Below are 104,527 nucleotides of genomic sequence, written 5' to 3' on the forward strand. Positions count from 1 at the left end.
TCCCTCAAAATTTTGACCTGATAGTGGTACTCATGATATGTCCCAGGGAACAAGAGTAGAAAAGAAAAAAACAGAAATGAAACTCAGCCTTCCGAATTGCTGAGAGGTCTTAGGGAGAACCTAAAAAAAGGATGAAGTAAATTCTGGGCTTCATTAGGCATTTCACTTGATAGTACCTCCATCTATTAATACTCCCTATTGCTTATTAGCTTAAGTTAAAGAAGTTGCTCAGAGTTGTGTTGTTTAAGATGTAATGCGATAGAGTAGAAAGTGATTTTACTTGGACTGATCCTCAGTTTGCACTTTGGTGGCTATGTGACATGAAGAAATTGCTTCATACATTATAGTCTTTTCTAACCTAAATGGATAAAATATTTTCTATGGCAGAGATGGCAGTTATTCCAATAGCCATTCTCTCCTTTACCCATAGTAACAAAATATTTAGCTGAGCACATGCCCTCTCATTTCCCAGCCTCCTTTGCAGCTAGGTGTGGCTGTTATGACTAAATTACAGTTATAGTCAGTGGGATGTAAGGGGCTGTATCCAGAGTGGCTTTGGGGACTCTTCCTTAGGAGACAACTAATCAGGCAGACAGGCTCTGCTGTCTTGCCCGCCACTCTCTTGCAGTGTATTCAACAAACTTCTATTTCCTTTATTAAAAAAAAAGAGAGACACACACAACTGATCATATCATTCTTCATTTAAAATTCTGCAAATGCCATCAATAGGGAATAGGTTAAATTATAATATGGTACTTTCTTAACCCGTTCAGACAGGAGTAGCAACCTTTATTAGATGCTCTCACAGCACACCCTGTTTTTTCTTAGGTACACATGTAATGATATTTTACTTTTTATGGTTACTTAGTATCTGCCTCCTCCACTAGACTGTAAACCCAATGAAGACAGGGACAGGGCAGCCTGGGTGGCTCAGACGTTTACCGCCGCCTTCAGCCCAGGGCGTGATCCTGGACCTGGGATCGAGTCCCGCATCAGGTTCCCTGCATGGAGCCTGCTTCTCCCTCTGCCTGTGTCTCTGCCTCTCTCTTTCTGTGTGTGTATCTCTCATGAATAAATAAAATCTTAAAAAAAAAAAAAAAAAGACAACAGGGATAGTTAGGGTGGGCATTAGGTGCCCAGTGCTTTGCATCATGCTTGGTATACAGCAAAAGTTTAATATCAAATGTATAACAAACATACACAATAGACTATTATGCAGCCATTTAAAATACGATAATGTAGAACTGTTTATTGACATGTAAAGTTACTCATAATATAATGTTAAATTTAAAAAAATCAAATTATAAAATAGTAGATAAAGCAGGATTTCATTTTTATAAAAAGAATAGCTATGTATATGGATACCTTGATCAAAATGTTAATAGTGGTATGATTATGGATGATTTTATTTTCTTTGTAACTCTTTGTACTACCTAAATTTTAAAAACAACATTAATTTAATTCATTATTTTCTAATTTACATACGATTCTCATTTTGAAAAAAAAAATCAAGTAGATTTAAAACAATCTTTTCTTTTTTGTTACAAAATTTCACTTGAAGGTACAGCAGTCAGACAAAATTAGAAGCAACCTGGATTTCTGAAGGCAAATCAAAACATTGGATTACATTCACCTTGATGCTATTTCTGATTAAAGTGGGCCTCTTACAAAATCATTATGATACCTTCACTTCTGTATAATATATATTGTTTTAATGTCTATAATTACCCATTAGACTCTTCTCTCCTCTCTTATTCACATTCCTTCTCAGGATATGGAGAATGGAATACATTATCCTCTCCTATGTTTAAGCTGAAGACGAGAAAGGTAAAAAATAGTTAAAAGGCAATGGACTTCTAAGTGTAAGACAATGTCAGCAGCTGTTACATTTAAAGCACTTTCTTGATATGAGGCAAGTTTGCAAAAGTGCAGTTTTTTCCTAACACGAAAACATTAACAAAATTCTAAAAGTATATTCATTTTAAACAAACACTTTTAATATCCTTACTAGTCATAAAACTATAATTGGGCTTTTTTTTTTTTTTAAGATTTTATTTATTTATTCTAAGAGACACACAGAAAGAGAGGCAGAAACATAGGCAGAGGGAGAAGCAGGCTCCATGCAGGAAGCCTGATGTGGGACTCGATCCAGGCATTCAGGGATCACGGCCTGAACCGAAGGCAGATGCCCAAACCGCTGAGCCACCCAGGCATCCCCCCTACCTTTTTTTTTAAGTAGGCTCTATACCCAATATGGGGCTTGAACTCATGACCCTGAGATCAAGAGTCACATGCTCTTCAGACTGGGCCAGCCACGCATCCCTATAATTGGGCATTTTTAAGATCAGCTTATAATTTTCCCTTTTAAAAGATATTAATTCATATAAACAAGACATTTACAGTTAATTTCTACAGAGCAACATAATCGTGGGTATCTTAAAAGGTTAAGTAATTGCACTTATTTTATACAATAGTTAGCGTTATTGTGGGGAAATGGAAGATACTTCTGTATGTAAATTCCTTTTCCCAACTAAGTGTAACTGACATGTTTCATTAAGGTCAGTCTAAAATAAAAAATGAAAGGAAAAAAATAGATATCCACACTGGATATGGCAGTCTGTCTTTTAGTAACATTAATTTTGTTTTTCTTGCTAGTTTTCAATTCATGGACACAAAGACCTCAGCACCATATTAAGAAGTCACACCATGACCTATACAATGTGACAGCCCTAGGAGAACTCTTACATCATTATTCACTTTCAGTAAAAAGTCTAACAGAACAGTGTAAATATTGTGCCTTGGAACCTTAATCATACAATACAAATCATTTATAATACAAATTGTGATGAAGAACATGTGCTGCACAGTTAGGCGCTACATATTCTTTGGAAGATCAGAAAGTTCATTGACGTCCCATCAATCTTCATTTCAGATCTAGTAGCATAAAAGCTGGGTTTTCTAAGTAGGATTTCCACAAATTAGAGAAGCGTGACATTGTAGCACCATCAATAATTCTGTGATCAGCTGACCAGCTCACATTCATTATCTGTGCTTTATATACTTCTCCTTTGTGGTTAAATCGGGGAAGGGCCTAGAAATAAGGCAAAGAACAGAGTCAGCCTTCACTTGCTTGAAGTGCAAGCTATAGCAACAGCAATGGTGAAAGATTAAATAACCGCCCCCCTCCCTGTAACAGGGAAGAAATGGGCATCCCAAATGACTTGAAAATTTTCCTCATTTTTATATTTGCCCCGAGCTTTCAGTTTTTCCAAAGTACTTCCTGTCCCCTGTACAATTACCATAGATACAGTAAATCTCATCTCAGATTTCAATTATTTAACATGTATTTATTGAGCACCTACTATGTACCAGGTACTCACTCGTCTCATCTGTAGGGCTAAACCAGTGACAAAACAAATAACAACCCTTGCCTTCTTGGAGCTAACATTATAATGTAGAGGGAGACAAGATAAATAAATAAAATACGTAGCATGTTAGGTAGTGAAAAGTACGAAGGAAAAAATAAAGCCAATGTGGAAAGGGGAGAGAGAGTAGGCAGGGGCTAAATACAAGTGGCATTTTTTGTTTGATAGGGTGGGCAGGGAAAGCCTCACCAAGGTTTCCTCACTGAAGGCAGTGAGGAAAAAAGTCAGATGGATACTCCGAGAGATACAGAGGGGAAGCGTGACTGGACAGTTGGAGGAACAGCAAGGTAGACAGGATGGCTGCAGTGGAGGGGAGGTCAGAGGTACGAGACATGGTCATAGAGCAAGGGGGGAAGGCAGGGCATACTGTCAAGAGCAATGCTTCTCAATCTGTCTTTGGTAAAGGAACTATTGTTATTTTTTAAAAATTTCTATTCCATTGCAGGCTACTTTTAAATAACATTAAAAGTAAATTATTAAAGGGGTGCATGGGTGGCTCAGTTGGTTAAGCAACTCTCGATTTCAGCTCAGGTCATGACTTCAGGATCCTGGGATTGAGCCCTGCATGGGACTCCATGCTCAGAGAGGAGTCTGTTTGAAGATTCTCTCCCTCTGCTCCTCTCCCACTTGCACACATTCTCCCTCTCTCAAATAAATAAATCTTAAAAAAAAAATTAAAAAGATATAAAACCACAAGCCCTAACTTCCTATTAAATTCAATAGACCTATGTCACCTGTCAAATTGCTGTGAAAGTATCTAAGACCCGTTTCTGTACTGATCTCACAGTCTGGATACAACAGTCATGGCCTACATAGGTCCCCAATTACAATGAGTAGCACCAGTGCAGGGCCATGTAGGCCACTGCAGCTACTTTGGCTTTGAATCTGAGTGAGATGAGAAGCTACTGGAGGTTTCTGAGCCATTTACCAAAAGGGGAAAACTCCAGACAGAGCAAGTTTGAGGGTGGTGGTGGTAAGGAAAGGAATGGAAAATTCAAGATGCCTCATTAGATATCCAACCAGGATAATATGAATTTGTAGATCAAAGCAGAGGTCAGGTCTGGAGATACAAACTTGGGTGTTAACAGCATAAAAATGGCACTTACCATCCTAAGATGGGATCAAATAAAGAAAAGGGCCAGAACTGAGTCCTGGGGTACTCCAATACTTAGTGATTAGGAGATAAAGAGATCTGGGCAAAGGAGCCTCAGAGGGAACAAGCGGTAGACAGGAAGGAAGCCATAACAGTAAGGTATTCTGCAAGTCACGGCGAAATGTTTTCCAAGCAAGTGGTGTTGGTCAACTGACTCCAGTGCAGCTAATAGGTCAAGGAAGATAAGGACTGAGAACTGAGTTGTGTGGAGATGTTAGTGACTTAGACCATTTATCAACAAGTTCAAAATTTACAGTGAAAGCAGAAAATAGCAAAGGAGAGATGATAAAATGAGAGAAAATAATTAAATATGCACTATTTGTTCCTACCCAATAAATATGAGAAGATTTATACTTCAAGAACTATTCTTCATAGCTTGATGAAATCATGGGTAAAATGATTTGGTAAAAACACGTTTATTGAAGATATCTGCATACCACTGTTCATAGCAGCACTATGCACAAGTACCAAAGAAAGGAAACCCAGCTGAACAGACAAAATGTGGTATATACACACAGAGTTTCAGGTTGGGACAGTGACAAAGTTCCGGTGGGGGATGGTGGTGATGGTTATAAACATGTGAATGTAGTTAATGCTACTGAACTGTACATATTAAAATGGCAATTTATGTTATGTATATTTTACCACACTTATATATATATAAAATCCAGAGGAAAATATATCTCTTTAAGGAAAAGAAAAAACAAAACATTGTCAAATAGGTATGAAAGCTTAGCATCTACAGAAAGTCAGAATTCTGAGATTCAAACGCTGAATTCCTGCTGGGTGGAAAATGGGTGACAGGGAAGTTATATTCAGAGAAACTCCTGATTTGCAAAGAACAGAGCCCACTATATGTTTTTGGGTTTTTATCCCTATCTCCTCTATGTGCCAGAAGGGAAAGTAGATGCTACAAAGGAGCATCTAACATAACAGTTAAAGTACTATCAGGAAGAAAGCAAATCAAAGGCTGAATGAGGGGCACCTGGGTGACTCAGTGGTTGAGCTTCTGCCTTTGGCTCAGGTCCTGAATTCGGGATCCTGTAATTGAGTCCCGCATCAGGCTCCCTGCATGGAGTCTGCTTCTCCCTCTGCCTATGTCTCTGCATCTCTCTGTGTCTCATGAATAAATAAATAAAATACTTTAAAAAAAAAAAAAAGGCTGAATGAAGGTATCTGTGGAAGTTTTGGATGCCAATACAAAAGCAAAAGCTCATGAAAGACAGTCTCAGATGCTCAGTGTGGAAGCATCATAAATACAAAAAAGAAAGATTCTTCTGAAAACATGAAGACCAAAACCAAAGTCAATATGGTGATGACATTTAATAATGGCAGTACTGAAATGTAATTCAAGAGCTTATCTCTTTGATTCTGGTGGTTCTCAGTCTTGAGTTAATAGAGATGTCCAAGCCCTATCCACAACCCCCCAGTTCTGACTCAGTTGGTATAGGGTGAGCTCAGGCATTTTTTTCAAGCTCCCTGGATGAGTCTAATGTGTAGCCAAGATTAAGAATCATTGCAACCCCTATTCTAAGTCAGTGTCTCCTAAAACATGGCCACAGATCACTCATGTTGGAACCACCTGGGTTCTTGTTTATTTATTTTTTAAAATTTTTAAAAAATATTTTTATTTATTTATTCATGACAGACACAAAGAGAGAGGCAGAGACATAGGCAGAGGGAGAAGCAGGCTCCATGCAGGAAACCCGATGTGGGACTCAATCTCTGAACTCCAGGATCATGCCCTGAGCCAAAAGCAGAGTTCAACCATTGAGCCATCCAGATGTCCTGGGTTCTTGTTTAAAATATAAGTTCTGGGGCAGCCCCTGTGGCCCAGCGGTTTAATACCACCTTTGGCCCGGGTTGTGATCCAGGAGACTCGGGGTAGAGTCCCAGGTGGGCTCCCTGCATGGAGCCTGCTTCTCCCTCTGCCTCTCTCTCTCTCTCATGAATAAATAAATAAAATCTTTTTTAAAAATTGTAAAAAAATAATAAAAAATAAAATAAATAAATAAAATAAATAAATAAAAATAAAATAAAATAAAATAAAATAAAATAAAATAAAATAAAATAAAATAAAATAAAATAAAATAAAAAAGTTCTGGGGGCTCTGTCCCCAAGGGCAAGGATGCAGTTTTTTTTCTTTTCTTTTTTTTAAAAAGAGAGAGGGGGAGAAGGACAGAGGGAGAGGGAGAATCTTAAGGAGGCTCTATGCCCAGCATGGAGCCCAATGCAGAGGGCTCCATCTCACAACCCTGAGATCGTGACCTGAGCCAAAATTAAGAGTTGAACACTTAACCAACTGAGCCATCCAGGCATCCCAAGAATACTACATTTTTAACTAGTACTCCCAATGAGTCTTGAACAGAGTGAAGTTTGAGAAAAATGCTCTAAATGGTGTCTCCCTTTGTTACAAATAATAATTTGGACTAGCTTACCATTATCTTTGGTATTCAGAAATAAAGATATTTTGATAGGAGCAGATTGGCTGTATTTGTGATTATCCATAAAGACTCACATCTGTGCCTGGCATGAACCACAGTAGTAAATCCATACAGAACAATCCAGATCACTATCATTTATTATACGTAAAGGCAGTCACTGGAATTGCAGGCCTACCTTTTAGGAATAAAAAATTGGCTTACAGAGCCAAATATTACAGTCAAACCTACAAAGCAAGGGCAAAACCTCAGAAATGGTCACTCTTTTTTTCTTTTTTAAAGATTTATTTATTTATTTATGATAAACAGAGAGAGAGAGAGAGGCAGAGACACAGAGGGGAGAAGCAGGCTCCATGCTGGGAGCCCGGTGGGACTCGATCCCGGGACTCCAGGATCGTGCCCTGGGCCAAAGGCAGGCGCCAAACCGCTGAGCCACCCAGGGATCCCCAGAAATGGTCACTCTTTTGTGTTTACTCTCCCAATTAGCTAAAACTCTTTTGTCAATTATTTAATAAACACACCTTAATTGATCCGAGAGCCCCAATTGCTACTTCAGGTGGCAGTATCACTGGTTTGGTATAGGTACCACCAATCTAAAAAAAAAATAAATGAAAGTAAAAAGGAAGAATAGAAAAATTAAGCTTTTGAGGAATAAATGGCAAATGAAATATTATATATATATTTTTGACATATTATATTTTTAATTGAACATGTGATTAGAAACTTTAAGTTATGGTTTATGAATTTGAACATTTCTGTTACTCACTGATCCAATGTTGGAAAGAGTAAATGTTCCTCCGGCCAGATCAGTGGTACTGAGCTGGCCTATAGAGCCCAATTTCTGAAGGCGGTTCAACTCAGTGGCGATCTCAAATATGGAGCAGATCTGAACATTTTTCACATTAGGGACAATTAGCCCCTGCTCAGTATCCATTGCTACCCCAATGTTGTGAGAAGCCTAAAAAAAAAGATTATACAGTAGGCCTTTTCAAAGGTTAACAGAAAAGAAAGGATCAATCCTCACTGTCTTATAAAAAAATCACCAAAAACTATTTCTACCAGACTGGTGATGATTTAAATAATTTTTAAAAAAATTTTTGGAAAGAGATAATTTTTTTTTGGTAAGCATACTGGGCAACAGGCTATTTCCATTCACTATTAGTGGATATATAAGACTTTCTGGGCAATATTTATCAGTATGTACCAACATTTATAAAACTTTGTGTTCAAGAGATAAATCCAAAGTACTTTCATTACTTTTCCTATTTCCATTTAAATTATTCTTGTTTTAAAAACTGCAGGAACTCCATTTTGGGAAAGGTTATCTTTCAGGGGAGGATATGCAGGATGGTTAATATCCATTAACCATAATCCATTGCCTGACAGCCATTTTAAGCAATAAACCAAAGAGGTTTAAAAATGGTACTCAATATATCTGAACAGTATCATTACTAACCAGTAAAACCAATAACAGTAACAAATTATAGTTTATTATTTTATCCCATACCTTTAATTCTAGTCTTAACTCACTATTCAAGTGAGAAAAGAAGCTTTTCTAACCTATAAGCACATTGCACCATTTTCTATTTATAACAAGAACTGTTCTACAACACAGAGCCAACCTTATAAGTTATGTGCTGGCAGTTTTCATCCACAGAAGCATTAAGGATGGGAAACTGTAGCAGTCCCAAGGATGCAGCCTGTTTAACAGAAAGAGAACGCAACATTAGCACTCTTAATTCAGAAAGGGAATTGGAAGCAGTAACAGGTGTTGAAGGAGGGAGAGAGAGAACCTTATTTACACTGAGCTTAATTTCTAGTCTTTATGTACCTAGGCATATTACTTCCAATGTCACCTTCAAACAATGTGGAACTAGGTCATCCTAATCACTTATTAATAAAAGATAAAGTTGTCAGGCAGCTTGTAAGCATCAAAGAGATTTTTCCAAGCAACTGTAGAGACTGACCAAAGTACCAAACAAAATGTGTAAATTCTACATGAGAAGAATTTTCCACATAGAATCTTACATGAGAGGCAAACTTGGAAGTTCAAAGACACACTGAATTAAAACAAAAAGGTAGTTAGCTGTTTCCCTATGTAGAAAAGAACAAGCAATAAGGGTTTCCAAGGGCACTGACCATTAGAGGTTAGTGTTCCACTTGGTGACCTTGGCCAAGTGAAGGGCAGAGCTGGTGTGAACATCTCTACTTATTGTCCACCTCCCTGAATTGATGGCATGACATTTCTCTGCTTTCTTCCCCCTTCGTCTTTTTTCCTTCTTACTTAGTACCATTCCTCTTCTGTCCATATTCAGAGTCTCCTTACTGTCCCCTGAATGTTCTTTATACCTGTTTTTCTGCCCATCCAGGATCTTTTTTTTTTTTTAAAGATTTTATTCATTCATTCATGAGTGACCCAAAGAGAGAGGCAGAGACACCGGCAGAGGGAGAAGCAGGCTCCCCATGGGGAGCCCGATGTGGGACTCGATCCCGGGTCTTCAGGATTATGCCCTGGGCCGAAGGCAGGCACTAAACTGCTGAGCCACCCAGGGATCCCTGCCCATGCAGGATCTAATCAAAGTTTACACATTGCATTTGATTGTCATGCCTTGGATTAATTACACTTACAAAATAGGTAAATAAAAATACTTAAGATTGTACTTAAAATCTACCCCTGACCCTGGCCTTCATTTAGTCCACTTAAGAGTTCTCTATATGCACTGTGTTAAAGTGTTATTTTTGTCTGTTGGCCAGTGGTCAAAAAAAAAAACACATTTTTTTCCTTGTACTAGAGAGTTAAGGCAAGTTTTACAAAGCATTTGACAACTGCAACTTTAATCTTCTTTATATAAAAATCCATAATTAAGGTTAAAGTGTTACACATAAAAACAATATTTTGAGTGCAATCCAAATTTTGTAAAAGAAAAAATAAGGTGTATGTTCCTAGATAAAAGGTCATTTTTGCCCCTATACAATACATTGTAGTATTTTCCAAAAGTTCTGAAACTTATATAGGCAGGAAAAAAGTGTCATTTTAAAATGAAGCGTACTAAATTTTATTTTCAAAATAAAGATCAGGTATTTCACTTAGACTGGAAGAATGAAGACAAACAATAATAAAATAAATTCAGTATATTAAAAAGCTGGTCTCTCCTTGTTTCAAAACAGACATCACCAGTGTCACTCACATGTTTTTGTCACTTGTCACCCACATATTTTTAATTCTCAATTTTCCAGCTCTTTCTCTCAGCCTAAAAACCTGCTCCAGTTTTCCCAGAAGGAGAGGAGGGCAGGTGGAACTTTCCTTAATCTACCCAGAACCACCACCATACCTGCCTTCTGTGCCTATGGTCTATCTGCTTTCTACCAGATATATTTTATTATTATTATTATTTTTTAAGATTTTATTTATTTATTCATGAGAGACACACAGAGAGAGAAAGAGAGGCAGAGACACAGGCAGAGGGAGAATCAGGCTCCATGCAGGGAGCCCGATTTGGGACCCATCCTGGGACTCCAGGATCATGCTCTAGGCTGAAGGCAGCCCTAAACCACTGAGCCACAGGGCTGTCCAACACTTGTGACCTCTTAATTAGCAATCCAAAAGCCTGTTCCCATCCTATCTCTTTTCTTAAAGGGCTTTGTAATTCATTTTTAAGTCATCTCCACACCCAACATTGGGCTCAAAGTCAGTACCCTGAGATCAAGAGAGTCACATGCTCAATTGACTGAGCCAGCCAGGTGTCCCCCATCACAACTTTTTTCTTCTCTCTTGGTGTGAGAGGGTGAATAAATGGCCCCAGTGGTTCATGCCTCCTTGTATACAAGCCCTTTGGTGGTGCTTTCCACCAGACCGAGCTCAGTCATGTGAGCTGCTTAGGTCAATGAGATAAGAACAAACTTGATACAGCAGAGCTTGGAAAAAGTGCTTGAGCATTTCTCCTTCATCCCTGCCAGTACTACAAGACTACATGCAGGCTAGCATGCTGGGTAGCTGAGAAAAACATAAGGGAGGGGCACCTGGGTGGCTCAGTTGGTTAAGCGGCTGCCTTTGGCTCAAGTCATGATCCCAGAGTCCTGGCATGGAGCCCCACATCAGGCTTCCTACTCAGCGGGGAGCCTGCTTCTCCCTCTCCCTCTGCTGCTCCCCCTGGCTCCCTGTGCTTATGCTCTCTCTCTCTCTCTGTCAAATAAATAAATAAAAATCTTTTAAGAAAAACATAAAGGAGAGAAACGAGTCATCCCTACCCAGGCTGTCTTACCCTAGCCCACCCCTAGCCAACCTACTAGCTGTTTGTGGACACAGAAGTAAGCTCTGCCAACATCTGCAGACTGGCCTTGCTTACCTGTGGACTCATGAGAAATAATAAATGACTGTTGTTTTAAACCAGTGAATTTAGGACTGGTCTGTTATACAGCAAGAGTGTACGCTTTGGCTTCTAAGAGACACTTTCCTGGTTTTTCAGTTGTCATACTGCTGACCTCACTCACTCTCTTTTTCAACTCAACTTCTATCTATCCCTTAAATACTATTGTAAAATCCTTAGCCTTCTTTTCTCATTTGCACACAATTTGGGTGATTTCATCCACCTGATTCAATTACTATATCTCTTAAAAAATGACTCTATAGCTAACATATAGCCCATAGGACTCATTTATAGAGACAACTATTACATCTCATGTTCGCAGACCATTCAGTTGGTTGTTTGGGTAGCTGCTAAAATAATGAAGGTAAAGAACAGTTTCTGTTCCTCAAGGCTCAGCACGCAGTGAAGAGAAAACTGAGCAAACACTTGTATTGCACTGAGATAAACTGCAACAGGGAACAGAAGTATTTAACTCAAAACTGTGAACAGCCACAGAAGGCTTCTGGAGGAGGCTATTCCTGGACAGAATTTGGCTTTTCAGATGTGCACGTATTTGATCAAATGAAGAGGGGGCATTTCATGTGAAGTCACATATTCCACCAACTATGCAGGCTTATTACTCTGACCAGAAGGAGTGCCTGAGAGATAAAGCTGGAAAGATAGGAAGCAGAGACTTGTAATCATATTTATATCCCAAATTAAGGAGTTTAGAAACAAACCTGAAGACAGTGAAAGAGACCACTGGAAAGAATCAGGGAATAATATGGTAATTTTATTTACAGAAGATTCGTCTTGGTGTGGTATGGAGAAAGGGATGGAGGGAAGACACACTGGAGTTAGAGACACAAATATGCATTTTGAGTAAAGTAGACCAGAAGCTAAAACTTAGCTTCTCCACTTATTAGCTAAATATCCTTGACAGATTTCTCAATTTCTCTAAGCCCTATTTTTTTTTTAATATTTTATTTATTTGAGAGAAAGAGACAGCAACAGAGATTTCACAAGTAGGGAGGGGAGGGAAAAGCAGGCTCCCTACTCAGCAGGGAGCCCGATGTGGGGCTCAATCCCAGGACCCCAGGATCACAACCCAAGCCAAAGGCAGACGCTTAACCGACTGAGCCACACAGGTGTCCCTAAGCCCTCATTTCCTTAAATGGAAAGTGAAATTAGCAATAGCTGCATGTCGGTTATTCTGAGAATTAAAAGAGATAATGCACATTGTATGCTCATATAGCCTGCCACACAGTACCTGCTTCATACATGGTTGTTAATATGAACTAGACACTGAGCTGCTTACAGTCAGCTGATGGTCTTGTTTTACGCTGGTCCCAAGGCCTAGGACTAGAAATGATTCCCAGGACTCTCAATATAAGTTTGTTGAATAAATGAAAATGAGTATGTGTCAGTGATAAACAAGATCAATACCAAGTCTTGTTTTTGTTCAAATCAGGATTTTGCTGGAGTGATCCTTTCAGAATTAAAGGCTTTACTTAACTGGCAAGACTATCTATTATCTAGCTCAAAGAGATGAGCTGATAAAAATATGACACACATTTCAATTTTATAAATTCCTAAGAAAGAAATAGTGCACTTGTACATTTTAAAAACTATATGATATGGTGAGAAGTAATATTTTTATCTGAATAGATAGTTAACATACTGCATATTTGCAAAACAAAATTTTATTGTCCTCTTCAAACCCTGTTTGAAATTAATGAAATCTTACCTTTAAGAAGAAGGGCATAAAGGAGAGTTTAATTCCACGAGCAAAAGCAATGGGTTTTAATTCTTCTCTTAACTTAACCAATTCAGTAAGGTCAACCTCATCACAATATCCAAAATGAGGTATCTTCAGAGCTGCAGACATGGTCTTGACCATTGCTTTGTGAAAGCCTAGAAAACATAAAATACATACACATATATATATTTAATAATATACACAATAATAATAAATATATATTTAAATATTTTAGAAAGAGAGAGCACAAGTGTGTGCATGGTCAGGGAGGGAGGGAGAAACTCTGAGCAGACTCAGTGCTGAGCACAGAGCCCAAGGAGCTCTCAATCTCATGACCCTGAGATCATGACCTAAGCTGAAACCAAGAGTCAGAAGCTTAACCGACTGAGCCACCCAGGTGTCCCTTTATTTTTAAATTCTTAAATCCTTTAAACCTTTTTACTAAAATTGAGGGTTTTCTAATGTCATTTACTTTTTCAACTAAACTCTCCCTCTTGAGGCTACCGTCTTCATTACGTAATTGAAAGACACTCACTCATTCCAACACTGAAGCTACGGACTGTAGCAGAGTACCCAGTGTCAGGTATAATAATATTAAGAAGTAACTGCCTTTAAGGCTGTGGTATATAAAAAAAATCTCCTAAAAGGATGCAAACAGGGAAACCCTGGGTGGCTCAGTGGTTTAACACCTGCCTTTGGCCCAGGGCCTGATCCTGGAGTCCGGGGATCAAGTCCCACGTCAGACTCCCTGCATGGAGTCTGCTTCTCCCTCTGTCTGTGTCCCTGCCTCTCTCGGTCTTTCATGAATAAATAAAATCTTTAATAAACAAACAAATAAATAAAAGGATGCAAACAACCAAACAAACAAAAAAATAAAATAAAATAAAAGGATGCAAACCATATATTTACCTACTGGCTTTCCTGCAAACACACATCCCGAGTTTATAAATGACAAATCAGATCTAGTCATTTTGAAGCTAACTAAAAATTATGTTTACAACAAACATCCTGAGTCTTCAGGACAATTCAGAACAATTATCAGAACTTACAAGTTTACATTCCAGGAAAGAAACCCGCTAACATATTACTCTTCAGAAACTAACAGTGGAGACTGAAACTCTTCCTGGGAAAATTACGTCACCAACAAAAAAACGTATGATGACTTGGAATTTTCCACTCAGCAAGAACTGAACACACATGTCAGGTGCCCAGATGTACTGATGCAAATTTCCCCAGTAACTTTCAGCACGGTCTTCTATTACCGCCGTTACCTTTTATGGGCTCCGTTCTGTCTCTGCCTGTGAATGCTGGAGGTTTTGATGCTGGCATAGGAGTAACTTTGCCTTTCGGTGTTGGTGGAGGTGGCACTAGTTCAGCTTTGGGCGAAGGAGGTAATATAGCTCCAGTCTGCTTTTCCAAATAGTTGAGGATGTCTTCTTTGAGTATTCGGCCGTCTTTTCCTGAGCCGACAACTTCACTCAGCTTAATCTAATAAAAGGGTGGGGAGAGCACATTTTAATGGTAAAAATAAAACCAATGTAGGAAATGACGGCAAAAGAAAAATTAAGTGTCTTTACTACTTTTCTTTTTAAAGATTTTATGTATTTATTCATGAGACACACAGAGAGAGAGGCAGAGACACAGGCGGGGGGAAAAGCAGGCTCCAGAGGGAGAAGCAGGCTCCAGCCCCACGTGGGACAAATCACGCCCTGAGCCAAAGGCAGACGCCCAACCCCAGAGTCACCCAGGCCTCGCAAATATCCTCACTACTTACAGCCCATTGACAAGTCCTTGAAAGCAGAGTGACCTTCCTCTAAGAACTCAGCTGCCTCAATGTTAATACTTTGCTAAGGGCAAAAGGCTAAATTACTTCACACTATCCTGACTCCCCAGATTCTGTAAGTCTTCTTTAATGTATAAAAATTCCTTTGGAAACTTCCTTTATTTCTACCCCTCAAGATATATTTTGGCAATCATCCCCCAAGCATATGGCCCACTGATACACATCTGAAGGGTCCCATGACTAGGGTTTTATTAGGCAGTAAGTAATAAGTCACCTTTTCCCAACAATAGCTAGCTCCCTCAAGGTCCTGGAAAACTTCCTTCCCAAATCCCTCAAAGATTTACTTGATCCCTAACCTCTGAACTTGAAAATATATAAATGAGCCACTCCTCGTGACCCCAAAGCAGCTCCTTCTGCCCATGGGTCCTGTCCCTATGCTCTAATAAAACCACCTTTTTGCACCAAAGCCATCTCAAGAATTCTTTCTTGACTGTTTATTCCCAACCCCAACACTTTCCTACATCAAAAACTATCTAGAAACATATCTATCATTAAGGTCTCTAAATGGAATTTAATCAATTGAAGGTAAAAGTAATCTCTGCCCGATATGAATTTGTATAAGGAAATAACATTTTATCTTAACAGAATGCTGTAAACTATACAGCTACCCTCCAAAAGTAATCATTTGTTACATTTTATAAACAGTCAACTACTTTTAAACTTCTTGCATAGTATTTTTTAAAGATTTTATTTATTTATTCATGAGAGACAGAGAGAGAGAGGCGTAGAGACACAAGCAGAGGGAGAAGCAGGCTCCATGCAGGGAGCCTGACGCAGGACTCGATCCTGGGACCCCAGGATCAGGCCCTGGGCTGAACGTGGTGCTAAACCGCTGAGCCACCTGGGCTGCCCTCTTGCATAGTTCTTATTAGTTTTTTTTGAGACTATATAAGAGTCAAACACTATTGCAAATGTAGAGCAATGTTTCTGACCTTTTGTAGAGAGCAAGATGGATTCGCTCATGTCAAGCAGTGACATAAGCAGCCAAAGGCATTGCAGCTAAGACCAGACATCACCAAAAACAGCAAAATACTAAGGACGAATAATCAGTAAGGTCATGTGAACCTGGAAGAACCAGGAACTAACAGTCGTTAGAAGCGGAAGAGGCCTGCCAAGACCTAAGACTAATTAAACTTTAAAAAGGTTAGACCCCTAGGGCAAACTGACTCTCCAGATGCTGACCCTTTCACATCTGACTGCATTAAAACCGCAACTGCCACCGAAGGTTCACGCGACTGATTTCTAAACATGAGAGATCCTCCACTGGCTGAACACAGTAACCAGCATGTGCCAAGAGCTGACCCAGACCAGACAGAGAGAACCTTTCACCTCAACTGTGCACTCAGGGACTGACTTGGAGTGTGATTTGTTAACTTCTTACCCTTTATCTTGTTTGCTGTGTGACATGTATGAAGCCAAGTTAAATTAGTGAAAATGTCATTGAGTTTGGAATCTTGAACCTGCTTTAGAATTGTTAACTTTGCGTTATGACTGTATAAAGCTGACACTTTGGAAAGTCGCCCTTATAGCATATTCCAGACAACTTGGCCATTGGTAAACTAGTAACAGTTAAAATAATCATCATATAAAAGCTCTCTTAGTTTTTTTTCTGATAGTTGTAAAAACACTGAAATTCACTTTACTGAGCCATATTTAGAGTATGAGTTTCAAGTTAAGTGTCAAATATGTTTTATTGTTGCTTTTTACAGAAATGACATAATTCCATTTTCCCCTAGACACTCATTGTGAGACTGTGATTTATAGTAAGTATGTTTGGAACGCCTGGGTGGCCCAGTGGTTGAAAGTCTGCCTTCAGCTTAGGGCGTGATCCCCGGGGTCCCCACAGGGAACCTGCTTCTCCCCTGCCTATGTCTGCCTCTCTCTCTCTCTCTCATGAATAAAGAAAGAAATACAATCTTTAAAAAAAAAAAGTATGGTTTTGGTCTTCCTCCCCATTTCTGGCATAGAACTGTTAAAATACATTAAAGGACCTGTGATAAGAGGTGTCTTTTGCTATATTAATGAACTTTGGGAAAGCCCTTTGGGAACCTAAAAATGGAGGCTGGTTGCCCGGGGAACCAATCCTGTGATTAGAGGTTTAAAACTTTCACTATCCCTACTCCAAAGTCAGGGGAAGAGAGCTGGGCAGGAGGCTGAATCAGTTGCAAATGGACAACTGATGCCTATGTAATGAAGCCTTCAAAGAAAACCCAAAAAAAAGGACTGGGTTTAGAGAATCTCCAGGTTGCTGAGCATATGGAGATTTGGAAAGAGTGGCACACCCTCAAGAGGGCATGGAAACTCTTCACCTCTTTCAACATACCTTGCTTTGTGTCCCTCCATCTGGCAGTTCTGGAGTTGTATTCTTTTAAAATAAACCGATAACCTAGTGAGTAAATGTGTTTCCTAAATTCTGTGAGCTGCTCTAGCAAATTAATCAAACCCAAAGAGGGGATTGTGGGGACCTCTCATGCATAGCCAATAGGTCAGAAGCATACCTGATAACATGGCTTGAGGGCATCAGGAGTGTTGGGGGTAGGGTGGGCAGTCTTGCAGGATGGAATCATTAACCCGTCAACTCTGACACTATCAACAGACACTGTCAGAATGGACCTGAAGTGTAGGATACCCAGTTGGTTATCCAGAAAATTGCTTGTTTTTGTGGGAACCTTCCCTACCCCCAATATATATATTGGAATTGGGTCCAGGAACCTTAAAAGGGCTCTCTCTGTAAACACTGTGATCTGACTTTGTTTAATCCCCTTCTATGTTTAGTTACAGAGATAAAATATCTTCGTTAAATTTAATTCTGTTATATAAAAAGACATAAGCTTAGGTGATAACCTCATACTTACTGTGTATTAATTAATTTCTCAATTTAAGTCCTGCATCATTTGTATTATTGCTTCTCTAAGGATGACTTCAGAAGAATAAAGGACTTTCTCATGTCAAACATTTAGTTTATAACAAAGAATTCTGGGTGCTTGCTCCGGCAGCACATATACTAAAAATAACAAAGAATTCTGGGAATCTAAATAAATTTTTTTTTTAAGATTTATTTATTTATTCATGAGAGACCCACATAGAGAGAGAGAGGCAGAGACACAGGCAGAGGGAAAAGCAGGCTCCACGCAGAGGTCCCGACCGGGTCTCCAGGATCACACTCCAGGCGGAAGGCGGCGCTAAACCTCTGAGTCACCCAGGCTGCCCAATTTAAATAATTTTTAGGTAATTTCAAATAACTGTAAATGCCATTGGTTTTTATTTTTTGAATGCCATTGGTTTTCAATTTTATTTTATTTTTTTTTGGTTTTTAATTTTAAAACAAACTCAATTCATAAAAATAACATAATTTACTCAAGCATATCCCTCATTTTGAACACATGTGCCTTCTCACTTTTTTTTTTTTTTAAAGATTTTATTTACTTATTCATGAGAGACACAGAGAGAGAGAGAGGCAGAGACACAGGCAGAGGGAGAAGTAAGCTCCATGGAGGGAGCCCGACGTGGGACTCGATCCCGGGACTCCAAGATCACGCCCTGGGCCAAAGGCAGGCCCTAAACCACTGAGCCACCCAGGGATCCCCTCACTTTTGGTTATATAAAACACTTGGAAGAATGTATCCTAGATTATTTCTTTGGGATAATCTCACAATGATAGGATAATTGTCTGAAAGGATATGAACATTTTAATGACATACTACATATTTCTAAAATATAAGCTTTTGTTTTTTCTCACTGTAACTTAACTACCTTTCTCAAAAACAGATAAAAACCCTGCATTATGGGGCATAGTGCAAAGAACCCAAGTTTGGAAAACGAAGATGCATTCAAATCTCCAGTTCAGCTACTTACTTGATTTTAGGCAATTTAAACAACTTCTCTGCCCTTTCTCAGCTGAAAACCGGTAATCCAAACTACCCTGCAGGATGGTTGTGAGGATTGGAGAGAATATGTGTGCACACAGTGTCTGACTCATAAGAGCTCACATAATGGAGGCAATAATTGTTGAGGCAGTATATAATGATTAAGGGTACTGGATTTGGAGTCACAGAGACCTCCTTCAGAATCCTGGCTTTACCACTGCTTTAGCTGTGTGACCCTGGACCTTACTTTACCTGTCCAAGTTTCTAAATAGCCCCCATATCTTAACAGTGTTATTTATTTATTTTTTAAAAATTTTATTTATTTATTCATGAGAGACAGAGATTGAGAGAGAGGGAGAGACACAGGCAGAGACAGAAGCAGGCTCCATGCAGGGAGCCCGGTCTCCAGGATCAAGCCCTGGGCCGAAGGCGGCACTAAACCGCTGAGCCACCGCCACCGGGGCTGCCCCAACAGAGTTATTTTAAAGATTACTTGAGATGATGCATACAGACTGATTCCAAAACCTGGAAGCCACTTTGCCCTGGGGGTAAGCACCAATGACTGGCTGATAAGAGGGAATACAAAACGCTGCTCTTTGTCTCAAATCAGGATAATTCAATGGTTTTCCTCAACCCCACTGGATCAGATCCTTAAGACCACACCCTTGCGTGACCCATTTTTCTTCTCTTCCCTTCCCTATCTGCTTCCCTCATTCCCAGAAAAGGTGTTCCCTCCCTCAATCAATCCATCACACACATCCAAATCCCTGTCTCAAGCTGGCTTCTAGGGATCTAAGACACTAGTATTTACAAGTGTTCAATAGATGGTAGACTTATTATTAGACTCTAAGGAAAAATAATAAAACCACTCAGCTCAATTATTATAAGTAAATAAGCTTGCAATCTCTCCTTTCTCACTGGTGCTTTTCTGCAACAATCACTTTTCAGTAATACATGCTATCATTTTCCTTTAATCTCAACTTGACCTATCTCTTCGTGGAATAGTTGGCTAATCTCTCATCAATACAAATGTCTATTTTCTATGTAATCTCACATTTAAATATTAAGAAAACTTACATTGTTTTCCATTGCTAGGCGGCGAACTGCAGGAGTTGCCAGTGTTTTCTGGCCCTTTATCTCTTGGTGTGTGTGTTCATCATGGGACACAGCAGGAGTTTCAACAACATCTTCTTCTGAATCTGGTAACAAGGTAAAATTTGCTCTTTAGTTGAAAATACTACAAAACAAAAACAAGCTTAGTGACTTATATAAATAAATTCAACTTAAAATGTATAATCAAAAGCATACTATTCAGGCTACTTCAGAGTGGGAAAACACAACTTCACAATGGGAAACAAACAGTGGGGGAGGGAGGAGGGTGTACTGGCACCTAGTACTGTTTAATGTTTGTTATTACCTGGTGTTTACTTCATTTCTGTTAGAATCATGCAGCAGCTATAAGTTAAAAAATGAGAGCTTCTTCAATAAATTTTTAAATGTTCTCTATTTTAAATACTTTCTTCATAAATTTCTCATTTATATTTACAAGTAGTATAAAATAAGAATAAAATGTGAGGCAAATTACATGAAAGAATCATATAAAATCTTAAATATATAAAATCTTTCCTAAAATAACAAAGCATTTAAAATTTGTCTCCGCTTTGAATATGGCTTAAGGAATTCTGCAGAAGATTTTATTTTCATGGCTGATGCTAATTTGGTTGGTCTAGTCTCTAAATCTAGAGTACTGACAGATAAAAAACTACCCCAGGATATTAGCATATATTTCTGCAACCAAAAATGAGCAAGTTTTTGAGAGCATTTAATTGTCAAAGTCTGAAGCTTGAAATCAATGCTGTATAGCAGAAGTCTCTGTGGGGATGAGTGAATTAGAGACTAGGCCTCGGAAAGCAGGCAACTGAATTTGCTCTGACATTCCATTCAAAGCAAATAATTCTCCACTGCTGTACCTATGGAAAGACAATCTCTTCATTCCTCCTCACTGGTCTAGGAACTGGCCCAGTGGAGCTCTCAAAGTTCCCCTAAAGGTAAGGAAGGCAAAACACAACTTGTATTGAGCATGAAGGATAGCGGAATATGCCACCTCAAATACACCACTTTTGTATACTGATTATTTTGCGCTGTGGCACTTGAAATGCAAAGCATTTCACAGCAAATGCAGGAAAAGGCATTCCCTAAACTCTCATGTGCCTAAAGACAGATCTTCCAGGAGGAACTCAACTGTCATAAATCTCCACCCCAGGAGTTTCATCCACCAGGGAAGATTGACTCTCATCATAGGAGAGATTAGAAGTCAGCACCACTCTCAAACTTTGGCCCAAATTGTTGTACCTCCCACTTCTCATCTGTTCTCTAAGGGCCCATTCACCTTCCCAAAAACTTACTCTCCCCTAAGAGGCCAACATTCCACTTCCTCTTTCCCTATCAGAGTGACATTTAAGCCTAAACTCTAAAGCCACATCTTTGAGTTACTCATCTTTCCCTGGGTGTCTCCAGGGAAAATAGATGAGGTATAAATGGTAATATACTTGTTTTTTTCTCTTGGTATTCTTTTATTACAGGCAGCCTCAGCTAAGAACTCAGGTTAGTGGGAGAATTACTTTTTCCTCCTCGACAAGCACCTCTTATATGTCAAATGTTGCACTACATATGCAATATCATAATTTAATCTTCACTTCAACTGTGTAAAACAGATTATTATCCCATTCTAGAGAGAAAAAAGAAATTGATACTTGAAAGACAAAGGAACTGGCTTAAGTTCACACAGCCAAGAAACTGAAGGGCTGGGATTCATTCTTAGGACGGCCTCACCCTATACTCTTTCCGTTAGTTCATGACCCTAGTAAATTTTCTGTGTGGTCAAAGAAGCCAGAATACAGCTCCTATTGCTAACGACATAGTTGTGTTGCAATCTGAGAAATCCTGTAGTATTGTCCATATCTGTTAAAGTTATTGGAGAAACTAGTAAGAAATGAGCATTAGGGATTAAGAGGCAAAGGGAAACCAAGGAGATTCAATTGTAGGAATTCCAAATATAACCTGCATTAATGTGTATTTGCTAGAGTAGGAGAAATGTATAAATGCCCAGATATATATATATAAAAGTTATATACTTCCAAAGGGTCACTGAATTTATTGCTACTCACCTTTCTGGGAAACATTCTGATATATGACCAAGTAGTACCACCTTTTAGAATAATTTGGGTATAAATAGGAGTAACAAAACAAATTCATTGGTGAGAAGTCAATCACATTATATATATTTGTAGTAGTCAGGTAGTTGTTGGAAGAAAGCTCTCTTCAGCACCATCTTCCTACCTAGGACTTTAAATCTATTTCTAACTTTTTTATACACATTTTCTCCTTTTAGGATCACAACACTGTTACAGAAATACAGGGCATATTTCTTAATTTTATCAAAGTGGAAAAAGACTCTCAGGGGCGACAGAGTTAAGCCTAAACTAAAATGTCCTAACTCTCCCCCAAGTGATGTGATTTTCATGGTTCTAGCACTATAATATGTGGGATTTTATTTTTTCAGTAGCAGGTTTAGAATACACAGTTTTAAAAGCCTTACTTAAATTTTTAAAAAGAACAACAAAAGAACTCTGGTAAATAAGCACTTTTTGTCATGAAGAATATCAATTGAGTGTTGTCAGAATTCCTCATGTGATGCAAATTTGTAACTGAACTATTTCAGATTAAATAAAAAGGTAATTCGAATAAGTAAAAATACTAAAACTGAAATTGCAATATTCTTAGATATTTTAAGAACTATTTCTAAAAACTACATTAAGTAGTTAATTCACTTAATTGGGTTAATTCTTTTAGAAGAAATTGCTTTGAAATACTAAAGCACTCAAGGGTGTTTGAAACTATGTTTTCATAAAAAGTTTTAAACTTTTCTCTCTGCAAAACTGCTTAGAAAGACCTTTCCTCGAACAACAAATGTAAACTTTAGTTTATTTCCTATATAAATGATCATAAATTGAGAATTGATGATACTCAAACCAGTGAGATCCCATTGCATTTTCTTTTTCACATCAAATTATTGAAAACAACTCATTCAACCAATCTATAACTGGCTGAACAAAACTAAGTTATAGCTACCATTCATTATGCCCCAGCATTATATTCTGCAATTTACGTCATTGAGCATAATTTAATTAAATGACATGCTATATTCTTGGAATGGTTTTATGTCAGAGTTTTGGGAGTTTAAGATTTTATTTATCTATTTGAGAGAGAGGGAGAGTGTGAGCAGAGGGGTGGGGGGAGCAGAGGGAGAGGGACAAGCACACTCCATGCTGAGCACAGAGCCCTATGTGGGGCTCAGTCTCACGACCCTGAGATCATGACCTGAGCCAAAATCATGAGTCAGACACTCAACTGACTGAGCCACTCAGGCACCCCTCAAAGAGCTTTCTTAACTCAGAACACTGTATTAATCCCAGTAAACATTTTTTTTTAATTTTTCTATTTATTATTTATGATAGTCACACACAGAGAGAGAGAGAGGCAGAGACACAGGCAGAGGGAGAAGCAGGCTCCATGCACTGGGAGCCCGACGTGGGATTCGATCCCGGATCTCCAGGATCGCGCCCTGGGCCAAAGGCAGGCGCCAAACCGCTGCGCCACCCAGGGATCCCCCAGTAAACATTTTACTATTATAAACTCTTTGGGGGGTGGTGTCTACTTGGTCCAGTTAGTTAGACGTCTGACTCTTGGTTTTGACTTAGGTCATGAACTGAGTGAAACCAAGCCCCATGTTGGGCTCAACACAGTCTACTTCAGATTTTCTCTCTCTCTCCTTTGCCCTTCCTGCTCATGCTCTTTCTAGCTAAATAAGTAATTCTTTAAAAATAAATATTATAGGGCACCTGGGTGACTCAGCAGTTGAACATCTGCCTTTGGCTCAGGTCTTGATCCTAGGGTTCTAGGATCCAGTAGTCCCACATCGGGCTCCTCACGGGGATCCTGCTTCTCCCTCTGCCTATGTCTCTGCCTCTCTCTGTGTCTCTCATGAATAAATAAAATATTTTTAAAAAATAAAAATAAAAATATTATAAACTCTGTGGGACACCTAATTTGTCATTATAGAATTTCATAAATATGCATATGAACAGTGCTAGAAATTCAGTCCCACTGCTCTAGATACAGAATGAGCTGATACTCATAGACTCTGAATAGAATTTTCAGTGTAGCAAAGTGATTAGGAATACAAGCTTTAGAATTAAACAGAGCTGGGGTCAAATCACAGTACCACTAGTTACTAGATATGTGACCACAGGCAAGATATTAAACCTCTGGGTCTCAATGATGCACGTGTCCAATGCAAATGATAATTTAGATAATTGGGCAGCCCCAGTGGCGCAGCGGTTTAGCGCTGCCTGCAGCCCGGGGTGTGATCCTGGAGACCCGGGATAGAGTCCCACGTCAGGCTCCCTGCATGGAGCCTGCTTCTCTCTCTGCCTGTGTCTCTGCCTCTCTTTCGTTCTCTCTGAATAAATAAATAAATAAATCTTTAAAAAAAATAATCTAGATAATTTAATCTATGTGATTATATGAAATAATGTATATATAGCATTAGCACAGAGAAAGCATTCAATGACAGGCAGTGATGTTAAAAGATAAATACAATATAACAGAAGAATAACATTAGTTTTATAAAGAAATCTGCTATAGCTTATGTTCCTCCCTCTCTTTCCTTAATACTTCTCTACCATGGTAAGACCCCTGATTTAGGATTAATTAGGGATAGTGGTGGTGGTCAGACGTTCTGGCAACTTAATTCTGCACATAGCTTTAGTATCAGAATACCTAAAGAGCTGCCACACAGCCTCAGCATTAAAACCATGCCCTTGGGCAGCGTGGGTGGCTCAGCGGTTTAGTACCGCCTTCAGGGCGTGATCCTGAAGACCCAGGGTCGAGTCCCACCCAGGTTCCCTGCATGGAGCCTGCTTCTCCCTCTGCTCTGCCTGTGTCTCTGCCTCTCTCTCTCTGTGTGTCTCATGAATAAATAAATAAAATCGTTTTTAAATAAGTAAGTAAATAAATAAAAAAAATAAAACCATGCCCTTGCTCCAGAAAAAAAGGAATTTAGACTCTCAACCAGATCTTATTTTCTCTTCTCAGTACCTACTTCTTAAACTTAGTTATTGGTGTTCCCAGAAAGTTAGGAAGGAGAATTATGGCCAGGGACAATGACAATGCTAAAAAGTAGGCTGAAAATCCAATAGCCAGATGCAGAATTGTACAGTTTCCAAAATAATAAATGTTCATTAACATATTTTTGCATAATAAAAAATGATTCTAGGCTCTATTCAATACCCTCACTTTAAGGAGTAAAATATATAAAGTTAAAAGAAATAAAACTAACAATTCCCCTCAAATAAATGATTTTGAGAAGTTTGGTACCAAAAACTTCAGTTATTTAAAAAAGTGAGGAGCCATCTTACTTTGTTAAATAGAAACTATAGAAAGCCAGGTTAGCTGTAAAAAGAACACATGGCAATATACTTAAAACTGAGTTTACAGTGTACAATGCACTGAGACATGGAACAGCTTTGATATAATCTTGATAATATTAATTAACTGGATTTCAACTTGTAATACATATTTTTGAACAGTGTATGTGCCACTCAAACAAGTGCCAACAGTATATGCCTTCTAAATGTCACACATACAAGGTAGCATAAGTGAGACCAGTAAGCTCTTTTCAAATAGAGGTCTGCCGACAGTCAAAGCACTCATAGATAGAACTTGAACATCACAAATAGAGTTTTCCTTCTCAAAATTATCCTGACACTCTGGCCTTGAAAAACAACCACCACCATATAACAAAAGACAATACCATAGAATATCCTTTAAACAAGCATTAGAAGACAGGATTAACTTCTAATACTACTATTAAGATGTCTAGTTTTGATCTCTTATACCCATAATACTTCTATACTATAATTATTTTCCATCTGTAAAATGGAAATAGGACTATTTTATAGTTCTAAAAGACTTTTTGTTTGGTAATTTTCTATTTACAGTATAATTGGTTTTACTAGCATTAAAGCAAAAAGCAACATAAACAATTCAGTATTATTACAAATTCTTCCTTAAGAAAAGGTACACAAAATATTTAGAAACGCTTCCCATTTCTAAAATTAAAGAGGCATCTGTAAACGCCTCATTAAATTGAATCTACTATTCTATAGGTTTGCTTATATATAGACTAGGATTCATAGTTTACTCTTACAGGAAAAAAATACAATAAAACAATATAAAAGCAAAAAGGTATACATGCAAAATAGAATGACAATGCAAAGTAACTGTTGAGATTATATTCTGATTGGCAAACAAAACAGAATAGCTAGCGAATGATCAGTTCTCAATGAGGAATATTATCAGACTCTTTTTTTGTCTGAACATAACCTATGCAATCTCACTTTTTAACATACAGTAAACTGCACAAAATATAAAATTTGATAAACTTGAAATATATATATATACCCATAAACCATCACCATAATCAAGATAAGGAACATATCCACCCCTCCCAAACAATTTCTTGTACCCAGGCAACCACTAATCAGTTTTCTGTCTTTATAGATTAGTTTGCATGTCCTAAATTTTTTTTTTAATTTTTATTTATTTATGATAGTCACACACAGAGAGAGAGAGAGAGGCAGAGACATAGGCAGAGGGAGAAGCAGGCTCCATGCACCGGGAGCCCGACGTGGGATTCGATCCCAGGTCTCCAGGATCGCGCCCTGGGCCAAAGGCAGGCGCTAAACCGCTGCGCCACCCAGGGATCCCCTAAAATTTTATATACATAGATAATATAGAATGTTCTCTTTCTTGTCTGGTTTCTTTCGCTCAGCATAATTTTTTGAGATTCATTCATGCTATATAAGAGATTCATTTTTGTGAAACAATTCTCCAGAAATAACACCCCATTCTGAAATAGTTCTGTGATTTCGTATTTTGCTATACATCAAGACTTATTGACTCTCATTGGAAATGCCAAAATAAACTCTAAAATAAAATCAAACAATAAAAATCCCATAATTCTCAATTGTTTACTTGTTCATATAAATAATTCATTTTTTTTGGATGCCCTATATTAGTATCTAATCTGGTCTACAGCACCTGACTAAATATTCTAATTTACTGACATCCATAATAGTGTTTAGCATCTTTGCCTGTCTCAGTTTGTGCCCAGACTGATGCTCCCTGGTGGTCCAGTGATTAGGATTCAGCACTCTCAGTTTGTGCCAAGAATATAACCCTCTTTTCCCTTTTAGGTCCTAATTGAATAATAATAATAATAATAATAATAATAATAACAATAATGGACATTGATATATCAAAATAATTTTAAGTTTCAGGTAATTTTAAAAGGTGAATTCTTAAAAAAAATAAAAGGTGAATTCTTTTTTTGTTTTTAATATTCCTAAATTATGCCTTTCTTTTTTTTTTTTTTTTAAGATTTTATTTATTTATTCACGAGAGACACAGAGAGAGAGAGGCAGAGACACAGGCAGAGAGAAAAGCAGGCTCCATGCAGGGAGCCTGATGTGGGATTTGATCCTAGGACTCCAGGATCACACCCTGGGCCAAAGGCAGGCGCTAAACCGCTGAGCCACCCAGGGATCTCAAATTATGCCTTTCAATAGAAATTTGGAATCAAGGTAATAGGAAGCACCCCTAAAATCTAGATTATGGTCACTTGTCCATTCCACATTAAAAGGAACAAGAACCCTAAAGAAATGGATAATTCCAGACCTGGGGCTGGAATATACAAGGTGAGTCCCAATCATGTTCTTGTGCCAAAAGCAAGGAAGTTTTTGAAAATTAATAGGGTCACGTTAAAAGAAAACACAGGAGCCACCCTGAAAGGGTCACTCCTATTAACAATTTCAGCATTCAACAGAACAATAATAATAGATTAAAAACAGCAAGTCAACTGAATACACACAAAGAGAAAGTTGGAAATTTAATATCACTATTAAAAGCAACTCCTTGAGAAAAAAAAAAAAAAGGCAACTCTTTGGTAAGGGAAAAGAAGTAAGCATTTATTTACCCTTTCCAGTATGAACTGTATGAGACCCAACTGATGAGAGCAAAGCTCCACTTTACAGAATGATGCCAGTTAATAATAATGTATAAGGAATGACAGAATCAAAAAATCATCATTCCACAACCCTTATTGATTTAGGCAAGGATTCTCAAATGATTATAAATGATTTATATAGTGCCAAAGTAACACCACATAGATAATTTTCAGGTTACAGAACGTAAAACATAACTACAATGGAGGGGCAAGGTTATCATCCTAATTCACTGTTTAAACTTAGTGTCACTACAGCAGGTCATCCAGATGTCATGTGTGTCTTGATGTGAAGCAGATTTGAAGTACACCATATTATCCATGATGTATTCTAGCCAAATATTTGACTTGAACTGCCTTTAAAACTTGCTTCCAGGGTAGGCCCGGGTGGCTCAGCGGTTTAGCACCGCCTTCAGCCCAGGGCCTGATCCTGGACACCCGGGATCGAATCCCACATCAGGCTCCCTGCATGGAGCCTGCTTCTCCCTCTGCCTGTGTCTCTGCCTCTCTCTGTCTCTGTCTCTGTCTCTCTCTCTGTTTCTCATTAATAAATAATTAATAAATAGGGGATCCCTGGGTGGCTCAGCGGTTTAGTGCATGCCTTTAGCCCAGGGCGTGATCCTGGAGTCCGGGGATCAAGTCCCATGTCGGGCTCCTTGCATGGAGCCTGCTTCTCCCTCTGCCTGTGTCTCTGCCTCTCTCTCTCTCTCTCTGTCTCTCATGAATAAATAAATAAAATCTTTTAAAAAAATAATAAATAAATAAAATCTTTAAATAAAAAAACTTGCTTCCAGTTTGTAGGAACCATAGGAATGGTAGGAATGAATAAATAAATAAAATCTTTTAAAAAAATAATAAATAAATAAAATCTTTAAATAAAAAAACTTGCTTCCAGTTTGTAGGAACCATAGGAATGGTAGGAACAAGCCAACACTACTATGAAGGAGCAACAAGATAAATCCCAAAGATGTTGACATTTTGCAAAACAAATGGCACAGTCCTGTCCACAAATCAATGTCATGAAACAAAATGTGAAAGAGTAGGAGTCAAATGAAAAGAGACCATGGGCAATGTATAGTCCCATATTCACTCTAGTTTGAACAAATAAATTGAAATTTCAAGGACATTTTGGGGCAACTGAGAAAATTTAAATACAGTCTGATTATCAGATAAAATGGAAATGTACTGTCACAAATACATGTACTTAATTAAGCAAACAGATTAGAATACAGCAAGCACAATATATTACTTTGGTAAACGCTACTTAATCCATATGTGTGCGCTTAGAAAAATGTCTGGAATGATATATACTAATGTGTTAAGAGTAGTGATTTCTGAGTAGCAGGAATGTTTTCATTTTATTTTGGTTTTCTGTATTTTATAACTTGCTACAATGCACATATCCTGCTTTTATAGTAGAAATTAAATAAATAGTAAGAAGGCTTCAATAAGCCATCTTCCAACTTTTGGAGGCAACATGCCATAGTGTAAAATATTCTGGACAAACACAGGCCATCGAGTTCCAAATTTAGCTCTGTCATTGACCATGGGGCAAATCGCCCAACCTTTAAAGGTTGTTTTAATTTCTTCATCTGTTAAGCTGAAATATTTCACAAGTAAGGATAAATAAAATAATACAAAACTTTTTACGACTGTGAAGTGTGACTGTGATACTAGTTATTATTGTTATTAATGATATAGTCTGCAGAACTATGAGTCAACCAGCCACTGTAATGCAGACTTCTTCTGGACTTCTGAATTACACTACTAAAATGTCTATTTCAGCCCAGGGAGATTGCTGGCTTAGGGTTGCATCACAAAACTTATTAAAACACACACCCCTCCATCCCTGATGTCAAAGCTGTTTCCTACATGCATAACTTTAGTGTATCATAACAATGCATTAAGGAACTTCTGAGGTAGACAGTTAGCTGTTTGCTGCCACTGGGAGAGCCCAATGTTTTAGTTTTCCTCTGCAACATTTTTACAAGGGATTCACTTTTGTCAGGACATCTACTGCTTATAAGTTGCATGGTGGCTGCTTCTTCTGAATGCTACTCTCTTCACTTTTCATTATGACTTTCCTTCTTTTCTCTTCCAGTTCTCTTCAAGAAGTTTGCTTTCATAACTATTATCAATGAAAGTGTGTGATTTTTAAATATTTAATTTAAAAACTTTTAAAAGTAATTTCTACCCCCAATGTGGGGCTCCAACTCATGATCCCAAGATCAAGAGTTACATGCCCTACTGACTGACTTAGCCAGGCACCCCAAGGAACTGTTTTTGTTTTTGAATCAGTGGCAAAAAGAATGATCCCACTGTTAGATTTAATCTTTTACATACTTCAGTTTTTGTTATTAGTGACTAGGGTTCAGGGCCTGAATCTTTAATTCCTGAGAAAGCCTGTTGATTTTTTGAACACTAAGGTTTCCAGAAGGCAGGTCTCCAGATAAATTAAGTGCTAATATATGTTTCTAACATGGTAACTGGTCAAAAGATAATTACCAAATTAAATCCTGTATATTATTAAAAATAAATATCTCTTTTAATTAGTACCTAATAACAAAAGGACAGCAGTAATCAATTTGGCAAAATAGATGAACACATTTACAATACCTTTTAAAGCTTCCGTTTCTATGTCTACTAATGGCTTTCCCACATAGGCAATATCGTCTAGATTATAATACAGTTTTTTAATGACTCCATCATAACGACTAGTGATAGTAACAGAAGCTTTATCACTTTGAACTTCACAGATGCTATCAAACTGAGACACTGTATCTCCTTCTTTTACATACCTAAAAGAAAAAGACACAAAACACCTTTACATGAATAATAAGTATATAATAGTAATCATTCTAACAATGCACATGCTACACTGAATTAGATCAATATCCATCTAGTACATCACTTAGTTCCAGATGGTGCACCAAAGAATGTTTCAGAAAAGATTATAAAGGCTTCCAAAGTTTCTTTGATGTATCCCCAAGAAATACTAAAACTTTAAAAACCATTCATAGATCTATAACCCAATAATTTAATTACACTTTCAGGTGTTAAGCCTCTTCCATTTCTTGGAAGAAATTCTAAAAATATGTTTTTAAAATGTTATTTCCCTTTATTGTTTTTTATTAGGCTTCATCAAACTTTAAGGGATGCCTATTATTCTATAATTAGTCCAAAAGTTAATATTCCTAAAGCATATTCTTTGTAATTTTATGAATTTTTGATTGAATTCTCTCAGTCTTTCCTTCTAGAATTATTCTAATGTATCCTTGGTTTTTTTTATTTTATTTTATTTATTTATTCATGATAGACACAGAAAGAGAGAGAGAGAGAGGCAGCGACACAAGCAGAGGGAGGAGCAGGCTCCATGTAGGGAGTCTGACATGGGACTCGATCCTGGGACTCCAGGATCACACCCTGGGTGGAAGGCAGGCACTTAAACCACTAAGCCACCCAGGCTGCCCTCTAATGTATCCTTGTATATGAGTTTCTCTCTCCTTAATCATCATAGGTAAGCTTTATAAGGTTCTTCTAGATATTCTTAGCAAACAGAACAGGAGGAATAGGATGAAATCTGAAATAAAACATACAATTTTGATTCTAACACCATGCTTGATGTATCTGGCACATCTCTTATTACCACCAATTCTTCATCAAAATATTTGTTCAGTCATTCTTATTCCTTGTCTTCATGTCTTAATTAGTTCTCAGTGTATAATAAAACATCACCATGACATAGAAACTAGATTTAAAAGCACAGATAGAAGACTTACACTTTTAGAATTGTGGACTAAGGACCTCTGGAATTCTGCTCCTCTATAAATGCAAGTATACTGGCAAAAGTTGTTAAAAACGGACTTTTAGGGGATTCCTGAGTGGCTCAGCGGTTTAGTGCCTGCCTTTGGCCCAGGGCATGATCCTGGAGACCTGGGATCGAGCCCCACATGGGACTCCCTCCATGGAGCCTGCTTCTCCCTCTGCCTATGTCTCTGCCTCTCTCTCTGTGTCTCTCATGAAGAAATAAATAAACTTTTAAAAAAAGAAAATAAATGCCGTGATCTTTAAAAAAAACAAAAAAAACAAAAAACGGACTTTTACAGAATTCTAGAAATTACAATAAGGCTTGCAACAATCATGAAAGACTTATTCAGGAAAACTGGCTGAACCTCATTAAAAACAGCTAGTTTTATTATTTTAACTTGTTTTATTCTCATTCTCCTTTCCTCAGGTCAGTATTGGTCTTGAAAATCGGCAGCCTTACAGCCATAGTAAGTAAGGGCAGACCCCAGTTTGAAGTTCCACAAAAAACCTACACTCCCAGAGAACTGTCACTATTTGACATGTTCCATTCTCTGGAAAAATACCAGTCACAGAGTTTATTCATATTTCGCCTGACTTGCTCCCTCAGGGTGTTTGCTGAAAACAGTCCACAGAAACTCTGGAATTGTTTAAAATCATGGCTGCCTGAGGCAATGATAAAAGTCAGGGCGACCAAGAGGTTCCTAAAAGGAAGATCTGGGTAATGAGACGTTCATACATCTTACCACATATCTAGTTTTCAACAAAAGATTACAAGACATGTAAAGAAATAGAAAAGTATGGCCCATGTACAGAGAAAAAAAGCAATCGATAGAAACAATCCCTGAAAAAAGAAAAAAAAAGAAAAAAAAAACAATCCCTGAGGATGCCCAGATGTTAATTAATAATTAATGTTGTTAATTAACTTTAATAAAAGTTAAATTAAATCAACAATTAAATATTCAAAGAACTAAAGGAAACCATATCTAAACAATTAGAGGAGAAAATGATGTCTCACCAAATAAAGAATACCAATAAAGAGATAGAATCTTTGAAAAAATAATGGCTAAAAACTTTCTAAACTTGATGCAAACATTAATGTACATATATAAGAAGCTCAACAAAGTCCAAGTAGGATAAGCTCAGGAACCCTTATAACACTAACAGATGGTTTTTGTCAGGAAGTAAGGAAGCCAAAAGGCAATTGAATGATACATTCAATGTGCTGAAAGAAAAAAAGTCAAAGATCTTATATCTAGCAAAACTACGCTTCAAAAATGAAGGAGAAATGAATACATTCCTAAATAAATTAAAACAATTTTTGCTAGCAATCTGCCTTATAAGAAATACTAAAAGGAGTCCTTCAGGCTGCAATAAAAAGACAATAGACAGCAACCCAAATTCACATGAAGAAATAAAGAATACTAATAAAGAGAACCACATAAGTAAATATACAAAACACTATATTTTGTTTGTACCCCTTTTTACTTCTATCTGGTTTATAAGACAAAAGCATAAAGCAATACTTTAAAACTGTTGATGGGCTTATAATGTTTAAACATGTAATACAGGGACGCCTGGGTAGCTCAGAGGTTGAACGTCTGCCTTTGGCTCAAGGCGTGATCCTGGAGTCCCAGGATCGAGTCTCACATCAGGCTTCCTGCATGGAGCCTGCTTCTCCCTCTGCCTATGTCTCTGCCTCTCTCTCTCTGTGTCTCTCATGAATAAATAAATAAAATCTTAAAAAAAAATAAACATGCAATACATATGACACTAATAGCAAAAAAAGAGGGAGAAGAGAAGGACCTACCTTGGAGCAACATTTTTTTTTTTATTTATTTTATTTTATTTTATTTATTTATGATAGTCACAGAGAGAGAGAGAGAGGCAGAGACACAGGCAGAGGGAGAAGCAGGCTCCATGCACCGGGAGCCAGATGTGGGATTCGATCCCGGGTCTCCAGGATCGTGCCCTGGGCCAAAGGCAGGCGCCAAACCACTGCGCCACCCAGGGATCCATTGGAGCAACATTTTTAACATACTACTGAAACTAAGTTGGTATTAATCTAAACTACATTGTGTGTTTTTTTTTTTTTTTTTACATTGTGTTTTAAACCACATGGCAGCTACTAAGAAAGTAACTAAAAATATATAGAGAGTAAAAGAAACAAGGAAATTAAAATAGTACAGTAGACAAGAGGAGGCACTAATGGAGAAATACATGAACAAAAACCACATAAAGCATATACAGAACAAATAGCAAAATGGCAGAGATGAATCTTACCTTATCCATAATTACATTAAATGTAAATGGCTTAAACAGGCCGATAAAAGGCATACAATGGAAAAATGGACTTCAAAAAATGATTCCAAAAATGGGACTTCAAAAAACAATCCTACTATATGCTATCTACAAGAGACACAAATAGGTTGAAAGTAAAAGGATGCAAAAAATATGTATCATGCAGCTAGGGAACATGGTGGCAGAGAAGGAGGACCTGAGGCTCACCTTATCCCACAAATACAACTAGATAACTCTAAAATCATCCTACATACTCCAGAAATCAATCTTAAGACTGGCAGAACAAACTTCACAACTAAAGGTAGAGAAGAGGCCACATCAATGAAGGTAGGATGTACAGAGATCTCGTTTGGGAGAGAAACAGATTGGCTGCTGTAGTTGGGAAGTAGCTGCAGTGGCAGAGAAGGGTGAGAGTCAGAGTAGCACACAGGGGAGTGCATGGGGAAAACCAATTCCCATAGCAGTTGCCTTGGAAAGCAAGGGGCCAAATTTTGGGAGTTCTTGCAACCAGCATGGCTTAAAGCCTGGAATTGTAAAGGTCAGTGGGCTTAGCTCAGATAGAGTCTGAAGGCATTGAGGCTGCTCTTGGGAGAGAAGGCAGAGCAAACAGCCTTCCATGTATAGCATGGAAACAGTGACCTCAAGAACACCTATCATAAGGTGGGGAGGCTATTTGCTCATCTCAGAGCACATCCCAGAGAACCAGCATTCACAGAGAGAAATCTCCAGGAACAAAGGAACTGGCAGGTTCCATTTTCCTCCCCAACCCTCAGCAAAACTACAGGACTACCTGCGGGAGTCAACACAATGCTGACACTCGAAACTTAGCATGTTTACACCAAGTCCCACTACCCCCTCCACTCATGCTCCAGAACCACCCTTCCTGGTCACACTGGCCTCAGTCCCAGCATGGTGAGCTCCCTCCCCCAGAACACTGGCCCAAACTCCTTTGGGAGTTTTGCAGAGCCTTGGTACTGACAGTGGTGGCAACAGGTCTCATTTCATGAGCAGATCCAATTAAAATGCACCACAGACCAGGGACCAAATACTGCCCACAACAGGCAAAGGCAGCCTCTGTAGACAACTGGCCTAAGGGATAAACTGTTCAAGATAAAACAGTAGAGCACATGCAACACACATTGGAGACAGTCTCAGAAGCACCAGGCCCTGGAGAACAGGGGACACTACACTGCAGAACACTAGAGGACCTCTTCTTCATAAGGTCATTACCCTCAAGAACAGGACAGGTAGCTGACTTTCCTAACACAAAGAAATGGAACTTAAATAAAAGGAGAAGACAGAGAAATTTTACCCAAATGAAAGAACAGGAGAAGGCCATGACTGGAGATCTAAGCAAAAGAGATAACAGTAACATGCCTGGTGGAGTATTTCAAGCAATAATCATAAAAATACTCTTTGGGGGGATCCCTGGGTGGCGCAGTGGTTTGGCGCCTGCCTTTGGCCCAGGGCGCGATACTGGAGACCTGGGATCAAATCCCACATCGGGCTCCCGGTGCATGGAGCCTGCTTCTCCCTCTGCCTGTGTCTCTGCCTCTCTCTCTCTCTCTGTGACTATCATAAATAAATAAAAATTAAAAAAAAAAAAAAAAACTCTTTGGGGCCAGCCCTGGTGGCCCAGCGGTTTAGTGCCGCCTTCAGCCCAGGGTGTGATCTTGGAGATCCGGGATCGAGTCCCACGTCAGACTCCCTGCATGGAGCCTGCTTCTCTCTCTGCCTGTGTCTCTGCCTCTTTCTCTCTCTGTGTCTGTCATAAATAAATAAATAAATAAACAAACAAACAAACAAACTAAAAAAAATACTCCTTGGACTTGAGAAGAGAGTGGAAGACATCACTAAGCCCCTTAACACAGAGATAAAAAAGAACCAATCAGAGATGAGGAGTACAATAAACAAGATTAGAAACACACTTGATGCAATGAACAGCAGTTGGGAGAAGTAGTGGAACAAATTAATGACCTAGAAGACACAGTAATGGAAAGTAATCAAGTTGAACAAAAGAGAAAAAAAGAATTATGCAAAATGAGAATAGACTTAAAGGAACTCAGTGACTCCATCAAACATAATAACATTTATATTATAAGAGTCCCAAAAGAAAGAGAAAAAAGGGGGCAGAAAATTTGAAGAATACTCGAAAACTTCTCTGAACCAGAGAAGGAAACAGATATCCAGATCCAGGAGCCACAGAGAATCCCCACCAAAATTGACAAAAGCAGATCCACACAAGACATAGCAGAAAGACAAAACAAGACATACAAGGGAAACCACATATGGATATCAGGGGTTTTTCAGCAGAATCTTCCTAAGTCAGAAGAGATTGGCATGATATATTCAAAGTACTGAATGAAAAAAATTTGCAGCCAAGAATACCCTAGCCATCAAGTCTATCATTCAGATTAGAAGGAGAGATTAGGAGTTTCCCAAACAGGAACTAAAGGAGTTCATGACCACTAAACCAGCCTTGCAAGAAATATTAGAAGAGACTCTGAGTCTCTTTTATTAGTTTTTCTATTAAAGACTCTGGGGGCAGCCCGGGTGGCTCAGCGGTTTGGCACTGCCTTTGGCCCAGGGCAGAATCCTGAAGACCCGGGATTGAGTCCCACGTCGGGGTCCCTGCATGGAGCCTGCTTCTCCCTCTGCCTGTGTCTCTGCCTCTCTCTCTCTCTGTCTCTAATAAATAAATAAAATCTTAAAAAAATAAAAATAAAAAATAAAAAAATAAAGACTCTGAATCTTTCTAGGAGAGACTGAGAGTGAGAGTACAGAGGTAAGAAACACAAAAGCAGTAAAAATGAATATTTCTGGGACGCCTGGATGGCTCAGCAGTTGGGCATCTGCCTTCGGCTCAGGGTGTGATCCTTGAGTTCTGGGATCGAGTTCCGCATCAGGCTCCCTGTGGGAAGCCTGCTTCTCCCTCTGCCTATGTCTCTGCCTCTCTCAATCTGTGTCTCTCATGAATAAATAAATAAAATCTTTTTTAAAAAATGAATATTTCTGTAAAAAAATCAGTCAAGGAACTCACAAAATAGAAGGATGTAAAATATGACACCATGTACCTAAAACATGGAGAGGAAAGAAGAATGTTTTTAAACTTAAGTGACCACCAACTTAATCTACACTGTTATGTGCAGAATGTTATAAACAAACCTAATGGTAACAACAAATATACTAATAAATACCACTAATAAATACACCAAAAATAAAGAGAAAGAAACCCAAATATATCACTAAGGTAAACAAGTAAACCATGAAAGAGAGAATGACAAGTTCAGAAAAATATCTTTAGAAACAACCACAAAACAAGTAATAAAATGATGAAAAATATGTATCTATCAATAATTACTTGGAATATAAATGGACTAAACATGCCAATCAAAAGACATAGGGTGACAGAATGGGTAAATAACAAAACAAAACAAGATCCATCTATATGCTGCCTACAAGAGACTCATTTTAGACCTAAGGACACCTGCAGATTGAAACTGGCGATGGAGAAACATCTATCACGCAAATAGATGTCAAAAGAAAGCTGGAGTATGGGGCTCCTGGGTGGTTCAGTCTGCCGAGCATCTGACTCTTGATTTCAGCTTGGGTTATAATCTCAAGGTCATGAGATTCAGTCCTGCATCAGGCTCCATGCTCAGTGTAGAGTCTGTTTGAGATTCTTTCTCCCACCACCTCTATTCCTCCCTTTGCCTATGCTCACACTTTCTCTCTCTCTCTCAAATAAATAAATAAATAAATAAATAAATAAATAAATAAAATCTTTAAAGAAAGAAAAGAAAAACCCAGAGTAGCAATACTTCCATCAGAAGAGATAGTCTTTAAAACAAAGGCTATAATAAGAGATATTATATAATAAGGGGACAATCCAACAAGATGTAATTGTAAATATTTATGCACCCAACATGGGAGGACCCAAATACATAAAACAGTTAATAACAAAAATAAAGGAACTAATCAATAGTAATACAGTAATAGTACGGGACTTTACCACCCCACTTACATCAATAGACATTTCATCTAGAGAAAATCAATAAGGAAACAATGACTTTGAACAACACTCTGGATCAGATGAATTTAACAGCTATATGCAGAACATTCCAGCCTAAAACAGGAGAATACACATTCTTTTCAGGTACATATGGAACATCCTCCCGAACAGATCACATAGTTTTAAATTTTGTATTTATTTATTTGAAAGCAAGAGTGAGCAAGTGAGAGAACACAAGCAGGGAGGAGCACAGGGAAAGGGAGAAGCTCAGCAGGGAGCCTGACACAGGGCTCAATCTCCGGACTCCAGGATCAAGACCTGAGCTGGAGGCAGATGCTTAACTGACTGAACCACCCAGGCATCTACAGAATAGATCACATATTCAGCCACAAAACAATCCTTGACAAATTTAAGACTTAAGTCATACAATTCATCTTTCCTAATCACAACACTATTAAACTAGAAGTCAACCACAAGAAAAAATCTGGAAGGATCACAAATACATGGAGGTTAAATAACATGCTACTAAGCAATGACTAGATCAAACAGGAAATCAAAGAAGAAATTTTAAAAGTATATAGAAACAAAGGAAAATGAAAATACAAGGTCCAAAGCCTTTGGGATGCAACAAAAGCAGTTCTAAGAGGTAAGTTTATAGCCATATAGGCCTACCTCAAGAAGCAAGAAAAATCTCAAGTAAACCACCTAATCTTACATCCAAAGGAGCTAGAACAATAAGAACAAACAAAACCTAAAACCAGCAGGAATGAAATAAAAAAAAGATTAGGGCAAAATAAATATAGAAATTTTTAAAAATAGAAAAAAAATCAATGAAACAAGGACCTGGTTCTTTGGAAAATATCAATAAAATTGATAAACCTCTAGTCAGACTTAACAAGAAAAAAAGAGAAAGGACTCAAATAGATAAAATCACAAATGAAAGAGGAAAAAAAACACTATCACAAAAATACAAACAATTTTAAGAGAATGTTATAAAAAACTATTTGCCAACAAATTGGACAACCTGGAAGTAATGGATAAATTCCTAGAAACGTGTGAACTACCAAGATTGAATCAGGAAAAAAAAGAAAATTTGAAATAGACAACTAGCAAAGAAATTAAATCAGTAGTGAAAAAACTCCCAACAAACAAAAGTCCAGGATCAAATGGCTTCACACAATTCTACCAAACATTTAATTTTTATTTATTTATGATAGTCACACAGAGAGAGAGAGGGGCAGAGACACAGGGAGAAGCAGGCTCCATGCACTGGAAGCCCGACGTGGGATTCGATCCCGGGTCTCCAGGATCGCGCCCTGGGCCAAAGGCAGGCACCAAACCGCTGCGCCACCCAGGGATCCCCAAACATTTAAAGAAGAGTTTATGCCTCTCTTTCTTAAATTGTTCCAAGAAATGGAAAGGAACGTAAACTTCCAAATTCATTCTAGGAGGCCAGTATTATTACCCTGATACCAAAACCAGATAAACACATCACTAAAAAGCAAAAGTATAGGCCAATATCCCTGATGAATATAGATGCAAAAATCCTCAACAAGATACTAGCAAACAAAATCCAACAATACATTAAGAAAAATCATTCACTATGATCAAGAGGATTTATCTCTGGGTTGCAAGGGTGGTTCAATATTCACAAATCAATCAATGCGATACATCAATAAGAGAAAGGATCCAAATTATCTGATCATTTCAACAGACACAGAAAAGGCATTTTACAAAATACAAATCTATTCATGATAAAAAAAACCCTCAACAGAGTGGTTTAGAGAGAACATTAAGGCAACATAATAAAGGCCATATATGAAAAACCCACAACTAACATCATCCTGAATGGGGAAAAACTGAGAGCCTCTCCCCTCAGGTCAGGAACAAGATATGGATGTCCACTTCCTTCACTTTTATTCAACATAATACTAGAAGTACTAGCCACAGCAAATAAACAACAACTAAAATAAAAGGCATCCAAATTGGTAAGGGATATATAAAATTTTCACTATTTGTAGATGACATGATAGTATATCCAGGAAACCCGAAAGACTCTACCAAAAACTACTAAAACTGATAAACGAATTCAATTAAGTTGTGGATACAAAATCAATGTACAGAAACCTGTTGCATTTCTATACACCACTAAAGAAGAAGCAGAAAGAGAAATTAAGCAAACAATCTCATTTGCAATTGCACCACAAATAAGAAGATATCTAGGAATAAATCGAACCAAACAGGTGAAAGACCTGTACTCTGAAAACTATAAAACTTGGGACATCTGGATGGCTCAGCGGTTTAGAGCCTGTCTTGGGCCCAGGATATGATCCTGGGGGCCTGGGATCGAGTCCCACATCAGGCTCCCTGCATGTAGTCTGCTTCTCCCTCTGCCTGGGTCTCTGTGTCTCTGCCTCCCTCTCTCTCTCTGTCTCTGTGTCTCTCATGAATTAAAAAAAAAAAAGAAAGAAAGAAAACTATAAAACACTGATGAAAGAAATTGAAGATGATACAAAGAAATAGACATTCCATGCTCATGGAATGGAAGAACAAATATGATTAAAATGTCTATACTACTCAAAGCAACCTACACATTTATTTTTTTTTAAGAATTTATTTATTTATTTGAGAGAGAGAGAGCACAAGCAGGGAGAGGGGCAGGAGGAGAGGGGAAAGAGAATCAGACTCCCTAATGGGCAGGGAGTCCAATGTGGGGCTCGATCCCAGGACCCCATGTTCAGGACCTGAGCTACCCAGGTGCCCCTAATCTACACACTTAATGCAATTATCTATCAAAATACCAACAGCATTTTTCACAGAACTAAAACAAACAATTCTAAAATTTGTATGGAACCACAAGACCCCAAATAGCAAAAGCAATCTTGAGAAAGAAAAGTAAAGCTGGAGGTATCAAAATTCCAGACTTCAAGTTACATTACAAAGCTGTAATGATCAAAAAAGTATGGTATTGGCACAAAAATAAACACACAGATCAAGAGAACAGAATAGAAAACCCAGAAATGAACTCACAATTCATTGGTTAATTAATCTCTAACAAAGCAGGAAAGAACATCCAATGGGAAAAAGAGTTTCTTCAACAAGTGGTGATGGGAACACTGGACAGGTACATGCAAGAGAAGGAACCTAAATCACTTTCTTACACCATACACAAAAATAAACTCAAAATGGATTAAAGACCTAAATGTGAGACCTGAAACCATAAAAATCCTGGACGAGAATACAGGCGGTAACTTCTTTAACATAGGCCATAGCAATGTCTTTCTGATGTCTTCTGAGGCAAGGGAAATAAAAGCAAAAATAAACTATTGGGATTACATCAAAATAAAAAGCTCTGTACAGAAAGGAAACAACCAACAATACTAAAAGACAACCTTGTGAATAGAAGATATTTGCAGGGAATCCCTGGGTGGCTCAGCGGTTTAGCGCCTGCCTTTGGCCCAGGGTGTGATCCTGGAATCCCAGGATCGAATCCCATATCGGGCTCTCTGCATGGAGCCTGCTTCTCCCTCTGCCTGTGTCTGTGCCTCTCTCTCTCCTCTGTGTCTTTCCTGAATAAATAAATAAAATCTTTTTTTTTTTTTTAAAAAAGAAGATATTTGCAAATGACATATGTGATAAAGGGTTAGTAACCAAAATACATAAAGAAGTTGGGATCCCTGGGTGGCTCAGTAGTTTAGCGCCTGCCTTCGGCCCAGGGCATGATCCTAGAGTCCCAGGATCGAGTCCCACATCAGGCTCCCTGCATGGAGCCTGCTTCTCCCTCTGCCTGTGTCTCTGCCTCTCTCTCTCTGTCTCTCATAAATAAATAAAATCTTTGAGAAAAAAATAAAAAAAACTCAACACCCAGGGGCACCTGGGTGGCTCAGTCGGTTCAGCGTCTGCCTTCAGCTCACGTCATGATCCTGGAGTCCCAGGTTCAAGCCCTGTATAGGGCTTCCTGCTCAGCGAAGGACCTGCTTCTCCCTCTTTTCTTGCCCCTCCTTCAGCTCATACTCTCTCTCACTCTGGCTCACTCTAATTAATAAATAAAATCTTAAAAAAAAAAAAACCTCAACATCCAAAAAACAAATAATACAATTAAAATATGGGCAGAAAACATGAACAGACATTTCTCCAAAGACATCTAGACAGCCACCAGACTCATGAAAAGAGGCTTATCATCACTTACCATCAGGGACACACAAATCAAAACTATAATGCAATATCACCCCACACCTGTCAGAATGGCTAAAATCAACAATGTAAGAAAAACATGCCTTGGTGAAAATCTGGAGAAAAAGGAACCTTCATGCACTATTGGTGGGAGTGCAAACTGGTTCAGCCAATGTGGAAAACAGAATGGAGGTGCCTCAAAACGTCAAAAATAGACCTACCCTATAATCCAGCAATCATACTACTAGGTACTTACCCAAAGAATACAAAAACACTAATTCAAAGGGATACATACACCCTTCTGTTTATAGCAGTTATTTACAATAATCAAGATACAGAAGCAGCCCAAGTGTCCACTGAAAATGGGTGGTATATACATACAATGAAATATTATTCAGCCATAAAAAAGAATGAAATCTTGCCACTTGAAACATGGATGGAGCTACAGAATGTGATGCTCAGTGAAGTCAGTCAGTCAGAGAAAGTCAAATACCACATGATTTCACTCCTATATGGAATTTAAGAAACAAAGCAAATGAGCAAAGGTGGGAGGAGAAAGAGAGATATAAAACCGAGAGACTCTTAATTACAGAGAATAATCTGATAGATACCAAAGGGGAGGTAGGTGGGAGGATGGGTTAAATAGGGAATAGGGAATAAGGAGTGCGCTTGTAATACTGAGCACCAGGTAATATATATAATTGTTGAATCACTATTTTGTATATGTGAAACTAATATAACACTGAATGTTGGGATCCCTGGGTGGCTCAGGGGTTTAGCGCCTGCCTTTGGCCCAGGGCGCAATCCTGGAGTCCCAGGATTGAGTCCCGCGTCAGGCTCCTGGTGTGGAGCCTGCTTCTCCCCCCTCCTGTTTCTCTGCCTCTCTCTTTCTCTCTCTCTCTATGTCTATCATAAATAAATAAATAAATAAATCTTAAAAAAAAAACAAAAACTGAATGTTAACTTGGATTAAAATTTTTAAATATTAAAAAAAAGAAACAGCATATACCCAAACACACATCACACATACCAAACACACACTAACATATATTCCACACACAACATTCACAAAACACATGTATCACAAACTCAAGACATATACCATATTGTCACATAAAAATCACACATTTAGCACATACACACCACACAATAACAGCATATATTCATAACACACACAGAACACATATACAACACACACACCAAAAGAATCATGCAAACATTAACAAAAAAGAGCGGAAGTGGCTATATTAACATCAGATGAAGCTGACTTTAAGACAAAAGCACATATATAATGCAAACTTTTGTTTTAGAAGTCTGTCAAAGGTTTTTTGAAATTGAAGTATTTTTCTTCTTTATACATATATTTGCTCTTATTAATTCTAAGGATAAATAAGTTTTTACTGCCACTTACATAAACACATCACCTTCTGTTAAATCATGTATCCTTACATATTTCTATTCTCAGTGTGTAGCACATAATTCTGCTTTTTAACATTTTACCAACTGCATTACTGTATATATAGTGCATATAAACATACACATATGCACTATATATACACACACAATATAATATTGCATATATATTTTTCTTTTTTTTTAAGATTTTATCTATTTATTCATGAAAGACACAGAGACAGAGGCAGAGACACAGGCAGAGGGAGAAGAAGCAGGCTCCATCCTGGGAGCCCAATGTGGGACTCGATCCTGGGACTCCAGGATCACGCCCTGAACTGAAGGCAGACACTTAACTGCAGAGCCACCCAGGCGTCCCCCTGAATCAGATTCTTAAAAGGATCTTCAACAGCATAAAACTATGGTGAAAGAGAATCCATTTATTCATCTTCACTGCTACTTCTAGACACCTTTAAAAATTTATTCACTACCCAGAGGTATTTTTTTTCCAAAAAGGAAAAGGAAAAGAGGTAGAAGGATGATGAAGGTAGTATGAGGTTTTTTATTTCTGTTTCAAGATTTTTAAGATATTTTTTTAACCTTTCCAAAAATTCTTTTTGATTAATACCTTTTGGTATTATATTTTAACCCATCCTAAAAATATAGGCAAACTGTCAGGGAATGGTGAGTCAAATGTACTGGTATTCCTCCTGAGGTCATTTTCAGTACAGTAAAGAAAGCTTAGACTGTAACATGATTTTAATATAATTTGGAAATAAACAGTAAGTTCATATACAAATGCCATCAAACACATGGTCATATCAAGTTAACTTTTACAGGCTGATTTCTCTTTTTTAGCTGAAGTGAGGGGTGGGCAGTGAAAAAAAAATTTTAAGAAAATATAATCCTTAATAAATTCCATCAAATAAAATGTTATGATATATGATGAATTGTATTAACACATCAGCAACACAAGCTACTTTATTGTTTTAAAAAAAGCACTGTTATAGAAAGAAGTTTCTCAACTTATTTTTACAAATTATTTTTACACTGACTTAAAATCTTTTTCAGAATAATTTACCATGCCTTTTTTTTTTTAAGATTTTATTTTTAAGTAATCTCAACACCCAGCATGGGGGCTCAAACTTACAATCCCAAGATCAAGATTACATACTCTACTGACTAAGCCAGCTAAGTGCCCCAACTTACCATTCTTTAATAGTTACTTCTCTAATCCCTTCTCCGATGTCTGATAGTTTGAATTGAACAATCTGTCCCTGCAGAGCTTCAAAGACAAATGAGAAATGATCTCATTAATTATGTAATGTATTCCTAATAGATGCTTTCACAGCTAAAATTAGAAAACATTCCCAAGCAGAGACAGAAACTATTTATTTTACAGATAAAAAAGTATTTTATAATTTTAAAAGCATAACCATTATTCATAAACATCAAAGATTTAAATAAACCATTTAGTGTTACGGACCTACTGATACTGCCACAGCACTTCTATTTTCCAACTTCCAAATAATGTTCTTTACAAGGGTACTGAAGGCCCAGTTAGCTGGATCTCCTTGTTTTCTGTTATTACTCTGTAATAACCATTAGTGACCTGCTCTTAGTTCTCTTTTGACTTCATGTAACTGTTCTCATTCTTAGTGGCTAATGATTGGACAGGTCCATATCTAGAAAACCTGATGAAAAATTTTCATCTGTCCAAACCATGTTCTGTTGACTTACCATTAAATCTTAGTCCCTCTCTTTCCTCTTTCCAGTTTTCATCCCTTTTGGAATTTCTACCCCACTCTTATAACAATTAGATGCAAGTGATACTTTATGGTAATTTTTCCCAAGAGAAAGTACTTCTGGTCAACAGAAAGTAGGTATGGATCCTCTCTTTTCCAGGGTAACAAGCCACTCTGAACTGATTCAAGAGTGCTCCTCTATCTTCAGACTGCTGTTCATCAAAATTGGTTACAAAACACACAACAAGTGGATTTAGGTTGTAAGATTTTTTAAATAAATACAAGGAGTTAAGTTAATGGTTAAGAAATACAATTGCGGGCAGCCCTGGCGGTACAGCGGTTTAGCACAGCCTGCACCCTGGGGTGTGATCCTGGAGACCCGGGATTGAGTCCCATGTCAGGCATCCTGTATGGAGCCTGCTTCTCCCTCTGCCTGTGTCTCTACCTCTCTCTCTCTCTCTGTCTCTATGAATAAATAAAATCTTAAAAAAAAAAAAAGAAAAGAAAAGAAATACAGTTGCATTTTTGGGGGGCGCCTGGGTAATTCAGTTGCTTAAGCATCTTCCTTTGGCTCGGGTCAATGATCCCAGGGTCCTGGAATTGAGCCCCACATCAGGCTCCCTGTTCAGGGGGAGCCTGCTTCTCTCTCCCTCTGCCCACCTCTGCCCCTGCTTGCTTGCTCACTCTCTCTGTCAAATAAATAAATAAAATCTTAAAAAAAAATACAATTGCATTTTTGATATGGAGGTATAGGCACCTCTTATTTCCTCTCTAGTAAGTTGGGTCTTCTTATAGCCTGCTGCTCATAGTAAAACTGGAACATTTCTGAAAAATAATCTAGTATTAAATATCAAAAGCCTTAAACCAAAAGTCTGTAACTTTGACTCAAAAGCAATTCTGCTTCACCTGTGCCAAGGTGAAGTGTTTGGAATTTATCCTGAAGGTAATCAGGAGCCAGTGGTAAGTAAATATGGTCATATTTTTTTTTTTTTTGCAGCTGCTCTCATAGACATAGAGTCTAATTTGCCACTACTTAAATCTATAGTGGCCTATCACTTGCTTGGACAAGAGAATATAATAGAAGAGAAGTTGTACAAATTCTGGACCCCAGACCTCAAAGGGCCTTGCAGCTTCTTCTATCTTCTCCCTCTTGGAATATTGCCTTAGATCCCCAAGTTAAAAAGCTGATTTAGTCTACTGTAAGATGAAAGACCAGGTGGAGGGGAAATGAGATGCCTCACCCAAAACCCAGCATCAATGATTAGACATGTGTGTGAGACTGTTTTTGACCTTCCAGCCCAGAAGATCCTCTAGCTGAATAGTCATATGCAAATGAAACCAGCAGAGGGAACTGCTGATCCAGGGAACCCCCAGAATCCTGAGAAATAATAAATCATTGTTGTTTTATGCCACTAAGTTGTGGGCAGGATTGTTATTCAGTATTAATTAACCAGTAGGGAGTACCATCTGCAATTTCAGAGCTGTAACTTTGGGTCCATAATTTTAGAAAGAAATCTCCCTGGCAGGAATGTGGTGAATGGGGTTGGGGAATAGATGACAGAGAAAGCAGTTAAGAGGCTACTACAGGTACAAAACTGAAGTATGGAACTTAATATATTTATATATTTTCAAAGCTGTCTGAAAAAAGAGAAGACAGATTTAAGAATCATGTAAGATGTCAAATTAATAGATCTCAGTAACCAATTTGATGTGAAACAGGAATCAGGAAGCCCCAAGGTTTCTAGCTTACATATTCACTGAGGTAGAGAGTATAGGAAGAGAATGGATCCCAAGCACCTAGAACAGTGCCTTGGCAGATAGCAGGTGATCAATAAATATTTGTACTAAATGAATTCTCACAACAATACAATGAGTTAGATTCTATCATTACTCCTGTTTTATAGATTATGAAATAGAAAGGAATTAATTAACCTGCTTAAAGTTACACAGCTAGTAGTTGATAGACCAAGAACCCAAAGCTCAAGGTAAGTGTTTAGAGACTAGAACAGGAAGTTGGAGTTCCTGCTTGAATGGCCTCTATTTTTTCTGAGAAGTAAAAGGAAAATATCCACTTTTAAAAATAATAATCTTAAAAATGGTGAAGGTAGAGTTTACATATCTTGGGGTGTTGTGGAAGATGGCCTATATAAAAAGGGGGAAAAAGGGGGGGTGGGAAAGACTGATGTCAGGGGTTGGATCTGCCTGGAATTCTCCCATTTTTCTTTGCTAGCACAGAGTAAGGCACCAGATAACTATCAAAAACTTAGTGATGTAACAAAAGTCTAGGGTTCTGTATCAGAGTTCTAAATGGACCATCAGAAAAAAAATAATTTAGTGCCCTTGCCAAAGCTAACACTTAACTTGAGGCTTCAAGTTCTTTACTAAGGGTAGAAAAAGATGGGAGAAAGGTAATTAAATGGTAAAGTCAGAAAACTTTCTGTTTAGGAACACCTTTGGATGATTTCATCACACAATCTTAACACAATAGACTGAGGTAAGTGTTTCATCCAACCAACAATACAGTGACAGTACAAGGATACAATCTAAGTCAATAATTTATCTAACTATTGCACTTAGATGAGTCAGATGATAAAGAACACATGACCCAAGACAACTCATTCCCAACATTAAGAAGACACAAGCATTTATGGGAAGATGTGAAAGGGATGGGGGTGGGGGGGATGGGAAGTAGGCACAGAAAACAAAATAAGAAAAGGATAGATCAAGGAGAGCAAGGAGGGCTGGGCTAGAAAGAAACGGTTAACTTTTTTTACTTTGATAACTCTTCAATTACTTTTTAAAAAGTTCTGAATACAATACAAAATATTTTTTTTATAAAGGCTATTTTGAGATCATACTTACCAGCACTTGTTTGCAGCAACTGATGTGGATGACTATATTTGAATGAAGGATAACCAAAGAAACACACATACTTTGGCTTCAAAATATGAACATTATTACATGTTTGAAAGTAGCGAACACAAATCTAAAGATAAGAAAACAAAAAAGTAAAAGCTTTTGTGAATATTCTTGATGGCTTATCTCTGTAAGTACATATTGAATTTCAAGTCTATTCTAAAAGTAGAACAGTCATTATCACCATACAAACAATATGAAATTACCCAGGTCAAAATCTGAACTGGTCAAAACCTGGCATCAGTGACACTCAAGTTTATGAAGATTGGTTATTTCTTAAGTATTTCTGTTAAAGAAATTAAAGGAACTTAAACCTTAGCATCCAGAAAACATTATTTTGTTCTTTTATTTAGTAAAACTATATCCTTGGAGTCAGATTTGTTTATATGCTTATGAGTCTTGCCTAAAATTTCTTACGAAAGTGAAGAAATTTTAACGATGTATTCTGTACAAACACAACACTTTACAGATGCAGTCAAATCGTTAAAGGCTTCCTAAGACAAAACTATTACTAAAGAATTCAAAACTGACTGTTGGCATCTAAAAACTGAAAAATATATGTAGTGCTGTAGGGAAAGGTTTTCTTACTATAATTTACAGATGACTCTTTAGATGTAACTGTTTTGTATAATATCTTAGTGTAATGCAAGACAATATGTAATAGAAATAAGTAGGCCTAAATATATTCAACTTGATATATTAAAACCTATGTGTCTGAAAGGTAGACTATTTTATTTTGAAAATTAATATTACATTTTTTAAAAAGATTCTTTTATTTTTTTTTCATGAAAGAGAAAGAGGCAGAGACATAGGCAGAGGGAGAAGCAACCTCCATGCAGGTAGCCCGATGTGGGACTCAATCCCTGGACCTCGGGATCACGAGATCATGCTCTGAGCCAAAGGCAGGCGCTCAACCACTGAGCCACACAGGCGTCCCTAAAATTAATATTTCAATGTTATTAATACCTGATTACCTATATCACCCTTTTAAATGTAACATATAAAAAATTCTAGGGCAGCCCCAGTGGCGCAGTGGTTTAGCGCCACCTGCAGCCTGGGGCATGATCCTGGAGACCGGGGATCGAGTCCCACGTCAGGCTCCCTGCATGGAGCCCGCTTCTCTCTCTGCCTCTCTCTCTCTCTCTCTCTCTCTGTGTCTCTATGAATAAATAAATAATAAAAAAAACTAAAAAAAAAAAAAAATTCTAGCTCCCTGAATGTATTTGAGAATAGTGGTATTTAAAATTTTTTTATTAATGTAAGAGTTACTTTTAATTTAAAAAGTTATTTTATTATCATGTACATTATCATTTAGTGATTAGCCCTTAAAATTTAAAAGTTGGGCAGCCCTGGTGGCTCAGTGGTTTAGCACCGCCTTCAGCCTGGGGCCTGATTCTGGAGACCAGGGATCGAGTCCCACATCAGGCTCCGGGCATGGAGCCTGCTTCTCCCTCTGCCTGTGTCTCTGTCTCTCATAAATAAATAAATAAAATAAAATAAAAATAAATAAAGGCAAAGAAAAACCAAATATCCCTTCCCTAAAACACAAATTTTTAAATTATGCATCTTAGTTTTACTTTAAGAGATAATTCTAAAGTAACTAATCTTTACAATATATATCTTATTAATATTCAAGAAACATAAAACCTAACTAAAGTTGATAGCTTAAAATTTAACAGATAGTGAAAGAATGCTCTTTCTCAAACTCCCATTTTCTGTGTCCTTTCTTTCTCCTTCAACTCCCACAGCCCTGGTTCTTAGTCAACAATAGAATCAAAGGCATAAATCAACCTCCACTTTATCAGACATTCATAAATTTTAATTTCGAGAGCAGTAAGTGGAATTATATGGATTCATTTTTATTTTAAAAAATTAGTTTTTGGGGAGCCCGAGTGGCTCAGCAGTTTAGCACCGCCTGCAGTCCAGGCCATGATCCTGGAGACCCAGGATGGAGTCCTGGGTCAGGCTCCCTCTGCCTGTGTCTCTGCCTCTCTCTCTGTCTCATGAATAAATAAATAAAATCTTTTTAAAAAATAGTTTTTAGAAAACATTTGAAAGAAAATTAAACTACTATAAGGTCTTATCTTTAACAGCAGCTTTTATGAAAGAACTACTAAACTGGCAAGAGAGGCATGAACTTACCAAACATTTATTGAATCCCTATGTTCTGGGTACTATAAAGGTCTTGAAATGCATCATCTTTTTATCTCACAATTACCCTCCGGAATAATAGGCACATTAGCACTCTTTAACACAGGAGAAACAAATGATCAGAGAAGTGCTTTGTCCAAGGTCACAAAGCAAACAAATGGCAAAATTCAGCTCTGAAACCAAGTAAACCTGAGGCTCTTTCACATCACATTGTTATATGTAGGAGAAATAATCCCTGCTTTCAACATAACCTAGTTGAGACAATAAATATACACACACTCACAAACACACACTCATGCATGGAATGTACGCTCTAGTTTCTTGTAGTAAGTATACGCAGTAGGAAAAAAAAAAGTATTGTGTTAAAGGAGTTTAAGTAGAGTTTTTTGTGTTTTGTTTTTTCAGGTTGGCTTGACCTGAAAAGGCTTCCAGGAGGAAGAATTGAGGTGGGCCTTGCATAAAAAGTATTAATAATTAAAGAACAGAAATGCACTTTTAAGGTGGAGGGAACAGCATAAAGAATTGCTGCCAGAACATGTCTCCTCAGGCAGTGAGTTGCTTAATTTGACTTGATCAAATTTATAAAAGGAAGCAGCGTAAGTGACTCAAGGACCAAATTATATTGATGACTATAAATGTCAGGATAAAAAGTTTGAACGACTACACTATAGATAATTGAAGAAAAGGACTAAGAAATTAATCTAGTTGCAGTTTATTGACTAGATTATAACAGGTAAAGCCAAGTAAGAGAGGAAAATGTTAAGAAACTTATAGTATTTAAGGCATGAAACAACAGGTTCCTGAAGTGATTTACAGTGGAAAAGGAGAAAGCAACATTAAATACAACAGGCATTATGTGACTAAATGGATTAAGAGAAGGCTAAAAAACAGTGATACTGCTGAATGGAAAGATGATAAAGCAACAGAAGGGAGAATGAGGAAAAATAATCTGTCAAGCTCAAAAAGACATTTTTTTCTAGAAACAGAATACCAAAAAAAGGAGAGATGAAACAAAGGTAAAAAAAAAAAAAAAAAAAAGAAAAAGAAAAAAAGGTTTAGCAGATTCAAATAAGGAAATAAATAATAATTAAACAGGCAGTTGTTGAGCGCTCCTGAAGACAGGGATTGTGCTGGGCTTGGGAATTCAAAGCTAAAGAAGCTACAGAATATAGTCCTTAAAATCAAGTTGCTTACACTTCATTACAGGAAGACAGACAAAACAGAAATTCACTGTCAGTTCAATATGGTAAGTTAATCCAGAGTCAAAAGCTTGATGCAATAGAGTATAAAACACAACACAGTAAGGGCTTTTAATAATTTATTATAAGTATTAAGACCTGTTGTTGTTTATGACTTTCTAACAGATGGAAAAAATAGACTTTTTACTGAGTTGTTCAGCAAATGTTTAGTCAGGCACGTGGAATTAGAGAACAAAATAGATGAATTCCTTCTCTCATGCAATGTACAGTCCATACCTTCAAAGAAAGACAACTAAAGAGGTGATTACATAGTGTTGTAATGGGAGAAACAGAGTATTATAAACAAACATACAAGAGGGAACCAACCTACTTCAAGAAAGTAAACTTGGAAGGAAGGTCTAAGGGATGAGTAGGAGTAATCCAGAGGATAAGGTATATTGCAGATGAGGCCAGAGGGAAAGAAGGCAAGAGTCTTTAAAGCAGAGGAAATACATGTGCAAAGGTCTGGAGCCTGGAATCCAAAGAGAGCAGTGTGTTCAATTAACTGAAGCTCAATACACTTTCACTGTAGATCAATGTGGGGTAAGAGTGAGGGACATGTCAGAGTGGGGGTTGGGTGGGTAGGTTTCAGCAAGAAATGAAGCCTGAGAGAATGTGGAAAGGTCCAAATCATAAGTTGCCTCATAATTCTTTTAATTTTAGACATTTTGCTTATGGCAGTATTAAGCGAGGAATGACATTCTCAAATTTGTCTTACTTTATAAGAGCACGCTGGTTAGAGAATGGGTTGGAGAGGCACCAGACTGGAGGCAGAAAGTCCAATTAGAAAGGACCAGGATAGCGGCAGTTGGGGGGCAAGGTGGAGAATAATGACTAAATTTGGGGGATTTGGGGATCCCGGGGTGGCTCAGCGGTTTAGCACTGCCTTCAGCCCTTCAGATCCTGGAGACCCGGGACTGAGTCCCACATGGGGCTCCCTGCATGGAGCCTGCTTCTTCCTCTGTCTGTGTCTCTGCATCTCTCTCTCTCTCCCTGTGTCTCTCATGAATAAATAAATAAAATCTTTTTAAAAAATTGGGGGTATTTATAGACTAGAATCAAAAGAGAAACAAGTCGGAAGGTTTAGTTGTGGAACCCAGAATCTGATGTGCCTCGGGGGCATTGGGGGCAGACATGATGGATAAATGCTAGCTCCTTCAAGACCCCTTGTGCTAGCTGTGCCATGTAACAGTTCTGGCCAATGAGTCTGACTGGTCCCACCTCTTCTTCCTTCACTGCCTTGAATATGAGGTTGTAGCAGCCCTCTCCTAACAAGGAGGCAAAGGCCAGATGAATTGTTGAAATGACAATCCTAACCAGCTGCCATCTAGCTTTGGGATGCATAGATAAATTTCCCATTTATTGGTTCGGTTTTAATTAGCTGCAGCTGAAAAATACCTAATATGCATGCAATTGGAGATTTCCAGGACAGTAGGATATATATGGGTCTGGTGTAGAACTGGCTTGAAGACTGGGGAACTTTAGGAATCATCAGCATATAGATGAAACTAAATTCAAAGAAGTGGAGTAGTCCAGGGAGCGCGGAGGGCCAAAGTCAGAGCCCTTATAAACACCAATATATATTTAAAAGTAGGGCAGGAAAATAGGAGATTGGGATGGAGTGGCCAAAGATGTAGGAAGAAGAATATTGAGAAGCTAGTGTCACAGAAGCTAAGGAAGGAGAAGTTTCAAAAGAGAAGCCAACACCTACAAGGGTGCACATCTCAAGTACACAGTGTCTGCTGAGAACTCCTCCCTGGCCCCCGAGACTCCTCCTATGTGTTCCTGTACCTTTGTAATGTCCCATTATAGCACTCCTCCAGCTCTTTCTCCCCTGCCCGCCACCACAAGGTGGTGTCTTCACTTGAGACAGCAGGAGTCTTGCTCATATTTGCATCCCCAATGCCTAGCCTCGCACAGTACCTGGTACACACAGGCTCTTGGCAGATCAGGGGCCGACCACCGTCATAGCTTAGGGAGGAGGGATCCCAGAAAGAAAAACGTTATACAAATAGGATGAAACACTAAGATTACTGGGATGTTTAAAAGGTGGTTCAGAGGAAGGAACTTCAGAGATGGTGGTAGGTCGTAGCTCTGGGGATAAAAGGGTCGGAAGGATACGTGGCGCAGACACAGGAGAGGAGTACAGGTCCTCAGGACGAAGCGCGAGTCTCTCTGCTCCTCGGGGGCAAGGGCCCGTGGCGCTCTTCCTTGCTTTACCGGTCTCTTCCTCTAGACTAAGTTCCCCGAGACAGGGGTCGTGTTGTCGGTGTTCGGCACACAGTGGGTGCTCAATAAATGCTGAATGAATGTGTATCTCCGTATCCCGAGCGCCCATCACAATGCCCAGCACCCAAGGGTGCCCGATAAAGGGCTACCGGGTGAAAGGCTAAATAGACGGGCCTGGGTGCAGGTCGAGCTGGAAGACGACGGAGTCGCGACAGGTACGGAGGGCTCGCCAGCCTCGCCGCCCTTCGCCTAGCATGCATCCTTCCACGTGCCCCGTCCGCCCGATACTCGCAGACAACGTCGCACGCCTCCCCGGGAACCCCGGCGACTACTCACTCCCCCCCACCCCCCCGACCTCAAGCCTCAAGTAAGCCCCCAACCACTCACCAGCCGCCCAGCATTCCGGCTCCACGTCCCGAGCACACGCACTGCGGCCATCTTACCCGGAAATGACAAGCGCGCGGACCACCAACCGGGAGCCGGGGAACGCGCCGCCCCCCGAGCGGCCAATGGCGAGGACAGGAACGAGCCTCCCCCCTCGACAGCCAATCAGGGGGAGGGGCGGGGCCTGAGCCGCGCTCGCGGAGGTGAAAGAGCGAGCTGGGGCTGGAGGGGCGGGGCTGGAGGGGCGGGGCCGGAGGGGCGGGGCCGGAGGGGCGGGGCCGGAGGGGCGGGGCCGGAGGCGGCTCCAAGGTGACATAGCGGACGAGGTCGGGCAGGACTTGCTTACAGCCAAGCCTCTTCGTTCTCCTCCGGGAAGTGGAAACGGACACTGTTAAGGACACTGTTAAGGGAACACAAAGGAAGGGCCCCTACCTGGAGAGTGATGGTGAAGACCTGAGGGATGACTGGGAAAATATCCCCTTTCTGCTGGTCTGGTAACCGCCTTGGTCACAGAAAACGCGACATTTCTATGCTTTGTAGCAAGGCTGAGCACCAAGTGAGTTACAAGTCTGCGCTGGAGTTTAGCGCCGCCTGCAGCCCAGGGCGTGACCCTGGAGACCCTGGATCGAGTCCCACGTCGGGCTCCCTGCATGAGGCCTGCTTCTCCCTCTGCCTGTGTCTCTGCCTGTCTCTGTGTATCTCTCGTGAATAAATTAAAAAAAAAAAAAAAGTCTGCGCTGGAATACCACCCAATGGCGGGTATTTCTTACTCCCATTGAGTTTCTTGGTGACCAAAATTGCCTTTACAAAAAAAATTTTTTTCACAGAAGATAAAGAAGGTTACCTAATGTCTGAAATAAGGATACCAACATTATCTTCCTTCTTAAAGAATGTTGTCAGATGCAGCTGCCCACACATACAATATGTGTTACAGATCTATACCCTTGATTGGTATACCTTGACTTGGCTGTTGCAGAACGTCAAATTGAGGTCAAGCTGATAAGGGGGAATAAAAGATCAGAGCTTTAATAGTTAATCTTTCTCAGAGCAACTAGGACACCAATTTCTAGAAACTTCCAGGATGACATTTGCCTGGTTCTTGCCTTCTACATGGGAATTAAAATCTGAACAGATGTCTAAAGAATTAGGGATCCCTGGGTGGCTCAGGGGTTTAGCCCCACGTTTGGCCTAGGGCCTGATCCTGGAGACCCGGGATCGAGTCCCACATCAGGGTCCCTGCATGGAGCCTGCTTCTTTCTCCCTCTGCCTCTCTCTCTCTCTGTGTCTCTCATGAATAAATAAATAACTCTTAAAAATCAGCCTTTATTCTTTTTTAATAGTATTATTATTTTTTTCATTTAAAGATTTTATTTATTTATTTCAGAGAGGGAGTGAGCCCAAGCAGGGGAAAGGGCAGAGGGAGAGGGGAAAGCAGGCTCCCCCCGGAGCAGGGAGTGCAGTGCAGGAGCTCAGTCCCAGGACCCCCGAGGCCAAGGCGGGCTCTTAACTGACTTAGCCACTCAGGCGGCCCGCCTCCAATAGTGATATTCAATGAAAACAACTTCTTTTGAAGTACTGGTTTCATTGCATTCCCTAGATTCTGATAAGTAGAGCTTTCATTTTGGGTACTTAAACAATTTTCTATTAGCATTTCTTCTTTTACCTATGGTTTATTTACAGGTGTTTGTAAATTTCCAAATACATATGTTTTCTGCTTGTTTTGCTTCTCTTTTTGGAATGAATTTCTAACAAAATTGCATTTTTTAAAAAGATTTTATTTATTTATTCATGAGAGACACAGAGAGAGAGGCAGAGACACAGGCAGAGGGAGAAGCAGGCTCCATGCAGGGAGCCCGATGTGGGACTCGATCCCAGGTCCCCAGGACCACACCCCGGGCTGAAGGCGGAGCTAAACCGCTAAGCCACCCGGGCTGCCCCCAAACCATTTTGGTTAGAGAATGCCACCTGTATGATACATATTCTTTGGACATTGTTTAGATTTGCTTTATAACTTAGTCATTTTTTATAAATGTTTCATGAGTCCTTTAAGAAAATATGTAATCTATAACAACTGGTTGAAGAATATCTATATATGGAAATAATATGTACATAATATATCATTGCCATTAAATCAATCTTATTTGTTGTTTTGTGCAAATCATCCTATTGGGCAGCATGGGTGGCTCAGTGGTTTAGTGCCTGCCTGCAGCCCAGGGCTGATCCTGGAGACCCGGGATCGAATCCCATGTGGGGCTCCCTGCGTGGAGCCTGCTTATCCCTCTGCCTGTGTCTCTGCCTCTCTCTCTCTCTCTCATGAATAAATAAGTAAGTACAATTTTTTAAAAATCATCCTTATCTTAACTAAATTTTCTCCTGCTGAATCTAGGGCATACAAAGTTTTGAATAGTTAGATTTTCCTGGTGAATTCAACTTTTTATAGTGACTGTTTTTGACAATGATAATGCTTTTTGTTTTTTTTGTTTGTTTGTTTGTTTTTTAATTAATTTATTTATTTATGATAGTCAGAGAGAGAGAGAGAGAGGCAGAGACACAGGCAGAGGGAGAAACAGGCTCCATGCACCGGGAGCCCGACGTGGGACTCGATCCCGGGTCTCCAGGATCGCGCCCTGGGTCAAAGGCAGGCGCTAAACCGCTGCGCCACCCAGGGATTCCCCGATAATGCTTTTTGTATTAAAGTATAATTTATCGTTGAGATAGCTATATCAGCTTTCTTTTGAAAGTTGGTGTTTAATTGGTGCCTCTTTTCCATCTTTTTATTTTCAGCTTCTCATGATCTTTCATATTTTAAGTGCAGCTTTTTTTTTAATTTTTATTTATTTATGATAGTCACAGAGAGAGAGAGAGAGAGAGGCAGAGGCACAGGCAGAGGGAGAAGCAGGCTCCATGCACCGGGAGCCTGATGTGGGATTCGATCCCGGATCTCCAGGATCGCGCCCTGGGCCAAAGGCAGGTGCCAAACCACTGCGCCACCCAGGGATCCCTAAGTGCAGCTCTTGTAAATAGAATATTCTTTAAAAGAACCAATCTCTGGCTTTCAACCAGAAAATTACTTTATAGTTTCACTTTTATCAGTTGTATTTGTGAGCTTATCTCTACTTTCTTGCTTTAGTGCGTTCTTTATCCTGCTTTTTTATGCCAACCCAATTTTTCTTTTTAAAAATTTTTTTTAAATTTTTATTTATTTATGATAGTCACACAGAGAGAGAGAGGCAGAGACACAGGCAGAGGGAGAAGCAGGCTCCATGCCCCGGGAGCCCGACTTGGGATTCGATCCCGAGTCTCCAGGATCGTGCCCTGGGCCAAAGGCAGGCGCTAAACCACTGTGCGACCCAGGGATCCCACTTTTTTAAAAATTGAAGTATATTTTCCCCTTAGTTCATTTTCCCTTTAAGCTGGTTTAGAAGTTATACACAATTGTTACTTTATTGGTTACTCTTGAGATTTTAGCTTGCATGCTTATCTTTTTTTTTTTTTAAGATTTTATTTATTTATTTGAGAGAGAGAGCACTGGAGTGCACGAGGGGGAGAATGGGAGAAGGACAGAGGGAGAGGGACAAGCAAACTCCTCACCAAGCAGGCAGGGAGCCAGTCCCAGGACCCTGAAATCATGACTTGAACCTAAGGCAAGATGCTTAATTGACTGAGGCACCCAGGCACCCCACTTGCATACTTATTTTAAAGTCTTAAATCAATTTATGTTTTAACCCTATGCCCAAAGGACACCTGAGAATTCTTTAACTTTAGTCATCCACCTCTTTACTTACACTCTTTTGTTGTCTAGTGTTATTTTACAGAATGTTATTTTAGATAAACTGACATGTTAACAATTTATTTGTTTCTTTTTTCTTCTTACATATTAGACTTTCCCTCTGAGGTAATTTTTCTTTCTGAAGTACATCCTCTACAAAGTATCTTTAAAAAAAAAAAAAGATTTTTTATATTTATTCATCCAGGATCACACCCTGGGCTGAAGGTGGCTCTAAACCACTGAGCCACTGGACTGCCCCTCTACAAAGTATCTTAAACTCAGTTTCTGTGTATCTTTATTTCATTCTCATTTTTTAAAGATAACTTTGCTGGGGACCTAATTCTGTATTGATGGTTATTTTCTGTCAGCATTCTGAATCTTTGAATCTTTTTTTTTTTCTAAGATTTTATTTATTTATTTGGCAGAGAGAGGAGAGCACAAGCAGGGGGAGTGGCAGGCAGAGGGAGAGGGAGAAGCAGGCTTCCCACCAAACAGGGAGCTGGATGCATGACTCCATCCTGGAACTCTGCAATCACCAGCTAGGTGGAAGGCACATCCTCAACCAATGAGCCACTCAGGACCCCCCTTTTTAAAAAAGAAAAAGATTTTACTTCTTTATTCATGAGAGACACACAGAAAGAGGTAGAGACTTAGGCAGAGGGAGAAGCAGGCTCCCTGTGGGGAGGGAGTCAGGACCCTGGGATCAGGCCCTGAGCCAAAGGCAGACAGACACTCAACCACTGAGCCACCCAGGTGCCCCTGTTGTCCTTTTTTTTAAATGTAAGTTCTATGCCCAACATGGGGCTTGAACTCATGACCCTGAGATCAAGAGTCCCATGCTCTACCCATTGAGCAAGCCAGGCATCCCAATCCATTGTTTTTACTTCCATTGTTCTGTTGAAGAATTTGTTGTCAGCCTAAATGTCTTTTCTTTGTAGGTAATTGCAAAGACCTAGCATCTAACCCAACTCTACCACTTATTATGTCACCTTAGCATGTCACTTTGATTCCCTAGGTCTCAATTCCTCCTCATTGGTTAAATGGATACAATAACCCCGACCTCACAGCTTTGTGGTGAACATTAACACAGAAAATGTCTATGAAAGCATTATATAAGTGCTTATTATTTACTCTTGCATAGCTAATCTCTCCATGGTCTTACCATTTTGCTCACTTCCCCCTCCCACTGGAAGTAGTTAGAATGAGGTGAACTGATCAGAGGCAGGATTTCATAGCAAATTTAGAAATGAAAGCCAAGTTTCCTGAGAAGGTTAAGTTTCTACAATAGGACTAAGATATAAAACAGAAGTAGAGCTTTACTATTCCATCCCCACTGCCGCTTCCTTCCTTCAAATTCTTATTATCTTTTGGGGTGCTGAGGTGTCTCCGTTGTTAAGCGTCCGACCCTTGATTTGGCTCGGGTCATGATCTCAGGGTTGAGTGATCTATCAGTTGAGACCCCATAACAGGGTTCGCACTCAGCAGGGAGTCTGCTTGGGATTCTCTCACTTCCCCTGCTCATGTGCATGCAAGCACACACACTCTCAAATCTTAAAAAAAATTTTTTTTGGTTATCTCTAGCATAGATTATTGCACCATTTCCATTTTTCTCTTCAGGCTCTTAGCCCTATTTACCCTCCACATATTGTCAAAGCCAACATCCTAAAATGCAAATATGACCACTTTCTTGATTAATTAATCTCGCAGCTCATCCTTCATATTGCAATGTCCCAGATTTGGTTAAATATATAGAGTATGTGTTCCCAGAATGTATCTTGTCACAAAAGTGGTAGAACAGTCTCTTAGTATTAGTTGTGGTAAAACAACCACTTAGGATTAGGAAACAATGGTATTTACATCAGATCATCCAGGTTCATGTCCTGGTCTTCTAGTTAACTGTGTAGATTTGTAGCAAATTGTTTAACATATGCAGCTGTAAATGGAGGTAAAAATTGTTAAGCACTTCAACAGGTTGTGAATGCATGCAGTGCATGGCACCCAAGTAGATGCTCAATAGATATGGTCTGTTACTGTTGTGGTTTATCATATGCTATTTCTGTGCCCTTCGACTTAGATTAGTATATGTTAAATATTGTTTGTATTGCTATTCAGGATAACATTGTAATTGATTACTTCTCAGTGTCTCAAATACCCCTTCAGTAAGTTCATGGTAGAAGCTGCCTTACTCTTCTTTGCTTACCTAGAGGCTTGCATGTTATGCGATACTCCATTATGGTAGCAATTGAGCCGCAAGCAGAATCCAGAAGCCTGCCATGGTCTTAGGTGAAAGATGGTGGTCGCATTATCATGAACTCGCCCTCACTATGGACAAGGTAAAATAACTTTGATTTTTTAAAAAAGATTTTATTTATTCATCCATTAGACAGAGACACACAGAGAGAGGCAGAGACACAGGCAGAGGGAGAAGTAGGCTCCATGCAAGTAGTCCGACGTGGGACTCGATCCCGGGACTCCAGGATCAGCCCTGGGCCAAAGGCAGACGCTCAACCGCTGAATCCCCCAGATGTCCCGGTTTTTGGCTTTTTAGAACATTATATTACTGATTCTGATCTGCCCTTTCCCACCCATCCCCAAATAAATTGTGTTTCACAAGAGAAAAAGAATACTATTAGTTCTACTGCTACTATTACTATACACACACACACCCTTGTGAGCAATGAGAGGCTCACGGGTACGGAGGGGCAGCCTGCAGAGAAAGCAAGCCCGACCAGAGAGATGGTGGTCGGTTTATTGCAGGATCCAGACCTTTCTTGCACCTGCAGCTCTGGACACGGCAGGATCCTTGAGAAAACAGAAACACACGTTTGCAGAAGCCTGCGAGACAGCTGGAGAGTCCACTTAGAGTTGGAACGTAGGGTTTCTCCACGCCGCATGTTTTCCAGCGACACGTTCCCTTACGTGCCCCGGCGAGCCCCCTTCCCCAGGCCTCCCCCCATCTCCCGCGAGCGTCGGATTGGACGCAATTTTCCGGGCACCGCGTCTTTAAGCACAGCTGGGTCCGCCCGCGCACGCGCACTGCCAGCGCTGAGCGTCCGGGTTGGTTTCCGCTGCTTCCGGTTTTCCGGGCGCCGGCGCGGCCTCTGAGTTTCCGCCGCATCCGGCGGCCCCCAGCGGGGACGGACGCGTCGGAGCTGTGGGGCCGCGGCGAGCGTCTCTTCCTTCCACTCCGGCCGAGGCCTTGTCGCTGCGGGCCGGGCCCCAGGGCGCCCCCGATGGCGGGGCAGCGGGTGGAGGTGGACGGCGGGATCATGGAAGGGGTGAGTGAGTGCCCCGGTGGCGCTGCAGGACTCTGCTAGGGAGGCGTGCGTCCCTGTCTGACGCTGTCTTCTCCCTCTTCTCGCACCCGCACCCTTGGCAGGGCGGCCAGATCCTGAGGGTGTCTACAGCCCTGAGCTGCCTCCTGGGCCTCCCCTTGAGGGTGCAGAAGATCCGAGCCGGCCGCAGCACGCCGGGCCTGAGGTGAATCGGGGCGCTGGGGGTGGGGGACGGGGGTGGGGCTCACTGAAGGCGGGGACCGGCTGCGTGCTTGGGGCCTGCGGTTGGGGTCGCGCTGTGTGGCGGGGGCATTGAGAGCCGGGGTGGTGATGCTTGCAGGATCTCGGCCCCAAGGTTGAGGGATCTGAAGCCGGGCCCAGGGCCCCGGGGGACCAAGCTCCTGCCCTGGCCGTTAGAGGTAGTCGGGGCTGTGCGGCCTTGAAGGCCTCGAGGGGCAAGTTGAGAAAACAGACCTACGTGTTTTTTTTTTTTTTTGTTTTTGTTTTTTTTTAAGATTTCATTTATTTATTCATGAGAGACACACAGAGAGAGGCAGAGACACAGGCAGAGGGAGAAGCAGGCTCCATGCAGGGAGCCCGACGTGGGACTCGATCCTGCGTCTCCAGGATCACGCCTTGGGCCAAAGGCGGCGCTAAACCGCTGAGCTACCTGTGCTGCCAAGACCCACGTTTTTTCTAGAGTTTCTTAGAGTTCTCTAGCTTCCTGAGGAGCTGTTACCTAAAATGTTTTCTCACGTCATTGAACATTCCAAGTACCTGGAGAGGTTGCGGCAGCGAGTGAGATGGATCCGGGCAAAACGCCGCTTTTTTAACCAGTGTATTCTCTGCCGCTGCGCCTTTTAGAATCATAGCTCAAGAGGGATCCTGAAAAAAAAAAAAAGAAGGGATCCTGAGAGGTGTTATTCTAGCTTTCATTCAGACCTCTAAGATGTTAGGAGTACAATCAGAATTACCAGTTGTGGACGGGTAAAGACGTTGACACTTGACCTTGTTTCTTCTGTCTGGGAAGCTAGGTGTGTCACTGGCTAAGGTCCAGGTATCTGTGCCTGTTATCAGGGGACCCAGGTTGAAGCCAAACTGATTCCTTTGGACATTGTAATAGATCAGCAATCTCTTCATCTTTTATTTTATCCACATCCCATTTTTGAGTCATTAAAAGGCAATTATTCATGTTTGTGAACATTAATTACCTTAGTCACAGCAGTTTTTTGCAGCAGTTTCACCAATAGGAAAATCCAGTTCATTAAGGCTGTTTTAGGTACTTCAGTAGTTTGCCAGAGCTGCCATAACAAAATGCCATAGACTGGGTGGCCTAAGCAACAAATTTATTTTCTCATTGTTCTGAAGCCTGCAGGTCCAAGATCAAGGTGCTAGCAGGGTTGGTTTCCTCTTAGTGCCATTCGGGAAAATTCTTTCCGGGTTTCTCCTTGGCTTGGAGATGGCCTCTCTCTTGCTGCCACTTCACATGGTCATCCTTCTGTGCATGTGTACCCCTGATGTCTCTGTATGTCCGAATTTCCGCTTTTTGTAAAGACACCACAGAGAATGGATTAGGGCTTACTCTAACTGCCTCTCTCTCTCTCTCTTTTTTTTTTTTTAATATTCTATTTTTAAGGAATCTATACCCACCATGGGGATTGAATTTACAACCCCAAGATCATGAGTCCCAAGTTCTACTGGTAGAGGCAGCCAGCTGTCCCCTGTCTCTTTTTAACTTAATCACCTCTTTAAAAGCCCTAACTCTAAATACAGTCACATTCTGAGGTACTAGGGGTTAGGGCTTCAACATAAGAATTTTAGAGGAATGCAATCAGCCCATAACAGGTACTATACATCATTCAATGACATGTAAGTGAGATTGGTAGCATTGGGATAGTTTTTTCAGTTTTCCTCTTTGCATACTTCTCATTTGCAACAATGCATCATTGTAGGTGTTTTTAGCTAAAGTAAGTGGTTTGGAAAGAACCCTCAAAGTAGTACCTCTAAGCAGGTAGTCAAGGTACATAAAAACCCAAAAGAAGCTCTGATACTGAAGATATAGCACTTGTTGTGGTTGGACCTTGCTCTTTTCTTGCCATTGCAGTTTTATAAATGGGTCATAAAGTAATGGGGATATAGGCAGTCTGAATGCACACGTTTTGATGCAGTATTATGACCTGAAGGCCTCAACATTTATCTGGACTGGAAATGATTCGAGATTTGTGTGATGGGCAACTGGAGGGGGCAGAAATTGGCTCAACGGAAATAATATTTACACCAGAGAAGATTAAAGGTGGAATCCACACAGCAGATACCAAGACAGCAGGGTATGTATCACTTATGTTCCATGTAAGTATGGGCTTTAGACTAAGGGTTCGGGTACTGGTACTGTCATTACTAGACAAGTTGCTTAACCTCTTTGGGCTTTAGTTTCCTCACTTTTAAAATGGAAATGAAACACTAATCTTTCTGGGATAGAGATTATGTAGTTTTGGGGATCTAATTGCTTATCAATTATAGCTATCTAGAATTTTGTGTATAGTACAGTGCATTTGTTTCTTTTTATTATATGAAAACAGTATTGGAAATGATGAAATCTACACTCTAGTAAGAGTAGCTAGTTTTTGCATTGTATGTAGCATATTTAATTCTTAGCTTGCAGCTGATTGTGGGCCATATTCTACTTTTAGTCTAGGTATTTTGTTGTCTTTTAATAGATGATTATGCTATCCTGTTTAGAAATGGTTAGATATGAACTTGGGGCTTTTCCTCCCTTTGGAAAATGGATATTTAACAATTAAATTGAAACTTTATCCTTTTCCAAGAATTCTTCCTTTTGTTGATAACACATGTGAGTACTTTTTGTGTTTTCTGGGTTATTTGGCTGATTGCTATTGTAAACCATATTGTTTTTACCAAAATCTTATCCATTTACTAGGAAATTTGATAAAATAACCTAGTAATGTAAATCTGGTGCCAGTTTGTTTCAGAAACTTTTTAAATAGATTTTGATTATTTTAGTTTATGAAAATGTTGAGTGGGGTGCTGGATGTCTCAGTTGGTTAAGTGTCTGCCGTTCCCTCAGGTCATGGTCCTGGGGTCCTGGGATCCAGCCTGCTCAGCAGGGAGTCTGATTCACCTTCTCCCTCTGCCCCTCCCCCCTGCTCTTGCTCTCTTGCTCTCTCTCTCAAATAAATAAAATCTTTTTTTTTTTTTTTAAAGGTAATGTTTAGTGGTAATTGAGACTTGAGTGATGCTGTGAGTAGACCTCTGAAAAGGGGCTTGCTACTAGGCCTAAAGTGAGGTTTGCCAAGTGAGAACTTTCGAGGGGATTAAAGAATTTTGAGGTATCTTTGTAGTCAGTACATTATTTGGAGTATTCTTCTGTACTAAAAGGGGGGAGGTTATAATTAACCAACTATCTAAAAATTGAAACAATAGAATTTTGAAGTTGCAAGAGAGAAAATAGAAACCATGTATTTCCAATCCTTCCTCCGCTTTGTGAATGAGAGAATAAAGACCTAACATCCTGGGTCAAGTGATTTGCCTAACATAATGGAGTCAAGGACAGAATTAGATTAGAATGTAGGGTTTATGGCTTCTAATCCACTAGACTGTATGGGAAATGAATTTAAAATTAAGAATGCAGCTCTATTCAGGAGACTAAGCCAAGCTTTTTCCCAGCAAGAGAACATACCTTACTTATTCACATTCTAACATTTGTATCCTTAACTATGATTATAGTACCATGTGTTTTCTTAGATGTCTACCTTTGTTTTTGCAATTTCTTACTCTACTAAAATTAAGATTTTCTTTTTTTTTTTTTTTTAAGATTTAATTTATTTGACAGAAAGAGAGAGCACAAACAGGGAAGTGGCAGGCAGAGGGAGGGAGAGGCAGGCTCCCCTCTGAGCACAGAGCACAACATGGGGCTCGATCCCAGAACCCTGGGATCATGACCTGAGCTGAAGACAGACTGACTGAGCCACCCAAGCACCCCTCTTTTCTTTTTTCTTTTTTTAAAGTTTGTTTGTTTGTTTATTTATTTAATTTATGAGAGATTCAGAGAGAGCACACAAGTGAGCAGTGGGGAGGGGCAGGGGGAGAGGGAGAGGCAGGCTCCCCAGTGAGCAGGGAGCCCAACTCAGGGCTCCATCCCAGGACCCTGGGATCATGATCTGAGCCAAAGGTAGATGCTTAACCAGTTGAACCATCCAGGTGCCCCTAAGGTCTTTTTTACTGTTCTTACAGTCTGATTTTATTTGGGGCAGTGGGAGAACACTTTAAATGTTGGGTTCCTCAGAGGAAATAAACACTGAGAAGTTTAGTAGTTTTTACTTTATGGTTTACTGTAAACTGAACATTTCCGAGTTTTTTCACTTGCTCCTCACTTGCTTGATTCCTTAAGAACAGGGATTGTATTGTATGTTTTCTCTTATACTACCTAACACTTTATGCAGTCTGTAAATGTTTAGTAAATTAATGAAATGCATTATCAGTGATAGACTGTTTATTTCAACACATATACATTGCTACCATGAGAATGTTAAGTGAAGGTCTGTCTTGGTATTATAGGCTATGTCAAATCTGTATTACAATCTGTATATGAATGCGACAGCTTACTTAGAAAATCTGACCAAGTGTTTCATTTTATAAAATACTTCATATTCTAGAATTATTTCTCATAGTTTCTCACATTATTTTACTCTAATGACCAAACAGAGATAAGTTACAGATTATTTCCAAGTAAAATATTCAGCTATCAGTCTTTGTAAAATACTATTTTATCAGATCATAAACTCCATGATAGTAAGCACTGTATCTTAACTTGATACAATGCCTTGAACAATGCCTGTGCCTGGTAAAGATTCAGATGTAATTATTTAAGTATTTCTAGACTTTGACTTCTGTGTGTATAACTATCTGTTATTGTACAAAAAGTTAATACAGTTTAATTGATTCTATTTCCTATGCTATATTTTTAGACTTTGACAGTATTAAATACATTTTCATAAATTGCACTCTCAGAAATCCTTTTATAAAAACTTAAGAATAATTTTATTTTTAAAAAATTCTTTTTTTTTACTTCTTTGTAAGTTAAAGATCACAGAACTAATGTATTGAATTCAAACTTAGATTTGCTGATCATTTAAGGCTAGTTCCTTCTATTATGGAAATTCTGTCTTTAAGTTTCTGGATTTTCTTAATTAGGTGGGGTGGGTTTTTTTTTTTTCTTAAAGTAAGCACTTCTTCCAGTGTGGGGCTCAACCTCATGACCCCCAGATCAAGAGTTGCATGCTCTACTAACAGAGCTAGTCAGGTGTGGCCCCCCTTTTTAATGGGGTGTTTTTAAACTTTAGACTTATATACCTGTTATATGAACTTTAGGATATATACCTGTTTTCCCAGTTGTCTATGCCTCAGCTGATGGTGATGTGTAGTAATACCATGTTCTTGAGACTTTAAAAAGAAAATGCAGCTAACCCTGTTTTGCCTTCTCCTTAGGAGTGTGTGCCTCTTGATGCAGGTCTCAATGCCCTGTGTTCTCTTTGCTGCTTCTCCATCAGAACTACGTTTAAAAGGTGGAACGAATGCTGAAATGGCACCACAAATTGATTACACAGCCATGGTAAGGGCTTTTGTTGTTGTTGATGAACTAAGATGACCTCATATATTCTTCTGAATCTCCATTCTTTATTTAATATACCCTGAGTTGTTTGTGTACATACCTGTTTATTTCTTTTTGGTGTCTAGTTCTGTTGTGGGAGAGGGTAAGGGATTGTGTTTACTTTTAGATTTTGTGTTATATTTTGAACAGTGTTTATAGTGAATTATTTTAAAACCTCAAGTATAATTGTTACAGAAATTATATTACTTCCATAAATCAGTAATTTATAAATATCAGAATTATGACTTGGAAGAAAAAATTAGAGAATTAAACACTGTGTTTGATAAGAGTTGGTGAGGATGTTAAGAAATTGGAACCCTTGTATACTGTTAGTAGAAATGCAAAATGGTGCAGCCACTAAGGAAGACTGAAGATTCCTCAAAAAATTAAAAATAAAACTACCATATAATCCAGAAATCCTCTTTTGAGTATTTACCCAAAAGGATTGAAATCAGGGTCTTGAAGAGATATTAGCATTCCCATGTTCATTGCAGTACTATTCATAATAATCAAGGTGGGAAAACAATCTAAATGTCTGTTGATGAATGGATAAAGAAAATGGAGCATATACATACAGTGCAATACTATTCAGCCTTAAAAAAGACATTGTAGGGTGCCAGAGTGTCTCTGATTAAGCGTCTGCATTAGACTCAGGTCGTGATCCTGGGGTCCTGCTTCTCCCTCTGCCTATGTCATAAATAAATACATACATACATCATACATACATACATAAATACATACTTAAAAAAAAGACATTCTAGAATATTTGACAATATGAATGAACCTTGAGGACATTATGCTAAGTGAAATAACCAGTCACATGAAGACAAGTACTAGTGTAATTCCACTTTTATGAGATATTTAAAGTAATCAAATCCATAGACTCAAAGAGTAGGATGGGGTAGAGGGAAGGGAGAATAAAGAGTTATTAATCAACAGGCATAAAATTTCAGTTAGGCAAGATGAGTAAGCTGTAGAGGTCTGTACAACATTTACATATAGTCAACAGTATATTATGCACTTAAAATTTTGTTAAAAAGGTAGAGCTCATGTTAAGTGTTCTTTTTTTTTTTTTAAAGATTTTATTTATTTATTCATGAGCAACACAGAGAGAGAGGGAGAGGCAAAGACACAGGCAGAGGGAGAAGCAGGCTCCATGCAGGGAGCCCGATGTGGGACTCGATCCCAGGTCTCCAGGATCACGCCCTGGGGCTGTAGGCGGCGCTAAACCGCTGCGCCACTGGGGCTACCCAAGTGTTCTTTTCTCAACAGAGATAAAATTTAAAAAATTTAAGTACCATATTTTGACTGTAAATTTTGAAAATGATTAAGTGTGCTTATACAGTTAGTAGGAGAGAAAAATGGTGTCTTTTTTTTTCCTCCCAAGTTTTTTATGGTTTAATTATAGCAAAATTCATCTTTTTAGTGTACAGTCCCATGATTTTTGACACATAGTTGCAAGCCAGCCACCACCATCAAGATACAGAATTACTGTAAAAAAATTCCCCTTGTACTCTGTGTAGTCAGTCCCATGCCCTGGCCCTCGGCAACTACTGCTCTGTCTTGTATAATAGTTCTTGCCTTTTTTCTCTGAATGCCACATAAAGGAATAATATTGTATGCAGCTTTCTGTGTCTTTTTTTTTTCCACTTACCATAATATGTTTGAGATTCATCTTTGTGACTTGTTTTAGCAATAAAAGCTAAGTAGTATTCTATTATATGGATGTCCCAGTGTGTTAAGCCATTCATCTGTTTGAAGGACATTTGGGCTGTTTCCAGTTTTTGGCAATATGGAAATGTCACTATTAACATTTATTTACAGGTTTTTTACGTGAACATAAGTTTTCATTTCTTTTGGATAAGTTCAAGGAGAGGGATTGCTGGTAATAGTAAGTATATATCTAACATTATGGCATACTGCCAGATTGTTTTGGTATCCAATGTGGCTGCATTGTTTTGCATTTTCACTAGCACTGTATATAGTTTTAGCTATTCTGCATCTCTCCAGCACTTGATATTTAATTTTTTACCATTTTAATACATAGTATAATCTTTAAAAAAAATTTTTTTTAGAGGGAGAGCTTGGTGGGGGTGGGGAGGGGCAGAAGGAGAGGGAGAGAGAATCTTAAGCATGTTCACACCTCACACCCAGCATGGAGCTTAACAGATGGCTTGATCTCACAACCTTGAGAATGTGACCTGATCCAAAATCAAGAGTTGGATGCTCAAACAACTGAGCCACCCAGGCGCCCCTGGATGGTACAGTCTTTTAAAATCTACTTTGATAGGATTTGTAATGAAACTTAGTTTCAGGAAATGAACCTAATTAAATATTACAGACTGCAGCAAAGATAAATGTTAAAGGTATTTGAGCAGAGCATTTATATAGTAATCATTACATAATATATAATTACATAAAAATGAAAACTTAGAGAATGGTTGAATAAGTTATTATGCTAGAATGTCATGCAGTTATTTAAATATAGTTTAGAAAGACTTTTAGGATGTCAGGAAAAATGCTTCTGTTTATAACATTAGATGGAAAAAATGAGGGTAAACATTGTATGTGCAGTGAGAGTTCAATGTATAAAAGAATTGAGAAGGCAGAGATGCCTAGTTGGCTCAGTTAGTTGAAAGTCTAAATCTTGATTTTGGCTCAGATCATGATTTCAGGATCATGGGATTGAGCCCCATGTTAGGCTCCATGCTGTGCATGGAGCCTGCTTGGGATTCTCTCTCTCCCTCTCCTTCTGTCCTTTCCCTACTGATGTTCTCTCTCTCTCTCTCTCTCTCTCTCTCTTTTTCTCTCTCTCAAATAAGTAAATAAAACTTTAAAAAATTGAGAAGGCAGAATGGAATGCTGTTCACTAATATCCTCTAATTTCTTATGCGTTATATTACTGAAAGGTTAGGATATATTATTGTGTGGAGTAAAATAACCACTAAGATCAAGTATCCTGAGTTCTGACATTTTTTTTTATTAGACAGCCCTGATTAATTAAATGTTAAACTTTTAGTTTACATATCGGTTATTTTATTTGAAAAACAGAACTAGCCTACACATTTTTACGTACTAGCTCAGTGCAGAGCACTTTTGTTTAATAAATATGCTTGTTGAATCACTGAATATTTATGGTTAAAGTAACAATAAACTGATGTTTCAGGTTTTCAAGCCAATTGTGGAAAAATTTGGTTTCCAATTTAATTGTGACATTAAGATGAGGTAAGTTACTTATTTGTTAACCCTTTGGCCCACTATTTGTACTTAAAATAGTGGGGAATTAGACCTTAGAGAATTATTCTGGAACCTACTACTTCTTGTAATAATTAGAAAATAATTGTAGGAAATACAATTTATAGGAAATAATTATGCTTTGTGCTTAAAAACAGTAAGTGGCAGGGGCATGGGATCTTAAAAGCAGATAGATATGCTATTTGCTTATTTTTAGGGAGAAATATTTTTAAGGGAATTGCTACACTGAGGGGACCTTCATATCGAGTGTTATCCATGCTCAGCACAGATGGAGTACTTTCTCTGTGCAAACAACTGGACTAGGCACTACAGTGTCATAAAAGGGATTCTCCTCTACAGTGCATGCAGAATTATTTTCCTAAGAAACACATTGGACATTCAGATGATTTCTCTTCAAGCCTTCCCTTCTGTCACATGATAACAAGGCCAGATTTCTTGGTGTGGCATTTAAGTGTGCTGCAATCCTGTTCCAGTTTACCTTTCTAGCATCAGTCCCTGCCCTTGCCCCCATGCATTCTAACGTGTTTACTTGCTCTTTAACTGTACTTTGTGCCTCTGGGCTTTCATTTCTTTATGTTTTTCCTCCCCTGCTTTCTTAAAAACTGGAAATCCTATATTTTTTTCAAAATGTAACTAGTAATTTTATTTTTTAATTTTTTTTAAGATTTTTAATTTTTATTTTATTTTTTAATTAAATTTTAAATTTATTTTTTAATTAAAAAAATTTTTTTTGTGACTTATAATTTCTTGTGTGAATTGTCCATGGGTATATCTCAATTGGAATTCATATTTGCATCTCTCTTGTAGTCTTTTTACAGTCTGATGTCTTCTAGTAGGTTGCTTATAGAGCCATCTCTTGATTGGATAGGGAGCTCCTTGTGGATAGGAGCACTGTTACTCTCATCTTTATGTTCCCAGCATCTTCCATAAAACAAATGACAATATTGGAGTTAAAATTTTGTTAGAAAAAAAATTTTTTGTTAGTGTCCAGTTACTTAAATATTCATCATATATTTACTGAGTACCTCCTACTTACCAGACATTGTTTTAGGGCACTGCAATAGCAGGAACAAAATAGACAAAGTTCTGCTATCAAGGAGCTTAAATTCAAAAACAGCACTGTCAAAAAGAACTTTCTGCATTGAGGGAAATGCTCTCTGTCTGTCCAATATAGTAGTCACTAGCCACACATGACTACTGAGCATTTGAAATGTGGCCAGTGTGACTGGGGAGCTGAGTTTTAAATTAAATTTAAATTTAAATAGTCACATGTAGTTTGTGATTACTATATTGGACACTATTACTTAGAAATTTGGAACGTGAATTATATGTTTGGATATCATTCACAGGTTATTTTATTGTAAATGTTTAGCTTTATTTTTGTTACAATCAGTTTATGTGAGTATTTGTCATACTTTTTATAGAGGCTACTACCCAAAAGGGGGTGGTGAAGTGATTGTCCGAATGTCACCAGTTAAACAGTTGAACCCAATCAATTTAACTGACCGTGGTTCTGTGACTAAGATATATGGAAGAGCTTTTGTTGCTGGTGTTTTACCATTTAAAGTAAGTTGTCTAGAAGTTTATGTGGGTCTTGGTATTATGTCATCAAAATTTTGAAATTATTAAAAGCACTTAATTTTTTTAAGATCTTATTTTTAAGTTCGCTCTGTGCTCAATATGGAGCTAGAACTTAAAACCCCGAGATCAAGAGTTGCATGCTCCACTCCATGGGATGCCTGGGTGACTCAATTGGTTAAACATCTGCCTTTGGCTCAGGTCTTGATCTCAGCATCTTGGGATTAAGCCCTGTAGCATCAGGTTCTCTGCTCAGAGGGAAATCTGCTTCTCCTTCTCCATCTGTTCTCTCTCTCTCAAGTAAATAAATAAAATCTTAAAAAGAAAAAAAAAGAGTTGCATGCTCTACCAACTGAGCCAGCTAGGTACTCCTAAAGCACTTAAATTTTTAATATTTTCATTAAAAATTTTTTTTGTAAACATTTATGCTCTTTACTCTTGAAAATCTAGTTTTTATATAATGCATGTAAAAGTTACTAATTATGTTTCTTTGAAGGCTTGAAAACAATTGTCAAAATAATTATTATTTTTTTTTTCAAAATAATTATTAACTTATTTTATTCTTATTTTTCTGTCTTGTCAAAATAGGTAGCAAAAGATATGGCAGCGGCAGCTGTAAGATGCATCAGAAAGGAGATTAGGGATCTGTATGTTAACATCCAGCCTGTTCAGGAACCTAAAGACCAAGCCTTTGGCAATGGGAATGGAATAATGTGAGACAATACACTTTTTCCTGGATACTGATTGAGAGCTCTGAAATAATTATTCTGTTTGAATTAAAGATTTGTGGTTTTTTAAAGTATTACAGTTCTAAAAATGCATATTTTTAAGGACATTCCTACCTAAAAAACAACAGTATGATGAATTAAAATGATTATTTTATTCTGAATTTTTTTCCTAAGGATGGTTTGCTTTTTCTTACATTGTAAGAGTCTTTTCAGTCTTAAGCTAATCAGAAGTTAGCCTTTGAAACTGATCCTGAGAGAAATATTTCCAGTTGTTTTTCTATACCTCAACTGTGAAGTCCATTTACATGTAAATATTAGATAGGCAAAGGTCTATTTAGAAAAGAATTACATTAATTTAATTAGGAATTACTGATTTAAATATAAAAATGCTTGGGGTGCCTGGGTGGCTCAATCAGTTAAGCATCTGCCTTCAGCTCAGGTCTTGATCTTGAGGTCCTGAAATTGAATCCCATGTCAAGCTCCATGCTCAATGGGGAGTCTGCTTCTCTTTCTCCCTCTGCCTCTCCTCCTGCTCATGCTCTTCACCCATGCTCTCTCTCTCTCAAATAAATAAATTAAAAAGAAAAAAAGCTAAAAAAATATAAAATGCTTCAATTGATCTTTTGAAGGATGAGAGTATCTCTTATGGATAAAAAGCCTCGTTTTCAGAGTTTCTATTAAAGGGTTTAAATGCATGTTCATTTGCTAATACTATCTAAAAACTGTAAAACAAAACCAAACATTTCTGTAGAAAGATTTTTTTCTTTTTTTATTGAAGTATAGTTGACATACACTGTTAGATTAATTTCAGGTGTGTGGTATAGTGAATTGACAATGTTATGTTTTGCTTATCACAAGTGTATTTTCCATCTGTCACCTTACAATGCCATTACAATACCACTGACTATATTCCCTATCTGTACCTTTCATCCTTGTAGACTTACTCTACAAAACTGGAAGCCTGAATCTCCAGTTAAGTGTTCTTAACTGAATCTCCCATTCTCTTCACTTATCTTGCCCATCTCCCATCCCTTCCCCTCTGGCAACCATCATTTTGTTCTATATCTGTGTGTCTGTTTGTGTGTTTGTTTTGTTTTTTAGATTTCATGTATAAGTAGAATTGTGTGGTATTTGTCTTTCTCTGTCTGGCACTTAGTCTGTTGCTTTCTAGGTCCACCCATGTTATCACAAATGGTAAAACCTCATTCTTTTTTATGGCTGAGAAATACTCTATTGTGTGTATATGTACCACATCTTTACCCATTCATCTGTTATGGACACTTGAGTTGCTATTGGCTATTGCAATTATTGATAGATATGTACTTAGTACCATTTTGTTAATTGTTTTCTGGGTGTTTTTGTAGTCCTCTGTTTCTTCTTCTCTTGCTCCCCTTGTGATTTTTTTTTTTTTTTTTTTTTTTTTGCTCCCCTTGTGATTGATGACTTTTGGTAATGTTCTTTCTCTTGGTGTTTTATTTTCTGTGTGTCAAAGTTTTAGTTTTGTGGTTTCCTTGAGGTTTGTGGATAACATCCTAAGTATATAGCAGTCTATATTAAGTTGGTCACTTAAGTTTGAACACATAAAAAGATCTTTTCATTTTAGATAATTATAAAACCCTTCATATTTTTAATTTTTATTAAAGATTTTTAAAAATTATTTATTTTAGAGAGAGAGGAAGAGGGAGAGAGAGTGTGAGTGGAGGGAGGGGCGGAGGGAGAGAGAGATCCCAAGCAGACTCTGACCTGAGGGCAGAGCCCCATGCGGGGCTCTATCTCACAACCCTGAGATTATGACCTGAGCCAAAATCAAGAGTTGGATACTCAACCGGCTGAGCCATTCAAGTGCCCCTCATAGAATATTTATGGTAAAGTAGAAATGGTATCATTTAGTGTGGATGACAAAACTTCTAGAAGAGCCATTCCCTTACCTGTGAATGGATTAGAATCTAGTGTGACTTCTTGTTGGAAGTGCTGAAGAATACTAATGCCCTCATGAAGCTGGAGAATGCTAATCATGCTGTTCTTTGTATAAAGAATTTCACTTTTGCAATATACTAGATCTAATCCTATGTACTTAATAGTCACTATTCCACTGTCTTGCATTTGCATATAATTTTAGAATATTTATAGCATAGATAGTAATACTTCTTTTTTTCTTATATAGCATTATTGCTGAGACATCCACTGGCTGTTTGTTTGCTGGATCATCGCTTGGTAAACGAGGTACAGATAAATGAAGGGGGTCCACAATTTCTAGTGGTAACGTAAAATTTTTTAATTATCTGTCAGGCGTAGAGTGTAGCAAGTGTAAAAGAATATGATTAACTGATTCTGTTTTATAGTCAGTTAATGAATTAATTAAAAAATAAATAAAAAATTAAAAGTAAAAAAATATAGTCAGTTAAAATTTCAGCCTTTCTCCTGACTTTATACTTTGAAAAAATCTCAAACTTATGAAAAAGTTGAATGACCAATGAACATCCATATACTGTTCTCTAAGGTTTACCAGTAGTGAACTTTTAGCTACAAGTTTGTGTGTTTCTGAACTATTTCAATATAAGTTGCAGATAGGACATCTCACCCCTGAATACTACAGCATGGATGTCCAAAGAGCAATACCTATGTAATCACAGTACCATTTTACACCCAAAGAATTTGTCTCTTATATTCTGATATAACCAATTCCCTCTAAAATATTTTTTAGAGCAGTGGGGCTTGTTTGTGGGTTGTTGTTGTTTTTTGAGCACTGACAGAAGTTGGTCATGTCTGTTCAGTTTCTTTCCTGCTACAGAATAGTTTCACCATTCTTTTTCTCTCATGATACTGACATTTTGAAAAGTCCAGTCATTTTCTCATAGGATTTCCTACAATTTGGATTTGTCTGGTTGTCTCATGATTAGATATCTTCTGGTGAAACATTTTTAGTAGGAATAGGTGACTGTGTACATTCCATTTTACCACAGCAGGGTTGATGATAATGTCAGTTTGTCCTTTATTGGTAAAGCTAACTGTGATCACTTGGTTAAAGTAGTGTCCTCCAGGTCTGTCCCCTATAAATCCTTTCCTTTTGTATAAGTAATAAGTCATCTGGGTTAGTACTTTGAGACCATCTGATTATCTTATTCCTATACAACTTTCATCCAATGGTTTTAGCGTCTCTTGGTGACTCTTCCCTGCATCAGTCATTATATTGGTGGTTTCAGAAAACTGAATTTTTTTAAAGGTTTTATTTATTCATGAGAGACACACACAGAGAGAGGCAGAGACACAGGCAGAAGAGAAGCAGGCTCCCTGCAAGGAGCCCAATGTGGGACTCAATCCTGGATCCCGGGATCATGCTTGAGCCAAAGGCAGATACTCAGCTGCTGAGCCACCTAAGTGTCCCAGATATGAAAGGGAAATGTAGTTAAGATTTAATATATTTAGGAGAGGAGGTATGTGTGTACATCTGATTGTTAATATTTGAAGTTAGTTTTGCCATTGAGGTGACTTCTAGTTGGACTTCTTGTTTGGATAGCCAACGTATCAGCATCATCAGGGAGTTTGTTTTAAATACAAGTTTGGGGGTTCATTTCATACCTCCCAAATTAGAATCTCTGGAAGTGGACCCAAAGATCTGTTTTAATAAGCTCACCGGATACTTGTGAGGTATAATGAAGTTCAAGAAGTAATGACCAAAAATAAACATTTAGAGTACACTGATTACTTGTTAGGTCTAGTGAAGCATCAATGTGGATAGTGATAGTGAGCCTAACAGTCTAGAGAAAGCAAAGGTAATGCAAAATATAAAATAGAGACCAGGAGCCCATGTAAGTAATGAGTGCTGGGCAGACATGCAGACATTGAGTAGAATGAGTTTATTGGGTACCACCATGTGCCAGGTAGTATATACTAGGGTCACAGATGTGAGAGCCACTTGTGTTTCCTGGTTTAGTCTGGCAGAGGAGACAGAAGAGGCAATGATTTTGGTATTCCCAGGGTATCATAGGAACACAGGGGAAGAACAACTAATTCTCCTTTGGGGGCCAGTTGACCCCAAATCTGGCTTCTGCCATTCAGCAATCCTCCAGTGGGTTCTGTAGATTAGTACAAATTAGCCAGGGACACCTGGGTGGCTCAGCGGTTGAGCATCTGCCTTTGGCTCAGGTCATGATCCCAGGGTCCTGGCATTGAGTCCTGAATCAGGCTCCCCAAAGGGAGCCTGCTTCTTTCTCTTCCTCTCTGTGTCTCTCATGAATAAATAAAATCTTAAAAAAAAAAAAAAAAAAAAAAAAGGTAGAAATTAGCCAGATGTCACAGTGAGCTAAGGAGGAAGGACACAGGATAGTGCTGACATAACAGAGTAGTGTGGGGCAGCCCAGGTGGCTCAGCGATTTAGCGTTGCCTTCAGCCCAGGGTGTGATCCTGGAGATCTGGAATTGAGTCCCATGTCGGGCTCCCTACATGGAGCCTGCTTCTCCCCCTGCCTGTGTCTCTGCCTCTCTCTCTCTCCCTCTGTGTCTGTCATGAATAAATAAATAAAATCTTAAAAAAAAAAAAAAAAAGAGTAGTGTGTTCTTTGGGCAGCTACAACTCTGTGATGTGTGTAGGATCTGGAGTGGGAAAGTGCAGATGAAGTTAGAGAGGTAGACAGATGCGAGATTTTGAAAGACTTCATAGGCCATGTAAAGGGTTTCATCACGAAAATAAAGATTTTAAGGAGGAATATCATGTCAGATCTTTCGAAAGGTAATTCTGATAGATAAATGGAGGATTAGAGGAAAACCGTATTGGAGGCAGGAGGACAAGACTTTTGTAGCTGTTCAGGTCAGAAGTGGTAAGGGCCTATACAAACGAAAGCAGTGACTCGAGTTAGAGTGGAGAGTACCAATAGCAAGGATATTAGGAGGGAGAGCAAGTATGTGGTGACCAGTTGCATATAGAAAGTTAGAATGGCAATGGGAAGAATGACCTAGATTTCTAGCTCTGGTAACTAGAAACATTAACAACTTGTGATATAGGAGGTTGAACTCATTTGCCAGAGTAGATGATAGTTTTAGATATGTTGCATTGAGATTGTATAAAGCAACCAGTACTCTGTTACTGCTAGCAATACCTAGGATTTACGTTGCTGGCCAGCTCTGAAAAAATTTCTAGTATTCCATCAACACTTTTTTTCTTACTTTGTCATGTGAGACCATTTTTACTTTGAAGTTGCCTTTGGATAACATGGTTTCAGGGTACATAAAACTTATCTTTAGAGTTAGTATAGTAGGAGGGAATAGATGATAGGGCAACATTCTTTTTTTTTTTTTTTTTTTTATGATAGTCACACAGAGAGAGAGAGAGGCAGAGACACAGGCAGAGGGAGAAGCAGGCTCCATGCACCGGGAGCCCGACGTGGGATTCGATCCCGGGTCTCCAGGATCACGCCCCAGGCCAAAGGCAGGCGCCAAACCGCTGCGCTACCCAGGGATCCCTAGGGCAACATTCTTACTCAGAGTGGCTCCTGCTGGTGCTCTCCCTTGTTTCCTGTTGGCACAGATGTCAAATGAGATGTCATTAGCAAATGTCAAGGCAGCATGGGGTCTTATCTCTCCATCTAGGTAGAATATATTAAGGATATCAGAGAGAATGTTGTAGCTTCCATTGTCCCCCTTCATTTCTGCTGGGGAAGAGGTCCCCTTTCATTTCTGATTGAAATTAACTGGAAAATTACCAGACCCTGAATCCTAATGTCTAAGAGTTACTACAAGAAGCAACATTAGCTGTTTGTTCATGCCGTCATTTGTGGTGGAAGCAATAACCTGGAACTAGTCATGTTTGTCACTGTCACAGTCACTAAAACCATTTTGATCTTAGTTTCTTTATCTGTTGAGTAAGAGAATTAGCCTAGAGAATCTCTCAAGTCCTTCCAGCTATAACATTTTTTGATCTTGTAACAAAGGCGAGGTTTTGTTCTGTTTGAGAGTCCTGGGACTTTAGATGGAGGCAGTATAGTCCCATGTCTGCCAGTATCCTGCATGGCAGCTGGGGGCTTTCCTTTTCTGATACATGAGATCAGACCACTGTCTGTGTATAAAGATCCCTTCCAACTTTATATGATTGCAGTATGGACAGGATATATTTTGTCTTTACATTGTTATGTATTCTTTGCCCACTCTTGTCTTTCAGTTAGTTGTGTTCTTTAAACATTTTTTTAACTTTTTTTTTTTTTTTAATAGACTGTTTAAGCATGGGGGGAGAGGGAGAGAGAGAATCTTAAGCAGGCTCCATGCTGGGCTCCAACATGAGGCTCCTATCTCAAGACTCTGAGATCATAACCTGAACTGAAATTAAGACTTGTCTACCAACTGAGCCCACCAGAGGCCCCTCAGTTAGTTAGTTTCTTTACTGTGGTAGCAAAACAGTCAGCTAAGGTACACTCTGATTAATCAGTCCGTTATCAGTGTGTGGAAATTGCCTAGGTTAGAACAAGCACTTTACTTCCCTCCTTCGGTATATGTAGGTATATGCTACATATATGGCATCTATGGTATGTGTATACATATATGTATATGCATATATACCATATATATATATATATATATATATATATATGCGCTAATTCATGGCATCTCTCTGATGTCCTAGAGTCAATCCTTTGGCCTTCTCTTCTTAATCTAATAACCTTTTTTATAGTATTGTCCTTTCAATAAGCTAGAAGGTACCCAAATCATTGAATATTCATTTTAATTTGCTGGATTATAAACCATCAGTATTGAGACCTTTTTAAGAAATATCCAAAATACCAGAAGATTATTTGTCCATTAGAAAAGCATGAAAATTTCAGAGGAAGTTAGGATTTTGCTCTTTTGTTTAGAACATAGTACCAATAAGCAGATTTCTCATATATACTTCATTTTGTTCAGTTGCCACAGACCTTTACTAATAACTGGTAATGATATAGATCCATTCATACCATTATTCACTATCAGGGCCACTGGGTCAGAGGGAATGTGAGTGGCTCTGGAAAACACTTTGTCATTTGGCAGAGAAACCTTAGTACATTTCCTCTTCTCTAATACTGCCAAGCCAGGAATTCTTTCCTTCTACCTCATACTGCATCAAATTTTAGCCATTTTCTAGCACTCACTTGAGTCCTTTATGCTCCATGAAACCTTCTTGTTCATGGGACCTTCATTGTTCTAGGACCTATAATGTTTTTCCTTTTTTTTTTTTTTTTTTTTTTAAATTTTTATTTATTTATGATAGGCACAGAGAGAGAGAGAGAGAGGCAGAGACAGAGGCAGAGGGAGAAGCAGGCTCCATGCATCAGGAGCCCGATGTGGGATTCGATCCCGGGTCTCCAGGATCCCGCCCTGGGCCAAAAGCAGGTGCTAAACCGCTGCACCACCCAGGGATCCCTATAATGTTTTTCTTTGTGAACTTTCACTGGTGATATAATTTATACCATAGAGCTTACCTGCTTATCCTTTGATTCTCCAATATATGAGTATTTCTTTTTTTTTTTTTTTATGAGTATTTCTTTATATCATCTTAGCAAAGAAACCAGTTCCTTTTTTTTAAAGATTTTATTTATTTATTCATGAAGAGACACAGAGAGAGAGGCAGAGACATAGACAGAGGGAGAAACAGGCTCCCTATGGGGTGCCTGATGCAGGATTCGATCCCAGGACCCTGGGATCACAACCTGAGCCGACGACAGACACTCAACCACTGAGCCACCCAGGCATCCCAAGGAACCAGTTCCTGTTACTTAGTGTGAGACACACATACTAGATACTCAGTATTAACTATTATTACTAGCTTATTATGAACCAGTCATGGTAATATATGTTTTATAAATATTATCTCTAATTTCTTTAACAACTTTGCAGCTTATGTATTATCTCCATTTCCATCTCCACTTGGAAGAGGAAACAGAAGAGGCTGAGTAGTTGAGATTCATACCACATGTTCCAAACCGCCTCATTTAGTCATGTACTTGACTGACTGATGTTGTAAAGATAATTATAATAACTGCTGTAAGGAAAAACCATTAAAATTTTGAAAATCCCCCTTTTCTAGGAAATCTTACCAAGGCATATATATAATCAAATGGATTTCCACATATAAAATAGAAATAAAAACTAACCACAGTCTCATACCTTAAAAGACATTTTTATTTGTAGCCAGGGAACTTCTTTTAGTTTAAAGTAAATAATTCAAAAGAATCATTTGAGGGGCGCCTGGGTGGCTCAGTCGATTAAGTGGCTGACTCTTGATTTCAGGTCAGGTCATGATATCAGGGTTCTGGGATCCAGCCCATGTCAGGGTCTGTGCTTAGTAGGGAGCCTGCTTGAGGATTCTCTCTCCCTCTCCTGTCCCTCCGCCCCTCCTCCTTCACCCTCTCACAAATAAATAAATCTTTAAAAAATAGAAGCATTTGGGGGATCCTTGGATGGCTCAGCAGTTTAGCATCTCCCTTCGGCCCAGGGTGGGGTCCTGGGGTCCTGGGATCAATTCCCACATCGGGCTCCCAGCATGGATCCTGCTTCTCCCTCTGCCTATGTTTCTGCCTTTCTTTCTCTCTGTGTCTCTCATGAATAGATAAATAAAATCTTTAAAAGGAAAAAAAAAACAAACATTTGACATTCCACTACTTTTGACAGACTTCTTTTGTAATCAGTATTATATGAAGATTTGGGGTGTATGTGTGGAGAGGCAAGGAGTAGGCATGGGGATTAATATTCTTATTTTCAAAATAAGATAATGCCTGTTTAAATCTAAAGAAATAAAATTTTGGGCAGCCCCAGTGGCCCAGCGATTTGGCGCCGCCTTCCACCCATGGTGTGATCCTGGAGACCCGGGATCGAATCCTGCGTCGGGCTCCCTGCATGGAGCCTGCTTCTCCCTCTGCCTGCCTGTGTCTCTGCCTCTTTCTCTCTCTCTCTCTCTCTCTCTCTCTGTCATGAATGAATTAAAAAATATATATAATATTTGATGTGAGGATTTTTTTTAGATTTTTTTTTATTATTTATTTGACAGAGAACACAAGGGGAGCTGCAGGCAGAGGGAAAAGCTTAGGGAGCCTGATGTGGGGTTCAGTCCCAGGACTCAGGAATCATGACCTGAGCCGAAGGCAGACACTCAACCACTGAGCCACCCAGGCACCCCTGATATGAGAATTTTATCTGCTCTTAGATGAAACTTAATTCTTTAACTTAAAAAAAAAAATCCTTTAGGGCAGCCCCAGTGGCCCAGGGGTTTAGTGCCACCTTCAGCCCGGGCGTGATCCTGGAGACCCGGCATTGAGTCTCACGTCAGGTTCCCTGCATGGAGCCTGCTTCTCCCTCTGCCTGTGTCTCTGTCTCTCTCTCTCCCTCTCTGTCTGTCATGAATAAATAAATCTTTAAAAAAAAAATCAATTCTAATGGAATTACCTACAGACTAATTATAACATGTATAAATTGCAAATTTAAAATTTTGAAGTTGAGGCATAGTATTATGGGGTCATCACTTAGTTATAAATTGGTTTCATAATTAGTACTTTTATTTTTTTAAGATTTATTTGTTTTGAAAGTGAGAGAGCACACAAGCAGAAAGGGCGGAGGGAGAGAGAGAGAGAGAGAGAGAGAGAATGAGAATCTCAAGCAGACTCCATGCTGAGTGCAGAGCGCCATGCAGGGCTCAATCCCAGGACCTGAGCAAAACTAAAAGTCAGACACTTAACCAACTGTACCCACCCAGGTGCCCCTCATAACTGGTATTTTTAAAACAGGGCCAAAGCAGCCTGTTTTTTCCTCTACTGGGTTCATTTAAAGATATAAATTATTTGTATGTGCTAAGCTCTCGAAGATTGAATATACTTTAAGATCTAAAAGTTCTGTTCTGTTGGGTGAGTTCAGAGGCCTAAAAAATGTTATACTGGTGCTAACTGGGACATATTATTTCAACTTTTTGTCTCTTCATAATTAACCTAGTTTTTTTGCATTATGTCTGTTATAGGTGTAAATGCAGACAAGGTTGGAATTGAAGCTGCTGAAATGCTATTAGCAAATCTTAGACATGGTGGTGCTGTTGATGAGTATTTGCAAGACCAGGTAATGACACTTTTGGTATAAAAACCTTTGAACATTAGATTTGAATATTTGGTAATTAGATTGACTATAAATTTTATCTTAAGTTTTTTTATTTATTTAAGTAATCTCTCTACCCCATGTGGGGCTTGAACTCAAGACCCTGCAATCCAGAGTCACATGCTTCTCCAGCTGAGCCAGCTAGGAGAATGAACGAATATAAATTTTAATCATTGATTGGCTTAGTTCAGCCAGTTTTTAAATATTTTGGAATTACATTTCTCAGATTTCAGTGTTCATCTTGACCTGGCTACAGCATTTGGCCCACGTGATCACTCTTTTTTCTTGAAATACTTTCCTCACTTGCTTTCTTTTTTTAATTTTTAAATTTTGTGGAGTGGGGAGGATACAGAGGGAAAAGGAGAGAGAACCTTAAGCAGACCATATGCCCAAGATGGAGCCTGATATGGGGTTCAGTGTCATAACCCTGAGATCATGACATGAGCAGAAATCAAGAATTGTATGCTTAACCCACTGAGCCACCCAGGCACCCCTCTCACTTGCTTTCTGAAACATTATTATCTTTCTTTTCCCTTGGGCGTGTATTCTAGTCTCTTTGCTAGTTTGATATTACTATTGTTTTCAACTCATCAACTTCTAAATTTTGGAGAATCCGTAGGCTGAGTCTCATGCCTCTTTATCTGTGTTCACTCCCTCAGTTGTTTTGTCCAGTCTCACAGCTTACATACCATCTGTAAAAATAGAAGCATTGTTGTACAAACAACTCAAATTTATATCACTAGCTCAGGCCTTTCTCCTTAACTCCATATTCATATCTCTCGTGACTGTAAGCATTTCCACTTGACATGTCGTAGACCTCTCAAACTTAACACATCTACCACATGCTAGTGAATATTTCCAAGTGAGATCTTCTTATGGTCCACTGTCTTGATAGATTTCCTGTTTTTTCTACCACACTTTTCTCTCCTTAATCTCAGACCAGCAATCTACATTAAGAAATATTCTCTCCAGGATTTTTTTTTAAAGATTTTATTTATTTATTCATGAGAGACACAGAGAGAGAGAGAGGCAGAGACATAGGCAGAGGGAGAAGTAGGCTCCACGCAGGGAGCCCGATGTGGGACTTGATCCCGGAACTCCAGGACCACGCACTGGGCCTAAGACAGGTGCTAAACTGCTGAGCTACTCAGGGATCCCCTCTCTCCAGGATTTCTTAACCAGTTTCTTTCTTTTCTTTTTTTTTTTAAGATTTTATTTTTAAGTAATCTCTACAGCCCAATGTGGGGCTTGAATTCACAACCCTAAGATAAAGAGTTATGTGCTCCTCTGTCTGAGCTAACTAGGCACCCTTCCTCCCATCGACCCCTTAACTAGTTCCTTATTTCTAGTCTCTTCCTTCTTAGGTGTACTCTATACTCCAAGTAATTCTGTATTAGTGTATTTATTTACCTGTTAAAATGTTGTAATTTTAGAGACTGGAAAAAGTTTGTCATATATTCCAGCTTGCTGAGGCAGTCTGATTAAATATATTAACTTTTAACTCTATATTTTTTTCTTAAACATTGATTTTTTTTTTAAAGATTTTATTTATTCATGAGAGAGACAGAGAGGCAGAGATATAGGCAGAGGGAGAAGCAGGCTCCCTGCAGGGAACCCAATGCAGGACTTGATCCTGGGACTCCGGGATCATGCCCTGAGCTGAAGGCAGATGCTCAACCACTAAGCCACCCAGGCGTCCCGATTTTAGAAAATCTATGTTGACAACTGCTACTAAGCATTTCTGTACCACACCACAGACTTTGGCTGACACAGATTTTCTATTATCTTAGGACTTCTGGAAACCTAAAGTAGAAATTCTCTTAGCTGTTTTGATTTCTAATGGTATTTTCATGTGGTAAGCAGTAGAGTTTAACTCCAAATGTTAGTAAATGTATGAAATTTTTCTTCTTTGTTCTTTTTTTTTTAATAGTTGATCATTTTCATGGCATTAGCTTGTGGAGTTTCCAGAATAAAAACAGGACCAGTTACACTCCATACACAAACAGCTATACATTTTGCTGAACAATTAGCAAAGGTGAGTATTCCATTAGAAAGAGTAATTGATTTTTATTGTAGCCAATTTTGGGTCAGATTGTAATAAACAAAAAACTTAATCATAATTGCTATCCCTCGCCTAGTAATTCCTGTGTGGCTGACATTGAGCTAATTCAGCAAGTTACCTGCATCATCTTATTCTGCATTACCATTTTATTATTTGTTTATTTATTTTTAAAGATTCATTTATTTGAGAGAAAGCACAAGAGCTAGGAGATGGGCAGAAGGAGAGGGAGGAACTCAAACAGACTCCCTGCTGAGCATGGAGCCTAATAAGGAGCTCAGTCCTATGACCCCAAGATCACAACCTGAGCCAAAACTAAGAATCAGATGCTTTACTGATGGAGCCACCAGGTGCCCTTCTGCATAACCTTTTTTTTTTATTGTTTTTTATTCATGAGACACAGAGAGAGAGGCAGTGACATAGGCAGAAGGAGATGCAAGCTCCATGCAGGGAGCCTGACGTGAGACTCCATCCCTGGTCTCCAGGATCAGGCCCCTGGGCTGAAGGCGGCACTAAACTGATGAGCCACCTGGGCTGCCTAGATAGTTCTTTATTATTCTCATTTTGCATGTGAATAAAATGAGGTAGAGGAATTAAATTAATTACTCAAGACCATATAGTTTCTTAGGGGCAGAGTTGGACTTTGAGCAAATTCAGGAAAGCATACATCAGAGCTCACGTGTGGTACTGCCTGCAGGATAAAGATGCTTTGGGCAGCTCGGGTGGCTCAGCGGTTTAGCGCTGCCTTCAGCCCAGGGCCTGATCCTGAAGACCTGGGATTGAGTTCCATGTCTGCTCCCTTCAGGGAGCCTGCTTCTCCCTCTGCCTATGTCTCTGGCTCTCTCTCTCTCTGTGTCTCTCATGAATAAATAAATAAAATCTTTAAAAATATAAAAAAACAAAAAGATAAAGATAAGTTTTGATGAGAACTATGAAATTAAATCATAAGGAATTTGTAGTTGCCCATAAACTTAAATATTAATATAACATTTAAATGTTTTATTTTCTTGTGATTCTATGGTAGAATGGAATATTTGCTGAAATTTTAACACCAGCCCTCTTAACTTTTATGAGTAGATTGACAATTTTTAGTGAAATAGGGTTTAGTATTGTATAAGCTCATATTTGTACCCTTTCTATAGCATTTCAATTTTTAAAAATGACTAATATGTATATTTCATCTGTAACTAATACAGTTTCCTTAGAGAAAATTTGGAAAACAAGGGGAAAAAACTTGTCATAATTCCCTTTTGCCAATAAAAGCACTGTTGACATTTAGGTATTATCCTCTTAAAAGTGTTTCTCTTTATAATTTTTTTTTTACTGAATGCATACAGCTTCACTTCTTGCCTTTTTCAGTAACGCTGCATATTTCCAATTTGCTGTAATCTTTGTAATTTCATAAAGTGATATAAAATTTACAACTCAGAATTTTATGAAGGTGCTGACCTTAAGTATTTTTTAAATTCTAAAAGTAATACTATTAAAGACAATCTAAAATTCTAAAATTAAAAAAAAAATTATAGAAGTGTACTAAGCACAAAGTCACTTTGCCTTACTCCCAGCAGTTTATTTGTATGATTTTTAAGAATATGTATCTTTTTTCATATTATTAGAAAGCACTGTGGTGTCCAACTCTTGGTTTTGGCTCAGGTCATGATTTCATGGTCATGAGATCAAGTCCTACATGAGGCTCTGAGCTTATTGCAGAGTCTACTTGAAATTCTCTTTCCCTCTTTTTCTCCCCCTCCTGCTTCTCCTCTCTCTCTTTCTAAAATAAATAAGTAAGGGCAGCCCTGGTGGCGCAGCAGTTTAGTGCCGCTTGCAGCCCTTGGCATGATCCTGGAGACCTGGGATCGAGTCCCATATCGGGCTCCCTGCATGGAGCCTGTTTCTCCCCCTGCCTGTGTCTCTGCCTCTCTCTGTCTCTATGAATGGGTAAATAAAATCTTTTAAAAAAATTAAAATAAAATAAATAAGTCTAAAACAAAAAAAGCATAGGTAAATTTTGGCTCAATTGTAGGAAAAGGCTAATAGGAATTAAAGGCAAATTATATTTGATGTCGAGAGATAGTTGACTGTATTTTTTATTTTTCCATTAGTGCTGTATTTGTAACTGTTGTCTGTCTTTGTAGACTATGATCTCCTCGATAGTAGGGACCAAGTTGTATTCATATAGTCTTTTTACAGTACTTCGCATATAGTAGACACATGTTATTTGAAATGAATACACAGTGAAAAGTGCTGTGAATTGGCATTTATAGTTCTGGTTTCTTGTTCAGCTTTGTTGTATTTTAACTGAGTGACTCGGGGCAAGCTGCTTGATCTTTCTGTGCCTCTGCAGATAACTGATCTATAAAATCAGAGACTGATACATAGTCCCTTAAAACTCCTTCCAACTTTAAAATCTTTTTTTTTTTTAATTTTTATTTATTTATGATAGTCACAGAGAGAGAGAGAGAGAGAAGGGCAGAGACACAGGCAGAGGGAGAAGCAGGCTCCATGCAGGGAGCCCGACGTGAGATTCGATCCTGGGTCTCCAGGATCGCACCCTGGGCCGAAGGCAGGTGCCAAACCGCTGCGCCACCCAGGAATCCCCTCCTTCCAACTTTAAATTTTTGTAATTTACAGTATGTTTTTTATATATAGGTTAGAAATGATTTCCTTGGCTATTTATGTAATGCTTACAATGTGAAATATATATATATATGCACATATATAATTACATAAATAATTTGAATATATAGCTTAGGATTCAATGTTTATTCATTCAACGATAATTTTCAGTGTCTAGTGTATATCAGTACACTGCCACATAATACTGAAACTGGAGTAATTTGTGAATATTACTATTCAACAGGGCCCCAGAACAATGGTTTTCAAACTGTGTTTCATAGAATCCTAAGGTTTTAGGCATATTTGAATTCCCTTTGCTACAAATTCAACATACTCAGTTGTTTTTATTTTAATTGTTTTGTTAGAATGAACATAGTAGCTTTTTAAGACAAATCATGTTTCCAGAATATAATGATAGAGATCATATAGGGACACAGAGAGAGAGAGAGGAAGAGATACAGGCAGAGAGAGAAGCAGGCTCCATGCAGGGAGCCCTATGCAGGTCTCTATCCTGGGACTCCAGGATCATTCCCTGGGCCAAAGGCAGGCTCTAAACCGCTGAGGCACCCAGGGATCCCCAGAGATCATATATTTCAAAGCCAAACTTGAATTAGTTAACCAGTAAAAAATACAGTGTTAAGCCCAATAAAGATGAAGGGCCTCCCCTCACCTTTCTATTTGAACTAGATTTTTTTTTTAATAGCATATTTAGGGAATTCAATTGGCAAGAAAAATTTGAGGGAAATTAAAAACTTGATACTTGACAAAGTAGAAGTATAAACGCTTTAGTGCCATGTTTTAGAAAAAAATTTAGGAAGAAGGTAGTGAAGGTATGTTACAGTTAACAGTTAAGATTTTATTTTAATTAATTAATTAATTAATTTATTAATTTATTCATTTGTTCATTCATTCATTCATTCATTCATTCATGAGAGACACAGAGAGAGAGAGGCAGGCTCCATGCAGGGAGCCCGACGTGGGAGTTGATCTCGGTACTCCAAGATCATGCCCTGGGCAGAAGGGAAGCCCTCAACCGCTGAGCCACCCAGGCGTCCCCAACAGTTAAGATTTTAAAGATGATAATTGCCTAGCTTGTAAATGTCCTGGGGATTTTGATTCAGTGAATATGGAGTGGGGCTGAGGCTGTATATTCTGACAGAACTGCACAAGTACGTATTATTTCTGAACGAGAATCCTGGTTCTGGAGGAAAATATTTTATATCCAGGCTACTGAATTTCTCATGAATCATTTGATCTTTGTGCCTCTAGCTGCTTCAGAAAAATGAGTTTGGGCAGCCAGGGTGGCTCAGCGGTTTAGCGCTGCCTTCAACCCTGGGCCTGATCCTGGAGACCTGGGATTGAGTCCCATGTCAGGCTCCCTGCATGGAGCTTGCTTCTCCCTCTGCCTATGTCTCTGCATCTCTCTCTCTCTCTCTGTGTCTCTCATGAATAAATAAATGAAATCTTTAAAAAAAAAAAAAGAAAGAAAAAAAATGAGTTTGATATTAATTATCTGCCTTTTTAAGTTGGATTTATGGGCTCTCCCTCCATCTCTCCTCATATTGTTTATGTACTAAGTACTTTTCTGGTTTCAGGCTAAATTCTCTGTGAAGAAATCAGAAGATGAAGAAGATGCAGCTAAAGATGCTTATATTATTGAGTGCCAAGGAATTGGGATGACAAATCCCTATCTATAGGATATTTGCCTTTTAAATAATACTTCAATGATGTATTGCACTAATTCATTTCATAAATACTAGAAAACAACGAAGAAGAAGTAACTTATTAAAGGACCTGACATAAATATGGAGATGAAGTATAGAGTGTTGTAGATTTGCGGAGAATGCTTCATCAAATTAATCTCACTTTGACTATCTCCTAAGATAAGGACAATGAAATATAAGAGTTGATGAGTATGTATGATGGCTGATTTCAATATTAAAGTATTGAGATGGAGTGTTCTTTCCACCCTAAGTGTGTTTTTCTTTTTTATATAATAAATTAAGTCAAGGATGTAGATTTGGTCTGTAATTTGTGTCTGGTTCTAATCACTTTACTGAAGCTTCATGTAAAGTATAATGAAACAACTTTTTGCACAGGTACTTGGAACAATAACACTTAATAAGCATTTTCTCATTCCAATTATATGTACCTTCTTTCTTGTGGGGACTTGGTAAATATTGATTTTGAATCTGTGGAATGTTTTGAAATCCAAACAATGAGGATTGCAAAATTTGCACCCTAGTATATTTGTCTAAATTCAGCCGTATGTTTTTGTTTGGCTTTCAAAACATTGAACAGATTAAAAATCTAATTAAAAAATAATTGAGCACCTTTAGAACAGAATGTGCTTTTCATCAGTCTCTATTATCTTATACCTAGTCTACTTCCACATTTAGATTACTTCCTGGTCCCTGTAGGCAGCTGAGGTTGTGACTCAAATGAAACTGGTTTGGTGTATCAGCTAAATATGCTGTCCTGTAATATACATACAGTGAAGAAGTTTTTGAAACTTGGTTTTGTTTTGGACTTTATCCAGTGATGATTAAAACATAATCTAAGATCTAGATCTAGGGGATGGTATTATAATACATTCAGAAAGTGCTGAATTAGTCTGTATAGAATGAAATTAACTCCCATGTACATGATCATCATTATGTTATCAGTGATTTTTTTGTGGCCTCAGACAGTTGGGTTCCATTTGTTCTAAAGATGTGATAATAGTATTGGCTTGCTATTTATGTTCTAAGTAGATACATTTTATAAGTTCATCTGTATAAGACTTCTGAATACAAATAATTCTGTTGATTTGATGCTATATGTACAGTAGTTGTTAAGAATATTCTTTAAACCAGTAGCCTTCAAATGGGTATTCATAGCACTTGAGTTTCATAAAGCCTTTCCATGAATTCCAAGTTTGCACATTACAGTAGTTTTTTACTGTAATTTTTTTACTGTAAAAAAAATACATTTTTTTTGGAAATTTGTTTCTAAATTTCTCTGCTAAAATATGTACTTTCTCCTAAAACTGTGTTGCCTGCTGTCAAGGTAGTTCTTTGCAGGTTCTCCTTTTTAGCTTCTTTCTCACAACTGCTGTTCTTCCTCTTTACAAAAGGAAAGTGTATTTTTTATCCATCCTATTTTTTACAGCAGTGCCTTCCCCAGAGTATATAAAGGGACAACTTGAAATATTAGTCTCTAAAAAGATACAAACTTGCATCTTATTTTATATATTTGCATGATTATTATAAGTAAGGAAATGAAAACATCAGTGTTTACTTTCCACAGGTCAATCTTATATCTTTAAATTAAACATTTTTCTGATTATTAGGAGAAATATTTTCATTAGCTTTGCCAAAGGCTACAGAAAGTTTAAATCTGTTTTCTAAACTTTGAGAGTTTGTTGCTTAGGATTTGTGAATTCTTCACTTTCTATTCATTCCTACCATATGGTGTGTGTTTTAGCATCTATATATTTTTAATATTCTATAAATATGCACATAATTATTAATATGTATATTTTAAGCCTCATATTTGCTTGATAACCTTTTTTTGCAATTGATTTCCAGTGAGCTCTACGTCGTCCCAGTACCATAGATATACATGATCTAATTTTTTATCTTTTTATTTATATATTTACAGAGAGGTAGAGACCTAAGCAGAGGGAGAAGAGTCTCCTCATGAAAAGCTTGATGTGGGAATAGATCCCAGGACCCTGGGATCAGACCTGAGCCAAAGGCAGACGCTTAACTGCTGAGCCACTCAGGTGCTCCCATGATCTAATTTTTAAAAGCAGATCATCAATGTGAGGCATTTGGGTGACTCAGTTGATTGAGCATCTGACTCTGGATTTCAGCTCAGGTCATAATCTCAGCATTGTGAGATCGATCCCTGAGTTGGACTCTGCGCTGAGTGTCAAACCTGCTTGGGATTCTCTCTCCCTCTGCCCCCTCTCCTCTCTTTCTCTTTCTTTCTTGTCTCAAAAAAAAAAAAAAAAACTTAAAAAAAAAGCATTATCATTAAGAGATCTATATCCATAAGATTTTACTTTTATATTTAATATTTCAAAACATGTATTTGTTTTTTGTTTTTTTAATATTTTTAATTGGAGTTCAATTCTCCAACATACAGTATAACACCCAGTGCTCATACTGTCAAGTGCCCCCGTCAGTGCCCGTCACCCAGTCCCCCCATACCCCCCCCCACCTCCCCTTGTTCGTTTCTCAGAGTTAGGAGTCTCTCATGAAAACATGTATTTGTTATGCTCAACTCTATAGTAATACTAATTGTAATTAAGCCAAGAGAAATTTAAAACATTTTTTTCTTAAGATTTTATTTATTCATGAGAGACAGAGAGGCAGAGACATAGGCAGAGGGAGAAGCAGGCTCCCTGCAGGGAACCCGATGTGGGACTCGATCCCAAGACTCCGGGAGCATGCCCTGAGCCAAATGAAGGCAGACGTTCAACTACTGAGCCGTCCAGGTGTCCTGAAATTTTTAACATTTTTAAGAGTCTTGTGTTTCCTGAATGTTTTAAAACAATGCAAATTAATATGTATATTTTCATTACAGAAAAATAGGACAAAGTAGACTTTTAAGCATAAAAGCATAAAATTATGAGGGAAGTGGAATGTATTTCTTTTCATGGAGATAGTGGATATCAAATAGTTATAGCATTTAGAGTCCAGTGGACAAATTTGAGAGTGGTGGAATATTTTTATTTGAAAATGGCCATATTTATAAAATGAAATGAGATTCTTTGCTCTAACAATTGAAACTTAGGAACCTGGGTGGCTCAGCGGTTGAGCATCTGCCTTTAGCTCAGGTCGTGATCCCAGGGTCCGGGATAGAGTCCATCCCATATTGGGTTGCAGGGAGCCTACTTCTCCCTCTGCGTCTGCCTCTCTCTCTTCTCTCTGTCTCTTGTGAATAAGCAAAATCTTTTGTTTTTTTTAAAAAGAAACTTGTGATGAAAAATTTTGATGCCAGATAACTGGTAAGAGAGCATTTCTCTGTATATCTGTGAGGGGATTTCCAGAAGAAATTAGCATCTGAATTTGTGAACTGAGTCTGGTCCTTCCAATGTGGTAGGCCTTGTCCAATCTGCTGAACACCTGAGTAGAACAACAAGGCAAAGGAAGGTTGAATTCCCTCCGTGCCTAAATGTTGGTCCCAAGGCATCAGTCTTGAGTGTTCTCAGTTCTTAGCTCTTCTCACTGGAATCTACACCTCTGGCTCTTCAGCTCTCAGGCCTTTAAACAACGCCACTGGGGCAGCCCGGGTGGCTCAGCGGTTTAGCACCGGCCTTCAGCCCAGGGCGTGATCCTGGAGACCTGGGATCGAGTCCTGCATTGGGCTCCCTGCTTCTCCCTCTGCCTGTGTCTCTGCCTCTCTCTCTGTGTCTCTCATGAGTAAATATTAAAAAAAAAAAAAAAAAAAAAAAACCAAAACACTACGCCACTGGCTTTCCTGGGTCCCCAGCGTGCAGATGGCAGATTGTGGGACTTCTGCGCCCCTATAAATCTCTGTCTCTTGTTCTCTCCTTTGTTCATGTATGTGTTTCTCTGGAGAACCCTGACAATTATAACTGGAGTCACCAGAGCCTGTGAATTTGAAGGAGGTGTTCTCTTGGGACTGATGATCAGATCTCTCAAGAAGGGGTACATTTTAGCTGGTGATGAGACTGCAGGAGCATTGCAGCTGGTACTCAGACTCTCGGGAGAGGGGTGCATCCAGACAGGTGCACACGGCTTGGCGCCGCAGGTGAGGGAGTACAGTGGGGCTAATGTTGCTATTGCCAAGAAAGCACCACAGAGCATGTGGCAGGGCAAGTGGAATGAGGCCTGAGGCCATGGTTTGCTGCCGCTGTTGCTGGAGCAATCCTGATGGGAATTAGGAGAGTCTTTTTTCTTTGTCCTGTCTTCCACAGTCCACCTGGTTTTCCTTTTGCAGAACCTAACCAGAAGCCACTGGGCATGGCAGTCTGGAAATCATAATTTACATATGGAAACAGTTGGACAGAGTTTTGAAAGGTGCAGTTGGAGCTGAGAGATCCTAAATAGCAGGACCTATCATTTTGGTCATTCATTATCCATTTACGTGTCTTACAACAACACTAATGTCTCTTTGCTTTTGCCTAGCAGGATATAACCATCCCTTTTACAATGATATTTCTATCATCTTCCTCAAAAAAAAGGCCCAAAGTCCCACCAGTCCCCATAGCCATCTCTGGGTCTCTTTTATTGAATCCCATCTGGATATTCTATAACATACAGAGTAAATCGTAAAGTTAATCACCAATAATGGTCCTCATTCAAAATGAAGCAGGATGATGAGGGGGTAGAGAAAAGGAAGTAAATATATGTCAATAGATACACAACAAGCAAGGATGAACATTTTTTTAAAAGATTGTATTTATTTATTCATGATAGACGTAGAGAGAAAGGCAGAGACACAGGCAGAGGGAGAAGCAGGCTCCATGCAGGAGCCTGAGGCGGGACCCGATCCTGGGTCTCCAGGACCGTGCCTCGGGCTGAAGGCAGGCGCCAAACCGCTGAGCCACCCAGGGGTACCCGGAAGAACATTTTCATAACTACTACGGTCATATCTGCTATACACATTATGTTCCCTTTACCCTCATCAGGCACTGCAGCCAGTCGGGGTTCTTCTCCTGTTGGAGGTAATCCAACCCCCCATTCCCAAAAGCTCTAAACCTTTGTGGTCTAAAATGTTGCTATAGCTTTGCCATAAGTTTCACTACCGGATTTGAGAGTACTCAGAGGTGCCTCAGAGAAGGTCTTGGGCTCCAGACATAGTCCTTCTCTGTCTCCAGTGTTAGAGCAGTCACTCAGTTTACCCTTAGTTGGGAGCAATCGCCCCAGCAAAAACAGTGCTCCCTCCTTTGTTATTTCCATAACACTTGAAGCTCTCCATGGCCAGTGGAAGTCTCATCTTCCAGTTCTTTGGAGCCATTGTCATGACCTCTGACAGAAAGTATTTCTCCTTTGGGAATTAAAACCTCTAAGCCAGCAACAGAGTTTTGGGGATGGGAAATGAAATTTGGGAGACTGTAACGAACTGTAGTAGTGGAAGAGCCACTCTCACTTCTACCCTTTTCTCCATGTATTCTTGCTATGGGAGAAAGGATGCCCTGTATTAGTCTCTGGTCCCAAGAATAGCCCACATCCTGTAGGATTAAGTGCTCTAACCTTTCAGAGTGTTGTTTCCCAACTGGCACTGTAACTGAATCTCCACTAGGCTGTTTTCAGCTCTGCTGCTTCTGAGGGATGTCATATCGCAAGACCAGCACACTCAATGGGAATGACCTTATTGGTATACTTTTTTAGCTGAGAAATGAGTTCCCTGATCAGAAGAGAATATTGTGTAAAACATCCGTAAGTCCACAGATAGTCATTATATTTATCTGTTGCTGCATAACAGATTGCTTCAAACCTTAGCAGCTTAAAACAATAAACATTATTTCATAATTTTTTGTCAGTCAGGAATATGGGACCAGCTTAGGTGTGTGGTTCTGGCTCCTGGTGTCTTGAGTTTGCAATCACGCCAACCACTGGGTGGAGCTACAGTCATCTCAAGACTTGAACGGAGTTAAGTATCCACTTTCAACCTCACTCATGATTGTGGGCAGGCTTCAGTTCCTCCCAGGCAGATAAACAGGGCTTCAGTTCCTTGCCATGCCAGATAGGACTTCCCACAGGACTTCTCACAAGGCAGCTTGTTTTCTCAATGTGAGTGGAGAGAGAGGGGAAGTGAGGGAGAGAAAGCAGGAGAAAGCCCCAAAAATGGAAACCAAAGTCTTTATAACATAGTCTTAGAAGTGATAGTTCATTTCTGCCATATTCTATTAGAAGCAACCCACTAGTCCAGCTTCTACTGAAGTGGATGGGATTACTCAAGGAGACAGGGATCATTGGATGCTATTTTGGTATGGCCATGACAAAAGTCATACTAGTAGAACACAGGCCTTTAGAGTTTTGGAATAGATAACTATTTTTTCAGAAACTACTCTTGGTTTGCTACTAGGCCATGGTAGAGACCGAATTTCTGATCTGGGACATTTGGAGACCATATGACCCGAGCTTCCCAAGATGAATTGGATGTTTTCTTTCTTTCTTTTTTTTTAAATAAAGATTTTATTTATTTGATAGAAAGCACAAGCAGGGGGAGCAGCAGGAAGAGGGAGAAGCCAGTTCCCTGCTGAGCAGAGAGCTTGATGTGGGGCTCCATCCCAAGATCCTGAGATCATGACCTGAGCTGAATTCGATGTTTTCTGACCCACCAAGATACAAGGTTGGTTAAAGGCATCCGCAATCCAACATCAAGTGGAGATGGTATAAATGAGATTAGATGCAGAGTGAAGTAAGCTCCTGAAGATCTAAGCATGTTGCATAAGAGATGGCTCATGGTAGCCAGCTATTCCTGCTACATTGCTGCCTCTTTACCAACCTATGACCTTATGGGGGATGACAGTTTACTGAGGAAGAAAAAGCTAAGGCCTAGTTTACAGGTAGTTTTGGACAATGTGTTGACATCAACTTGAAGCAGCATTGCAGCCCCATTCTGGAGTGGTCCAGTGAGGCAGTAATGATGGGAGACCTTCCCCGTGCACAGAAATGAGCAATACATTCTTTTAAAAAAAATTTTTTTAAAGATTTTATTTATTTATTCATTCATGATAGACAGAGAGAGAGGAGGCAGAGACAGAGGGAGAAGCAGGCTCCGTGCCGGGAGCCCGATGTGGAACTCGATCCCGGGACTCCAGGATCACACCCTGGGCCAAAGGCAGGCGCTAAACTGCTGAGCCACCCAGGGATTCCCCCTGAGCAATACATTCAATTGGCTACTCTGTCTGAATTGAGAGATGGCCAGAAGTATAAATAAACTTCTGGCCGTTTGTGGACAGTGATTGACAGTTTGGCTGAAATGTTGGGAACTCAGAAAACAAAGATTTGACAATTGGTAACAAAGAACAGAGGAGAAGAGGCATGTGGATGAAACTTCCACAATGAGCTTAAGGTGTGAAAATATGTGCCCCAACTGAATACTAAGCAAGAGAGCATCCAGAGAGGAGACTCAATAACCAGGTGGACAGAATAAACTGGTCTGTGTATGACAGCCTTTTTCTGCAGTTACTTAGTGCTTGCCCAGCAGCCACAATGGTGGGGCTGAGGTTACACGTGGGCCCAACATCATGAGCTTCCCGCGTCAGGGGTGGGCTGGCTCCTCACTGCTAAGAGCTTAACTTGCCAGTAGCAGCAACTGACACTGAGCCCTCTATACAGCACCTTTCCCCAAGAAAGACCAGAAAACCACCTCATGGCAGGTTGATCACAATGAAGGCAGCAATTTGTTCTCACCGGAAAGAACTTAAGGGTATGGATTTGCCTTCCCTGACCACAATGCTCTGCCAATATAACTATCCTTATACTAATGGAAGTCTGATACAATATTGCTTCTGATCAAGAAGCTCATTTCTAAGTCATCCTTATGTTAGGAAAAGGCAGCTTTCTTTCTTTTTCTTTTCTCTTTCCTTTTTTTTTTTTTTTTTTTTAAGATTTTATTTATCCATGACAGACACAGAGAGAGTGAGGCAGAGACATAGGTAGAGAGAAAAGCAGGCTCCTGTGTCCCAGGGTTCCCGGGCTCATACCCTGAGCTGAAGGCAGATACTCAACCACTGAGCCACCCAGGCATCCTGGCAGTTTCTTTAAAGAAGGAAGGATGGAAGGAAGGAAGGAAGGAAGGAAGGAAGAAAAAAAAAACCTAGGAAAGTAATATGTCAGAATGTAATAAGTCACTAATGGGAATATGTATATATATTGCAGTTTGTTTCAGCTTTTTATTTTCCAAGTTATGTATCTGGACTAATATATTGAAATATAACATAAAGGCCATTGAAGGGCAGCCCAGGTGGCTCAGCGGTTTAGTGCCACCTTCAGACCAGGGTGTTATCATGGAGACCCAGGATGGAATCCCAAGTCGGGCTCCCTGCATGGAGACTCATGAATAAATAAATAAAATCTCTCATGAATAAATAAATAAAATCTTAAAAAAATAAAAAAGGCCATTGAAGATAGTTCTTAAACTGTATTCCTGAAAGATTGTAGTTTACTAAGAGGATTGATTGGAGGCTACTCTATTTTATTTATTTATTTATCATGACAGACACACACGGAGAGAGAGAGGGGCAGAGACACAGGCAGAGGGAGAAGCAGGCTCCATGCAGGAGCCTGATGTGGGACTCGATCCCGGGTCTCCAGCATCATGCCCTGGGCCAAAGGCAGGCACTAAACCGCTGAGCCAGCCAGGGATCCCCCCTGAGGCTACTCTATTTTAATCATGATTTCAGTTCTTCTATTTTCAAACCACTTAGGCACAGACTCCTGCAGTCTCAGCCAATGATATTTCTCTATAATCTGAGTGATTCTCAAACTTTTGTGAACATAAGCATCTTCAGGGAGACATAAAATGCAAACTCCCAGTCCATGCCTCCACCCTGGAAATTCTGACTGGGTAATTCTGGGAGGGACCTAGGAATCTGTATACGTTGACCCTTGAACAATTTGGGTTTGAACTGCACAGGTCCACTTATACTCAGATATTTTTCAATAAATACAGTACTGTAAATGTATTTTGTTTTCCTTATTACTTTTTTTTTTAAGATTTTATTTATTCATGAGAGACGCACAGAGAAAGGCAGAGACATAGGCAGAGGGAGAAGCAGCTTCCTCGAGGGGAGCCCGATGCGGGACTTGATCCTAGAACCCTGGGATCATGACCCTGAGCCGAAGGCAGACGCTCAACCACTGAGCCCCCCAGGTGTCCCTCCTTATTACTTTCTTAATACCATTTTCTTTTCTCTAGCTTTATTGTAAGAATAAAATATATAATACATAAAACGTACAAAATATTTGTTGATTGTTTCTGTTATCAGTAAGGCTTCTAGTCAACGGTAGGCTATTAGTTAAATTTTGGGAGAGTCTTGGACGCCTGGGAGCTCAGTGGTTGAGCATCTGCCTTTGGCCCAGGGTGTGAGCCTGGAGATCCGGGATCGAGTCCCACATTGGGCTCCCTGTGTGGAGCCTGCTTCTCCCTCTGCCTATGTCTCTGCCTCTCTCTATGTCTCTCATGAATAAATAAATAAAATCTTGAAAAAAAATTTGAGGGGAGTCAAAGTTCTATATGGATCTTTGCATAGCAGGGAGCCGGTGTCCGTAACCTCACCCCCGCCATGTTAACAGTTCAAAAGCTAACTTAAAAAAAAAAAAAAAAAAAAAAAAAGATTTTATTTATTTGAGAGAAAGAATGAGCAGGAAGGAGAGGGAAAGAAAGAATCTGAAGCAGATTCTACCCTGACTTGGGGCTCGATTCCATGACTGCAAGATCATGACCTGAGCCTAATCCAAGAGTCGGATACTCAACCAACTGTGCCATCCAGGTGCCCCAAAAGTTGACTATAGTTTTTTTTTTCTTTATAAAGATTTTATTTATTTATCCACGAGAGACACACAGAGAGAGAGAGAGAGAGAGGCAGAGACACAAGCAGGCTCTATGCAGGGAGCCCGATGCGGAACTCGATCCTGGGTCTCCAGGATCACACCCTGGGCCAAAGGTGGTGCTAAACTGCTGAGCCCCCCGGGCAGCCCGTTAACTGTAGTTTTAAAAGCGCCCCCAAGTGAGTGATCCTTGTTTAGGTGGTCCACATGACATGGTTTAAAGAACACTGCTTTGAATTTTTTTAATAATAAATTTATTTTTTATTGGTGTTCAATTTGCCAACATACAGAATAACACCCAGTGCTCATCCCGTCAAGTGCCCCCCTCAGTGCCCGCCACCCAGTCATCTCCCTTTCTGATATTTCCTACCCATTTCTTCTCCCTTCCCCTCTATGGGAGGCTCCAAGGCAGAGGAAAATCTAGGAAGAATTCAAGTAAGACTGAGGGGAAACACAGGTGCAAGTTGTTATTCTGTTGTCAATAGGATCAGATTCCAGAAACACAAATAGAAAGACAACCCAAAATCCTTTTTGCCTTTCTTTAGGATTGATTCAAAATGTAGCACGTCACTGCACTCACATTACCAATCTAGGTATACAGAACAGGTCTCTATCTGCATGAGAAAAGCTACACAACAGAATGGGTGCTGGTATCAATTGCTCTTTCACGACCATATCACAGCTCCCTCCAAAACCTGTGGAGACAAATGGATCTGAGCTAGAGCACTAGCTTCATCATTATTAGTTGTCCGTTTTAGGTGAAATGACTAAGCCCTCAGAGCCTTGGCTTTTTCATGGGAGAAATATTTTTGAGCCTTTACAGAAGTAGGACTTAAGTTGAAATATGTAATCATTCTAGACCTAGGTTATTTTAATAGAATAAAGAAGACTAGAATCTCCAATATTCTCTTCAGCTTTAAAATTCTTTGTATATATATATAAAAAATAAAATAAAATAAAATTCTTTGTATATTTTACTAGGATCCTGTTTCTATTATAAACTAAGTGAAAACATTTAGATAATACTTGCAGAAAACATAAAATCACAATGTTGAGATAAAAGTCATGAAAATAATTGTTTCCTTGGGCAGAAAAATTTAAAATAACCGGTGTATTCCTTAATTGAATAATGATGGATAAGGCGATGATTACTTCAGGTGAAATGAGACTTCATGGTAAAGACGCAGGGTTTCCCTGCACTGAAGGCAATATTTCGGGCCTGCCCCTTGAGGGCTGCCTATCAGATGAATCCTGTGAGTGTCCTCAGTGGACTTTCTGTCGTGGAAAAAGAGTGTCCAGTGATGAGAGACTAGAGTTCTGTCACAGTGACCCTGAAGTGAACGGCTCCGAAGTGGGGTGTATGAAGAGTAGGTGACGCTAAATTCCTAAGGAGCCTTTGAGCTAAAATAGGGCATGGCATCTCATCTCACTCCTGATATGTCTCAGATTTCCCCTTGTTGCAGTCACCACCAGAGAATACAAAGGGGAAAGATTTTCCTATCCAAGAGCAGGGACCTGGAATCCTGCCTTTTCCCACTTTCCCTTACTTTTCTGGCACCTGCCCTGTCCACTCCAACATACATTGTTTTGGTTTACGTAGACAGCTGATATTTATTGCATAGTAGGGATTCTGAGGCACAAACACTCCATAGTTGAGATTTTTTTCTCAAGTGCACTTCATATCATTCAGTTGGCTTTGTATACTTACTAAATCTCCCAGTTATGCATGCTTGCCCAAACAGACCTGCAGGTTTAAAGTATTAAACAGATAGTCCTTTTGGCATTCCACTTAGCGGGAGTGGTCTCTACAAGGACCCCACCCTTGAGAGTATAGTTATGCTGATGACCCTTTCCCCTTTTCCATATTATGGGCCTTTCGGTCAGGGGAGGACTTCTCACCCTGAGAGGTAGCAGAGATCGAATCATTGAATTAAGGAGAAACAGAGAGGAGTTAAGAAAGCCAGGTTCAAGAAAAGACCAGGAAGGAAGCACAGTAGAAAATGGAAGAGCTACGCTCAAGTCACAGGGTGGGAAAAAGTTTGTGAGAGTCAGGGGTCATGGAGCAGTTATGGGTTAAACCAGGAGAGCACTCAGCAGATACAAAGATACTCAGTACAGAGGGCACAGACAAGAAGACCTGGCAACAGAGCCAAAGTCCACTGCAGGAAGACAGCACCATATAGTGTTTTCTTTTTGTTACCTTGTAGAATTCTAATTGAAGGAGGGGCCCGGTTCATACACTTTCCCAGACAGGTTGATCCAATGCAAGGCTGAAAAATTTACCTTGCCTCTTCTGAGAGAATTTATTCCATCCTGTTTGTGATACAGATCTATGCCATTACTAGTTCTGATAATGTGTCTGTAGATTGTTTAGTGTCTTCTATTGTCTGTAAGTCTTGGAAGTTTCTCCTTCCTAATCTTTCTTACCATTATGTTTTAAGCAATTATCTGTTGAAAAAGAGGATTAGCATGAAGGAATCTGGCTATAATATGAATAATAAAGAATTCAAGACTTCTGTCATAAGACTCCATCAATGTAGACAATTGTTTTCATTGCTCACATCTACCAAGATGGAGATCATGAATGGTCATGAACTTGTAGCCAAAGAGGTTCTTTAATAATTAAGATTCTCCAAGACTGTAAGTTCTGACTCTGCAAAGTCTCTTTGATGTTGTGAAGGCAAACTAACAGCAGGAATAACAAACACATTCCCCATCAAAGAGAAGCAGAGCCTAATATTTATTTATTTTTTTTTTTTATTTTTTATTTTTTATTTTTTTTTTATTTTGAGAGAGAGAGAGAGAGAACGTGCACACATGCACATGGGTTGGGGGCAGGGGCGGAGAGAGAAAGTGAGAGAATCTCAAACAGACTCTACACTGAGCTCAGAGTCCAGCCAAGGCTCCATCTCACAACTCTGCAATTATGACCTGAGCTGAAATCAGGAGTCAGATGCTTAACCAACTGAACTACTCCAATGCCCCAGAAGTCTTTATAAATAGGGACCAAAGTCTTAAAGATATGGTTTATTGATGTTTCTGTTTTCTTTATTCCCAGGTGGCTGCTGAAGCAGAGCCTGAGCCTCTAGCCTTTCGTAGGCTAAGTGAATATTTTGACTTATAAAGGTATCTTCTCCCCATTAAGCAGGACTCCAGTGCTGTGACTGTACCAATTGAGGGGCTGCCTGTATCAGCCAGGAAGAGGCAGGTAAAGAGAAGCGGGGAAGCATAGCTGGAAAGCAACTCTGAGTTGTGGTAAAGATGGAGAGAAAGCAAACAGTGAGGATGCTTACTTTTTTGTAAAACATTAAACTTGGGGAACACAGCAAAGTATAAAAAAATACAAAAATAAAGTCATCCAACCACCACTGTGACTTACATTTTTATACGAGCATTAAAGTAGGGATTAAAGTAAACACTTTTAATTAATTAATCTATTTATTTTAAGATTTTATTTATTTATTCATGAGAGACAGAGGGAGAGGCAAAGGGCTTGTTCCTGGAGTCCCAGGATGAGTCCCTCATCAGGCTCCCTGCAGGAAGCCTGCCTCTCCCTCTGCCTGTGTCTCTGCCTCTCTCTCTTTCTGTGTCTCTCATGAATAAATAAATAGAATCTTTAAAAAAAAAAAAAAGTTGTGTCTAGCTTCCCCCATTTATATAAACTTAAACATTTTCTCACGTAAGTATACATTATTTAAAAATGTTGTATTAAATAAACAAATAAAAATGTTATATTAGGGGCGCCTGGGTGGCTCAGTGGTTGAGCGGCTGCCTTTGGCTCAGGGCGTGATCTCGGAGTCCCAAGATCAAGTCCCACATCAGGATCCCTGCAGCAAGGCTGCTTCTCCCTCTGCCTGTGTCTCTGCCTCTTTCTGTATCTCTCATGAATAAATAAATAAAATCTTTTAAAAAAATGTTATATTCAAATCCAAAAATCCAGAACAAAAGCAGAGTTCACCAAGCAAGACCAATGTGACATCTAGGCCACGGAAGAGTCTAATTCCCTCAGGGCAAGCAAGATGAGAAAAGATACCAGAGTAGCAGGGATGAAGGCTGTATTGTTCTCCAGTGGACATGGAGTCTTCCCAGGCCCCACCCCAAGATGCTGTGAGAAAATGCAGCCACTCCTTGAAAGAAGACTTTGTGCCCTTGTCTGTGCTCCGGATTTACTCTTCCCTGAAAGAAAGTCCTAGACCTGAGACAAAGACACAGCTTTTCAAGTAAGGAAAGAAAAAACAAGGAATCTGATAAATGAGGAAAAGAATGTAAGAGAAAGAGAAGTAAGGAAAGAACAAACTTCAAAGAGACAGTGAAGCCTCCCCTGCATAATTTTTGCTTATTTTCTTGTTTGTTGTAAGAAAAACAGGTGACAATGAGAATCTTCATGACCACTGGAAAACTAGGTGATTTTGCTAGTTCTGACTTTGTTAAGAGTCTCTCCTAGAAACTTGAACAATAAAAGTCAGCTTTACTTCTTGTAAATGGGAGGCACGTAAGGTCATTGAGTGATAATGTCAACTAATGATTCTCATATCCAACTCTGCCTCCTTTCTACAGGAACAACCCTATCTTGGGATGCCTGGGTGGCTCAGTGGTTGAGTGTCTGCCTTTGGCCCAGGGCGTGATCCTGGGTCCCGGGATCAGGTCCCACATGGGGCTCCTGCATGGAGCCTGCTTCTCCCTCTGCCTGTGTCTCTGCCTCTCTCTGTGTCTCTCATGAATAAATAAAATCTTAAAAAAAAAAAAAAACAAAAACAAAACAACAACCCTATCTTTTCAGTCATTAACTCTCTATTTTCATTTTACTATTTTACCTCTAATTCAATTTGAATAAAATCAAACTCATTGCCCTACCTCTGTCATTGTCTCAAGTTTATTTTCCCTATTTTTTACATTTAATATTTTTTTCACTTAATAAGACATGTATTATGTATCTATGCTGTGGCTAAGATGCTATGTTAGGTACAGGCTAAGGAGAAGCCTCTCTGGGCTCAGGATTTATAGCCAGTTGGTGAGGGCATGGAGGGTGACTGGGGAGACACCTTACAAGTCCATCCACTGAAGTGTAATTATGCTGTGGGACCAGAAATTATCCTTAAATTCCAAATATAATCAACTAATTAACTCCTTCTCCATTTCTCACTCATGGCCTGATCTGAGCCCTGGACACTTAGGCCTGGATAACAACATGACTTTTATGATGGTGTCTCTCTTTCTGAGTTTTCTTCTCAATCTAACCTAGCACCACTGCCAACTAGTCTTGGACACAGCTTTCGACAATGTCAGTGACAAGCTCTTGCTTGAAAGCCTTGTTGTTGTTAAAAATTTTATTTATTATTATTTTTTAATGTTTAATTTTTTTAAAGATTTTATTTATTTATTCATGAGAGACACACACAGAGAGAGAGGCAGAGACACAGGCAGAGGGAGAAGCAGGCTCCACGCAGGGAGCCTGATGTGGGACTCGATCCCAGAACTCCAGGATTACGCCCTAGGCCGAAGGCAGGCGCTCAACCACTGAGCCACCCAGACTTCCTGATTTTATTTATTTATTCATGAGAGATAAAGAGAGAGAGGCAGAGACATAGGCAGAGGGGAAAAGCAGGCTTCATGAAGGGAGGCTGATGCATGACTCGATACCAGGACCACCTGAGCTGAAGA

General features: G+C 39.1%; 2 protein-coding genes across 13 annotated transcripts; one reads left to right on the forward strand and one right to left on the reverse strand.

Moving 5' to 3' along the window:
• Positions 1-683: 683 nt before the first annotated feature.
• On the reverse strand, positions 684-54,454 carry DBT (dihydrolipoamide branched chain transacylase E2). 4 transcript variants are annotated; one of them, XM_072834692.1, is made up of 11 exons: positions 54,306-54,454; positions 48,247-48,370; positions 44,849-44,924; positions 30,574-30,755; positions 19,911-20,032; positions 14,396-14,612; positions 13,113-13,279; positions 8,642-8,719; positions 7,786-7,977; positions 7,541-7,612; positions 684-3,091 (listed from the first exon to the last, which is right to left on the reverse strand). In XM_072834692.1, the coding sequence occupies exons 1-11, from the start codon at positions 54,354-54,356 to the stop codon at positions 2,924-2,926; spliced, it is 1,449 nt and encodes a 482-aa protein (XP_072690793.1). In that variant the 5' UTR covers positions 54,357-54,454; the 3' UTR covers positions 684-2,923. The 4 variants fall into 4 exon arrangements, with proteins under 4 accessions (XP_072690793.1, XP_072690792.1, XP_072690794.1 ...); XM_072834691.1 differs by having other exon boundaries at positions 30,574-30,779; XM_072834693.1 differs by lacking the exons at positions 44,849-44,924; positions 54,306-54,454.
• On the forward strand, positions 47,710-102,234 carry RTCA (RNA 3'-terminal phosphate cyclase). 9 transcript variants are annotated; one of them, XR_012035160.1, is made up of 15 exons: positions 47,710-47,878; positions 50,857-50,897; positions 60,276-60,404; positions 61,451-61,551; positions 63,515-63,673; positions 66,852-66,975; positions 70,181-70,239; positions 71,694-71,835; positions 72,436-72,560; positions 74,740-74,798; positions 82,545-82,639; positions 84,606-84,710; positions 94,849-94,957; positions 95,519-95,660; positions 101,925-102,234. XR_012035160.1 is itself a non-coding variant. In XM_072834695.1 (14 exons), the coding sequence occupies exons 3-14, from the start codon at positions 60,345-60,347 to the stop codon at positions 95,569-95,571; spliced, it is 1,176 nt and encodes a 391-aa protein (XP_072690796.1). In that variant the 5' UTR covers positions 47,710-47,878; positions 50,857-50,897; positions 60,276-60,344; the 3' UTR covers positions 95,572-102,234. The 9 variants fall into 9 exon arrangements, 5 of the variants coding, with proteins under 5 accessions (XP_072690796.1, XP_072690800.1, XP_072690797.1 ...); XR_012035157.1 differs by having other exon boundaries at positions 63,530-63,673; XR_012035158.1 differs by having other exon boundaries at positions 63,530-63,673; positions 102,015-102,234.
• Positions 102,235-104,527: the final 2,293 nt, after the last annotated feature.

Source organism: Canis lupus, chromosome 8 (assembly GCF_048164855.1).
Source record: "Canis lupus baileyi chromosome 8, mCanLup2.hap1, whole genome shotgun sequence".
NCBI lineage: Eukaryota > Metazoa > Chordata > Mammalia > Carnivora > Canidae > Canis > Canis lupus.

Excerpts from the sequence above, each read along its gene's own strand:
- DBT (XM_072834691.1), bottom strand. The coding sequence starts at position 54,356 with ATGGCCGCAGTGCGTGTGCTCGGGACGTGGAGCCGGAATGCTGGGCGG. Across the intron at positions 20,033-30,573 it reads AGAAACGGAAGCTTTAAAAG|ATTCAGAAGAAGATGTTGTT; the intron begins GTATTGTAAATG and ends CCTTGTTACCAG. Across the intron at positions 7,613-7,785 it reads CTCTTTCCAACATTGGATCA|ATTGGTGGTACCTATACCAA; the intron begins GTGAGTAACAGA and ends TTTTTTTTTTAG.
- RTCA (XM_072834695.1), top strand. The coding sequence starts at position 60,345 with ATGGTCTTAGGTGAAAGATGGTGGTCGCATTATCATGAACTCGCCCTC. Across the intron at positions 61,552-63,529 it reads CGCAGCACGCCGGGCCTGAG|GCCTCAACATTTATCTGGAC; the intron begins GTGAATCGGGGC and ends TATGACCTGAAG. Across the intron at positions 63,674-66,851 it reads GCAGATACCAAGACAGCAGG|GAGTGTGTGCCTCTTGATGC; the intron begins GTATGTATCACT and ends CCTTCTCCTTAG.